Source organism: Nothobranchius furzeri, chromosome 6 (genome assembly GCF_043380555.1).
Source record: "Nothobranchius furzeri strain GRZ-AD chromosome 6, NfurGRZ-RIMD1, whole genome shotgun sequence".
NCBI lineage: Eukaryota > Metazoa > Chordata > Actinopteri > Cyprinodontiformes > Nothobranchiidae > Nothobranchius > Nothobranchius furzeri.
In genome coordinates, this window is record NC_091746.1 from 47,813,252 (window position 1) to 47,938,964 (window position 125,713).

The following is a 125,713-nucleotide window of genomic DNA, read 5'->3' on the forward strand; positions in this document are numbered from 1 at the left end:
GTACAAGCTCTAGGGATAACCGCACCCTGCAGAGAATTGTGACGACAAACCCATTCAAAAATGTGGGGGAGATCCACAAAGAGTGGACTGCAGCTGGAGTCAGCGCTTCAAGAACCACCACGAGGAGACTCATGAAAGACATGGGATTCAGGTGTCGCATTCCGTGTGTCAAGCCACTCTTGAACATGAAACAGCGCAAGAAGCGTCTCGCCTGGGCCAAGGACAAAAAGGACTGGACTGATGCTGAGTGGTCCAAAGTTATGTTTTCTGATGAAAGCAAGTTCTGCATTTCCTTTGGAAATCAAGGACCCAGAGTCTGGAGGAAGAGCGGAGAAGCACAGAATCCACGTTGCATGAGGTCCAGTGTAAAGTTTCCACCGTCAGTGATGGTGTGGGGTGCCATGTCATCTGCCGGTGTTGGCCCACTCTGTTTCCTGAGGTCCAGGGTCAATGCAGCCGTCTACCAGGAAGTTTTAGAGCACTTCATGCTTCCTGCTGCTGACCAACTTTATGGGGATGCAGACTTCACCTTTCAACAGGACTTGGCACCTGCACACAGTGCCAAAACCACCAGCACCTGGTTCAAGGACCATGGTATCCCTGTCCTTGATTGGCCAGCAAACTCGCCTGACCTTAACCCCATAGAAAATCTATGGGGTATTGTGAAGCGGAGGATGCAATACGCTAGACCCAACAATGCAGAGGAGCTGAAGACGACTATCAGAGCAACCTGGGCTCTCATAACACCTGAGCAGTGCCACAGACTGATCGAGTCCATGCCACGCCGCATTACTGCAGTTATTGAGGCAAAAGGAGCCCCGACTAAGTATTGAGTGCTATACATGCACATTCTTTTCATGTTCATTCTTTTCAGTTGGCCAACATTAGAGAAACAAACATTTTTTCATTGGCCTTTAGAATATTCTAATTTTCTGAGATACCAGATTTGATGTTTTCATTGGTTGTCACCTATAAATATCAAAATTAAACGTAATAAACATCGGAAATACATTGGTCTGTGTGCATTGCATGAATATAATGTACAAGTTTCACGTTTTGAATGGAATTACTGAAATATTTTCAACCTTTTGATGATATTCTAATTTACTGGCCAGCACCTGTAGGTGCAGAAAGTTCCAGCTTGATTCATTTCTAATGGAATTTCACAATAATTTAGTCAGATTAACTGTGAAATGTGAAGTGTAAGGTTCTGGAAAAACATTTTAATGTTTCAAAGCTGTAGTCACAAAAATTACAGATTATTTCCATTTGTTAGGAAAGTGCTCCTTCATGTTTCTGTCTCTGACATCCCTGCAGTTTAACAAGCAGTTTTGTAAATACTGGTGATATATATTCATGCATTTTATTTCCTCGCCACTGCATGTTTAGAAAGAAAACATGCAAAGTAGTGAAACAAAATAAATCTTTTAGCACTAGGTTTGTCCATACAAGTGTGATTACCATGCCTGTCACTGAAAACTCACGAGTCAACAATGTGTGACTCAGGGGGAGGCCAGTTGTATGTGTGAAACCAAATGAAAGCTACATGATGACTCACTCGTGCTGCCATAGGTTTGTGAATCAACCTTAGTCGCTGCTGTGAAGCCTCACAGAATTTCTCTGTTCCGTGCTCCTCATAGACACCTGTCCAGAATCAAAGGATGACTGAACTCATTTTTACAGTTTTCTTTTTTCCATCCAATTACTTCTCCTTCGCACCACAAGGAAGAGAAGGGCTAAGAGTCAGCCGCAATACCAGAATTCGTATTGCTGCCCAGCAAGTGAGAGGGAGAGGATGAAGGGGTGTGAAGGAATGCAGCTGTTCAAACAGCTCTTTGATTTAGTGGTCACGTTGCCCAGTGTGAGTCACTGTGGCTCAAACACCAACAAGATCACTTAGACGTTCATCCCTCTGCTCCAGCGGTTTCCAGCGGGTGGGTTTGAGGGGAAAGGGGGCAAACAGAGTGTTTTGCTGATGTGGATGGGACTTCTCTTTCGTTGGGGGAAAAAAATTTAGATCAAAATTTGGCAACAAAGACAAACTGGCAAGAAGAAAAAACTGCATGAGAAGAAATATATTTTGATTATGATTTACATTCATTTTCTGCTTGTTTAAACTGAAAGTGTCACATTTCTCAAGCGCATCTGCTCCTGATGGAAGAAGCCTAAATGCTGACACACGTGGTTGGATTAAAACAAAAAAATCTATAAAAATAGACAGCAGTTTCATATTTTCTCTGCTCTTGCACTGGCTTTCAGCTGTGGCGAAATTCCCCACAAACCAAGACAAAAACGGTTGGCGTGTGTTACTAAATATAAAAAGTAAATAGATGCCTCTTTGAGGTCAAAACCCATGCAGAAAAACTCAATGCTTATGTCGAAGTGTTGTTTAAACTTGCTGTGAAGGCAAGTCCTGTTATGATTGGCAAGAGTAAAGGACATAAGTGGGTTCAGAGAATATTTGTTTGTTTATTCATAAAGCAGAACGCTGTGGTCATGGCCTGGTGGATGCATCCAAATCAAACACCTGTCTCACTAAAACCAATAATAACATCATGAAGCTTAATGCAGCAGAACCGTTGACCATGGTGACACATACTCACACAATCACTACATGGATGGGTGGTGTTGGAGTGGTTGCAGACCCCTCATTGGTCTTTGTCAGACATGTGATCTGCATGTCAACCACACACCCCTAGCAACATTTTAGGTGTATAACTCGTGTTGCTAGGGAAGCCGCAGATGACGTTGAAGCAGAACACAAGTCGAAAGGATGGATAAACAGAACAAGGATGAACACATCACTTACAAGAATAAACTTGTGAAGGAGGCAAAAGATCGGCATTTTCAGAAATAAAATACAATGTCTATAGTCGACATTGTAGATCCTTACAACCTCAAATGAAACCAACGGAGCTCAGACGTTTCACTACTTCCAAAAATGTCACTTGAGTAAGTGAAGCACTACTTCAACATATTTATGATGAAGTAAAAATAAACAGTAGTTGTCCAAAACACTAACCCAGGCGATGCGCCAGGTTTTCCATTTTGTATGGGCCCTGATGATAACTTGCCTATAGTCATACAATTACTTAAAGAAGTTATTATCAATATAAGTTACAAGCAGATACAGAAACAATACCTACATGCAGAGGTCGCACTAGACATCCAGAGGTCGCACTAGACATGCAGAGGTCACACTAGACATGCAGAGGTCGCACTAGACATCCAGAGGTCGCACTAGACATCCAGAGGTCGCACTAGACATCCAGAGGTCGCACTAGACATGCAGAGGTCGCACTAGACATCCAGAGGTCGCACTAGGCATTTTTGTTGTCATTTTGACCGACAGACTTAAACTGGTCATGATTGTTTCCTCCCGTCATTTTTTCTCTCAAATAATAATAATAATAATAATAATAATAATAATAATGATGATGATGATGATGATGATGATGATAATAATAATAATAATAATAATAATAATAATAATAATAGTAATTTATTTTTTATTCATTTTTCATTAATATTTAGTCTAAAAAATGACCAGCATGTCCAGCAACATATTAATGTTACAATTAAACAATTTCACCTAAAGTAGGAACCTATTACCTGCTGCGTTCCAGTTCCAGTTCTGCTGGTGGGCTGTGACCCACAGACTCCGAGCTGCTCTCCACACCTCTTCAGCGCGCTGATAGCGAGCTGCACTGATCATGGTGTCTAAGTCTGAGATAATGCTCTGATCTTCTGATGGGAATCGTTTCTCTATTGTTTTTGTTACCGCTGCGATGTGCTCTGTGCTAACGTCTGCACACCTGCATGGATCAGGGTAATTCCAGCCTGGCAAAATGACCAACAGCCTTGAGATATTTTTTGTCAAAATAAACGGTCAAATACAGAGAATATACAGTTAACACGACCCCTGTCTACATTTATCTTTGTTGCCTTCTTGTGAAGATAGCATGGCAGCCCTTAACACAACACAAGTGTACCATTTTCTGAAAGTTTATAAGCTAACAACAACACAAAGCAACGAACGCTTTCTTGTCTATACACCTAACTATCCCATCATGCAACACGCTCCAACACTCGATACATCATCTGACAAGGACCGATTACTCCAGGGCCCTCATTTATCAACCGTACGCACGCACTGATTTGAGCGCATTTTGTGTGTAGGGAAAATTGTACGCATTGTGTGGTATTTAGCATTTTCTACTTGTCCGTAGAAATGTTTCTACATATAAGCACAGCTCTGACCATGTGTACAAACAGCATCTAGTGGTAGAACAGGGGAACCGCAAAAGGGAGAATCTCAGTCATCCGCATGCTCCTCGTCCACAAATGAGTTTTACCCAATAGGTAATTAAGGAGAAACAGCTTTAGCGCGTAACACGTGTTAGAACCTGTAAAAGTCACCTGTGACCGACAGGACAAGACATTGTATCATGGCTGATCTTGTGTTACTGGAGAGCATGTGGCAGAGGGTGCACTCTGGAGGTAACCAAGGTAACCAAACTGACTGACAGCTCTGCAGCTGACAGAGGTGGCTGCACTCAAACATTTTCAAACAAGAACAAAGTTCCAAACAGGAACATGCACCCAACTCCTGAAATGTAAAAACCGTAAATGACAACAGAATGGAACGTTCAGTCCGTTTCTCCACATTTCAAACACAATTAACAACTTACAAGAAAGAATGTGTTCCCCATTCTAAAGCGAGCCTTTGTTCATGCCTAATTATTAGTAGTTTGGTAATTATTGATTCACACAGCCATGACATGGTTGTCAGGAGACAGCTGAAGTCTTGGATTACACTTGGAACTAAGGTGTTCATTCAAAAACACAGATCTAATTCCTGTTTAGTCACAGATCATAAAGTCAAAGTGCACAATGCCTAGCCTAGAATCTAGACCGTCACTGCTGAAGCAAAATGATTTTGCTTTGCGTTCTCGTACGTAGGATGGATTGCCCGGATTACACAATGCCAACAAGATATTTTTTGTCTGATGTCATGCAACAGCATTCAATGTCACCCATCTGAAATACAAATTTTAAACAAACACACTTAAAGTTTGAATATGGAGCACTTAAAAAAACTGTATAGTTTTAAAATAATACCTCCACGGATGCTTAGATGTGTGCAGAACGAAGGTACAGTATTTTCTTTAAAAGCTATATTTCAATTAAAAAAACAATCAAGTGTTTATTTTGAAGGGCATGACACTGGGTTGATGTTTACATCTACCAACCAATAGAGGGCACTGTTGGAGGTTGCCAAAGTTCTGAGCCCAGAAGATGTCATAATTCTTTTCAGAAGAGGAGCGACCATAAAAGATCTAAAACCAGAGTGAGTTAGGTGAAGCCTACAACAGATGGACCCACATGAAAAATGTTGCTTATCAGCAGCGACCCTGGTATCCTGACGTCTGGAAACCTTGTTTGGGTGACGGTGGCACAGGAGTTGAGTGCTCACCCTGTAATCAGCTCTCTTCCTTTTGCTCGGGGATCTAAAGAGCCACTCAGCTCTGCTCTGATTGTGTCAACAGTCTGAGCAAAGAGGTGGTTGGCTCTCACACCGCACTTCTCACCACACTTCTCACCTGTTCTGCACTGAAGTCAAGCCAAAAATCACAATGTAAAATTAGAGAAGCTGCTTGCTGACTGACATTCAGAGTGCTCAGTGTGCTCGTGTGTCAGAATCTGAGATCAGGTGCTTCAACCCATAGGGCTCAAACAGCGGCTAATTTGTGTAGCATGAGCGTTGGAGTGTGTGAATCAATGAAAGCTTTGTGTTATCAGCTCTCAGACACCCGCGCACCCACCCCACCAGTGTAATTGAAGTGGAAACTGAACATGTCATAAAGCCCATTTTGTCAGCCAAACCTCAGGTTGTAACAGATATTAATGACAGGCTCTTTGATTGGGGAAATGACAACTCTGTTTGCTCCAGTTTTCATCTAAATAGACAGTTTAGAAACTTTATACGAAGAAAGATTAAGTGAAAACATGGACACACATCTGGAATCAATCGTGTATTTTGGGTTCTTTGCATTTTGAAGAAGATCATGTTCTAACAAAATTAAGAGCATCAGTAATGTGTGCAGACGTGTTTAGGGTTGGATATTTTATTCTTGATGACTGGGAGTGCACCAGAATATGGATTGGACACTCCTGCAACAGTTTTAATTATTATCAGTTTGCAAGTGTTCCTTTTAGTGTGGTTGACATCACAGAAGTCTCTTTTGGTCGACGGGACATCCACAGCTTTAAAATGATGTCTTTATGCCTGAGTGCAGGATTATTTATCATTTCTGCCCATCGTCTGCCTGAGTAAAACAATAAGTCCTGGCTTAACATCCTTTGCAGATAAAGTCAAACAGTAAATCATTTGAGGTAATTTGTTTTTAGATTTGAGGTGGATGGTGGAAGAATTGAGCACCCAGCTTAAAGATACAAGAGGTGTAAGGTCAGACTCAGGACTTATGACTGGTTCATAAGCTCATTTATGGGCCATTCCCATCTGTACCGGGTCGGCCCGGGTAGCGTAGGTTGTTTACATATCTGGGTGGCCTGGTATTTTTCCGGGCCAACCAAGGCTCATTCTCAGCCCTCTTCTCGAGGGGGTCTGCTTCAGGCCGACCAGGGCCAACACACCCACTGCTGACTGCAAATTCACACCTTCCATTAGAGCAAGCCTCTGATTGGTGGGTAGAATCAGCCCACATGGGCTTAAGACAAGGATGTGTGGAATCAACCGGGCCAGGCTGGGGCCGACTGGGGCTTCCTGGCCCGGGCCGACCCGGTACAGATGGGAATGGCCCATTAGAATAAGGCCTAGTCCACACGTAGCCGTTTTTTTTTTAAACGAATATCCGCCCCTCCAAAAACTTGCATCCACTCCACCTCGTTTAAAAAAAAAACTCTGTCCACACGTACCCGGATAAATACGTTGTTAAGGACATGCCAGACCTGTAGGCGGCAGTACTTCCCCCGTTCTTAACCTCGTCCTTCGTCTGTGGTCTTCCGCAAGGAGCAGTAATTCCGCTTGCAAAAACAAACAAGCAAGAAGCGCTTGGACAAATGATAAAGCGAGCGCAGCTCTGAGGGCATCCATGCTGTCGGCTAGTGTAAACACAGGTCGCACACGTGATGTCAGCATTTTTTGTTGCGAAAAGTGACGTTGCGGACCTTAAAACTCCGGTTTTGTCTGTCCACACGCAGACACCCAAACGGAGAAAACGCAGATCTTCACTTTGGCCGGAGTTCTTACGAACAGATCCCCGGCTACGTGTGGACAGGGCCTCAGTCAAACACAAATATGTGGAATTGAAGTAGAGGAGTTCCATAAATTAGATGATGATGACCTGAACTTGTATAGTGCTCTCTGTGTCAGAGGACTCCAAAGCGCTTTACACTAAGTCAGCCATTCACACACTGATGGTGATTAGCTACATAGCAGCCACAGCTGTCCTGGGGCACACTGACCAACTAAAACAGGAGGGAAGCCAAAGGGTGTCCCTCAAAATCAAGGTGCCTTGCTTAAGAGAACGCTGTCCTTCCTTGGTCATACAAAACGGTTAAATGGAACAGACTTAGATTGCGCGACCACGGCTCCTGCAGCGATCACATCACATAAGTTTCAATATGAATGCATAACGAGCCTTTTATAAATTGTGTATTTGTTATATTAAATATGGAAGCGAGTTACTACCTGCTAGCCACCAAAGCTGAAACTACTAAGCAACTAACCAACCATAGCTAACTGCTTTGGATCTAAAAACAACATCTCAGATATCAGCCCGATAGCTACAATAAGTTGACTTACATTTAAACAGGAAATTAACCAGGGATGGGAATTGTGGTATCAACAAGTCAGCTCCATGCTGTGCTGTTGTTCTGCTCAGCAACTGAACAAGGATCCTTCACTGTGCTGATTGAAATCATCTGGTTTATTTGCTGAACAGAAGAAAAACACAGCATGGAGATGACTTGTAGGAGGCCACAATTCTCCATCGCTGAAATTTGCTCCAGAAGCAGCTGTTGCTGGATCCTGATCCGGCATCCTTCTGAAATTGGTAGTGTCCGGTCCATCATTAGCTGCAGTCCGGGGCAGACCTTGGTTCTTTAACGTCATGGTGAAGGTTGTCCAGTTCACACTTTAACCATGCCGGTCTCTTTAAGGATACAATTTAAACCTTTTATTTGTTTTTAAATCTGTTAACTGCTTAGCCCCCTCTTACCAATCAGACTTCCGTCAGCCCTGTACTCTCATCCTGGTCGTCCCCAGACAATTGCTGCTGGTGCCAAAAGTGCGGTGTGTGATAGCAGAGAGAGGGCTTTTGCAGTCAAAGGCCCTTTTCTGTGGAATGTTCTGCATCTGCAGATCAGGCAGGCTCCCTCACTCAACCTTTCTGAAATCTTGCCTAAATTCTCAATTTTATTTCCAAACTTTTAATGTAAATCAATTTAGTCAGTATGAGACACTTCTATGGTTGATCTTGTTTTGATCTGTGGTTTACTTGTTCTGTGATGTAAATTTTGTGTCCTGCACTTTGTGTGGCCTTGTTGCGTTTTAAAGTGCGTTATAAATAAAGGTGGTATGATACAGGATGGTATGGGCAACCTTGGTACTGCTACTTGGCATTTATTACAGTTATACTCCGATAAAGTTTGGAGAATCAACATTTTATAGCAAAAAGGAAAAAGTTGAACAGAGAACACACACAGGTCTCGATCCTTTGATCTGTAAAAGTAACATGAGTATCCGCATACATTACCTTAGATGCCACGTGATAGGCCCCTCCCATTTAGTGAGATGATCTTGTCCTATTGGCTGTTCACATTGACATATAAAAAATAGGCTGTTCACCATGCCCACGCTATATGGAAATGTGTGAAAATCCTTAGGTGTTTGCGCCTCATCTGTTTGTGAGTAAACAAACAGTTCTGACCTCATTAAATGAGCAGATTGTCTAATAGAAAACTGACCAGACAGCAATCTGAGATTTCACTAATTACCCAACAGACCCCTGATGAAGTTCCTAGAAAAAGAAAATTGCCTGTTGGGCTAATGGCTGTGATTAACAGTTGGCTTATTCTATAATTTATCAGGTTGTCTACCAGTCGGAGGTATTTGGGACGTTACCCCCCGATGAAGTGACAAAAGTCACTTTAAAACTCAGAACTTGTAGTCCAAATGAAGGCAATTGGACTTGTTCGGTTTCTTGAAGACAATTTGCTTCTCATCCGAGAAGCTTTGTCAGTTCTGACTGGAATATGGACGGTTGAGGTATCGGTTTACGGAATCTAGGTCACACCGTCCTGCATCTAATCAAAACAACCATTTTAACACAATAGGACCCAACAACATCAACAACTCATCGAAGGTAGGAAGGAGGGGCACTCATTGAAAGTTTCAGCTTAAAGCAACAACAGACAGCTACTGTTTATAAGCTCGACTCTCCCATCTCTGAACACAAAGCTGACCAGTTTCCAGGTTCGAATGACGGGATCCAGATAGTGGAAGTGATATTATCACGGTCTGTGACAGAAGTGAGTGAGTAACCAGAGAAATGTGTTTATATTGACTCTGGACCTCTGCTGTGACTTGTGTCAGGAAGCAGCCAGAGGCTGAAGTTAGAGAGAGAAAAGGAGCTTTCAGGAATGAAGAATAGGACACCGATACAGGGAAGTTCCAGTGTCCGCAGCCTCGAGGGGCATACAGACTTCATTTTCCCAGGCTGGGCTGAGTTTGTCAGAACAGAAGACGAAGGAGATACTGAACGTCTGAACTCACAACTTTCCATTGGGTAAAATAAAACACTGGACGAAGGAATACTTGGAAGATTAGGAAAGGAATGCTGGAGTGGGCTGGAATAATTAGGGAAAACACATCTCACTGGCAAATGCAAATGACAGTTCAAATCTAATTCTGCTCCTGGAATCCATACAGGAATGACAGGATACATCCTGAAAAATAATCCCAAACACTCATTTGGCCTTTTCCTCCCTTGAAGGCTGGTCCATTTATGATGTGTAAGAAATATGGTCAAGTTTTTAAGTTTAAAGTGCAAAAAATATATAAAGAAACTTAAGGAACAACACAAGCAGCATGTTTGAAACTAGCTTTATTTACAATGTGGTTCCACGGTGTCTGAAGCACATTTCAATCCACAGCTCCTCAATCGCGTGAGATGAAAACCACCAACATGATTTAGAACTCTAGAATATCCGGACACTTCTATAACACAAAACCACACGTATGTACAAAGTGTTTGTTTTTTTTATACAGGGAATATAAAATGGCAAATGGGAGGTTATTTGCTACCTAAATAAGTATGGAAACATTTCAAAATTAGTAAATAAAACAATTCAGCTTGTTCCTTATTTGTTCATTTTATTACATCCTGCGCTGCCAAAATAAAGCAAGGAGCTTTATGTTGATTTATGCATGTACAAATATACATTATGACAAGGGTTTGAACGGACTGTGGTGGGTTTTATTCAGGTTTTTGTTTCAAGCATCGAGGATGTTTTAGTTACAGTTTAAACAGTACATCATGGTGTTGCTTGTTCTTCTTCATTGCCATTTCATTTCTATTTATGGGGTCTGAATAGTCCAGATAATGCTGACTTCAGAATAAAAGCAACAGAACACTGATGTGACCAGGATGAAAGGAAACAAGACAGAGTATTAAAAATAAAGGCTTCCCCACATTCCAACATGTTGGTCACAGTGTGGATAGGATCCATTATACACAGGTCTGATACCGAAGCAAGTTTGTTTTGACGGCTAAAATATTTAGTTGTGTGTGATGAAACAAGCAGCTGACTCATGGTTTACACACAAGCCATCAGACACCTGGAAGAGAAAATTGTGGAAACAGATTTATTTTAATGCCCCTCAGCCGTTTAGGAGCTTTCATTCCTGGTTTTACGTCGCAGTTTCTTTAAGAAAATACAATTATGAAATCACCAAAAGCTGTTGAGTAAATTAAAATGTGCTTTTATTCATTAAAGAGAAACAATTATGATCAAACTTTTAAACTTCTTTGCAGTTTTTCTCTTTGTGTAGAAAAATACTGTAACCTTGCACTAGTCCATTTTAAACCAACTTCAAATCCCCATCTCCTTTTGTTGCATAAGTTCTTTAACAGTATTTCGATCACCATCACAACCATTGTAACAGTATAAATGTTGGTGTAATAACACTGCTGTACAAGCGGTAAAATAATAAATAAGCCATTCAGAGAAAACACTTGGTATGGATTAGAGGTTACACAAAAGAACAAATGAGTAAGTGGGAACAAAAATGTAAAAAACCCTCACTGAGCCCACTTTAACGTCGGTTTACCGTGTAAAGTTAACTTATTCTTAAATTAAACAATAAACCTTCATTTATTCCTAAAATAAAATATTTTAAAAGCTCAAAAACAAAAGGCACTAAACTGGGGGATTTAATAATCTCCATTCAGACTAATTGTGTTTATGTATCCCCAGCTCATGGTTTAGCTTTCAGCCCTGGATCTTTCCATCTGCACATTAAACTAAATGAAAAATGTGTAAAATCAAAGCTGGGAACAAGAGCTTAAAGGTGTGGTTGACTGAATTTTTTTTTAAATTATTATTTCTGATTATAATCAGTCACTATGTTTTTCATGCAGGCAGAACATGAAAATAGTCTCCTACCCCATCTCCTGCATTAGCTTCTGATAGAAAATAGATGGTGAAATGCTAGGATTAGAATATCTTCACAGATCTATGTCACACTGTGCATTTGCACAGGAATTTTTTTGCAGCGAGGAGAGCCTTAATAACACTGCAACACACTTGCATGCACACACACACACGCACACACAATGTTTTGAGCTGAATGACAAAACAGGAACATTTGTGATGCTTTTCCCTTTCTGTGATTTGATTTTTACCTGAAAAGACTAAACATTCGCTTCTACGAGCAAACACCCCATTTCATCCTGACTTATGCATTAAATAAAGCCAAATTATCATTCAAATGACAAAAGAAAATTGTCTTTTATAACAGCTTTTTAAATGTAACAGACGTGGGAGATCATGTTAAACATAAGTGAGTATCAAACGTGCATTAGGAACCAATTAGAACCTGGGATTAAGAAAGGAAAAGTGGGCATAATGAGGGTTTTAATCTCATATAAAAGCACATCTGTAACAACGTAATTCATATAATACACTTATTTAGCCATCTCTTGCGCCACATGATGAAAACAATGAGGTTCGTCTTTAGTTGAAAACTTGCTGTAATACTTAGGTTTTTTATTTTTATTTTTTCAAAAAGCTATTTTAAGATGCAGCTGAGTAGCAAGTGAAAGAAGTTGGATACACAATTAATGCAGTGGTTTAAAAAAGAAAGAAAATACGTCTTTTTGCTTTACAAATTGATCTGGAGGCTCTTAAAAATTCCCTAAATCATGTAAACAAAGATGGACATGAGGCAATAAGTCATTGAAGTCTCTTGTAACAGATCCTCATAAATACTAACAAACAAACAAAAAATAGCTCCTCTGACAGGAAATACTGCTGTATCATACTCTTCTGCGATGTTTGTAACATGCTGAATCGTAACAGACGTGGAAGCACAAGCAGGCATGTCCACTGGGAGTGAGAGGAGGTAGGAGAATTTGGAGGTGAGATGGAGACAGCAACACGAGAACAGGACAGGTACCCAAACTGATGGAAAATAATTAGTTGGAAAAGGGGTTTGTTTTTGTGACCCCATCCCTGTGCACAGACACTGCAGAAGGGTTGTTAGTGCTCATGCTGCTGCTGCTGGTGGTTATCTGCAGACTGGAATCAATGCAAGAGTCATGCAAACAGTATGCAGGCAGGTTTCATGCATTGTGCCTCAGTTTAGCCCAGCCGGGAGGAAGGGGGGATCATTGCAGACCACACCAGCCAAGGTCACTGGTGCATCAGTCATGCAGTGATATCGCTGTTAAATGAGAAGAGAGAGAAGTCATGGTGAGATGCCGGGGCTAGTCGGCAACAAAGCACAGATCAAACAAACTCAAAGTGAATTGGATGATATGTCCTAAAATAACAAAAATTGAATAAATGTGTTAGAGAGAGGATGAGACAGAGGCAACAGACGGATGCAAATCCTATGAGGAGTTCACTCAAGCAGCTTAACAAAAACAAAGGGTTTTTAACTGATCTGTTTTAATCTCACGGTGATCAATTTTAGTTCATATTAGAGGGAAAGCCTGCAAACCTCAGCTAGAAGGTAAAAATAAAAATCAATCAGTATGGCACACAAGTTGCTGCCGGACTAACCGCTGGTGGAGATTAAACCATGAAGTGGTTTTGCTAGACGGGACCTCCTGACTAACAGCAGCATTTATAAATAAATCTACCTACAGAAACAAACCTCAAGACCTGTTGAAGCTTCTTCTCCCAAAGAAAACATAATAAATGACCATAAAAAATTATTGCTTCGACCAACAGTTGGCAGACATCTTCCAGGTCATGTAGTCAGACTACAACCCATCACCTCACTCAGACATTAAGAGAGAACCCGAACACGGGTGGGATAACATGTCCTCCTGTGTCCCCGCAGCTGTACGTATTTAAGACTGATTTAAGGTCAGATGAAACAAAGTTCACACATTTTGCTGTTTGCACTTTTTAAGAAAATTAAAGTTCAGACATCATGAAGGACAGTCAGTTTCCTGTCAAAAGGAAAAGTGAACATCAGACGGTGTCACAGGTAGAAAAGTGCATCAACACTGCATGAATTCCCTTCATCAAAAAAGACTAGAGGTTGTCCAAATGGCATGGTTCTTCTGAGCCTTAGGAGGGAACCATTTGTCTCACAGGACAAGTTGGACATGTGGTTGGGAGGGGTGGGGTGGTCTACCAAATAAAGTTGAAGTCCTGCATCACGGGAGTCAAGGTAAGATAAGTTTTGTCAGGAAAGAAGTGGTGCAAGAATGGTGCAGCCTTGCACCGCAATCTTTACCTCGTGGATCTGATTGAGAAGGAAAACAGAAAAAAATCAAAAGGCAGGAAGTCTGAAAATGTCATAAATGAATGGAAACAGAGTGCCTTGAAACAGGCACACTCGCTCAATGCTCAGGGGCTTTGAGTTTGGTGAGTCTGGTGTGATTGCTGTGATCTGGGACCATCTACCTTGCGGTAGCTGGCTGGACGTGGCCTGGGTAGGACCGGCGTGAGCTGGTGGCTTGTCTCTGTCGAGCCAGGAAGGACTGACCAGAGCCTGTGTTGGCGAGTCGTTCTTCAGCTGCTTTCCTCTGCATAGACATGCCCTGGAGAGGAGAACATTAGTGACCTCACAGCTGGTCTAAAGGTAGAAGCTGTAGCGGATTCTGGTATCGTAGTCTACTGAACTCAAACTTAAGAAACACGCAAACATTTCACCCAAAATAAACCCGCTTTTGATTAAATTGTTGTCAAGTTTCATCTAACAAATGAACAATGAAAAAGCCTCATAAGTCCAAGCAGATCATCCAGTCTGTTCTTTTACTTTGACACTTTAATGAGCCACAGCTTCTGTGGGTCAAAGCAGTTCCCCGAGAGGAAACCTATGAGTCTATGCTGCCCTCTAGTGGTTACAGAGGTTATGATCATCGTGTTTAATCAAGTCGAAACAAAACAAATATCATTTATACTCTAAATGAGGAACTCGATTTAAAAAGGACTGTCCTTCAGTCCCTAACATTTAAAGATTTTATACTTGAGAAATAGAATAAAAGGTATCATTTTGTGTCTTTTGATGTCACCGACTGTATTTCTCATTTAAATCTGTTCTCCTTTGATGTGAACCAAAGTTGTTCTCACCATGTTGTACCAGGCTGAGACAATTAGCTTCTCCTCGTGGTCTCTCTGGCTCTTCGTCTTGTCCATCTCTTTCTGGTGGAAGCAAACACAAACGGTAGAAATACAAAGCAAGAGTTTTTACTGACCGTTTTATGACACTCTTAAGAACAAAAATAAACTGAATTAACTTCTCTGATCCACAACTAAAGGACTCTTTACCTCCAACGAATGCAACATCCTTTCCTTCTCCTGCAGCTGGTTTTTCAGGGCCTGGACTTCTGGACCCGAGCCCTGGTTCTGTTTCGGGTCTAGAGTTCGGATAACCTGTCAAAATATATTTTACATCTTACTCATTTAGTTGTTTTTGTTTACACACAGTAAACATCAGTGGTTACAGTAGCTCTTCAGATATAACAAATCACTTACACTCTTTGCTTTCTCTAGATATTTCTTATATCGGTCTTCCATCTGCTTCATCTCTTCATCCTTCTTTTTCAAGGCCTCTTCCAGCTCGTCCACTAGTTGGGCTAATGGGGGAACAACATCCACGTTTAGCCGTTTCTACTTTCACCTTAAAGCAAGTTGTGTGTTTGTGCATTTGTTAAAAACATGTCCTCTGCTACAGCCGGTGCTGCATTTGGTCATTTAAATAAAAACAACCTCCAATTTGGATCTCAATGTTTTAGATTCTTCCTGAACATGTTCCAAGATTTATAAAATGTGTGTTTTCTGTGTGTGTCCTTGTTGATACACAGCAGATATCACATTCCTCCTCCCCAGATCCAGTCTAGAGGAGTATAGTGAGAACTCACAGCTGGCGTTGTACTTTGGCTCCATTTCATCTATAATGGCATTTTTCTTCAGTAACTCGTTGTTCACTTCTTTGAGTTTTTCCCTAAAGACAAAAAATAGCTAAAATAAAACAAATATGCCTGATATTTTAAGTTAAATATAGTTGAGAATAATTCACATCCATGATTTAATGGAACTAATTTAACTGGATCACTTACATGTGTTCATCATATTTCTTCTTCAGAACAACAGACGACTGAAAAAGTGCAAAGATAACAAATGTGACTGACAGAAAGAATAAATACCTGAAACAAAAAATAAATGATTCCACGCAGCCTTGTGCATTACGGTAGGCATCCAGCAGAGAGTGGTGTGGACGCTGAATGTTTAAACATTTGAATTTAGAGGAGATTTAGACAGTGTTGGCTTGCTTTTAGCACCCCCTAGTGTCCGTTGGTAGAACCAAAAGCAAAACTTTTCTCCTCGCTGTGCATTCGTCTTTTTAACACCTTACCCCCAAATTCCACTATCTCCGCTCTGCTCCGGCACGAACTCCGCAGCAAAAACGGTCCCGTTGTAGTCAATCAGAGCTGTTCCACTACTGCGGCCGTGCGGCGCACTGCGCCGCCCGCCGTTCCACCATCCGGCAAAAATAGGATCGATTCTATTTTTGCCGGACGCCGGAGCACCTCCGCAGTCAATGGACAGAAATCACAACCGCCCAACAGGAAAAGGAGCAAGCACAAGTTCCATTATTTCACAATAAATCGATAAACAAAAAGCATTTTTTGTTTCATATGCACAGGTTTAACAACTTTTAACAACCATCAATGGCGGCTGAACTTTAAATGCACAAAAATAAGCCATAAATACAGTTTCCACTATCAAAGTAGTCACACTTTGTTGATCCAAACACTGCTGATCTCTCAACACAAATGATGGGCAGATTAAACAGTTCATTTCGATGCTTCTCCCACACAACGGGTGTTTGGATCTAACTTCCGTGTTTATTGCTCGGACTGTATCGCAAGATCTCGAAAATCCCGCGCATGCCTGTTTGCGCACCTCAGGTCTCCGCACCGGAGCGGAGCCGTTGTAGAGTGGGTATAGTATAATTTGAGTTCGGAAGCGAGCGGCAGTGGAAAGCGGGGGCGGAGCGGAGATAGTGGAATTTTGGGGTTAATCTAACAGACAACATGTCTCCCCAGTTTTCATTAGTGTCTAGAGGAGTGATTAATCACTAAATTAAACAAATCAACTGTGTTCATAATCTAAAACATGCAGGAAGGTATGTCAGTCCCAACAGAGCGGCCCACCAGTCTGAAGTTGCAAGTGGAATATTCTGGATCATGGAGCAATAGGGGTTGGGTGGCATTTAATTAACCCTAAAGGGTCGTTTTAGCACATGCTGGCGCAAGGAAATGATATAAAAATATGAAAAAGTTGCAAAGTATCACTTTGAAATCACTGAATATTGAACATGTACTTCCACTTTTACACCTTGCAGTAAACATTTGGACAGTCAATAATTAAAACGTGTACACCTGAAGGAGGATGGGATTTATTTGTGTTTCTGATCAAATGCTTCAACTGTCACAAATATGACAAAAGATGATGATCAGCAACTTTGGCAGAAGAAAATTTAAATATTCTACTTTCTATTTTTCCATTAAGTCATTGTGCAAAAGAAATGGATGTTTTATCCAACTGAACAGGCTGCAGGATTGGCATCTGTCTTTATGATTATGACCGGCCTTATAGACGCACGCAAAAAAAGTTAAAAATGTAATAATTACTTACATCGTCTGCTCTGGAACCTTGCTCTTGGACAGTCTTTTGGAGCTCTTCTACCTGACTCTGTTCCTCCATCAAACGCTGATTTATTAACCTAAATAAAACAAGCAGAAAAGTTTGACAATACAGTTGTTAACGGTGCAATGATCAAAATAAAAGCTGTCGTAATATAAAACATTGGAGGCTTTTGGTTAATAGGTCGCTGACTGATATAAAAAAGCATAAAAAAATTATATTTCTGCACAAATGAATGGAAACTGATCTACATTCCAACAATAGAGAAGCTGTCCTCATCAGTCCAAAAAACAAACAAAAATTACTAAGCATTGATGCTCTCTATGCTCCTTTTTAGTTTCAAATTCCAGCAGGAATGTGAGTTTATACTAAAGTTGTGACCAACCTGTTCTCTGTCTCTAGCTCACTCTTTCTTCTGTTGGCATCTTCCAGTAGACTCTGTAGCAGAGCGATCTTCTCGTTGTCCGATCCTTCCTGAGCCAGCTTCAGCATCTTGTTCTCATGCTGAAGACGAATCAGATGTTCTCTACAGGCAAACAGAAAACCACCCATACTCAGATTCATCAGATCATGAGCAACCCAATCTAAAGCCAGACTCTCACTAGGCTGACTGCTGGTAACCTCTCATCAAAATTGCCAGAAAGTCTAAACGTTTTAAAGTGGCTCATGATGCAACAGCAGTCAAGCTTCAACAGTCGCGCCATTTTACTTCTCACAGTTTTATTAGTGTCCAAATATTTATTTGATTGTAGTATAGCCTCTATAAAAATAAAATACCTAGTCACCCTCTTTGAATCACAGTTTTCACACGTTGACTTCCCACAAGGGGTTCAGACAGCTGCAGCTCACACCAGGAAATCTAGAACCTTCCAAACATTCTGGAAACTCCCCAACAATCTCACCTCTACCTCAGTCTTCCGATCGTTCCAGGATGAAGCCTAATAACTCCGACCCTTTATTAAAAAGTATCTTTGTCAACAGTTTCTTCCTAATGGGAAACCAGTTCTCTGGACTTTGATCAATCACGCCCGTTCTTCCAAAGGCAGCTTTTCGCAGATTAGAAAAGGATTTCACTGCACAGCCCCTCACTCTGCAGATGGGGAACACGCTGCCAAAGACCCAACATTCTAATAGTCCAGCCATAACATTATGAACGCTAACAGGTAAATAATTAACCGTAACACTGAAAAGGCGTCTTGTTTAAATACCGCATCTCAGGGGTGGTGATCTCAGCAGCCAGCGAATCAGAGCCGTCGTTGCTGCCCAGTGGAAACAAACCTGCACCAACAGACATCAGCTTTTCAGAAATAAATAAAAAAAGCTTCTGATGCAAGAAAACACAAAGCTCAAGGCCTCATTTGGTGACAAGAACACTTCCTTACTGGACGTAAGCTGTCCTTGAGCCTGGACGCAATGCAGCTCGTCGATGGTCTCTTTCAGCGAGTCCCTCTCCGATCTCATACGCTATGAAAAAGACAAAACACAACAAATCTGAATAAAGATCACACGTCAGCGTTGTAATCTGTGTTATCATTTTCCAAGGATTTCAACTCAGTACACAGCCAGGTCCTTCAACGTTTTCAAAACATACGTTTCCATTTCTACAACATGGCGGAGGATAGCTGAGCCTCTTCTCTATTCCAACTAGGATCTTTATACAAAAACATGACATACATCTTTCTCTTTTTGTAGAGAGTCCACTTTCTCTTTGAGACGTTTATATTCAAATTCCATCTTGTCGGCCTTTTTGGACTCCTCTGACAGTCTGTTCTGAAGTTCAACGACCTGTGAAGAGAGGGGGCAGTTTGCAACAGATCACTGTAGCTACAAACCCAGGAGAGTTGGGTTACGTTGCAACATTTTACAAGCTAACATGACAGGTGCTGGTCAGATACCTGTCTCTTGTAAGTCTCCAGCTGGCCCTTGGTAGCATTAGCCTTTCGAAGCTCTTCCTCCAAGCCGACGTTGGTCTGCATTAAGACTGCGCTCTTCTCCTCCAAAAGCTTGATCTACAGCAGAGACTAAGATTTTAGCCTCATTTGAACTTTTCTTTGCAAAGGTGTGGTGACCATGTGACCATAGCTGCACCAACCCACGTGACTGTGTACCTGTCTCCTGAGGAGGCCCATGTCCTCCAGTTTTTTCTTGTAGTGCTCCACCGTGCCCTCTAGCTTTGATACTTTGTCAGACGAGTGTCTAGGAAGAAAAGAGCGTGTCAAGTTTGTTGAACTGAATAATTTCACATCCATTGAGTTGATTATAAATATTACTTAAGGTCCAGGATCACGTTTTAGCAAGTTGAACTAGTGATACTAACACCAAAGCATTATCAAGAATAGCGTTGCAACGATTAGAAACATTGGTGGTGTGAGAAATAATCACGTTTTCATGATTATCACGATTATTTTACATGAACTGATGTCACCGCTGTAACATATATAAGTATTATGTATAAGTCACACAAACACACTCTACAAAGGTTTTGAATAGGGCTGTCGCGGTTGAGGAATTCCTCCTGCGGTGATTCAGGGTGGCTTAATATTGCGGTGTGCGATATTATTGCAGCCCTTTTTTATTGCAGTACTATCTAAACATAATGTTTACACATTTAAAAAAGGTTAAAAATTGCCGTGCCTTCTTTAATAACACTTTACTGAATGCAGATCAAAGGGCAGTAACAACACAGATCGCAGTAACGTTTGTTTCTCCGACAGTCTGAGTCCGACTGAACTTAAAAACAACAAAATTCAGGAGAAGGTTAAACTTTTAAATGCAAATTTGGCTGCAGCATCTAATAAATAATAAACAAGTCCCCATTTTGTTTAGTTGTTTAAAATCAAGCATAAAAAATTACATGTACTGGGCGGGCGCACTATCATTTCACTTTCACACACACGAATGACGGTGATTTATAGCTCGGTCACGTCCTTGTTACCTACAAGGAAAACCAGCATGTTAACTACGGTTTGAGAGAGGATCTGAGAGGGGTGGCAACATTTGCAGCAACACTGAAAACCCTCTCGGATGGTGCGCTCGTTGCACTAACGCACGCGTACCTGCGTGCGACTCTGGCGAGCAAAGGGAATCTCTCCCGCTTGTTGCTCCACCATGTCACGGGGGTTTTCTTTAGGGTGGATGCATTCCTCCTGCAGGTAGCGAGTGAGCTCCAGCTCGGCTCAAACTCTCTTCAGGACGGCTGCAGAAGCAGTGCTTGTCCGGGACTTCAGCAGGTCTCCGAGCATTTATTTATTTATTTTTGCCGCTGGTGGCAGCTCTGTCTCGGCCAAGGACTCTGGCTGCGCAGCAGCTGACGTACTGAAAACCAAAGTGCTCCCAAAGGAGCGAAGTAACGTTTCGTTTTGATACCAGTGCAGCCATCCTTCTCAACATGCATCATTGAGTTGAACCAAGTTCAGTAATCGCGGTGGCGCATGATGCAGCGCGGTGGGCTTCTTCATATCGCGATATTTCATTTTTGCGGTTACCGCGACAGCCCTAGTTTTGAACTCCACAAGATAAAACGTAAAATATAAAAGCTGTGGGCATGATGTTTATTAAATCCACACTGAAGGATGGAGCCACCTGCTGAAATGAGGTGATTTTATAATAACTATTGCAGTTATCACAAATATCCTTAAATATAGTTTCTATTTGTAACAAAATCTGAAAAGTGGAGCTGCCATCCACTCAAAATAAAATTAGAGCGATATCACGTTTGTGAGTGGCGGCTCCGCATTGCCATTAGTGCTGCCACAATTACTCGGGGCGTCACGATGACGTCAACTAACAAAACAGTTGACATGAAGTTAATTGTCGACGCGTCGTTTATTCTATAAGCATTTTTTTTTTATCTCGCCTGTTGCGGCACCTTCTGCTGCTTTCTGCTCGAGGTTCACGCACAATAGTGTCATCAGAGAGTTACTTCATAGGTGTAGCAACAACAACAGTGATGGTGATTTTATTACCTTTAGAACACGTATGTATGTCACATATTTGCTCTAACGTTACAAATGCTAATGATTTATTTTATCCCGCTATGTTCGTGTTAAAGACAGTTCTCCTCTTCAATGGGCGAGTTTGTTACAAAGCCAAACACGTGCACACCGCAGCAAGCTAACGTCCTGACCGAGGCCTTTTTGAACATCTTAGACACGAAGACCCCTGTCGGATCAAGGTTTCAAAGAGATGATCAAGCAGTTCAACCCAGGTTACCACGACAACTGCCAACATGCAGATCCCATTCCACCACCATGACGGAAAAGAAATACGAAACAACCTTTGAGAAGGTGTGTGTGTGTGTGTGGACACAAATAAAATAAATAATTTTATAATTTAATGCATTTTATAATAAAATAAAGTTTGCTGACTGAGCAATCAAGAAACTAACATTGGTTAAAGCACAATATTTTTTCTCTGTGTTAAGTCTTCGCCTACTTTATTTGACACAACATAATTATTAATATATTAAATAAACTAACTTTTATATATTTTATCTTTAAGGTAGAGCAGAACCTCAGAGCTGTCTATGGCCCCCTGACCCTGATGGGAGGACCAGCCGTGCATCAGAGGCATACTTAGGTGTACCCTGCCATTTCCTGAGTGAAGACAGGAACATGGTGAGTGAAGATGAGGTTCATTTCCCCACATGCACAGAGAAGATTTAGCCACACTAAGCTGGCCAATTCCTTTCTGTGCATCCCTGCCACTTCCACCCTATCAGAGCAGATCTTCTCTGCAGCTGGAAACATCTGCTCCAAGAGAGCAAGCCTTTCTCCAGAGCATGTTGAAATGCTAACTTTCCTGACTGTGAACAAGAACCTTGTGTAGGAACAAAAAGACACTCTTAAATGGATACTTTAGTGAGCACAAGTCATGTTTGTGTACACTTCACTTTTAGTTTTAGGTGCCTACCTCCATTTGACTGTAGCATTTGTATTAACAGGTTACAAAGTTAATTAAAAGCAGTTTGATCAGCTATCATCTCGTCTTTATCATTAGATGGCACATAGCTGATCACACTTCAACCTTGAAGATAATGATGGGTATATTCGTAATAATAATAATAATAATAATAATAATAATAATAATAATAATAAATTTTATTTATAACCCAGAGGTTTCTGTCGCTGGTTTAGTTTCTGCTCTAATCCACGTGTATTCTTTCCAGTCGTGATTTTGTTTTTGTCCGTATAGGTAGAACTATTAAATGTTTTGGGTTCCTATGGACTTTTTTCCTGTAGTGTTGAAGAAGTCTTAACGGTGGACTGACAGTTTTGTGTTATATATCTAACCTGAGGACATCGATCTCATCCTTTAGGGATTGTGCTTCATCAGCCAGTGATGTCAGGTCTTCGTTCTGGGATTTCACATCCAGCAGTTCCTTTTCCAGCTCCTCACAACGGATCCTATAATCGTCTTTGGCTGCTTCCAACCTAAAGGGAATCAAACGATACGGACCTTTATATCTAAAGATTTAACAGTAAAATCTGTCACTTCACGAACAGCTTGTTGGGTGAATACATCTTCCTTTGATGCTGGTTCTCACCTGAAAGTTTCTTCCTGCAGCTGCTCCACCTGCGTCTGCAGCTGCAGGTGTCTGCGTCCAGCAGGACTGTTAATGTCCTCAATGGAATCAGACTGGTTAAGTCTCTCCAAAAGGACCTGGTTTTCTGCCAACAAGCTGCTCTTCTCATCTTGCAAAGCTGCCACCTAAGGAAGGAAAAGGTGTTCAAGAAGAACATGGAGAATAGACAAGTGGGAGCAGAAAAGGATGGTGAAGTAGTATCAGGGAGGGGGAAAGGAGAAAATGTGGCACACATGTTGTAGAGATGAAGAGAATGTTGGAAAGATGAGAAGATGCAGGGAATAAAGTTAGAAGGGATCAAGATGTGCATGTGTTTTATTTACAAACAGAAACCAACATATTGGGGTTGTAATCACTGCAGCACCAGGTTCTACGGAGGTAAAAATCACACAAAAACAAACAGCAATGAGGCAAATCAATCCCAAAATAACAGGAAGGAATAAGAACGGGTTTCTGTTTTCCTCTCAGCAATGAAGGATGAGGAATCAAACTCCACATGAAGCAAAGCAAAGCTGCTCTCCATCTTTATAAAAAATAATAGAAATGATCAGCTCTACAGCTCAAGAAATGCAAAACCTGATCATGACTGCTCTCTTAACAATGTTTAATGAACAAGACCTGGTCAAATTATTCATGTAAGACTCGTCACTTCTATTCGTCATGATTGAGTCAATAAATCCCAACCTCAGAGATGGATTAGAGCGCCAATCAAGGTTTTGTTTGGTGATCGATAACGGATTTGTATGGGAACACTCATTATCCAAGCTCCAGCCTTTGAGAGCTGCTTTCCAGCATGTTTTACAAGTCTCCCTGCTTCTGCACACCAGATTTTCATCAGCATGTGATTAACAGGCCTGATGAGCTGCTGAACAGGTGATACAACTGTGTTGAAGCAGGGAAAGAACTAAAACATTGATAGCGGCTCTCCAGGACCAGGGTTCCCTACCCCTGCACGGAGATTTAAAGCACAAATATGGCATTTTTATAAGAAGGGCACCATCTAAAGGTGGGAAAATGTGTTGCACCTGTAGCCATTCTCCCTAGTTTAGTGATTAGATCTGGAAGTAACACCTCTCATTGGTGAAAGCGCACCTCTAGCTGGCCAACAGAGCTAGACCACACTCATTATTCTCATGTTATGCTTGTCCATAGGAAAGGTCGCCAACTCTGCAACAGTCTAGGTCTGTCCTCAAATGCTCATGCTCGCTCTGTGATTGACATCTGTATACACGCAACTCTATTGGCTAATGTTGAATGGCGCTCAATTCAAATTGCAAGGGGCTCGATAGGATGGGGGCGGGCTTAACAAAAAACAATTCATGTATTTTCCTACATCACAATGCAGGGTAGGGCTGGACAATATAGAAAAAAAATCATATTGATCAATATGGATAATTATTGAAAAATATCTCAAAAATGATTAAAAAAAGGTATTTTCCTTCCTGTGCATGCGCAAAGCGAATGTTGGGCTCCCCAAAGACGCCTCAGTCACCGGTTTTCTGCTCGACAGGTAAGCTGAAGTTCAGCATGCTACCTGGAGAAACAAATTTCAGACTCCTGCTAGAAGTAGTGCTGCAAGGCCAGCAGCTACTTGTAAACAGAGCGTGCACGAGGATAACTGGGCATTCTCTCTAATGGGTATTTTTTTTCAAAACGTGGAGAGGGTAGTTCTTTCCAGAAATTCTGAAACATCCTACTACTTTTATCTAAAGGGGCATATGCATTCAGAGTATTACCTGATTAATTTCACTAAGATGGGATGTCTAGACATTTCTGGACCACCGCTCTGACATGTGCTTGTTTGAATTACCTTAACTCTGCAAAGGTTTGTACCATTACAATAATTCAACTGTTTTTATTAGAAGTTGCGCGTTCAAAATTCACTTATTACTGTAAACCCCATACAGCTGCCGGAGAGTGCCTCAGTCACCCACAGTGCTGAGTGAGAGACTGAAACTTAGCAGCACGAGTACTTTAGCGCCTCGTGATTTTTATCTTGAGGGGTGCTATATAAAAGATTATTTTCTTTCTCTCCCTCCCTTTCTTTCATTTTCAGCAGACAGACGGCCTCAGCCATTAATGTTGCTATAAAGCCTAGGGCACACCGGAGACAGATGCGTTGTGTCGCACCCGCGCCATCACTTTAAATAGTAGCCAGTATAGTTATTGAAAATGGCTACACGGGGAGTGATTAATCTTTAAGTATTTTAATAAATAGCGTGCTTACCAAGCCCCCACAATGCGGGACAGAAATTGAGTCCAATGCAGAACTGACATAAATTGCATTTCCACCCTCATCTGCTGGGGGCTGGTGTCAGAAGTGAGCAAATCCTCATTGACTCCCATGTTAAAAATACCAATTTCACAGCAGAAATAAACATGTTTACAGCCTGGTACCAAAACATGTTTTTTGTTTAAATGATCTAGTTTACACTCATGACAACTCTGAGGGGGTGAATTTTTTTCTCACTGTTCTGTTTAAGTGTATTAAAAGCCTAAAATTCTGTATAATTAATGAGCATCCGACCCACGTGACCACAGAGCTAGCTCCGGGGAAAGGCCTCAGCCTGAGCCTCGGCTGAAAACTGTTCGGTCATTTTCAGTCTCTCAACTTAGACCATTAGCTGTAGCGTTTGTGCGTTCTTTTTTGGATATTATTTGTGCAATTGTTGGACAAAATGACTTGCTGTGGCATTAATTGCACCAATAGAGCGTCCAAGGAGTCTCCACTTCATTTTTTTCAGTAAGTAAAATTATATTCGTGTATTTAGGTCACTGCCGAGCTGAGCTTAGATTTTAACATGTCCTGTTTAACCATGAAATTTAAATGTAATAGGGTAAAACCCAGTGCATTTAACATAATGCTGCACTTTAGAAAATGGGTTGAAATATAACATGTTGGTGGAGCTGGGTTCCGACTATCGTCTTGTGGAGCTCTCGGGAGACCGATGTTTTCCACCCGGTTCTCCCCTCCCCACAGTCCTGCGCATCTTTGTCTGATCGCGGCTTATGTCTGCTGCGCGGGCTGCCAGCTTGTGGAGCTCAGGGATGGAAACATTTCCACCCGGTTCTCCCCAGCGGCAGCTCTGCGCATCTCAGATCGCAGTGGCGCTTGTCTGCTGTGGGGCTGCCGGCTTGTGGAGGTCTCGGAGACCTCTGTTTTCCACCCGGTTTTACCCAGCGGTCAGCCCGGCGTATCTCTGACTCAGAAGCTCTGGTGTTGTGCACAGTTAACTCTGGTTGTAGCTAGGTTGCTACCTCCGTTAGCTTAGCTCCCACCTCCGTGTTAGCTTTGGGTTAGCTTCAGGTTAGCTTGTAGCTAGTTCGACCAGGTGTCGTCAGTTGATCCCAGCCTTACAGCCCCACCCTCAACTCCACCTCTCTTCCCTTTTATGGAATTGTCTGGGCTTGACGGAACCTGTGACACTGTCAAAATGGCGGTGGTGGCCACCTCCCATTTTAGTACTAAAACTTATTATTGGAGCCTATGGAAACCCATTGTCCATATATGTATATGTCAATGGTACTTAGCTGTTTTTTTATGAATTAAGAGTCTCACAAAACACGACAGCAAATTTGATCATGTATAAACAATAGTCACTTCCCACTTCCTGATCAAGTCCCGCTTGATGGTGCGACTAACGCTTGACTTTCCAAGAAGCGCTCAGCAGTGCTTCCTGTGTGACCACTTGACTTCTCAAAACTGCGGCATGACGTGGCGCATCTGCCTCCAGTGTGCCCCAGGCTTAACAGCACTATGAAAGGAAAATAGCCAAATGCGTCGCTCTGTTAGCTGGCTTTAATATGTCCTGCTGATTTATTCCTCTCGTTTTAATAAGAATAAATGTAAATTTATTCTTAAAAGCCTGTGAGAAAGATTATCATATCTCTATTTCCACCTAACATCCAGGGAGACTTTCACCAGATTCTCTCAAACAACAAGCCCCCACATCTGGACACAGATGGGCTCAAAAAGTAGGAAAGAAAACATGCATCAGCTGCTTAAAGCTGGTTAAATTAGTTTACTAAAAACACAATGAACCTCCTTACAGGTCAAAATACAGTAAGGCAACAGATCAGAGACAGAACGCTGAAAACATTTGGAAAAAAGCACCAAAAAATTATTTTTCTACCCAAAAGGGAAAGGTAAAAAGATTGGCACTATATAATAATATTCTGCAGTATGTATATATACATTTTTTTCCAAGAAGCAACACCTTTCTGGGTCTGAATGCCAACCTTTTTCCTTTGCTGTCCACTGTTGGTGTAGGAAACTGTGACACACCAAAACATGTAAAAACTGCTGTGGATGGTTAGTAGAGAAGCAACATCTGGCACACCCAGGCCTACAGGTGTGGCTGGTGTGCTCCAAGGGACAGAGTGTATATGTGTGCACAAGAGAACCCAGTTGTGCAGAGACATATACACACATGCACACACAGTGTTGAGGAAGACTCTGGTGCAAGCGGACTGAAACAGATCCAGGACTACTTGACACACCACACAGCATGAATGGAAGAAAGAGACGAGAGAAAATGAAGTTTGGATTTACCCTCTCTTCTAGCTCATTAAACTCTAACCTCAGTCTATCACGCTCCTCTTGGACACGAAGGGCCTTTAAAACAAGCCACACAGTATTTAAACAGTAAGGAAAGATTTGACCATTTCTCTGCAAAGTAATTTGCAGACAGCAAAGAGAAAATTATACTTTTTTTGCCATGACAAAAACACAATAGGTATGATCTCTGCATCTCACTTAAAATAAAATTAGCTCATATTTTAATAAGAATATCCAAGCATCTCTAGCAGAGGGCAAAACTAATCTGATAATAAAGAATTAAAGACAAATTATGCAGAAATGGGCTACTTTTCAGAGTAAACTATTATTTGTAAACGTATGAAGCAAGATTAAAGACCAAGTTCACTTTTTTCTAGAGGCTGACCAATATGGCTTTTTTTTAAGGCAGACGCCGATACAGATTTTTAAAGAATTTTGTTGCCGATGACTGATATCTAAAGCTGATTATTAAGGCGATATACGTTTAAGCAGCACAATGATTGTGAAAGACAACTGAACACTCACTGTGTACAATATAAGTTAAATAAGTCTATACATGTCTTAATATTTATCAAACTTCAAATATAAAATAAACTTAAAACATTAAAAACTAAACAGGTGTGTTGGGGTCCTTTGGGTCCTTTCTTCAGCCTAGTAGTGGCAGCAGTTGGTCACACAGGTGCCTGATTTTTCTATTTAATTAAAAAAAAATTTTTATCTGTTTTTAAAGATTATTTCGGCCAGTAGCCAATATTAAAAAAAATTGAACATATCGGCCGGCCTCTACTTGTTTGTTCAGCACATTGGCAGTGGTCGCTAGTTTACATGAATGTCTTGGGAGTCTATCTAAATGAGAAAAAAGCTCTGGCGCTCCTGTTTCAGGATCTAGAAGTGAGCCACAGCAGAAGTGAATAGAACACGGCAGGATTTGGAGTCTTATTTCCTGATATTTGGACATCTCACCTCTGATTGGCTAACAGCAACACGACTCTACCACTGACAGTTTGCTCTGCAACGCAGATGTTTTGTCTCCACAAATAACTGTATGGTGAAGTTGCTAATGCTAACAGTTAGCTTCTACTAGCAAAGACATTCTCTGCTGTTTCCTGAATGCTAAACCAACAACAGCCTTCCCTGTCGTGAGTCATGAATGATAATTTCCAGTGTCACGTACATCTATCAGGCTTTTTTAATCCAAGCGTGGCTATTGCAGGAGATGAATATAGAAGACAGTTTTCATGGTTAGCCTGCATATGAAACTCAAGACTGACCGATGAGATTTCAAAAACAACAAATAAAAAATGTTTCTCAGTGAACTTGGCCTTTAAAAAAATGACCACAAAACATATACAAATGTTTTTATCCAAAGTTATACATAACAAAGCTCTGTTTTACTGCTAATTTACTGTTTGATGATGATGATAATAATAATAATAATAATAATAATAATGATACATGTGTTTTGCCAACAACTATCTTCCTATTATTTTTTATCCTGAGAGATAGTGACTTTATGAAACTAACCTGCTGGTCAAGCTCACGACATCTCTGGGAGATCTCCTCCTTGGTTGCCAAAGCGTCATTCAGCTCCTCTGCAGTCTTTTTCAACTACGGCCAAACAAATAAAAACAAATTTGAACCCAGTAGACTTTGTTTGGTTACCTCAGGGTTTATTGTTGGTAAGAATAAAACCAGAAACACACCAAAACATTTTTTTAAGATATGAACTCTTTTCAACAATATAGTTAAAGTAAAAGCTGTTAGTGCCTCTGTGACAAGTATCCATTCTTTGTTCAGCATTTACACAACAACTGCTGTTGAACAAAGCTTTTTACATTAAAGCAGCAAAGAAAAACACTAAAGTACCAGAAAATTAAAAGAAAACATAAAAAATACTGTTTAATGTGTTAAAATAAAATAAGAACATTAACAAAACATCAATAAACTTAATAAAAATGATAAAAGCATATAGGAAGTTCTGTACCTGTCTGTCTAGATCCACATACGATTCATTTCCTCCAATGACTGGCGTCTCTTTACTCATCAGCTACAGAAGCACAAAAATGAGCGCGTTAGAAACAATTACCCAAAAGTTGAATTTGGGATCAAATTAAAAACTAATGGATTCGTGTAGGAACCATTTGTTCAACATTTAAACAAAACGGACAATCTACCTCTTGGATGGCCGTCATGACGACATGCTGCACAGATTCCTCCATCATCATTATCGTCTGGATGTATTCTATGATTTACAGAAAAACACAAGGAGACTTTAGGCTCTATAGCTTCATAACATGTAATAGGACAGAACCTTGTTTTTGGATACAGTTTAAATAAGCACCTTGCTTCTGTTCACAGTTCACAGCACAGCCCAGTATGAGTTGTAACATCCTCCCAAGTTCTGCTGCATCTGAGTGCTCTCCAATCAGGTTTACGTCCGGTAACGTGAAGTCGTTAATGTGCTGGCCTAAGATCTAAAAAAGCAGTAAAGGAAACATGAATGCAAAACGTTCCTAAAGTTTCATCATCTGAGTGATCAGAGACAACCACAGCTATCCAGCAACAGCACAGGAGGCTGACAGGTTATTTAAAAACGAATAAACCAACATTTTCTTACCTCCTGGTTATAATCCAGGATGCCTTTTAGGATTTTCTTTAGATTGCTGATCTGAAAAGAAACAGAACTTGGGTAAAGACCTGGGGCCTCATTTATCAAGCTTGCTTACGCACATAAATAATACAATAAAAACAATAAATATTACCTTATGGGGTATCATTTTTTTGAGGACAACCTGGACTATCTGAATTTATAATTATTCTCTTAATTTGGCAATAATGTACATGCATTTTGGAGTGGGGAGTGGCTCGGTCAGCTGCGCGGCGCCGCCCACTCCTCTAGTTGGATCTCCGAGGAGCTGGATCTCTGCCTTCATCCTCTACCTCATCATGACCCAACTCTTCTATGAGGAAGGATGGATGTGCCACATCGTCATCAACATCCTCGCTATTTGCCTCAGACTCTGGCTGCGAGTCTCCGTCCACTTCCTCTGCTTCCAGTTCAAAAAACAGCCGTTCTATCTGAACTGCCTGGTGGACATTTATCCTTCTCATCATCCTTTATATAAGCCTAATAAAAGCCTACTAAACTGCAGAGACAATATATCTGACCGGATCGCTCCAAAATATGAAGTTTACCGTCAATTTCTGTCTAACTGTTTGTTGTTACTCCGTTTGCGCCACTCCTTTCCCCACGAAGCGGCTCCTTTTGCGCAGATCTCGTTACTCATGCAGCCTTCCTCTCTCTCTCAGCTACATGATGATATTTTTTATCAATTGAATATGTGAGACTTCCACCAACAGCAAAAGGACCTCATGTTTTTGTGGGTTTTTTATGTTCACAAGCACATTCCCTCTCACTGATTACTAAACTGCTGTTTTGACAAGTTATCAGATTGTCTAAAAATAGGTTGTTTTTTAGTTTAGTATAACTCTGCTTTTACGTTGCCTATTAAAAAAAATTAAAAACTGGGGTGTAGTTTATATTTCCTTTTTAAAGCTGAATTGAAACCAAAACTCAGGGAGGCGGAGTCTTGCTGCTACAGCGTCCCAAATCAGACCTGTTCAAAAGACGCTGATACGCCTCCATGGACCCCAGAGGGTTAATTTGACATGAACACGACAAACACCATTTCTTGACAATCTTTGTGAGTAAAAAAACGTGTAGAAATAAAAACAAACAATGTGTGTTATTAGGGAAATAGCGGGCAAGCAGTGTTGATGCATGATTGCGCATGCGCTGTGAGCGGTTCTGATACTTTTTGGGTCGCAGCTGCTCGCAGCACCGCTTCAACAGTGCGATACCCTCACGAGGGACGAGCAAAATATCAAACACGCCAGAAGTCCGTGCGAGCTCACGATTGCTGATCGGTAGCTGGTCACGTGGTGTTAATCGCCTCTCGTAACCCCCTGTACACTACACGACGCTCAGCGCAAAACTCGCCCCGATCTTGTGGATTCTCGCAGGAGTGGAAAATCGGTTCAAAAAAGTGAAAAAGTCGCACAGTGTACACCCGGCTTTAGTCAAGGGACATCTCTATTTGGGTGACTGGCTAGGGTGTGTGACTTTCACCTGGGAGTCTGGGGAACGAATCCCAATTGGACCATTTCTTTTATATCCACCACAGATCTCTCTGAAGAATTCACAACATTGACGGCTTCAGCAGCGCTGTGCCACTCCGTAGATTTTCTCTATTTGTTTTGTAAAAGCACTTCCTTTCATTTCTCCACTTCACCCACAGGTACCTCAATTTCTGCTTCTGTGAAATTGCACTTCCTTGATCTGCCTTGATCTACGGTCGCCATGTCATTGGTGGAGCGCTGCAACAGCCGGCTAATCTATATGCAGGAGATCCACAAGGCACTTTGCATTGACAATTTATGGCAGTAAGTGGGCGTGGTGAGGGCAGGATGTGACTAAAATGCAGCTGAGAAACATTCTCGTTAAGTCTCCGATTTATGAAGCGGAGGTTGCGTGCAGCTGTGCGTACTCCATGTTTAATAGATCACAAACCTACTTGGCGTAAGTACATATTTTTGCTGAGCTTAAGTACGGTTTTAGTAAGGATTCTACGCAATGTTTGATAAATGAGACCCCTGCTTGTAAAATTGGAATGAGAATACATTATTGTGATGATTGTTTGGATGTCAAACTGCATCTAAAGAGTCATAAAAATTAAAGGCAGAAGTCATCATTATACAAAATTACATGTTTGTTAATGACAGTTAGCTAATCTTACCTTTAACCGCCAGTTGTCCCCAACCTCTGGTTTGATTCTGCTAATCCAAGCATCGCTGAAATACACTACATCTCTACAATCAGGAACAAAAAGAACAATTTAAGTATTTAAACTGTGTTTTGGTAACAAAGAAATAATCAAAATAAGTAATATAGAAAAGGCAAAAACACACGAGCAACATTAGCATAATGTTCCTTAGAGCTTACATTTTTTGCAGGACTTGTGCCATGACGACTCCGCTGGTCAAGTCTTCTACTGTCTTGCATGGCGCCTCCACTCCAAACGTTTGGATCTGAGCATGAACACAAAGACATGAAGGATTTAATATAAACTTGGCATTTGGATGACAAATTTAAACAATACTTTGATTATAATTACAACATTATAACTATCACACCTGAATGTTAAAATGTGCATTTGAGCAGCTGTTTACCATCTCCTATGAGAATACTCCCAACCCGAATCACCCAGGTCTCCTACAATGGTGATGGGTCCCCAAATCTCAGCTACAGGTCCTATTAGGCAAGGGTGGGATTTAATCTATTTATAAGATCTTAATGCATGCTTCAGCAATAACGGTCTCCAACAGTCGACTTCCAGCCAAACTTTGCCTGTCAACTCTCAGTTCCTATTACATAACCTCCATCAGTATTCAGATCTTTTCCTGTCCTCGGTCTTTCTGTTTGTTTCATTTTGCTTTCGTATGCACAGCCCAGACTTAAACCTGCTGCTCCAATGGAAATTATATTCTTCAGTTTAGACGTCAGCGGTCCATGTGCCAAAAGAGGAGGGAAAGTCGAAGCAGGAATGCTGGAGTTAGTTCACACAGGAAGATGATGCAAGCGGATCATTCCTAACACGTTTAAAAATCAAGACCGTTTCCAAGATAGTAAAGGGCAGAATGTCAGCTTTTAAAAAGTTACATCTCATAAGAATATTTGTTTAAAAGAGAACTGAAAGCAAACAAAAGAAAAGGTTACACGTATTATTTTGAATGTGGTAATAGATCCTAAAAACAACATTTCCTCTGTATTATTTACCCTTGCACGAAATAGAAGAGAAAGAAGATATGGGATGAGCTAGCGCTGCAGACGATGAAAGGCAGCAAAAGGTTATAAAACCACTGATTTAATAAGAGAATAATCAAGGCAATAAATATAATCATGAAACAACATAAGAACCAACATTTTCTCCATTTTTAAACACCTTGGGTTGTTGTTCCAACAAGTCCAAAACCTGGGTGTCACTGGATAACAAAAGGAATGTGTCACCATGTGATGTTTATTGTAGTAATTTAACAGAGAAGAGCTGCTTCTCACTGCAGGTTAAAGCAAATCTGTGAATGAAGCCTCTTTTTGTTCCTGAGACGCTAAACGTGGAATAAACCACCACGCAAAAGTACTGATGTACTAATGACCTAAAATGGTAATGAGACATAGTCCAAACCTGCTAACTGCTTTGAAAAATGATAATCCTCCTGATACCATAAACGTACAATGGACCCTTGAACAACAGAACACTTCACTAAAAGGTTAATCCTCTTAAGCATTTGCAAAAAAGAGGATTATAAAAAACTGAAACAAATAAAGACGTACCTGAAATGGATTGTTTACAGAAATAATCGTATTCCAAAAAATAAATCCTGTAGTGAAGCCAGAATCAAAATAACTAATGACTGAGGTCAAAGAGGAAATCCACACCTATTGGTTTATGGAAACAACTGGAAAAGGAGATGAACAAGCCTCACACAACTGGAACTTAAACAAGAACACAAATGAACTTGTGATGACTGTAATCAAACGTGTTGCTCCTCTAAATAATAACACAGCCGGTGCCAATTTGCCACCGTAAATAAGACTGTCACCAGTTTCAGCCTAGAATCAAAGGTTCTTGATCACAGTTACTTGGATTCCAGTTTCTGCATATTACTTAAATATTGGAGCCACCAAGCCAAATTACTGTGCGTTCAAAGACAATAATAGGATTGGCAGAATGACATAGAATTAGTTAAATGTCAGAAATGTGCTAAGCTCTAAGCAAAAAGATAGAAATCAAGTTTGTTAAGCTGCCAAACCATAGTTCAACCTTCTTTGATTTGTTAGTGGAGTTTTAGGTTTTCTAGGCGATCACACCATAAAGATGACAACATTTTAAATCATGTAAGGGCATATTAAATCATTGATCTACAGTAGTTTAATGTGCTATCAGTCTTTGATTATGCAACCTTTACATACACACTACTGCTGCTTAGGTACAAGAAAAATCAGAAAGTAAACTGTGCCATTTTCATTTACTTTAATTCCCAGATAACTTTACCTAGTTATAGATCAATTAAAATAGTCCCTACTGCACACATCCTATCCTACTGGAGCGATTTTATTTAAAACAAAACGGTTTGCTATTGCACTGATTCAAAACAATGACCAGCTTTACGATCGGTCTCCATGATGGGAGTTAACATTCAACAGGAATAGAAAAAAAACTATTTACCTCAGTAAAAATGCCTACAAGTCTGATTCACAACATATCAATAAGTTGATTTTAAAGGAACTTCCTGTGATTTTAATGTGGATAGCCAACTCCAGCTCACTCATCTGAAGCTCATCAAACTCCTGATATCAAGCCCTTTAATCAGTGCATGTTTTTGTTAAACACTGCTCCTGGTTTCTGCTGGTAGTTTGTGTGACATGTTCCCTACGTGGAGTTTTCATAACATGGCACAATCTCAGCTAATCTAAACCCAAAGCTTTAAAACCAACGATGTATCTAAGCTACTTAAGTTTCATCATCAACTTTCCTGTGTAAATTCTACAATAATTAACATTTTCAGCAGGTTTATTTGTTTCTCATTCGAGCATTTGGGACCGTTTGACAGTTCTAACTGATGGTTAAGGCTTTGGCACGGATGTCATGGGGGATAGGAGGAAAAGTAAATGCTCACTAAAAAGTTATCGCGTGTTTAACAGCTGGGAGGAACGAGGAAGGACATCGGGCGACACTGAACAACAATGACAGGAATCTTGCCCCAAAGCAGACTCGGAATCGGAAGGAGAAATACAACCTCTTCAGCAATAAAGTGTTTATTTGTGTCTTTGCTCTCCTACATACGGCAGAGATTCAGCATAAGAAAGTTGAGCTAACCTTAGATACTAAGACTTTTGTTCAAATTTTGAATGTAATTTTTCAGCCAGACGCTGGTAGCTAGCTAGGAGTGCATCCGAGGCTAAGCACAGCAAACAGCTGGCCTGCATACGTAACCAAAGTGAGCCTGTGTGTCATTTTCCTCCAACCAGCTAGCGTTGCCTCCGTTAGCCCCGTCAGTTAGCATTGAATGCTAACTAGCCGGCAACGGCTGTCACAGTGGAACAAACACTTTCATTTCATTACTCACCCACGTTAAAAGACTTTCACAGAGCTCCATTCTGTCCAACGTCTCTGATGTACTCATCTTTACCTCACGCACGCGGACTCGTCGAAGGGAGCTTGAACTTCACGGCAAGATTCATACACTCCTACTGCTGGCTCTCTGGGTGTCTCTCGATCCCGTCAGCCTATTAGTCAGTCGGGTGCGCTTCCTTCGGCAGGCCAGCAGAGGCCGGTGGGGTGGGCGGAGTCAGGACACGATAAAGGGACATTCCCACTGTTATTGTGGCATGTAAACATGAGGCCTGTGAAATACAAATTCATTGTTTGAGGGGAATATCTTAAGTAGGTGGAACTGGCATTACAATAAGACAAATCTATTCCTAGACTCACACTGAGTATTCCCAAGTCTTTCGCCACCTTTTTCGATTCTCTTGCCCAACCAGTTCTCTAGAGCAGATGGAGGAATTACCCCCAGAGAATAGATTCAGTCTTGGCTCGCAAAAAGATGTGAAACATCTTTCAGAGAAACACTCCTCCTCACTTACCAGTAAACATCCAGGGAGCAGACATCGAGGTGGTGGATTCCTGGGTGTTCACCTCAACAGTAAACTGAACCGCTCCAACAACACAGAAGGGCCAAAGCCACCTCCACCTCCTGAGGAGGCTGAGGTCCTTCAGAAGTAATTCCCATCTGCTAAAATCCTTTTATGACTGTTGTTGGCTCTGTTATTCACTCTGCTGTGGTCTGTTGGGGTGCACGCAGCTCTGACCGAGACAGGATGAGGCTGAACAAGGTAGTCAAAGAAGCTAGCTCGGTTCAGGGCTGCTAACTAGATTCAGTTGAGGAGACGAACGTGAAATGCTGTAGGAGATTACCTCCATCTTGGAAAACACTGCTTTCCACTGTGAAGACCATGGACAGCTCATTCAGAGGAAGACTGAGACATGTGCAATACCAGAAGTGCATTAGTATGTCTGTATCCCTTATGCTGCATAGTTTTGGAAATCCAAGTTTTCTTTTTATTTAGTGGTTGAAGATTACAGTAATAGCTTACTGCCTGTTTACTTGTAATTTTATCGTTTTCTTCCTTTTTCTCTAAATGTATATGCTGCTGTAACAAGTGAATTCCCCCACTGTGCGATTAATAAATTCCATTCAATTCTATTCGAATACCTAAGAGACATTCCGGACGTGTTAGTGTTTGCATTTTTTGAACAGATTATGAGCTAAATTGAGTTTAATCTACTCAGTAAAAATCAGAGATAAAACTTGTGGTTTGACTAAAGTAAATCATATTTTAAAGTTTTTAATATAAAGGATGTTTATATCCAACTCCAAATAGTGCTTTAGTCCAGAGTTCCTGTTTATGTTCAAGTCATGAATAATTGTTACATTTGCTGCTGCCACAGAAGTTTGGACCACTTCTTCCCATGGTTGCAAAGGTAAGTCACTTTTTGTCTTAACAACTTAAATAAATAACCAAAAACAAATCAAAACAAACAAACAAACAAAAAAAAAAAAACAGAGAAGGCTCTCTCTTAGCAAGACTAGTTATTACTAGTCATGCCTGCTATTCATGTATGAAGTCAACTTGGAAAGTTTTGCTTCACCGACCCCAAACAGAAACTCTTAACACCAGTTTGGGTACATAGTACCCTCCCAATTATTTACAAAAGTAGCACCACACTCGCTGCACGTTCACTTAAACAAATTAGATATTTTAAGTCAATTCTGAATACTAAGAGAACATTTTAAAGACTGTGATGCAGTTTTTCCCACACAAACATTTCTATAATTACTGTTCGAAAATAAAACAACTAAACTCACATTCATTGTTTGAAATGATTTACATAAAAAATGTCTGAAACTTCTCCCTCATTTTCAATGTGACTTTTAAAATGGTCACTTTTCTGTTTATTATTATAATCAAGAAATACATTTTGCATTTTTTACAACTGCCTTGCATAATCAGAATATCCGGATGCATGAATCTCAGGATTGCATCTAATCCAATTGTTTAACATGAAGATCGAACTGTTAGGGATTCACTCACACATCTAACAGGATGATTAGTTGTAAGTAAAAGAAATAACAGCATTCGTCAATTTAAATGGTCAGAAAAGCTGCAACAACCACAGTTAAATGTTAATTTGGCTCGTCAACTGTGGTTAAATCAACTTTATGTCAAGAAATCAAGAACTTTAAATCAATACTTTAAAGATGTTTTTGTTTTCACTTGGCTGAACTGAATATCTGTTTTCATAAATAAGGTCAAAAGCAGTCAGGATGATCACTTCCTTACGAGATGTTCAGCCTGGGTGAAGTACCATACACCGGTCTTCTTCAGCCTTCATTGTTACTAACCATGTTTCATTCAAGCTTTTAGAACTTTCATACATAAAAACAACCAGAACTCTTTAGGCGAACCTCTTCTAAAACAGCCCGTTTAATTAAAGCAAAGCCCTCGGAGGAAACTTCAGCATTTATTCAGTTTCTAGAAGTCCTCGCTCAAGTCTGATCAGTGATCGCCTAACCATTCAGTCTCTGCGTGACCACTTCTCTGTACATGATAGAAATGTAGACAAACAGAAGGAGAATCACAAAGAAATCATCCAGGAAACCCAGGAGGCCGAACAGTGCTTCGGGCAGAATGTCGAGCGGCGAGGCCAGGTAGGTGATGGCGCCGACCAGGCAGAGTAGGATTCTGATCCTGAACATCCAGAAGAGGCCACCCACAGAAAACATCTCCCTGAAGGCGTGACGGAGCAACGTGGGCACGTCCCGTAGTCTGTCCATAATCTGGGAAAAGAGCAGGGCAATATGTTCTAAATCACAAGGCTAATCTCATGATTGTGCCTTGGTAAACTGTAAAACTTTTAGACTTTAAAATAATTCTTTTCTAAACATGATGACAAAAATACTTCTCAAACCTATCTTTGTTTTTAGTTGAAAAGTAGTTGAAGTGACCCAAATAACGTAATGATAATCCGAATAAAGCAAACTTACAGATCTTGGCTGGCCGGAGAACCTACGGTTGTAATCGTTGACGTCTCTTAATATAAACTGAGGTTCTGCCTCTCCATCCTGCACCCGCGGAGGAGCAGCATCCTCATGAAATAATGGAAACAGTAGTGTCACCTGGGGAGAAAAGACCAACCATACAGAGGTGAGGGCTCCTGGGGCCTCATTCATCAAACGTTAGTAGAAATATTCCTAAATTCGTTCTTGTGAACAAAATTTACAATGGTCCTATGCACAGTCAAAATGCTGATTTATGAAACATGCGGTGGCCTCTCATACGCACGTTCTTCGGTAATCATCTGATGATAAATCCCACTTGTGCGTACCCAGGTGTTCGTGTCCGTTCTCAGTCATTTACATACAGAAACAGTTAACCATGTTTGGTCATGCTATGTCCTCAGCAGTGAGGGGATTCCCTGTCTTCTACCCAGAGAAAAAAAAAACTGTTGGGAGATCGAGCACTAGCTGACGAAGTGCAGAACAACCAAACCAGTTATAGAGGTTATAAACGCAGGCAGGACAGAGGAGAGGTATCTGCCAGAAATAAATAAAAACTTTAACATGATAAATCGTAGAGTAACGGGTTGTCATTTATATTTTACATTTAAGATGTCGTTCTGGATCGTTTGTTTTATTTGGAAATATCCGAGAGTGCAGTTTCTTCTGAGCTGTCATTCAGTCTGGTTACTTTGCAAACGCGGTGTGTATGATCAGGGAGCAGAGGAGGTTCTTGGGGGGGGGGGGGGGGTCTCGTAGTTGTAAATTAAAATAGAATATGGACTGGAATCGAATTTATGAGGTTTATATGTCGCTCCACAATTGGTCCCAAATCCCAACGTAGCTCCAGACAGATCTCCTGTCAGCGCGCTCACAGAAACGCTCCAGAGAGCATGCTCTGTCAAAAGAGCAAGTCACCCCCAAATCAACTTGTTTCTGCTGATAAACTATATAAATGAGTGTCTAATTGTGCTGTAAACACGTGTAGTCAATAATTTGGTACTTTAGTGCATCTTAGTTAAAATTTAAATATTCTGCTTAAAACGGTCAGTGTTGCAACATCGTCAGGTAAAAACTGCCACCGCTATTGGCTAAGAGGTACACAATGATGTTAGCTGGTACATTATGATGTCACAGTTCTGCTGTGAGCCTATTTGTGTGTATTTGTTAGCGGCTCCACCCTCTCGGTCTGCCTGGCAACAGCATTTGTGGCATTTTTCAAACATGAAGTGGGAGTGGAGTAAGTTTCTTGTAGAGGGTGACTCGCTCTAAATATTAAGAAACGTTCTTTTATCGAGTGCATCTCAAGCAAAATCATGAGGTGTCTCACATGGACAAAAATATAATTAAATTTAATGAAAAGTAATATTAATTAATAAAAAAATAGAAACATCATAAAAATGAAAAGAGTAAAAATTGTGATTACAAAAAACAAGAAATCCATTCTACAATGTCAGATTCCCATCAGGTGTTTCAGCACCAATTATGTGAATCAGCTGTTTTTCCACAAAAATATTTATTTAATGAGTAAAATTATTTGTGGATGAGGAACATGAGTGGACGACTGAGAACTTCAGTGTTGCGGTTCCCCCTTTCTACCACTAGATGCTGTTCTTACGCATGATGTGAAGTTTTCTTATATTTAGGAACATTTCCACGCATGGGTATAAAATGATGAATACCACACAATGCGTAAATTAGTTCCTACGCACGATATATGCACGGATCTGTGCGTAAGTACGGTTGATAAATGAGGCCCCTGGATTCAGCTTTACTTACAAAAGTCTCCATAAAGGGAGTACGATGCATTCCTACAGTTAGAAAGAGAAGAGCTGATAGTCTACCTCAGTTCTACGGTTAACTGCAGATAACTGAGAATAATCCATCTTCAATACATACTATGCCTATAGTGCCACAAGCTTTTAAAACAACTTATTTCCTAGCTGTTGTTCTCACATTGTCGGGGTGTTTCTGTAAAAAGTAAAGCTCTTCTCGATGTGCTAGTCATAAATTAGGCACACGAGCACCTGCTGCCTGCCCCATCTGACTTTGAAGGTGAGTTCAGAAAGCTGCAAACTAAATGTGACTGACATGAAAACTCAGAGACTTCAGAATTAAAATACATATTTTAAGTCTCACCATCTGTCTGCAGATTGGACAGTGGATGGCACCCAGCCAGGTGCCATACCTCCAGTAAGCTAGAATGCAGGAACCTATGAAGAAGTAATGAAAACACACATTAGAACAACTTCAAAGGTAACTTTTATGATAAAGGTTAGTCTGAGTCAGAGTCAACAGATGTACTCAAACACAGATGAAACTGAGCCTGACAGTGTGTCTATAACTATTCTTGTATTTTAAAAGCTTCAGTTGTTCACACAAAAGTCAACAAAAAAAAAACAAACATTAAAGACCAAGTTCACCCGTTTGCAGTGGTCCCTAGTGTAAATGTGAATTTGGCTTTTTTTCCCCCCCAGAGATCATCATAAAACTCTCATGCTCCTGTTTGAAGGAGTAGAAGTTAGCTAGAGAAGAGTGGAGCTGAAGATGACAGGATTTGGAGTCTTACTACCTGATATTTGGACCTCTCCTCAGATTGGCTAAGAGCAACAGGACTCTACCACTGACTCTGTTTGCTTTGCAACATTGATGGTTTATCTCAACAGGTAACACAAACCTGAAGGAGTTCTGCCTTGTTGCTAATGCTAACGATTAGCTTCTACTAGCCGAGACATTCTCTGCTGTTTCCTGGACGCTCAAACAACACCTGCCTCCCCGTCATGAGTCAAGATGGGCGAGTCCATGAATGTTAAGTGACAGTGTGACACAGATCTGTTGGGCTATTCAAATCCTAGATTAACACCGTCTATTTTCTTTCGGTGGCTAATGCAGGAGATCAGCCTGCATGAAAAACAAGTAACATATTTTTCATTGAACTTGGTCTTTAAAAGTTGTTTTGGTGAAACAAAGGTCAATTCTTAACTTTCTCCTGTTTTAATGACTTCTATTTAGCTCACTGCAGATGGTCAGAACCTGTCCAATATTCCCAAGTGGTGCTCGCTGCAGAACCAAAATGGCAGAGCTGCACCAGAAGGTGGGTCTGCACCAGAGTCAGCCCCGCCCATTCCATCAGAGTCAGTCCAATTCCTTCCAGTTGTCAGACTTGATAGCATTCTGGAACCAAAGAGGGTGTTATAGCTAAAAAATGCAAGATTGAGGACGGAGTTGAGAAGTTAATTGAACAGTTTTTGTAAAGGTTCTATATAATGAAAAATCTAACTTTTAGAACATTTTACCATGTTATATTGTCATTTCCTCATAAGAAACACGCCAAAGCCATTTTTAGCCTCATTCATGCATTTTCCTCCCATCTCAGCTTCAATTTAGTCCTCTCCTCCGAAGCGGGTCTGGTCTTGGTTCTCAAATCTGGAAATTCTGTGAATTTTCTGACAAATTATTTCTGAAATGACTTCAACTGAGACCCCGCCAATAAACCATTCATCCCATCTACAAAGACACACTGGATGGCACAATTACATGTAACGCCACTTATATTTTATCAGATGTGTTGGTGAAGTGGTTATGGAGTCAGGCTGACATGCAGTTTTGCGCAGGTTCGTCTCACAGTAGCGGAATTATTAAGTAGTTTAAAACCCCTTTTCTAGCCATACTTGCCAGTACTATGTTTACAACAATTTACTGGTATACCGTTTAACATATAATGACTAATGTGTTTATTTATTTATTTATTTAGCCAGTGTGAGTCCATTTGTGAGCAGAGTTTCAACTAAAATGCTGTTTAGGAATGACCAAATTCAAAGAAATTTTAGAGACATAAATATTTTGCTGAAAATAAACATTACAACTAAAATATAAACAAATTAAATGTTTCAGTTGGCTAAATAGATTGCTGACGACCCCACCGAGAGTCGAACCAGCATCAGCTGAGGGGAAAGCAAAACTTAAGTCAGACGGTCTTGCCACTGGACTACCAGAACCTATTCAATTGCATTAAATGCTGTTGTATGTGGGTTTTGTTAGAGCGGCTGTGGGCAGATATTTGTTATAAGAAACCTTTTCTTTTCGGGATATATTCAGGCTTTGTCATGTAGCAAGTTATATTTATCTTGTTTAATTGGAGCATAGAACATAGCATTAATGACTGTAAACTAGTAACAGCCGTAATTCATGTGGGTCAGGTCAGTTTGCGATAAAGTTGAAAAACAAAAACAGAAGAAGTCAGTGGGCTAGGCTGAGTTTGCGTGAATGGGCAGGGCTGACTCTGGTGCAGCTCCACCATTGTAGTTCTGCAGCGAGCACCCTCAATGTTCTTACCACAGAAAAGATGTCCACAGTTGGTTTCCACAGGCAGAACAGCTTGTTGTAAACACACAGGACAGGACATGTCTGTGTAATACTGCAGCCTGGCTTCTGTCTGAGGATTTTCATCCTACAGAGATCACATGTTGGCATTTGCTTTATAATAAAAGTGATTGTTTTAGTTCATCACCAGCATGCAAAATAAATTACAGTCATTAAAAATAAAATCTTTCTAAGAAAGACAATGCTTCTGCAAATTTTTTAACAAGTGAAATGTATTGATGTGTTTCTGTGGCTTTTAGGAGCTGTAGCTACTTTCTCCTGCCTTCTACAACCTTTTGAGCATTAATAATCAACTTGAAAGCCCCAAAATGTAGTTTTCCTTCAGATTCTACCTGATCAGTTTGGAGCTGTTGCCTGACGGCCCGGACATGCTCCTGATTCTCAGGGTGAATATTCTGCTGCTCCTGCCTATAAGGGACCAAAAGCAACATTATACAGACTTCCTCTATATGAATATAAGTCTAATATTAGCCCAAATACACGACTTGTAAAATTACTTCTTAATAAGTTGCAACAAATGTTTAAACAAATTTTAAAGGTTTTTTTCTTGATAACCATCTGATTCGGAGCTTACCTGAAGATCAAAGTCAGAAGGCCTGCAAGGAAGGTGAAACTGAGGACCACCACGAACAAAACCTGGTTGCTGACACCCTCAATGATGGTGTCCTCATCCTGGATTAGGTAGTCCAAGTCCCCACACTGACTATCCTCCATTGTCCAAACTCATAGCCTGGAATTTTAGAAAACAAGGAGAAAATACAGGTAACACTTTAATGTCAAATATTTTGTTTTGAACCAATTTCTTCAGATATATAACTCTTTGATATTAGTGTCAAACACAAAAATCACCGTTTTTGGCCTTATTTAGTGACAGTGTATTTTTTTATCACGTATGACACTGTGTGCTTAGTGCGCAGTTATCTCAAGCTGTAAAGAAAATTAATACTCATATGTCTCCTGTAGGCCAAAAACAAAACATTCTTATCAGATCACGAAGAGCTAGAGCACCTATCCCTATCATGACCAGCTGCACCACTGTGTGGTACGGCAGATGCACAGCATCCTGTCAGAAATCTCTGCTGTGAATAGTGAGAGCAGCAGAGAAGATCACAGTTGTCCCACTTCACCCACCTGACTCAAGTCTGAGTGAAGTCACCCCTACCAGAGTCACTCCACCCCCACTTCCTGTTTGAAAAATGCAACAAATCCTGTTCCCTAGCACACTGAGGGCGCAGCTGCTAACAAACACACACAGGCTGTTTCTCAATATGCATACTTGTGTGTACTCACATCCTTGTGAAACGTCATCAACGATGGCCCAAGGACTGTTCCAATCCTAAGTATGCAAGTTCGCTCAAAGTTCCCGGATGTGATCTTGCTCCGCCCATTGTATCGAGGATGCCTCAATGCATCATTCCGCGGACATAACGCATGGCGTCGCAACCGTTATACTCTGAACGTCAGAGGAGAAAGCTAATAACTGTAATGTTTTGTTTTAATGTTAAAGTGCAAAACTATTGACTACACGTGTCTGCAGCATGATTAGACACTCATTTATATAGTTTATCTGCAAGAAAAAGTTGATAAACTTATTTTGATAAACTACATAAATGCATGTCTAATCGTGCTGCAGACACGTGTAGTCAATAGTTTTGCACTTTAGTTAAAATTTAAAATTTCTGCCTAAAACTGTCAGTGTTCTGACGTTGTCGGGTAAAAACTGCACTGCATTTGAATTTAAATCTGCCATCGCTATTGGCTAATACGTACCCTAAAACATTAGCTGGTACCATATGATGACACAAACTTGTTGTGAGCCTGTGTGTGCATTTGTTAGTGGCTCCACCCTCTTGGTCTGCTAGGCAACAGCATTTGTTGCATTTTTTCAAACAGGATGTGGGAGTTGAGTAAGAATCTGGTAGGGAGTGACTTGCTCTTTAAAGCTAGATTTAAAACATAACTTGAATCAGCTGCTTTTAAAGTTGTGACCTTTTCCATTCATGTAAATAATTTATTAACTTTAAAAATTACATAACACATACTTACTTACGAAAGCTCCTTGGTCACGAAGATTAGCTAGACATTGCTGTTTAATTAAAAACGTCTAAGAAGAAAAATGATCAAATAACCCGTGATGCACTGCGGTGGGTTTGAAGCTAATAATGACTTGATCTAAGCTACTAAACACCTCTCGCTGTCTTCGACTTCCCTTTCTGCAATAAAACAAAGAGTGAACGCTGAAAAACGTAAAAATATGTTTCGTTTGATAGTGAAGGGCGGTGTTATCGTGAACACCGCTGCAGTAACAGCGAGTCTGTAAAGTTCACTTTCGAAAACTCCCAGATAGATAATGGCAAATGTTTGAATCATTAATCGAACTCTCGAAGCTAATATTTCTGACTAACTAACAAAATTGATTTAGCATGCGCAGCTACTTTAAAGCCAAACCATAACACACAAAGCAACCCAATAAAATAAACACTCGATGCTTTACTGTATACAAAACCATATTGGATACCTACCAACAAGATTTTCGCTTTCACGCGAAAGTTCTTCTACTAGCTTAACTTGTCAATCAACTCACTTTGTCTAAACATTTAGCCATTTTTATAATAAAGTTAAATGATGAAGACAAGTGACCAGGTCAAGTATTTCTGACTGTGTTGTTGCTGCAACACTTCATCGTGATGTAGTAGTTTGTGTCTTCCTCGTGTTCTCTAGCTACCTTCTACTTCCTTCTTTTTTCTGTCAATACCCTCTACCGCCATCTACTGTTAGCTAAAATGTATACAACAAAAATCTGCTGTTAAGGCTAATCAAATGAGCTAAATCATAATTATTCTTTACACATTGAAGAAATTGTTAGATGTTTAGGTCACGTTATAAGATAAATAAATACATTTGAATTTTTGTTCGCGGTTCAATGTGATAATTCACCAGCTAATCAAGAGGGGGCAGTAGTGAGGCAGGCAACCGGATGTTACGGAAAAGCAGAAGAAAAACTCTCAGGTCAACAGTTAGCTAACTGTGAGAAGCTACGTGAACTAAATTAACCAGGTCACAGGTGTGGTAAAGGTGGGATAAAATGCCTCGTTATGCCCAACTAGTGATGGGCCCGGCGGGCAGCGGTAAGGTAAGTCATCGCTGATCACGCTGGACGTCATAAATGCTTTCTTATGTTATAATGCGTTGCTAACATGTTGAGCTAAGGCAAGTGCTACACAAACTATAACTTCTGTCTTCGTTTTTTTGGTCTGATATTTCAGAGTACTTACTGCTCCACCTTGGTCCAGCATGCAGAGGCCTTAAACCGATCTGTTCAGGTGGTAAATCTGGATCCTGCTGCTGAGCATTTTGACTACCCTGTGATGGCAGGTAAAGACTTTTAAAGATCACATCAGAAAGGCTTAATAGGAAAACAGAAATTGTGTAAAATGAAGAAATTCAAATAGATTAGGTTAGGTTTCATTGTTACATGGTGATCACTTGTAGTTTCGGATAAAAAATATGGAAACACTTTGTGATTGTGATTTTGTGGATTGGTCTTTTTATTTAAATTCAGTTTAGTAAAACAATTACTTCTGATAGGATTACCGTAAATCCTCTAATACAGGCCGGTATTCAATTAAAGGCCGGGTCTCCAATTTTGGCCGGTGTCAGAGTCAGCGGAGGTAAATAATGGCCGGTCTCTTATTGTGGCCGGATGGCATGTGGTAACAAGCAAGTACGAGCGTCCCAGCGGCAGGGTTATAGTTCCCAAATCAACCAGCAGGAGGCAGTAGAGGTTCACGCAGACCTTTATTAGGCCTTTTCTTCAACGCTTTGTAACGCTACAGACACGATCCTCTATCACGCTCCTACCACACAGAGTCATGGTGTCAGTTAACCATGCTAATTCAACCCACTCCACAGAACACACATCACCTTCCCTGTGGCTTACATAACACTCACACAACACGCAAATCAGCACATAGGAACTAGCAGAACGATAGGAAACACATATAACACAATACCCAGAATGCACCTGGCTTACAACCCCAGCCAGGTCATTACACTATCAAGTTCAAAGAGAACGTGCTGATTATGCTGCAGAACACTCTGGAGAGCAGCAGTAGGGTGTGTATGAACTACAGTAATCCCTCGTTTATCGCGGTAGATGCGTTCCAGACCTGGCCGCGATAGGTGAAAATCCGCGAAGTAGGGACTCCCAGCATGCCCCTCGCGGGGATTCCCTTCACGTCGCACCTACGTCACAAACCGCGGCTATAAACGGAAGTTGCCTTTCCAGCTCACCACTCAGTCATCGTTTCTTCAGATTCACGATCAGAGTTTCCAACCTACCGATCAATCCAACGAACTATCAGCTCATAGTAAGTTATCTTACTTACTTCTGGAAAGCCCGGCATTTCCGTGTCACTTCGTTGACGCTCGAACGCTCGGGGGTTTCCTAGATCAGCCGGCGTTTCACCGACGCTCTCACTTCCGCGTCTGTGAAACCACGCTCCCTATTGAATTATCGTATGATCACATTCTCTTTTTGGGGGTAAAACTCAAGTGCCAGACCGTAGGTACTGACACGCGATCGTTCATGTCGGTTAATTTTTAATGTTTTCTGTCTTTTATTTGCGCCTGATGTGTATCGCTGCTGTGGAGCGGGGCGCATCAACTTGTCCTCCGACGCACAGATCACAGCAGGGAGCGCTCAGCTGTTTTCGCGGTCGGTAGATCTGCCTCCTGAGCACGGCCACAGTAACAATCAGGTGTCGCCACCTCAAAAACTAATTTAACACGCGATCGTTCATGTCAGTTCATTTCCTTTAATTTTTTCTGTCTTTTATTTGCGCCTGATGTGTTTCGCTGCACGCTGTGGAGCGGGACGCTGCGCGCATCACCTTGTCCTCCGACGCACTGATCACTGATACAGCCGCCAAACAGCAAGCGCTCCGCTGTTTTTGCGGTCGGTAGATCTTTTAGAACTGCAGTTCAAAGGTAACTCATGAGGTGAATATGAACCCAGGCAGCAGTTTTTCTTTAGGATTGAGAGGAGATGCAGGAAGATAATAAACAGACAGGACAGAAAAATAGTCAAATAAAAACAAGTTAGTTTTTGTACCTGCTGTTGCAACAAACAGACACCATTGAAGGTCATCAGAAGTGAGGAACAGAAAATGAAATAATTATTTTAATGTTTAGAGCAGCAGGAACTCCGAGAGGCTGCAGGCGCATCAGTGAGTTTGCGGCCGCTGCGCAGGGGGAGGGGGGAGAGGGCTGAAGCAGGGGGAGGGGGGAGAGGGCTGAAGCAGGAACTACCGTTGTTAAAAGAAATGTGTTTAACTTTGAAAATGTGGGCGCACTTTTAATTGTCAAAAACTCCAGCGAACCATAGTTCATTTTGCTCAAATAGAAATAGAGGCCTGCCTCTAATACTGGCCCTCCTTCCAATAAAGGCCTGGAGCTTGATGAGCTTGAGTCAAATACAGGCCCGGGCCTGTATTAGAGGATTTACGGTAACTCACAAGTACAAGTAACATCAGGAGGATTTTTTAAATTAATTACTTTCTCCGTGAAGCACACTATATTTGATTGCAGTCCTGCTTTGTCAGACATCCGTGAGCTCATCCAGGTCGATGATGTGATGGAGGATGACTCTCTGAAATTTGGCCCTAACGGAGGTCTGGTCTTCTGCATGGAGTACTTTGCCAACAACTTTGACTGGCTGGAGGAAAGTCTGGGCCATGTGGAAGATGACTATATTCTGTTTGACTGCCCAGGTGAGTAATCTGTTTAACAAACATAACTTTAGTATTGGCTGTTAAGTTTGGTCTAATTGATCTAAAGGTAAGTCCTTTTTAAATTACATAAGTTTGAAGCTTTGTGTTGTTTTTACTTTAAACAGGTCAGATTGAACTTTACACACACGTCCCTGTGATGAGACAACTGGTGGAGCAGCTCCAGCAGTGGGAGTTTCGGGTGTGTGGGGTGTTTTTAGTCGACTCACAGTTCATGGTGGAGTCATTTAAGGTAACCATATATCTGTTCTTTTATGTTTGTGTCATTTTCTTTAGCGCAAGTTGTTTTAAACTAAGGTGCGCTCATCTTTTACGTGTTTCAACTGTAGTTTATATCTGGGGTCATGGCTGCCCTGAGTGCCATGGTGTCATTAGAAATTCCTCAAGTAAACGTCATGACAAAGATGGATCTGCTCAGCCCCAAAGCAAAGAAAGAAATAGAAAAGTAAGTTTTGCATGGTTAAAGCAAAAAAAGTATGTAGTGCCAGAGAAGTTAACATGCAACATCAGTTTTGCTTTCCATAAACTGTTTATAATTGGTAAATCTTTAAGGCAGTTGTGTATTTTTACAAGGTACCTGGACCCCGACATGTACTCTATGATGGAGGATAATTCTGACACTTTCAGAAGCCAAAAGTTCAAGAAGCTTACCAAAGCTATTTGTGGTTTGGTATGATGTCATTTATTAGATTTAGAAACATTTTTTAATGGTAAACTGACATATTTTTTCTGTTTTTTATTTTATTTTTATATATAGATAGATGACTACAGTATGGTCAGATTCTTGCCTTTTGACCGCACAGATGAGGAAGGCATTAACATAGTCATGCAGCACATCGACTTTTCCATTCAGTATGGAGAGGACCTGGAATTCAAGGAGCCTAAGGTGAAGAAACAACCATATTAACACAAATCTAATTATAATGCAAATCTTTATTATTTATTAAAACTAAATAAAATATGGTTTTCTTCTCCATCAGGAAGTTGATGAAGAACCAGCAAATTTAAACTACGATGAGCTGTTTCAAAACAAAGTTGTCTGTTGAAGAGTATTGTGATCGTGTGTCAGCTGGGAAAACAGCATGTGCATGCAGGTTTTAGATGAAGTTCAGCTGGAGAGCTTCATATCAAAAGAGGAAATGGACAATAGCTAAATAAAACTGACTTTGGACTAGTCTTTTATGTTTAAAATATTATTTTCTGTTTTTATTATTTATACAACTCAAGATTTATTTTCATTTGACAAATTAAAAATAAAAACCTGAAGTGTTGTTAAATAGATGTACTAATGTTATATTTTTTAAATAAAACATTACACAATGTGCACTTTTCTGTGACGAGATTGTTTTCAGCACCCCCCAGTGGCCGCTATGTCACACGACACGTGTTCACTTCCGGTAAAGCTACAGGGTGGGAAAGGCGGAAGCAGCGTCTGGGGGTGCACGGATATTTGTCTTGCTGAGCAGTTGGATTGATATCTTTCATTCAACATGCCGGTGAGTATATACTTTGCGATAGCTGTTGACGACAGCTATTTGTTTTTATTGATTTATGAAGCCAGAATTGTGTCATGAAACTGTCTTTATTTTACGTTAGCTGTGAAGACGGACATCTGTGGCATAGTTAGCTAGGCTCGTTAGCATTCGGTAGAAACCTACTCGTAAAATTACTTAAAATTGTCAATATTCCACTAAATGTTCCTTTTGAGGATATTAAGTTTATCATGAAATTATCCCTAGCTTCTTGAATGTAAATGAGTGAAACGTACGGTCGTCGCTAGCGCTATCGCCGTATAGAATCTGAACAGATCTGACAGCTGCTTTTTTCTGGATTTTATTTAGGCGTATCATTCAAGCTTGATGATCCCCGATACAAGGCTAGTGGGGAACATGGCCTTGCTCCCCGTTAAAACTCAATTTAAAGGACCAGCCAGAGGAGACGGTAAGTAAGCATCATAATTCTGTAATTGTCTCCACTAACGCGTTCTGTTTCCGGGTAACAGATGCATGAAAATGTCAAGAACTTGACCAGTTCTGTGCAGAGTTTTGGCTGTCATTCAGTTCCTCAAACGAGTCAGCTTCACTTCCTTATATGGGCTGAAGAATGCATCATCAACCTATGTTGTTATTTCTGGAACCCATGCATGTATTATTTGCAACAAGATGTATGATTTGTTTCAACCAACCACCAAAATTCTTTTGTACAAACAATGAAGACACAAATGAACTAAACATGACATTTTACACTCAGGGCATTGGTCTGTATTGAAAATTTTCTTTTTTCTTTTTAAACTTGCAGGGCTAGATTCTGATATTATTGAAGAAGCGATCTACTACTTCAAAGCCAACGTCTTCTTTAAGAATTATGAAATCAAGGTAAGAATTAAAGGTCGGCCGGTGTGCGTTCTTACCGATGCTCATATGTAGGAGTCATGATCAGCCAGTTTTTCTGGCTGATATCTAGATATTTTTCACCTTATCAGCATGCTAAAATGTCACTAATAACAGTTACTGCAAATCTTTTCTGAACCTGAACCAGTTTTTGAACTCTGAATATACCCAACAGTTGAATATTAATTTTGTGCACTGGTTTTTGTTAAAACAATGATTTATTAAAAGTTAATCTAACAAACAAACCAATAATCTGATCGTTTAAAATGTAAAACTGGTGGAGTGACAGTAATGTTTTAGAGCAGGGGTGTTCAGTACATTTATTGCGGTCTACCAGTCGATCTTAAAGATGGTGTGGGTAGATAGCAAGACATTAACAAAAAAAATTATGTCAACCTAAAATTGAGAGCATTTTTTGAACAGGTGTCTTTTCAGAAACATAAATATAAATTTATATAAAATTTGGCAGCTGCACCAGGCTGCCCGTGGATGTGCCTGTTCTCAAATCAGTGCTACTAAAGAAGTATATTGGATTATAAAGATTTATGTATTAAAACATTGTAAATATGAGTTTACCCCTATTAAAAATCACAAACTTTTTATGCATGGTGTTTTTATCTAGAACATAAAATATTTACAAAGAGATTTCATAAGCTTGTTTTAAGATTTTTCAGATTATAATTGCTTGTAAAATTCACCTGGAGTTCATCAGATAAAAGATGTTTAAATAAAAACTTGCCTTTGTGCATGTTCTGTCTTTCCCACCTTCCGTCTCAGAGCAGCTATGCACTTCGTATTCCATCACATGTTGGGGCTCGCTTCTTCCACTCCACTCAACACGGTTTCTTCATCATAGCTGCCCTGGATTTAAGCCTTTTGTAACATTAGCATTAATGCTGTAGGGAAACATGACTGCTTTAAACTAAATCACTTAAAAGTGCGTTATATTTTTTTCAGAATGAGGCAGACAGGACCCTGATCTACATCACACTCTACATTTCTGAGTGTCTGAAGAAGCTACAGAAGGTGAGTTTATAACATCTGTATCATTAAAGTGTACAGTGTTAACAGCTGTTGTATTCGATGGGTGAAAATGTTTAGTGGTAGCATTTAAAATGCTTGTTTGAAAGTAGAAGCGTCTCAGTCGGGCCTGGAAACCAGAGAGCTCAATAGCTGGGTTTTGGTGCATAAAGTGTGCTTCTAGAAAGAAGCACATGTGTGATTTATTAATTTATAATCATTTCTAATCTAGGGCATGTAAAATGGGTTTCACTGAACATTTTTTGCTTTAATCCTTGCAGTGCAGCTCCAGGAATCAAGGAGAGAAGGAGATGTACACTCTAGGCATCACAAATTTCCCCATCCCTGGAGAGCCTGGCTTCCCTCTTAATGCCATGTATGTGAAGCCCTCAAACAAGCAGGAGGAAGGTGAGCGATGGCATTAAACGATCAACTAAACATAAAGCTGTACTTCTGTCTGTCTGAGCTTGTTTTAGAAGGAAGAAAAAAGCATAAAGGTTGGATTAGGGCTGCAGCTATCGAATATTTTTATAATTGAGTACTCTATCGAATCTTATCGATTGAGTACTCTAATAAATTACTCTTTTGTGTTTGTAAACCATTATATCAAATAGCCTGTTATAAAATATGAGCGGCCTCTTAAAATGAGCAAGCAATTACCAGTTATTCAAGTTTTATTCAAAATTAGTTTTCAGAACTTCAGCACTTCAACTTCACTTCACAGTAAACAAATGTGAGCGGCTGCGACCCAAACAGCACCAGAACCGCTCACGGCGCATGCGCAAACATGGCTCGCCAGCTGTTTCCCCATTAACACACGTCCGTTTTAATTTCTACACTTTTTTTCTCACACAATAAAAAGGATTGTCAAGAAAGCATGTTTGCCGTGATTATGTAAATTATACTGATCACAAAACATTTATTTACTTTATTTCGTTTGCCTCTCATAAATACCCGTGTCCTCCTGCAGCAATCCCGAGGGACAACAGACATCAATAACAACACAGTAAAAAGTCAGACGTGTTGTGTAAAAACTGCTATTTTTAGCACATTTTTTGGTCCAACGTGTTGCTAGCAGACGCACAGTGTGAGCTGAAACTGAGTGCTACAAACAAAAAAGTCGCACAGTGTCCACAGAATATATAGCGGACTTCCGAGTCCGCTTGCAGAAGTGACATTTACATGTGGATGGTTCCTGGTCAGGTGCTGCAGCATGGAGGATGTGGTGTTGTGGTAGGATAAATCCATTTTACAGTATTTATACTGGACTACGTTTTCCACCTTACCAAGTGAAAAATGGTCCCACGCCTTTGACATTTTCTGCCTTTTTCACACTCCACCGAGGTCCACGTTGTCCGCCATGGCTTAAGAGAAAGTTAAGTTACATTCACTACTCGTGTGTGCATTCAGTACAGTGTGCGTCACTTATTTCGGTCCGGGTGAAACATGACCCCAGGCGATTGCAAAACCATGAATTAATTAAACATGACTTAAACGAAGCTTCGAGGCAGAGAATTTGACTCGAGGCTTTTTTGTACTCGAATTATTTGAGGTACTCGAGGAATTGTTTCAGCCCCAGGTTGGATGATGTGTAACATTTTTTCCAACCGGTATTCTTTAGTCCAACAAATAACAATGGGTGATATATTCTTGTAGTTTAGATGTTTGTGGGCCTTACACCAATCACAATCATTTAGTTGGTGGGAGCGGCGCACAATGATTCCTCGTGTGTTGTTTTCAGGATTTCATTTGCCATATAATGCATCAGTCAACATTATACTGCACTGCAGTTTGTCCGAGCTGCACATTTGACAATAGGGGGTGGCACTTTTGATCCATCAGTGAATAGTTGAAAAGTTTGCCTCAGCAGAGGTTGTAACCCTTCACCTGCTGGGTCAGATACGATGGAGATTAAATGTTTCAGGCCATTCTGAAGATGCGATGCTTTGAGAAAGATGCACCTGAATTACAATTAGAATGATTTCAGCTCGATTATGTTGGATTGTCCTGTAAGACCTGATGACTCTTATTAGAGCACTTTTCTTGGGCCGTTGTGGATTTGAAGAGACTGTTTTAGTCCATGAAATGAGGCTTTTGGACTTTATTTTGAATTTCTGAGTGTTTACTGAGTCTACAGTTATGGTTGTATCCTCAACTGACATAGGTCATGTCTTTGAAAACACATGGATCCTAGCTTTTAATGAATTATAAGGTGTTTACATGGATCGTTTTGCCATAAAGACGCTGATTTGACCTGGAAGTAAGAAAAATCCCATCTGTGAGAGTGAGACTAATTCATAGGCATAAAAAATAGCCTGGGCTATCGTCCATGGTCGAAACATTCATTCAGTCGCCCAACCTCATCTCACCCCTCACCAAACAGATCCTGATTGCTAGCCATAAATCATGATCATCCATGCCACAGGCCTGTGCCAGGTGGTAAACAGAATCCAACACAGTGGTTCAAACGTGTGTGTGTGAAGGGTTGGTGTAGGAAAGGCTCCATGCATCTGCACAAGCATCAATTTAAGCTTCGGCACATCGATTACAGAATGTTCTGGTGTTGTCTGTTCTCATAAAAGTTGAGCAGGTTAAGCAGTAGTTTTTAAACTTGTGTGATATTTTTTCTAATCTTTCCTTTCTCCAGAGACCATGAGGGCGTATCTGCAGCAGCTCCGTCAGGAGACCGGCTTAAGGCTATGTGAGCGTGTGTTTGACCCCCAGACAGACAAACCCAGCAAGGTTAGTCTTCAAAATAAAAGTATCCTGAGCGAACATTATCTACGTAAATATTCACGTTTTCTCAAATCTACATGTTTTTGTGTTTGCTTGTATATTCTGACATTTTCCTGCAATGTCAGTGATGCTCTTAGATGTAATCACTGAATCAGCTTTATCTAGAAAACATGTTCCCAAGATCCTTTGTGTTGTGACTTGGCCTGAGTGCCACTCATAACGTGTTCTAACAACATTTTTATATTTTATTTTATTTTTCTTCCAGTGGTGGCTGTGCTTTGTCAAGAAGCAGTTCATGAACAAAAGCCTGTCTGCTCCTGGACAGTGAAGCTGGAGCAGCCCAGATTATTTTTGTTCTCCTGGTGGATGGATATAAGAGAGAGAAATAATCTGCTTTTCTCTCAAGATTTTATACTGTTTAAGTTCAAATATATGTCTTCACTTGTTTGGATTTCAGTTGTATTAAGCTGGTGCTTAGTTCAATAAAATATTACAAAGATCCCAAAAAATATTGTTTTTAGTTCCTCTGTACTTTGTGTGTATGCAACATGAATTATATTGAAGTTTTGATTAGCACGATAGTTGATAGTAGTTTAATAAGATGCTCTGTTCATGCCACCTAAACCATAGCATGTGCATCAGTCCATCTGCTGGTAGTCTAGGTGTACTACAGCAGTTTGCTCCCACACAAACGAAATACAGCAGCAAGAGCAGGAAGTTGATCATTATTTAGATGACACGTTGCATGTATAGACATTATTTTTTGGTGGCATTTCCTAAGTTTGTTAACAGCTTTAAAGAATAGCTTTTGAATTTAAACACCTAAACTTACTTCAAATTGAAGGAATGCTGAGTAAAGTGAACTATCTGCAGATACTCAAATGGCAAAATCCATCAAATGAGTGTCCTTGGCTCAGCATGGATGGCTAAAATGAAGTTAGGGATAAAAACATTGGTCTAAAACCAATTAACGTTAGAAAATTCAGTAGACTATCAAAACCAGAGTATGATGTGAATGCGTGTTAGACTACCCATTAGTCTGTAGAAATAGGGCACAAAACGGTAAGAAAATCTTACCTGTTAAATGTTTTCCAGCATTCCTAAGTGAAGCTCTGCAGACTGACTCGTGTCTGATCAATACTTGGGTCACTGGAGTCCAAATCCCACACTTGTATAGTGCCTTTCACAGTCGAAGCGCTATACACTACAGCAGGGGTGGGCAACTCCAGTCCTCGAGGGCCGGTATCCTACATCTTTTTATTTCCCAGTTTCAACACAGTTGATTCAGCAGCTCATCAAGCTGCAGAAGCCAGCTAATCTCCTGCTGATTTAAATCAGGTGTGTTGAAACAGGGAAAACAGTAAAACATGTGGGATAGTGGCCTTCGAGGACCAGGATTGCCCACCCCTGCACTGCAGCATATCATTCATCCATTCACACACATTCTCACACTGGTGGTGATGAGCTACATTGCAGCCACAGCTGCCCAGGGGCAAACTGACAGGTGAGGCTGCCGAGCACAGCTGTCGCCAGTCCCTCCGACCACCACCAGCAGTGTCTTGCCCAAGGACGCAAAAGCAGCATTCTCTGGCAGGAGCCGGGATTGAACCCACAACCTACCATTTACTGGACAACCCGCTGTACCTCCTGAGCTACTGCTGCCCCTAATTACTGGTTCCTGGTTTAAAAACAAGAAAAAAAAGCAACTCTCAGTCCTCGATATGTCCAGTGGGTGCAATTGCAACAACAGGCTGTCTGGGTTTCAGAGAACGACTGCCAGCCAGACCACTGATCAATCTCCTCCCAGAAGATATTAGTCCGTCACTGCTGCATCATCACTAACGAGTCAGACGTGTTTCAAGTAGGTGTTTGGTTTCATCAGGTTTAGTTGGAAACAGTGTTCAGAATCTAACCAGGGGATGAAAGCTCTGTAGTTTAAAGGACTTAAGGTTTTTAATCACTACTCATTGCAGATGATGTGGGCCTGCAGCAGCAGTGTTTTCCAGCTGAATGTGAAACTGCTGGGTTGAAGCTCAGCACCTCATAGCTGGAAGTATGGTCCTTAACTGGAAAATGAGAACACCCACTCCAAGGTGGGGAAGATCTACTGTTCCAGGAGAAGTTCAAATTTTTCCAGATCTTGTTCATCCGAACTCACTGGTGGCCCGGTGTGGCCCAAAGTCCCTCCAAAAAGCTGGGGAGGGAGGGCTGGGGACCTCCGGCATTTGCCCCTTAACCAGGGTGTGGAACAGTAGCAGACGACAAAAACATTTTAATTTAAATTAAACAGAATTATTTGAGCAAATTCTAGTTTAAAGCCTTTTTTTAATTTAATTTAAATTTTCCTTCTAGTTAAAGACAATGAGATATTGTTGCAGGTCATGTCTGCGCTGAAACGCTGAGTTTGGAAAGTTTGTGGTACTTTTTACAAGTCTGAGGATGTTTATTTAGACCATTTGAACTTCAGTTTTTGGTCATAAACTTTGTCTTTGGAGGCATTAAAACAAAGTCATGGGGGTGCTTTAGGATGGCTTTGAAGAAACCCAACAACAGAACAGTGAAACAAGCTTTGGTTCCAAGCACATTGGGGATTGGTGAATGCACAACACAACTAATGAATGTGAATTGATGGGCACAAAAAGAAATCTCATGATAATGTGTTCTGAGGTCCAATAATGACCACTTCTCACTGATGGATGCCATTTTTGTTTTAAGTCTCCCAGAAAAGTCTTCCTCTGGGTTCTTATTAAGCCTGGAAATAGAACAAGGAGCTGTTTACAGGAGTACACTGCTGGTTTCTGGAATTTCTGGGTGGAAATCCATAGAAATTGTAGCAAAATAAAACAGGGCCCATTTATTTTTAACTTCTTTTTTATCCAAAAATAAGCAAGTAGTTGACAACAGGCGCATGGTTCAAAAACCAAAAGCACTGGCTTATTCCCTAGACAAGCCTTGCCATTTTCATCAGACATGGGTTACCGTTGTTAACATAAACATTTTCTTGTCTCATTTTGTCTTCTACTTATCTGGGTCAGAGTCACAGATGCAGCCAGAGAAGAGAAGCCCAGACTGTCCTCTCATCATCAGGCAATGCCAGCTCTCCTGTGGGAACTCAAGGCTGGGATCCTGGAAATAAAATCCTTCCAGTGTGTCCTAGGTTGGTCCTGGGGTATCCTCTTGCCCAAAGCAACCCCCTGCAGAGATGTCCAGTGGACATCCTGACCAACATGTCTAGACTACATCAACTGGTTACTCAGAGGAGAAGTTTCTCTGCTCAGAGTTCCTCCCAAATATCTGAGCTCATCACCCAAGGGCTCCAGGACTGAACCCAGCCATACTGCTTTATGGATCAGAATCAGAATCAGAATAGGTTTATTGCCATTGTCAGTGAACAAACAATTCACAAACTAGGAACTTGCTTCGGTACTAATGTGCTACATATAACATGAATAATAAGATTAAAAATAGAATAAAACATAATAAAAAAACTAGAATAAAACTTTCAGCTATAAAAAATGGCAGGTAATGGTAACATGGCCGATAACGTGATGTTGTGTCGAGTACAGAAGACGAGTATGAATAGGTAGCAGACAGCATTTGAAGCCTTTTGTGCTGCAATAAATGGTCTGCAGAGCTAAAGACAAAGAGAAATGCTTACCAACAGGCTCCACAAGTGACTCTAGAGAGTGGTCGCTGAGTCCAGGCCTGCCTCATATTGCGGGTCTGTGGCTATAAATTGCATCCAGTAGGTCATACCACCTCTGTATTTCTCCCATTTCCACTCCAGCTGTTTCCTTCCTTAACTTTCTCTTATTGGGCTTTTATTTCTTCAGCTTATCCCAACACGTTCCGACGTCCTTTCAGATCCTTCAGGCCCTATCCGCTCAGAAACCTGTTTAATCTTCTTGCATTTCTTACCGATCTGCCTAGCTCCTGAGTGTGGACTGTCACAATGATGGTGAGGAATGGTTGGAGCTCTAAAGCTGACCAAAACTTGCTGCTACTTGCTGGCCTTTTCTCACATTCATGTACCACTGAAGAAAATACAAATAACGGTACCCCAAGGTTTGTTTTGCTCGTTGCAAGTAGTGACATTTTTAAATGTGGACTGTGCTGTCTCTCTGCCTTAACCATACCTCTCCACAACTTCTTGGACCTACAGCAGAAGGGGACCAAAAAAATCCTGTGACTGGTGCAGTCTGGGTCAGTTGTCTGAATTGGTTTTACAATCAGGAAAGGAAGATTACCGAGCCCACCCTTCCCGTTCCATGCCAGTTTGGGCAGCGGAACCAAACTTTTTATGGTCTGATAGCTGGTTGCACAATCTGGCATCCATCCTTCTGTTTTCTTCTGCTAATACCAGGCCAGGTCACAGGAGAAGCAGCAACCTCTGCCAGTGGGATACCAAGGAGTTCTTGGCCAACATGGAGATATAATCCCTCTGTCATGTCCTGACTCAACCTGGGGGCTTCTTAAAAATATTTTAAACAATGTAAATTTGCATTTTGCACATTTCAAACCCAGTCCTTTCACTGTCCTTACCATTTTATAGGGTATCTAGGATTGTGTCTGAGGTAAAAACAAAACTATATCATTCTTAATACTCCTGCCACCATATCCAGTTCACCTGAAAGCTCTGAAACGATTCTGAACTTGATGGGATATAATTTATTGTGAAGTGTTGTCAGGCCTAAGAATGCACAAGGTGTTTTCTAACTTATCTCATCCCAGTGAGGCCTGACAACCACTAGAGCAGTGCTCGTCTCCGATAATAAATGTAAGAAAAAAATTGTAATGTTCAGTTCTCTCACAGCCCTTTTATACGCTCCTCTTATCTCGGCTGTTCACAATAACAATCCTTATTTATCTTCTCTACTCAAGGATCTATGAAAGGCTTTTGTTACAGCAGCATTGGCATTCAGGGCCAGACACTTTTATCGCTCACGCTGCCTCTCTTGCATAAATGAGGACTACATTTTGATGCCCCACATGTGTCCTTGTATGGTTTAAGAAGATTTTCATTGTGTAATAATCCAGAATTCAAGCATTATTGTTTCATAGTCTCATTTGGGTGCTCTTATAGTTTCTATTGTTTTCTATATGTCCTAAACATGCATAAAGATCATTTAGACGAAGACTCTGTATTCTTCAGCTTGTAAACATTTAATATTCTAACAAACATAAAAAAGCAGCTAGGTCAGTTGGCTCACTATAAATGTGGATATGTGAACACTTTTTGGTTTTAAAATGGAAAATTCAATGTTTGCCCTTTGACATTTGGAGCTACTTTGCTAACTCTTCATTTAAAATAAAAAGCATATGTTTTATATATATTTTTAGAAATATTGTATTTATTGAACATGTAAATCAACAAACAAATTAAAGTATACCAAAAGAAACCCATACATATGTGTGTGTGTATATATATGTGTATATACATATACAATATGTATGTATGTATATATATATATATATATATATATAAGAGAGAGAGAGAGAGAGAGAGAGAGAGAGAGAGAGAGAGAGAGAGAGAGAGAGAGAGAGAGAGAGAGAGAGAGAGAGAGAGAGAGAGAGAGAGAGAGAGAGAGAGAGAGAGAGAGAGAGAGAGAGAGAGAGAGAGAGAGAGAGAGAGAGAGAGAGAGAGAGAGAGAGAGAGAGAGAGAGAGAGAGAGAGAGAGAGAGAGAGAGAGAGAGAGAGAGAGAGAGAGAGAGAGAGAGAGAGAGAGAGAGAGAGAGAGAGAGAAGCTCTGGAAGCTTATGTAATCCTCTCAAGTCAAATTTCAAAGGAAGACAAAAACAAAAAATTCCTTTCCTTGCACTGTGTTTCATAGCCAGTTTCTTATAACATTTTTTCATCCTCAGTCACACAAACATAATTTAAACTTTTTATACATCACCCCCCCCCCCCTTTTCCAATATTCACACCTCCCAGTACACCAATAATAGACTATTACAATCGACTGCACCACCCTTACAACTTTTCTTCCTCCTTCATATAATTCATTAGTATACTTTTTTATACTTATCAAAGAGGGACTTTGCTTTAGATTCCCACTTAGCTTGTTCCAAACTTTTACACCTGTAACAGAAATACAAAATGACTTTAATGTTGTTCTAAAATATGTATGCCTAAAGTTAAGTTTGTATCTGAAATTATATACGTTATCTGGTTTTATAAATAGCATTAATAATGTATTTGGTAATAATTTCCTATGCAATTTACACATAAACATCACTGTATATAGTTGAATTAAATCTTTAAATTTTTGTATTTTTGAATATATAAATAATGGATTAGTGTGTTCTCTGAATCTAATGTTGTGAATGACTCTCAAAGCTCTTATTTGTATGATAGACAAAGGTACAATTGATGTTTTATAAGTGTTACCCCATACCTCTACACAGTAAATAAGATAGGGATAAATCAATGAATAATAAAGGACATGTAGTGATTTATTATCCAAGTACTGTCAAGCTTTGTTCATGATGTAGATGCTTCTCGCAACCTTATTACAGTATATACATGTTGTGGTTTCCAACTTAATTTATTACCTATTCGTATTCCAAGGAACTTATGTTCTGTTACTTGCTCAATTTCACATCCATCTACATGCAGCTTAACCTCTGTTTTATTAGCCAAACCAAACAGCATACATTTTGTTTTTGCTATATTTAATGTAAGCTTATTTTCAATAAATCACTCAATAATAGCACACATTTCAATTTGAACAATCCTTTCTAAGTCGCTAATATTATCTCCTGCACAGAAAATAGTGGTATCATCGGCAAACCAAACAAATGTCAGTGTTTTTTTTTTACATTACTCAAATCATCAATATATAACAAAAATAATTTTGGACCCAACACAGACCCCTGTGGTACTCCACAAACATTGTCCAACCATGAAGATGAACATTGATCTTCAAACTTCACAAACTATCTCCTCTGCTTTAGATAGCTTGCCAGCCAGCTCATCACTACACCCCTAATCCCATACCTCTTTACCTTTCCAAGTAACATTTTGTGATTAACCGTATCAAAAGCCTTTTATTAAATCAATAAATATTCCTAGAACATGTTTTATCTGATCAATTAACATTGTAATTTCTTCCACAGAATGCACCAAAACTAGTGCTGTTGAGCTATTCAATCTAAATCCATACTGACAGTCTGATATTATATTATATTTATTCAAAAATATTTTGAGTCAGTTATTGAGCAATTTTTCACAAATCTTTGAAAATTGTGGAAGCAATGAAATTGGCTTATAGTTCATAAATTGATGCTTATCCCCAGTTTTATATATTGGTATAACTTTTGCAACTTTCATTAATTTTGCGAATATACCTGATTGAAAAGACAAATTGCAAATATATGCAAGTGGTTTTGAAATTCCTTCGATCGCCTTTTTTTACCATCATCATGTCAATGCCATGATTGTCAGATGATGTTTTACCTTTACATGTTTTTACTATTTGTATTATTTCTTTTTCCTCTACAGCTGAAAGAAACAGAGTGAGAATTGGGTTTGATTTTTTTTAAAGAATGGTGTAAGTGATGCTGAAGAGCTAGATGTGTTTTCTGCCAATGCCAGCCCTATGTTCACAAATAATTTATTAAAGCTATTAGCCACATCACCATAAGCATTTTTTACAATACTGTTTACAACAAAATATTTTGGAAATTTATCATGACCTAAATTTGGTCGAACTACATTATTTAATATTTTCCACACTTCTCTGATATTATGTCCATCCATCCATCCATCCATCCATCCATCCATCCATCCATCCATCCATCCATCCCTCCATCCATCCATTTTCATCCGCTTATCCGGAGTCGGGTCACGGGGGCAGTAGCCTAAGGTGAGAATCCCAGACTTTCCTCTCCCCAGCCACTTGGGTCAGCTCCTCCAGGGGAATCCCAAGGCATTCCCTGGCCAGGTGAGAGACATGGTCCCTCCACCGTGTCCTGGGTCTACCTTTAGGTCTCCTCCCGGTTGGGCGTGCCCAGAAAACCTCACCAGGGAGGTGTCCAGGAAGCATCCTGACCAGATGCCTGAGCCACCTCAACTGGCTCCTCTCGATGTGGAGGAGCAGCGGGTCTACTTTGAACCCCTCCTGAATGACAGAGCTTCTCACCCTATCTCTAAGGGAGAGCCCAGCCGCTCTTCGGAGAAAACTCATTTCGAACGCTTGGATCCGCAATCTCGTTCTTTCGGTCACTACCCAAAGCTCATGACCATAGGTGAGGGTAGGAACGTAGATCGACCGGTAAATCGAGAGCTTCACCTTCTGACTCAGCTCTCTCTTCACCACGACAGACCGGTACAACGCCCGCATCACTGCAGATGCAGCACCAATCCGCCTATCGATCTCACGCTCCAGTTTTCCCTCACTCGTGAACAAGACCTCGAGATACTTAAACTCCTCCACTTGGGACAGGACCTCATCTCTGACACGGAGAAGGCATTCTACCCTTTTCCGAATCAAGACCATGGTCTCAGATTTAGAGGAGCTGATTCTCATCCCACCTGCTTCACACTCGGCTGCGAAATGCTCCAGCGAAAGCTGAAGATCATGTTCTAATGAAGCCAACAGGACCATATCATCTACAAAAAGCAGAGACCTAATCCTTAGGCCACCAAAACGGATGCCCTCCACACCTTGGCTGTGCCTAGAAATCCTGTCCATAAAGGTTATGAATAGAATCGGTGACAAAGGGCAGCCTTGGCGGAGTCCAACTCTCACTGGGAACGAGCCAGACTTGCTGCCGGCAATGAGGACCAAGCTCTGACACCGGTCATAGAGGGACCTAACAGCCCGTATCAGAGGGCATGGAACCCCATACTCCCGGAGTACCCCCACAGGCTCCCCCAAGGGACACGGTCAAACACCTTCTCCAAATCCACAAAACACATGTGTACTGGTTGGGAAAATTCCCACGCACCCTCCAGGATCCATAGAGCTGGTCCGTTGTTCCATGGCCAGGACAAAAACCACATTGCTCCTCCTGAATCTGAGGTTCAACAATCCGATGGACCCTCCTCTCCAGAACCCCTGAATAGACCTTCCCAGGAAGGCTCAGTAGTGTGATCCCCCTGTAGTTGGAACACACCCTGCGGTCCCCCTTTTAAATAAGGGGACCGCCACCCCGGTCTGCCAGTCCAGTGGGACTGCCCCCAATGTCCACGCAATATCTCAGAGCTGCATCAGCCAACACAGCCCCACAAAATTCAGAGCCTTAAGGAACTCCGGGCGGGTCTCATCCACCCCTGGAGCCTTGCCACAGTGGAGCTTTTTAACCACCTCAGTGACCTCAGCACCAGAGATTTGAGAGGCCAACCCAAAGTCCCCAGACTCTGTTTCCTCACTGGAAGACGTGTCGGTGGGATTGAGGAGGTCTTCGAAGTATTCTGCCCACCGATCCACAACGTCCTGAGTAGAGGTCAGCAGCACACTGTCCCCACTATAGATAGTGTTGGTAGCATACTGCTTTCCCCCCCGAGGTGCCGGGTGGTGGACCAGAATCTCATCGAAGCCGTACGGAAGTCTTGCTCTATGGTCTCACTGAACTCCTCCCATGCCCAGGTTTTTGCCTTGGCGACCACCCAAGCCACGTTCCGCTTGGACTGCCGGTACCCGTCAGCTGCCTCTGGAGTCCCACAGGCCAAAAAGACCTGATAGGACTCTTTCTTCAGCTTGACAGCATCCTTAACTGCTGGTGTCCACCAGCGGGTTCAGGGGTTGCCACCACGACAGGCACCAACGATCCTGCAACCACAGCTCTGGTAGGCCGCCTCAACAATGGAGGCACGGAACAGGGTCTATTCAGACTCAATGTCCCCCGCCTCCCTCTGAACATTTTGGAAGTTCTGTCGGAAGTGGCAATTGAAGCTCCTTCTGACAGGAGACTCTGCCAGATGTTCCCACCAGACCCTCGTGATACGTTTGGGCCTGCCTGGTCCAACTGGCATCCTCCCCCACCATCTGAGCTAATTCACCACCAGGTAGTGGTCAGTTGACAGCTCCGCCCCTCTCTTCACCCGAGTGTCCAAGACACGCGGCCGCAGGTCAGATGAAACAACAACAAAGTCGATCATCGAGCTGCGGCCTAAGGTATCCTGGAGCCAAGAGCACATATGGGCACCTTTATGTCTGAACATGGTGTTCATTATGGACAATCCATGACTGGCACAGACGTCCAATAACAAAACACCACTCGAATTCAGATCAGGAGGGCCATTCCTCCCAACCACACCTCTCCAGATCTCACTGTCGTTGCCCACATGAGCGTTAAAGTCCCCCAGCAGAACGAGGAAGTCACCTGAAGGAGCGCATTCCAGCACCCCCTCCAAGGTCTCCAAAAAGGGTGGGTAGTCTGAACTGTAGTTTGGTGCATAAGCACAGACCACAGTCAGAACCCGTCCCCCCACACGTAGGCGGAGGGAGGTTACCCTCTCATTCACTGGGGTAAACCCCAACGTACAGGCACCAAGATGGGGGTCAACTAGTATGCCCAACCCTGCTAGGCGCCTCTCAGTGGGAGCAACTCCAGAGTGGTAGAAAGTCCAACCCCTCTCAAGGAAACTGGTTCCAGAGCCAGAGCCATGCATTGAGGTGAGTCCAACTATATCTAGTCGGAACCTCTCAACCTCACACACTAACTCAGGCTTCTTCCCCACCAGAGAGGTGACATTCCATGTGCCAAGAGCCAGCTTCTGTAGTCGAGGATCAGACCGCCAAGGGCCCCGCCCTCGACTACCACCCGTCACACACTGCACCTGACCCCTTTGGTCCCTCCCACGAGTGGTGAGCCTATGGGAAGGGGGACCCATGTTTCCTCTTCGGGCTGTGCCCGGCCGGGCTCCATGGGTGAAATTCCAGCCACCAGGCGCTCGCCAGCATGCCCCACCTCCAGTCCTGGCTCCAGAGGGGGGCCCCGGTGACCCACATCCGGGCGAGCGAACACGGTTTCCATTTATATAATTCATCATAAGAGGTCTTCAGGCTGCTCTTTGTCTGATCCCTCACCTAGGACCTGTTTGCCATGGGTGACCCTACCAGAGGAATAAAGCCTCAGACAACTTAGCTCCTCGGATCATTGAGACACTCAAACCCCTCCACCACGGTAAGGTGAGGGAGAGGTTTGTTTGAGGTAATTTTTACCATTATTCAAAATTTTATAATAATACTCCACATATTCTTATTATATTGGTAAGCTTATTCTTATATATTTTATATTTATTTTCAGCTTCTGGAGTTTTTTTATTCATAAAAAACCGGTCCAAATTCTTTTTCTTTTTGCAGGCACACTTTATCCCCTTCGTCATCCATGGCTGATTAATCTTTTTTATTGAGCTACTAAATTTTGTAGATTAATTTAGCATATTTTCAATGACTAATGCAGCTAAATGTGGCCAGATTCCCTGCAACATGATCCTGCTGTAATTCACACTTGTGTTGAGCTTCAGATGTTGCTGGTGTGTCAGTCACAGGTATGACCCCTGATTTAATGGCTGAAGTTCAGCGGCTCATCAAGCCCTACAGAGGCCTATTTATCAGTTATTGATTAAAATCAGGTGTGTTGGAGCAGGTAAGTAATTAGAACATGCTGGATTACCTAACCCTGTGCTAGAGTGACTAACACCTCCACAATATGAGGAGGAGAAACCAAGCTGTTGTGGTCTTGTGAGCATCTTCCACATGCTTCTGAGATCCCTTCTTAGGACAGTCGAGCATTATGGTTAGCCGGTTTTAAATTTCTTTGTTTTACAGGGTGTCGTTCTGCTGTTCATTCAAACAGGTCACTGTAATCAATATATTTCAATGTCTTGGCGCTTGATGGGTGCTTGCAGTTCCCCTAGTGGAGATAAATGGTTATGGCATCTGTAAGCAGATGACAGAAATGCGTGCCACTAAAAAATAAAACCACCAGCCACTGAGTAGGTGACATCCCTCCACAGATCAGTGGGAACACCTCAAATATTCCAGTGAAAACAGCTTCCAGAGGCTAAAGTGGTTCGTTCAGGGGCTCAGATCCTGATTGAGTAGGAAGACCATGGAGGAAAGTGGCTCAGAAAATGAATCTGAACTGCAAAATGTGCACAACTTAACATGTTCACAGTACTTGAAGTGATTTTCAGCATGTTTTACTACCACTCATTTAAATTTTATCGAGCACAGCGCTGGACTGAAATGCACTCATAATCTGAATCCAAAAGTGATGTAATTAAAAATGCAACCAGTCAGCTAAATTTGACCAACCACATATTTAAGAATTTGTCAGTTTTATTACAACATTTAGGTGTTGCACATAATTGTTTTAATGATGCAAAACAAACAAACAAAAAAAGGAAAAAGCAAACAGCTAAACACAAATGCATCATTAATAATGTACAGTTCATCCATCCATCCATCCATCCATCCATCCATCCATCCATCCATCCATCCATCCATCCATCCATCCATCCATCCATCCATCCATCCATCCATCCATTTTCCGAACCCGCTTTGTCCACGTAAGGTCGCGGGGGGTCTGGTGCCTATCTCCAGCGGTCAATGGGCAATCAGGCGGGGTGCACCCTGGACAGAAAACCAGTCCATCGCAGGGCAACACAGAAACACACAGGACAAACAATCATGCACACACACTCACACCCAAGGACAATTTAGACAGGCCAATTAACCTGGACTGTGGGAGGAAGCCGCGGTACATGTACAGTTCACATGGAGATTATTTTTTAAAGAACAGAATGACTAATTTTGATATTGAGAAAAAATTATTTCCATAAATATTTCTAATCTAGACAGAAATGCACCATGTAAGTACTGGATTGGCCAAATGGGAGTAGGATTGAGTATTCACTGGCTTCTTCCTACTTCTTTGTGAAACTGAATATGAAAAATGTATTTTCATATTTGACTAATATTCCTGTTTTTAGTTTCTTTTTATTTTTTCCATAGTTTTTCTAATTTGATGTTTGTTTTTTTACATTTGAAGTAAAGATTTCAATATCATCATCATTTTAAATTTCATAAAATCTTTTGTAAATTTGTGACAAAACTCACTTTAAAGCTCATTACTTAGGACTCTTTCCTTGGATTTAGAAAACCGTGTTATTTAAATAAGCATCAGGAGTATTTTCTGCTTGGTTTTAAAGGATGTGTCACCTGGCAGCTGTCATCCGTTTTAATCTGACATCCCTGTAGACTACAGGAGTTTGGCTAAGATGAAGAGAAATTGTGTGCTTGTGTAATTCCCTCCACTTGATCTTGACATACAATGGTTGTTCAGGTGAAACAGGAAGTCAAGCTTTTACCTGGTGATCGACTGCTTTGTCCAAGCTTCACATGCCGGAGCGTATTCTGCAGCGTGTTCCACCTCGTGAGCTGCATGCAGTCATCTTCATGGCAGTTTACAATTTAGCCATTATAATCAGACTCTCAGTGTGACATCTCCTCAGACAACATTTCCTTGGATTCAGCTTTCTTTTAATTCAGTCCCTTGTTTTTCCCTAGATTATGTTGGATTTAAAAGTGTCGTAGTTTTTAAAACCACATTTAGCTGGAGTTTCAAAGTTACCATTCCAAAATGCCTATGCCATATCTGACCTGCTTTCCTATGTAAACGTGTAATGTCGTAATGGCCACGCAGACACAGTTTGTTCTGAGAAAAGATCATCATAAATGTGACCCACACCCTTACTTCTGTAGGTCGGGTCCTAACCTACTTCAACAACGGTAAATGTTTCACGGTAATGCTAACTGCAGAACAACACTTGCCTGATCTATGCTTAAGGCTAGACAGAGCTACTTATAACAATATTCTGAGGTAACCCTAAAACTAGCCAAGCTACTGCTAACTCAAGCTACTGCTGACGCTAGCCCGAGCTACTGCTATTTTGGGGTACTACTAACATTAGCCCGATGTAACGTGATGTAAGTACTTTTAATAAATGATCAATAAGATGTGATATTCCATATGAATACGAATTATCAATATTATTGTTCCGTTGAAATTTCATCTAAAATTAAACCAGGTCTTTTTGGAAGTTCAGGGAAATTACACCTTCATAAAAATTTGAGACAGAGGCAAATATATAGTTTATAAAATCTATTTACTACTATATTTCTACTACTAATGATGACAGAACAAATTATGATGAATGATAGTTGAAAAAGATAATTGAGACAGTGAATGAAATGATGGAATGTAAGTTTAGATGTTATGTTTCAGAACCTAATTAAGTGTCTTATAAACTTGTGATGTCTTGGTTATAAAATCCGTCTGACTGTACGGTTTAACAAACAAAAAAAACCAACCAAACAAAAAAAAAACATCCCACTCCAGTGTGAGGAGTCTATGAACCCTTGTGGTGAAGGTCCATGTGCGACCCAGGGGTAAATGTACTGTAAATGATGTAAATCCACTTTCAGCCATTAGGGCAGAGAAGCAGGAAACAGCTGGGGTTGTGTTTGGCCATTTATCAGGGTTCCTGGATCATTGTGAGCTCCCAAAAAATCGAATATGCTATATAAAGGCTCAAAGAACAGAGATAATCCTCTTCTAGGATTTTAGAAAGAAAGAACAGAACAAAATACCTCAACCAGAGCTAAGTATTTACAGCATAAACTGATCATGTAATGCAGCTTTATTGATGTTTAAACACGTCAGTAAAGTTTTTAAATGCCTGATGTGGGTGCTTTGTCAGTTTTACCAAAGATTTATACTACTTTTTGGTAACTGGGTTAGGGTTAGGGTCAGATTACTTTAAAGTTGGTAACTTTAAAGCTTAACTCTCTTATAATCTTCTATAATATCTAAATTACTTCAGGATGTTTCAAATGCTAAAGTGACATTACTAAAATCGAACCTAGTTGTGTTAAATTTTAGGGTCTTCAACCTTTATAAAGAAAATACAAATGGTGCTAAATACATTTGTACACAAAATCAACTCAGGATAAAACGTAATAGAACGCTTCATTTATCTCTTTGAACCTAGAACAAAATTAGGGACATAGGCACAATGAGCTCAACACTGACACAATTGCTGCATCTTAATCAACTGGGGGGGGGGGGGGGGGGGGGGGGGATCAAACTAATGTTTTCATTCTGGTGCTGAAATGATGACTGTGCTTAAACCATTCTCCCTTAATAACGGATCACATGCAGTCCAGCCTTCTGCTATCAGAAATGTCATTTTGCTGCAGAAGCCTATCTTGGGCAGGTTTCTCTTGGAATATATATGTTTTTGGTTACCTGGCTAATGGTGTGGTTCACTCTTATAATCAATCTATTTGCAGTGGTCTCTAGTAGGAATAAATGCCTTGTAAGTTGTACTCTGGGTACAAAAGCCCTGGTGCGCCTGTTTCAGGATCTAGAAGACTGCTAGATCAGAGGAGAGTTTCAGAGGGCAGGATTTGGAGTCTTACTTCCTGATATTTGGACATCTCACCTCTGACTGGCTAACAGCAAAACAGCCACTGACTCTGTTTTGCAGCATTGATGTTTCATATCCACAAATAACACAAGCCTGAATGAAATGGTAAAATGGTAAATGGCCTGGATTTTATATAGCGCCTTCTAGAGTCCTGGAACCCCCCAAAGCGCTTTACAACACAATCAGTCCTTCCGCTTCTGGTCGGTAACAAGATGGCACCTGTGCTTGACTTAGATGCAGTCACTGGACACTTTTTCAAACTTTTCTCCACTAACCTCCTCTTTTCCACCTTGATCCTGTCTGCGATCCTCTTCTATAATGTCCCTGCCACCATCTCCTATGATCGCCAGACTCTTTTGTCCTTCCGTTCGTTCACGATCGCCCAAGATGTAATGAGGACATACCTCCCTGTTTGTTTATCTGAGTGGCGCACTGGCCCGGAGCCAAACGACGATTCCAACCAGGACGCCTCCAGCGATGTTTATCCAGTCCAGGAAAAACGTCGGAGGAAAAGAGGTAAACGAGCAGGAATCCAGGTGAGAATAAGACTTCTCTTAAAGCGTGGTTTATCTAGTAAACATCGGTGTGATCTTCTAGCTTCTTGTCCTTTGTTTGGCAACTTGAGTGCCAAGCCCCAGGGTTCTGGTCGTGGTGGAGGCCTAGCTGTTGTTTTCAGAGACCATCTTCCATGTAGCTCTACAACCTCTGGTCACTTTGCTTCTTTTGAACTGCAGCTGATTAAAGTCGGGCATAAGGGCCCGTTCTACTGTGCTGTGGTCTATCGTCCGCCTGGTCCAAACAGTTCTTTCCTTCAGGAGTTTAATGACTTTCTATCCTCCACTGTGAAGCTGTCCAGACTGGTGATTGTGGGTGACTTTAACATCCACGTTGATGATCCCCCTGATCACTTTGCCATGAATTTCTCCAGCCTTATGGACTCCTTCAGCTTTACCCAGCATGTTTCTGGCCCCACACACACCAGGGGGCACACTCTAGACCTTGTTTTTACCCTGAGTCTAAATGCTGACAGTGTTTGTCCTGAGGACCTTTACATTTCAGACCACCATTGCATTTTCTTTAACTTGTCAGTTTCTGCATCCCCACCTCCTGCTCGCCATATGATTAGTTCTCGTTTTCTTAATGAGAGCACAGCTAGCAATTTTTCTGCTGCTTTTGATCCACCCTGTTCTTCTGATAACGACCCAGATTCCTTAACTTCTCAGTTTAATGAGCACTACCTCTCCATTCTGGACAACATCTGTCCTGTCAGAACCAGATCAGTTCCTGCAGTGAACCCTACTCCCAGGTTTAATGACAGCCTTTGCAACCTAAAGTGCCAATGCAGAAAAATTGAGCGCTTGTGGAAGAAAACCCATCTCCATGTCCATCTGCTGCACCTAAAGGATCTTCTGACATCCTTTAACTCTGCAGTCAGAAATGCTAGGGTTTCCTATTTCTCCAACCTGGTGTCCCAGAGCAAAGGGAACCCCAAGGTGCTGTTTAACACCATCAGCAGCATCGTCTCTCCTGCCTCTCCTACAGCCTCCATCCACTCTGTTGCAGACTGTGAGGACTTTCTGTCTTTCTTTGTGGACAAAGTCATTAAGGTTAGATCTAGCATATCTCCTTCAGCCTTATCGCTGCCTCTCCCGACTCCAACCAGGCCCATTATCCTAGATAGCTTTGCTCCTGTTTCTTTTCCTGCGTTAACCAAACTAGTTAACTATGAAGACCTCTGCATGCCCCCTCGACATCTTACTCTCATCTTTGTTTGAAAGTGCTTTTCAGTCCATCAGTCCTCGAGTGCTCGCTATAATTAATGCTTCTCTGGTTTCTGGTCAGGTCAGGTTCTGTGCTGGCGTCCCTGCTCTTCCTCCTCTTCCTGCTTCCTCCAGCACATCCTGAGCTCCTTCAAAGGAATCTCCTACCATTTTTACGCAGATGACATCCAACTGTACATCTCCTTTAAGCCCCATGAGATGTCTAAGCTGCAGCTGTTACAGACCTGCTTAGACTCTATCAAAACCTGGATGGCTGGGAGCTTTCTGCAGCTGAATGAAGTTAAGACTGAGATCATCATCTGTGCCCCAGACAAGCTGGTTCCCAAAGTCAGAGACTCTCTTGGTCAGCTTGCTTCTCACACCAAACCTTCCGTCAGGAACCTTGGTGTGACCTTAGCTCTCACCCTGGATTCTCATGTCAGTTCTCTTGTTCGTTCTTCCTTCTTCCATCTCAGGAACATTGCTAAGCTGAGTCCCATTCTGTCCCACTCTGAACTTGAGACAGTTATCCACACCTTCATCTCCTCACGCTTAGACTACTGTAACTCTCTTTTCACGTGTCTGAGCAGAACCTCCCTGAACCGTCTACAGGTGGTTCAGAATGCCTGTGCTCGTCTTCTGACCAAGTCCTCCAAACACACCCACATCACCCCGCTTCTCCTCCAGCTTCATCGGCTGCCAGTCAACTTCAGGGTTCATTTCAAGATCCTGGTTCTGGTCTGTAGGGCTTTACATGGACAAGCACCATCTTACATTGGTGATCTTCTTAGTCTCTACACCCCCACCAGGTCCCTGAGGTCCAGTGATCAAAGCCTACTGCTTGAGCAGCGCACCAGGCTAAAGACCAAAGGTGACAGATCATTTGCTGCTGTGGCCCCCAGACTCTGGAACTCTCTCCCCCTGAGCCTGAGATCAGTGGTCTCCTTTAAAAAGCAGCTGAAAACTCACTTGTTTAAGCAGGCTTTTGTATGACCTTCACCACTCTCTCTTTATTCTGCTCTCCCCACCTATTCCACCTTCCTCAGGATCCACTGATTTCCCTCTTTCCTATTCACTCTCTCTCTTTCTTAACATTTTTTATCAGATTTTAATGTCTATTTTTTGCTCATTTTAAATATATTTTTAATAATTTTCTAAATTCTTTTTTATATTTTTACATTTTTTGTTTTTGTGAAGCGCCTCGTGATTTTTATCTTGAGAGGCGCTATAGAAAGGATATTTTCTTCTTCTTTTCTTCTTCTTCATTCACCCATTCACACACACACATTCACACACTGGTGGGGGTGAGCCACGATGCAGCCACAGCTGCCCTGGGACGCACTGACAGAGGCAAGGCTGCCAAGCACTGGCAATGTTTGGAAGTCTGGCAATGAATTCTGCTGTGTGGTAGAGTTGCTATTGCTAACAGTTAGCTTCTACTAGTTCAAGACATTCCCTGCTGTTTCCTGGATACTAAAACAACAGTCTTCCCCATCGTGAGTCAGGATGCCCCCGCCCCCCCCATAGTGGAGGTGAAAAATTTAGATTTTGAAATATTTTACTTGCCAGCTTTTATTTTGAAACTTTTTACAGATTATTTATATAACATTTTTTTATTCTTTTCTGTTTTCAAAGTAATTCTTTAACTTATAAAATGAAAATAAAAGCAAATCATTCCTTCACACTCATTTGCAGCATGGTGTGATCACATTCTAAACTTGCTGACACAAGAACAAATATTGGCACTATTATTTAACACATTTTATTGCTTTGAATTTAACTTGTCAGTGATCCTTTTATAAAAAATAATTGCACAGTTCTTTGGCTTGTTTGGCTCTCAACTGCTGATTTGTCTTGAGCCCTGAGATGTGCATAGAACAAAACTTTTACAAATTGTCACAGTTGATGCGCTGTAAGCAAAATGCAGATTAAGAAGCTCTTGTGTGCACATTTATCTTTAACCACAAAACAGTAAAGAAAGACAAACACACAAGCCCTGGCTCCGGGGAAGGGAAATGTTGCACCATCTAATTTATAACAGAATTTAATGGGTCTTATGGGAACTGTGGCCTTAACTTTGAGCAATAGCAGAACCTCTTACATTAGACAGGAGCTATACTTTCCATCTATGCATGCTGCTTTCATTTATGTGAAGTGATGATGCTGTTTAATGCTGTATCATTAGCCAGTGATGTAGGATATTTTTATTATAAAAAAATGCATGCAATTTTTTTGATAGTGCAAGTGATAAAGTGTTGCAGCAAAGCCAGCAGGAGAGAGATGCAGAGCTGTGGCCGGTGGCTAATCGAGGGTAATGTGTACCATTGATTAGAGATGTCTGAGGGAAAAAGTACAATGAAGAATGTTATTGATATACTTGAAATTGACTAAGTGAATTAACAGTTTGACCATTACAATTTAGATTTACCTTAAAACTTCAGATGACATCTCTGTGAAAGTTGTTGTGATTGTGGGAAAACTCCTCTAGAAAACACACACCAACAGATTGTCAGTGAAGTAAGAAAATTACACATTAAAAACTACAAAATATAACAATTTAATGAGTGGATTGAAAAACTTACACCAGCTGTTCTTTGATAAAATAAATAAATACAGAAACTTGAGCAATAGTTTATTTGGAATTCTGCATTTTGGTCAGGCATTTTGATGTTAAACATCTAACATAAACAGCTTTATGTGGCTTTTGGTCTCAGAAGCTTTACGTCTGTGCACTCGCTTCACTTTGGTGGTTCAAAACATCTGAAAAATTTTTCTGACAGTCACAGGATGTCTGGCTCTCTGAGCTCTGCAGGTAGCCCTGCTTCTTTGAATGTTGAAAGGGATTTGAGTCCAGCTACAAGTTGAGCCTTTGGGCATATCTGCATATAAAAATATCCAGGTGGACCAACTCATGCTGTTTCTAGTCACTTCCCAAGACAGATGATGGTGTAATTCCTGAAAAGTCTCAGAGCCAGAGTCCACACTGTCCTCACAGCAATGTGACGTCTCTCAGCCTTTTCAGCAAAGTAACAAAACCTCTGAAGGATGCAGCTCATGATTCCTAAAATTGCCCTAATTTCTTTTTTTTTAACCTGTCCTGTCCTGGCAGTTGAAGCAGATATAACGGTTGATCTGGGTGCCATAACATGCCAGAAAAGTTTTTTTCTACAAAAAGAGAGATTTGGGATATTCCTCTTGTTGCACCATAGCCTTTATTATGTTTGTGGCATGTTAGACTGTATTCACTTTCATACCAGAGTGGACAGGCAGGGAGAATAGAGACGTATAACACAAACAGGAAAAGGGAGGGAGAGAATAGAAGGACAACAGTACACAACAAATAGACAACAAACACACAGGCAGGCCAAATCAGTCTTCATTATAAAAAAGAAAGAAATCTACAAGAATAAATGGAATAGGAACTGTTAAAGGTTATTGTCCATATTTGTAGTAGCGCGTACTTGTGTGTGTGTTCAATTCTAAGCTGTGTTTGTGTGAATCGCTGCGGGTTTGTGGGTGTTTCAAAGTGAATTTGTTTTGTTTTTAAATGTTGTATATGTGATTAGGAAGGGGCTGATGAGCGAGGGGCTGCCCACCAACGCGAGCCCAGGGCCATGCACGCCCCAGCAGCCGATTGCTACCAGCAGATGGAAAACAACAGTAGAGTGAGAGGGAGACTGGGATGGTACAGTCCAGGCATTTTGATAGGTCCTCAAATATTCCCTTCCTAAATGTAGTAATGGGTATGCAGTCCCAAACCGAATGAAGAGAGGTATCAGATGGATCCTCTGTTCAGTCTCTACATGTGCCAGTTGGTCTCAAACCCATCCGGAACAATCTTTGCCCTGTGTGGAGTTTTCTGTGCAGGACTTTAGCTGTAAACTTTGGTCTTGGGTCATTTTAACTGTGTTTTAACAAATATCCTTGCACCAGTTTAGGGTGAAAATCATAAATAAATCTCTCGCCCATTTGGAAACAGAGAGAGAGAATGAGAGAGGCACAAATGTACCTAATAAAAAATAAATAAATTCCCAACTGTTTGCTGGCTACTGTGTGTGCAGTGTCTGATCACACACTGATCACCGATCTGCAGGCTGCAAAGCGTTATATTTACAATTTTCTGGTTTCTCATCCAAAACATCTATTCCTTGTTGAGCTTGTCACAACATCTTTTAAATCCATCTTTTTTCAGCAATATTGTTTTGTTTGGTAAGCCTGGATTGGATTTATGCAGTGAGGGGAAGCCAAAAAAAAAAAGTAAAATATGTTTAATGCTTTCTGGTTGGAGATTTTGGTGAAATATTTTCTCAGCCTTATCATAAAGTCTCAGTCCTGATTCAAAAATCCACTTATCCTGTGTTTTCTAAAACCAATTAATGACAATGACCTTCTACTTCAGTCACTCTCACGCACGCACGCACACACGCACACACGTGTGCGCGCACACACACACGTGTGCGCGCACACACACACACACACACACACACACACACACACACACACACACACACACACACACACACACACACACACACACACACACACACATACACACACACACACACACACACACACACACACACACACACACACACACACACACACACACACACACACACACAATGATCAGCTAACAAAATGTTCATGATTTTGAGGTAAAACACGAAGAAAACAGGAAAACTCCATGTGAAAAGTTACCACCTAAGATTTAAACAAGCAATCTCCAAACATCTTGTGTAAAAGGAAAAGAAAGATGTCATGCTATCTCTAAAATATTCATGGAGTATTTTAGTCAGGATCCAATATGATAAAAGAAACATTACAATAATACCACGGTTCGCTGCTGCAATCCTGTAGCTCCAGTGAAACTACTTGTTGCCACTTATTACTACTACCATGAAAGTGACATTTCCCTAGAGAGCAGTGTTTAAAGGCTACAGTATAGTGATCTAGAATTGAGTATTCACCCATACTGAGAAATGAGATAAAAACTACAGAAAAAGCTGAACAAAGAAAAAAGACAATTACTGATCCTTGTGCAGCTTCAGCACCATGGACAGCTCTATGGATTTGTCAATATGCAGCAGAGTCAGAGGACTGTAAGAAAGATGCATGTTGGACATTTTTCTTGCTAAGAAAAACAAATCTCCTGTTCCCATCTTAAACAAGGAACTCTAAGGATCTTTTGTTAAATGTATCGGTCACATCTGCAAAGCGAGACGAAACGTACCCCCCCCCCCCCCCCCCCAAAAAAAAAAGTCACCACCTTGATTTAACTTAGCAAATAGGTTTGAGCCTCCTATTGGATAATTAGTGTATGGGTAATTATCTTTCAGCTGGCAACAAGTTATTTAACCCCAACTGGTGCAATGTGGAAAGACACATCTGGTGGTCATGGAAAAGATGTTAGTCTGTGTGAGAAGGATCAGATAGTTGGCATGCAGCAAGCTGAGAAGATATTTAAGGATATTGCAGAAAGGACTAAAATTGGGTTGAGACCTGTCCAACACATTATTAAAAACTGGTCTGATGAGTCCAGAATGACTCTGTTCCAGAAAATAATCACATCAGTGTTCAGTCTTATTCTCCGGTGAGCTGTAGTTCAGTGGCGACGAGAGCCCAGTAACTTGCCACTTCCAAAAAAAAAAAAATTAGTGTTTTGTGTTTTTCACCAAAGTATCCACCTTGTTATCCCTCGTGAGCTTCTGTGTGATAAATACAACCAACTTCCGGTCTGCATCCGCTTACACTGAGACAATGCAATCCCTTCAAGCTAATCCCCATTTATGGCCTTTTAGAGAAAGAAAGCCTGTGTGAGCACCAGCTGTCACAGGTCAAACAGGACATAGCTACACTCCTTCTGCCTACTGTGCTGGAGGGGTGGGAGGATGACCTTGAAATCCAGCCAAAGCTAACACACAGTAGCATTTTAGCTACATTCTGAACTCAGTTGCGTCCAATGGCAAGACAATAAACAATCTTCAAAGCTTTAAGGCTGATTTACATAATAACAAGGTTGGTCATGTTTGGTTGAAAGAGGTGGGACACAATCTTATTTACTTAAAAGCAGACAGAGACGAGTCAGAGCCTAAAATCTCTCATCACATAGCCTGGGTTTTAGCTTCTACATCAAGTGAAACACAAGCTGCAGGATGGCACTTAGGTTTGTAACACAGTCTAAATGCACGCTACATTATGATTATTCAGAAAGTTTTACCAACCATACCAATTTTATTTATAAAGCACTTTTAAAAATGGCATGGCAGCCGATCAAAGTGCTGTACAGATAAAAAGTAAAACACAACATAAAAACAAAAATACAATCAATAATAAAAGTACACAACAAAGCAGTAAAATCACAGTCAATAAAAAGAATACCCAATAAAAACAATTAATAAAAGTCAAGGGTTTAAAAATGCCTGGTCGTAAAAGTGGGCCTTAAGCAGTGACTTGAAATGGGGGAGGGATGGTGCCAGCCTCACTGAGAGAGGAAGTGCTTTCCAGAGGGATGGAGCGGCATAGACAAATGCACGCTGCCCACGTGCTTTGAATTTCATTGTGGGAACATGAAGCAGCAAGCAATTGACAGATCTCAATGCCCGGTTTGGCACATAGAGAGTCACAATGTCAGACAGGTAATCCGGTGCCAGAATATTCATGGCCTTAAAATCAAAGATCAGAATTTTAAACTTCACTTCACAATGGAGGCGTGCCAGTACAGGTGTGATATGGTCATGTCTAGGGGTGTTCATCAGAAACCTGGCTGCGGCATCCTGTATGACCTGAAGCCTGTTAATAGCGGAGGCTGGTACACCAAATAAAATGGAATTTGCGTAATCCAGTAGAGAGATGATAAAAGCTTGAATTACAGATTCCAGTTGAGCTCATTTCAGAATTGGTTTCAAGTGAATCAGTCAGCGCAGCTGGAAGAAACAAGATCTGACCACTGCATTAATCTGAGGGCCCATGGAAAAGTGGGTATCCAGTTTCACCCCCAGGCTGGTAACACACTGCTTGAGGTTATATGGGAGAGTGTCCAAATCAGAAAGTGAGTGTGTGATTTTGTTAGAAGCCACGAGGAGTGCCTCAGACTTGGAGTCATTCAGCTTGAGAAAATTGTCAGCAGTCCAGTCCCTCACTTCAGCCAAACATTGGTCCAGAACAAATATCAGCTAGCTTGTCTTAAGAGGGGGACCAGGCAGGGATGCCCACTCTCTCCCTCACTGTTTGCTATTTTTATCGAACCACTAGCGGCAGCAATTAGGCAAACAACAGATATTAAAGAGATAGAGTGTAAGAAAATAGAACATAAGATCAGTCTTTATGCAGATGATGTTTTAATCTTTCTCCAGAATTCTCAAACCTCTCTCTCCCATTCAATAGAACTGATAAACTCTTTTTCAAGAGTTTCAGATTACTCTATAAACTGGTTAAAATCCACAGTTCTTCCAATTAATTTCTCTTTTGTCAGTTTGCTTAATACACAATTGGAGTCAGGGAATATCACATACCTGGGAATTAATGTCTCTCCCAAGTTAGCAGATCTAACCAAACTAAACTGCATCCCACTTTTAAAGAAAGTGGAAGATGATCTTGCAAGATGGAAATCCTTACCGATATCACGCATGGGGAGAGTTGCTACAATTAAAATGATGGTCTTACCCAGAATAAATTACTTATTTTCAATGATCCCAAACAAACCACCAGCTGACTGGTTTAAATCTCTGGACTCCTCAATTACTAAATTCCTTTGGCAGGATAAACCTCCACGAATTAGCTTAAAAACGCTTCAGAAGACCAAAGACAGAGGAGGACTGGATCTGCCCAACTTTTATTATCATTTCTTAGCCAACAGGCTGCAATATATACCAAGATGGTTGCAAGATAACCCACTAGATGAGTCCTGGTTAGATGTAGAACAGACACTTTGCAATACGATAGAGCTTTCAGACATACCATTTATTAGCTCAAGCATAAGAAAACATGAACGCTTCAAAAGTATTAGTATCAGCACCTCTCTGATAGCATGGTGGGAGTATCTAAAAATTACAGAGTCTTCACTAGTACCATGCAGTACGCTATCTGGAATAATCCTGACATTTTGCAAAATAACCAAATGATTAACCTTCCAGACTGGAAAAATAAAGGAATCCTATACCTGGAACACATATATGAAGGATTGGACTTCATCCCATTTAACTGAATAGTCTCCCAATTTCGAATAGATGAGAATAGCTTTTCAGAATATCACCAAACTAAGTCTGTAGTAAAACAAAAATTTAAGCTTAATAAAATAGAATTACAAACACCACCAATGGTACTTGGGTCTCAAACCCCCCAAAATATTGTCTAAAGTATATAAGACACTGTCCAAAATAGACAATAAAATTGCAATCCCTATTGAAAAATGGGAGGAGGATCTATCATTCAGCATTGACCAGAACTTCTGGTCCCAAACTTGTTTAAAAACTTTTAAAATGATCAGACACCCCACTTTACAATTAATTCAGTACAAAATTCTACACAGAATACACTATACAGGCCATCAAATGTTCAAGATAGGGGTTGTGTCGTCTGACACCTGTACACACTGCACAAACAACATTCCTGACAATTACATTCACGCACTGTGGTCCTGTCCACCTGTCCAGGAATTTTGGGGTAGAGTATGTGAAGATCTGTCAAAATGTCTGAAATGTCATATCCCAACTTCCACCTCTCTTTGTTTACTGGGACAGCTGCACGATGTCCCGATTGAAACATCTTTGGTTCACGTGGTTCTGACTGCCATATGCATTGCTAAGAAAACTATCCTCTTGAATTGGAAAAATAGAGAAACTCTCTGCATTAACCAGTATAGAAATCTTTTGTTAGATCATATTACACTTGATTTAGCCTCTGCTTCCACTTCAAATCAATCTCTCTGGGCTCCTCTGATCGGTTCCATCACATAGCGATGATGGGGGACCATTGATATTGTCCTGCGGGATGATGTGGGTGGGGGGGTGGAGGGTCTGAGTTTGGAGTATCCGGATGTTCCCTGGAGGTGGGTTCACTGGGGGTGTCTGGGACTGGGGGGGCGTTGCCCCCCTCTGGAGGTGCTTGGGTTGCCTCGGGGGGTGGACTACTGGCGGTTGTGAGTGGGGCCCCTTGAAGGTCTTGGCGGTGGCCATGGGTCACTGCCTGGCAGCTGCATTGCCCCTGGGCAGGTCTGGGCGGGGCCTTGGGGATTGGGTCCTGACATATATGCTGCCGGGAAGAAGGCAGGAACATGCAGCAGTGCCTGGCCCGGGTTCAGGGGCCTCGGGTAGACCTTGGCTCCTCTGCTGTTCCATCACAGGGGAGGGGGAGGACCCAACCTTACCTGGATGTCCTATGTCTTAAATATTCTGGAAGTTGTGCAAATGCAGGGATGGGCATAGATATTCTGCTGGGGTGGGGCTGGGTTGGTGCCCTCGGACTCCGCGAGGCTCTGCAATGCTGCTGCTTTGTGCCCTGGCAGGATGGGCTGGAGTCTCCATGCCCTGGGTGGCATTTTGACAACAGAGGTACCTATTGGGGCCAGTGGGGGAGCTGGCTCCCTGGAGGACTAAGCCCAACAAGCCATTCCTCCCCATCCCTGCATATTTTTCTCCTCCTGCTCCCTCACATCATCACACAAACATGCACATAGGACCTTGGGGGGTGGACAAGTCAGGGAGTGCGGGTATGGACCCCATTTCCGCATTCCTGTGGCAACCTGCCCCCCAATTTTATTTGCACCTTATACACTTCCACCGACAACATTCCACGTAAGCACACACTTTGGAGTGAGCACATTCAACGGCACTTGGCAGGGGGATTTCTCAGCCTCCTCCTGAGTGCCGGTGCCCACTTCCAATTTTAAACTGCACTTAGACACTGAGGGCTGTGGGTGCAAGTGGGGTGGTGCGGTGGCATCAGCTGGCATAGGCCAGACAATGCCTGCACTGGCCACAAACCACAGCCATGGAATACACCTCATCAACACACAACACTATATTGGAGTAGGCGGAGGGAGACTAGGGGTCTTAGTACACCTCTGTTGTTGCTTGGCTTCCTGGGGCTGGAGGCTAGGAGGGAGATCTGGCCGTCTGGTTGGGGTCTGGGGTGGTGGGTTGCTGTGCTCAGCATTGGGCGGGGGAGCCTGCTCATCAGCACCCCAGCAGAAAGGGTCAAACTCTGGTAACCGGTGATGGTTGTACCTAATGTGCAGCAGTACCGGGACCAGAGTGAATAGGGTGTGTATGGGGAGCATGAGTGGGTGTCCGGCATGCATTTTTGTAAGTCTTTGGTTGTATGTGCATGTGTGAGCACGAGGGAGGGAATGTGTGACTGTGTTTGTGTATGACTGTAAATGTCAGGTGGGGCCTTTGACTCCTCTCTTCTCCTGGGACTTCTTTTGATGATATAGATCTTCATCTCCCCTCCCCCTGCCACACCTGGTGTGGGGTGTGGTGCCTTGGTCTGCCTGAGTGTTCGTGGCTCCTGGGTCAGGGGGTTTAAGATTTTTGGCGTCTGCCTGATCAATCCCGGTGGCTGCCTGGTGGGGTCCTGGTCCCTGGGCTCTGCTGGGTCCCCGGCGGGGGTGGTTGCCCCAGGGTCCCGGGTAGCTGGGTCCCGGGCTCGGCCGGCTAGGGGGTGGGAGGCTGCGAGTGGGCCTGTGGGCTTGCTGCTGATATCTCCTGGGACTCTGCCGGCTGCTGGTTGTGGCCCCCCGGGGCGATCCTCTGTGCCTCTCAAGGGGGGCGGGGGCCTTTCTGGGTGCAGTCTCCTTGGGGTTCCTGTGTTCTGGGGCAGCGCCTGAATCTCTGGGACTTTGAGCTCCCCCCGTCTCCTACACTTGTTTGGGGGGCAGATCTGTGGTCCCTCACACTCTCTATTGGACGCTTTTATAGAGAAACCTTACATAATCAAGCGCATGTACACACACAGGTGCTCACATGGTGCTCTCAAAAGTATGGGCTTGGGCACGTTCAACACATGTCTTAAGGCTGTCGTTGCCACTAAATGCACTATGATTTATTATCGTGTGATTGTTCAGTTAAACAATGTTGATTTTATATTTCATCATCAGGTTGACACAGTGACAGCTTGCTCCTGATGTATTGTTGTGTGTCCCATATTTTTCTATTCTTTCTCTTTCTGCAGGTCTAGAAGCAGACTCTTGTTCATTGTTGTTTATTTTTGTGGTTTGTTCAAAGCCAGGTATAGCTGACAATCATCTGCATAGAGATGGTAGCTTAGGCCATATTTCCCCAGGATACAACCCAGAGGGAGGATGTAAATTGAAATCAGGAGAGGTCCGAGCACAGATCCCTGCGGCACTCCCCAGGGGAGTGGGAGGCATGGAGAAGAACAGTTACAAAACTGAATCTTGAACTCAGTTTGAAAGATATGAGCGAAACCACTGAAGTGGGGTACCCCTAAGCCCCACCAAGTCTCAAGTCTATCCAGCAGAATGTCATTGTCAACTGTATCAAATGCTGCAGAAAGAGTGTGTGAAGAATGCTGTTTTGAATGCGTATGAACTCGTTCCTGAAGCATACCATCAGCGTTTCCGGTTAGAAAAACCTAGGCTTCACCAGAGCTATGTGGAGTATGCTCACTCCAAGACTGTGCTTTTCGATGAATGGTGTTCAGTTTCTGGAGTTTGCTCCTTGGATGATTTGAAAGAGCTTATTTTAATCGAAGGATTATTTAAATGAAAGAGAAAATCAGAACGTGTTTATTCTGCGTGACAAGTGAGCTTCTCAGACTCTTATTAAACGAAGTGTGTTACCCTTTTCGGCTACCATCCGCGCTGGTTATTCAGTGTTGCTACAAGGAATAGAAATGGGGTCTGTATCAGCTGAGATGCATGTTATTCACCTCACTAGTCCTCTGGTTACCGGTGAGATAAAAGTAGCCATCTTGGATAAATTACCTACTGCTGGGGTAGATATCATTCTGGGAAATTATGCTGCGGGTGGATTCGTTTTACCTCCTCCTGAGCTAATTTTGCCTCCTAAAATCTGTGAAAGTCTGGATAAGCTACCTGCTTGTGTGCTGACTCACGCTTAGCTTAAGAAAGACCCGGAAGTCTCGCTTAACGACTCGGTGTTGTTTAAAATCTTGTCCGATGTTACCAAGACAGATCCGGCTGTAAAAACGCCTGATCTGGCCTCTGGAGGTCCTCAAATGGATCTACCTATTTCTTGTGAGTCGTTAGCGAATGCTCAGAAAACAGACCAAAGTCTAGCATCCAGTTTTGTTCTGGGTGACGTTGCTCCTACGTCCAATAAAATCCAGGCCATGGTGTCCTTTCCGCTTCCCGCGACTCGTCGTGAGCTCCGGCGGTTTCTAGGGATGGCTGAGTTTTATAGGTGTTTTTGTCGGAACTTCTCTGTTGTGGCTCAACCTCTGACCAACATGTTGATTCCTCGCATTCCCTTTTCATGGACGCCTGAATGTCAAAATGCTTTTGTTTCTTTGAAAAACCTGTTGTGCTGTGCTCCTGTTTTAGCAGCTCCAGACCTCACTCGGCCATTTAAGCTGGAAGTCGACGCCAGCCAAATCGGTGCGGGAGCTGTACTCATCCAGGAGGATACAGATGGGCTTGATCAACCTGTCTGCAATTTCTCGTGGAAGTTCAACCAGGCACAATTAAACTATTCGACCATCGAAAAAGAAACCTTAGCCCTCATCTGGGCTTTGCAGCATTTTCATGTTTATGTAGGAAACAGTAAATTTACAACTCTCGTCTTTTCAGATCACAACTCTCTCATTTTCCTGTCTTGCATGTACAACCACAACCAACGGCTAATGCAGTGGGCTTTGGTGCTGCAGGAGTTCACCATGGAGATACGCCATAAGAAGGGCTCCGACAACGTTTTCGCCGACGCTTAGTCCCGTGTTTTAACTCCAGAGGCTCCCTTGTAGGCTAACGATCCACACCCCTTTGGGTGTGGACCTTTTGTTTTGTAGTGTTGGACACAAAGAAGGGTAGTGTTGTCTGCTTCGGCGGGCATCTTGGGAACACTCAGCGGGGCCGGGGATCGGCCCCTGCTGATAATTTGTGTTTAATCAGCCCCCCTTCACGGTCCATGAAGTCTAGGGTGAGCTAGTTAGTTTTTTGTGTGTGTTAGATAGCAGGAGACCTCGATTTTAATAAATGTCGGCCTTTTTGAGTCCCCCATTTATTTACTTAAGTGGGGGTGGGGGTGGGGGGTGGTGGGGGAGTGGGGGTGGGGGGTGGGGACGGTGGGGACGGTGGCTTTTTTCCCCCTGGTTGTCCCCACTTCTCCGTTGTGTTTTTTTCATCTAGATTGTGATCATTCCAGCCCACACCGATGCATCGAGCAAAATGGAGTATCATCCCCGTGGAGGTAGACTGGCAATCTGAGCGCTGGAGAATCCCAGAACGGTCAGAGTGCTCTAGGACCGGTGGGTCTGCTTGGGGTGGTGACCATGGCTGAACTGGTAGAGCGGTTGTCCCATGATCTGCAGGTCATGGGTTTGATCCCATGTCCCAGCACATGCATCTTTGGGCAAGATGCTGAACCCCAATTTGCACCTCAGGCATGATACAAACTGCATCCCACTGCTCCTTACCAATTGTAAGGATGGGTGAAATGTTTATGTTTATGTTTATGTATTTAGCAGACGCTTTTATCCAAAGCGACTTACAATTTATAACCTATAGGGCATGTTTTGAAATGGGCACCACAAAGGGAAAAAAGGAGAAATAGTATAACCAAAAGCACATTGAAATTATTGGCAATTATTCATGATTTGTGATTGACAGATTTGTGATAACTGACTTTGTTTGCTGCATTATTGTGTATGGTTGGATGATTTCCTACCACGTTATAAAACAATATTTGCAACATTTATATTTGCATCTGGACTAGTAAAACAGTTTTCCTCAGTGATTTAAAAACTGAAACAGATTCATTGCACACTGTGATATTTTCAAGTGTTTTAATTATTTTAGTGATTTTTTTGTTAAATTCCTAATCCAGCTGCACCTGTTTTCAATAAGTTTTATTCTGTTTGTTTACTTCTTTTTTAGTCCTTTTGAAATGTCAACCTACTGAAAACTGTTTAGATTCATGGGTCAAGAATTCTGCAAATTTTGTAAATTCTTTTACTAGGTAACTCAAAACACCAAAAATAAACTTGCTGCAGGTGAAAGAAGGTTATCTTCATAGTAATTATGCTGAAAGAATCTATTTTTACACATTTTGTTATCTACAGTGTTGTTTGTGATTTTATCTGAATACTGACCATTAGATCATAAATAAAGTCTGAGCATCAAAATGAAGCTGTTTCCTGTTGGTGGCATTGCAATACTGGTAACAAAAACCCCTGGGGTCAGTAAACTAGATCCTTCAAAAGAAAACAACTCTTTTTTTATCCAGAGATGAATGTACAGATTGGATTGGAAATTTAAACCAAGCTATGGGCATCTGCGGCATTGCGGTTGTGTCAGAAAGTCACTGTCATGGGAAATGAAGCAATTATCAAAAAGGTTATTACTACCACTGCAGTGAGAGTGCGCTGCGCTGGTATTTTCTCTCTCTTAAAAAAAACAAAACAAAAAAAACATAATCATAACTTTATTTTTTTTCTTGTCTACAAGTTCCACATAATTAAATTGCATCAGTTAAAAAGGGAAGAAAATCATCTAACTTTATGAGCTCATGCTAGTAAAACTAATCTTGACTTATGACATCAGGTATGCTTGTCTGACGTAAGTCATGTTCTTTGGTCTTGTAAACTTTTAGATCAGTTAGCTTTTATTTTCTTATAAAACAATGTGCAACAGCAACATATAAAATCCAATCTGTCTGATTTTAACTTATACCCAGTTGGGAAAAGGACTGAGACACCCTGAGGTCAGCAGTCCATCAAAGGGAAACATAAGGTCAGTCATTCACACACACACACACACACACACACACACACACACACACACACACACACACACACACACACACACACACACACACACACACACACACACACACACACACACACACACACACACACACACACACACACACACACACACACACACACACACACACACACACTTACACTCAGGGGCTATTTAGATTCTCCAGCTAAAATAATATGCATGTATTTAGTCTCTGGGAGGAAAATGGACCACCCAGAGAAAGCCCCCACATGCATGCGGAGTATGCTAACTCCACGGCCCAATCGGAATGGAGTTCCACCCCGATTGAGAGGGATGGTTTTGTCCGATCATCATTCCAATTGATGTCCATGTACAGATTCATTCGGACTGTTGGAGTAAAATATCCTCTTTTGACTTTTGATATAGTATTTTGACTCAAACTAAGACTCTCTGCAATGCTTGCAAGTGTATCAGATGCAAAATAGATATGCCAGCTTCCTGCCGTCACCTGGAGGGTATCTCAGACTAGACGGGTCATGCTCTGAGTTGAGCTACGGGTTCCGTGCCCAGAGGTCCCGCCACCGGCAGTTTGTCCATACTCTTGACCCCCTGGATGACACGGGGACCTTCAACACAAAGGGTTCCTAGATTGGCACAAATGGTATTGGAATGGATGGTTTAAAGTACTTCATTTTCTTCACTGAAACCCTCTCACATTAATAATAAATTGATGAACAGACACTAGATCAGCTACTTTTACTGACAGGATTCCATCCATCCACTGTCTGAACCTGCTTTGTCCACGTAGGGTCGCGAGGGGGCTGGTGCCTATCTCCAGCGGTCAATGGGCAATCAGGCAGGGTACACCCTGGACAGAGAGCCAGTCCATCGCAGGGCAAATTGATGAACAGACACTATATCAGCTACTTTTACTGACAGGATTCATGCTTTCATATCATTTATTCAGCTGCTGCTCTGCTGAGTTCAATCAGAATTCTCAACAACATTATTATTACTTTTCATTCTAATCAGATGCGACAGTCCGAATATTTATAATATAGAAACAGAGACCATAAAGGCATTGACGATTATAAAAGCTCATCTGTGTTTTTATTTTGATAAACTGCAGCACAAGGGGACATATTTCAATAGGTGGCACTGTTACCCACATTTTAAACATTACCTGTTTTCTCGTGTTTTGAGATGACATTACTCCCTGAAACTTAGGTTATTTCAATGCTACGACAGTTTTCTCATTTATCTATTTTTTTCTTTTTGGATCCACAGGAGGCTGCTGAGCTGGCAACTTTCAGAACAATCTTGCTAGACAAACACACCAGAGAGCAGCAGGTTGCAACCACTAGTGACGCCTGGAAAGTAAATGTGTGAGATAAGAACATCACTTTCTCTTTCCAGCATCTTTCTCCTCTCACCCGGGAGCTTCCACACCGGTAATCTCACAAACACAGAGAGGCTTTCTGGAGGCCCATACTCGCCTGTGATTATGATAAAATATGACAACACAAATGGATTAGGCTTAAATGTTCAATAAATTGTGAAAAGCCAAAAATGAGTTTATCTAATCTTTAATTTATAGATTTAATCTGCAGATAAAACATATATAAAACAATAAATTATATTTTAAATAGCTAATAACACACACACACACACACACACACACACACACACACACACACACACACACACACACACACACACACACACACACACACACACACACACACACACACACAGAATTTCCCAAGAAACCAAATGTGAGAATATTTTCAAAACAAGCTGATTTTTTTATTTATTTACTTCAACTGTTTTAGGTTAACTATTACCAGATTTATTTTGTTTTTCTGTAATAGAGAATTAACCCTTTAAGTTTCACACCAGTGGCCCAATGGTATGAAGTCCTCCCTGGTTCAAATCCACGGTCGGGTCATACAAAAGACCTTAAAAATGGGACCCAATGCCTCCCTGCTTGACACTCAGCATTAAGGGTTTGGATTGGGAGGTTAAACCACCAAATTATTCCCGAGTGCAATTCACCACTGCAGCTCAGCGCTCCCCATGGGGATGGGTCAAATGTAGAAATGTGATTTCACGAGGGTGGAATGATGACTTGTTGAGATTTTAACTTTATTTTTTGCATTTTTAAAGTTGATCTGGGCAAGAAGGGCTTTAAAATTGTGTAAGTCAATAATATTAAATGGTACATTGTGCTGCCATGTGGGTCTCTACTGCCTTTATAAATATTCCAAACATGAAAAAAAAAAAACATTTAGCTGTTTTCTGTCAGTGTTTGGTGTGGGGATTGTATATCTACAATGAGCTGCTTAAAAAAAAGTCAAATTACAAATGGGGAAATTAGAATATAACCTTCTCTCACCTGGAGAAGTGCTGCTGCTGGAGGAACTGTAGCTCTGCTCCAAGCAGATAGAAGATCTTCTTAAGGTTGGTTTATGCTTGATGCGTCCGCGAGGTCCGCACGGCTCCGCGCGGAAAAGTTGCATCATTTTGCGTCATTTTAACAACCACACCCCTCCACCGTGCCTCCACACAGCCCAGAATTACCGCAACGCGCACCTCGGAAAATTTCTAACCACGCGGACGGACGGACGCGGAAAAACTTGCGGACCGGCAAGAACTAGTATGGCAGAGGTTCATAAATACAGACATTTGTATGATTCAGCTGTCAGAGATCACCGTGATCAACATGTTGTTAATAATTCTTGGAGAGAAATAGGTCGCACTGTCGGAAAAGACGAGGACGCTGTTAAAAAATGCTGGAATGCCATGTTGTAAACAGTAATTTCTACTTCTACTATGGTGTAGTGTTGGATGCATGACGTAGAGCTCCATGCTGCCCCCTACAGTTTGGGAGAATATTGTCTCACCGTAGAGACGAGCCGCATGAACCATAAACACTGCGAGTTGTGAAGCGCGTTCCATCCGCGAACCGCATCACCGCGCGGAAAGTGAATGCGTCAAGCATAAACCAAGCTTCAGCCTAAGGCGGCCTGAGCGGGGAGGGGTGTGGGCTGCCAGCTCCAGTTTGTTTGCTTAATGTGACAAAGCCTGGAATTGGCTCATTCTGGAAGGCACTGAAAATGTCAAGAATAAAACAGCTGAAACTGGTTTATGTGAAAGGAATTTTATGCAAAAACTTCATGAACTTTTTAAAATCATGCATAGGATTATTATAAATTAAGAAAAAAGTAATAATATTTCCCCTTTAATAATACATTAAAATTTAAAAATTTCAGTTTTTCAGATTAGTAGTTTTCTCTTCCAGTTATGATTAATGCACATTTCATCACAATATGGACCAAAATGCCCTCTACTAAGCGACTGACCTACCAGTTAAATATTAAATTACCTAGAGACAGCTCTGACTCCATCTTTCACTAACACCTTTGGAGGCCAACTGTTTAGTCCAGAAATGAATCACAATAATTGAATGGTTGCCAATAAAACTAAATTAACCTCTGAGCATTAATTTCCCAGCAATAAAATCCACAAGTCAGCCTAAAAGTAATAATCCATACTTGTTCTGTAACAACATTTATAAATGTGCTTCTTCAATGCTTTTTTTCCTTAAGAGCTTGACCTTTCTATCCAAAATGAATTACAGACAAAACAACGCACAGCACGCCTGGAAAACAGATGACTTTACTTTTATGCAAAATAGACCTGTGATGGGTTTTTTCATTGCCTGTTGACCTTTAAAACTGGTTTTGTAAATACATTTGAAACCAGTGCAATGCTCACCACGTTGCTTATAGGATGTATTGCTCCATCATTGAACAGTTTCCTGGAGAAGTAATAGGAAGAGGATTCCCTCAGGGTTATGGCCGCTGTCCTGATTGTCCTCTCTGCTGTTCTTAGTGATCTTCGGTGCTCCTGTGTTATCCACTTACATGGACGCCCAGCCTGTTAAGACTCAGAGGGAAACAAAACTGATTAATATGATTAAAGGATTGAATGAAACAGAAGAAGACTGAGCAGCAGAATTCATTTATGCATGCAAATGTGTTGCTAGAGATGCTTGGTTTCAAATAGTTTAACGTCCTCCTGAAGAGGAAGTTTAAATGCAAAATATGAATCCACTTCGAGGAGAGGTATCATTATGTGACATCACGTCTAGTTTTATTTTCAGAAGACATTTCCTTGTCTCCTTTCTCATGCATCAGTTAGTAAAGGAGATGCTTGATCAACCTTTTTTATCAGTGTGTCTCTTCTGAGTGATTTTAATATGTTGTTTGGTTGCATTGTCTTTAAGCTTTTAAAGTAACATTTAGCTCCAGATTTCTTCCTGTTAAAAGGGAGTTTTCCTCTCCACTGTCGCTGCATGCTTGCTTAGTATGAGGATTGCTGTATAGTCACTGACACTAGTCAGTGACTTGATGCAATTTGCTGGGTTTCTTATATAGGAAACATTATTTCTGATTGGCTTAATGAACTGTGAATTGGAATGTTGGCTTAATGAACTGTGAATTGGAATGTTTATTATGTGAAGTGCCTTGAGACGACTCTTGTCGTGATTTGGCGCTATATAAATAAACTTGAATTGAATTGAAATAAAATAAAGTTTTGGTAATTTTAACAGTTAGGTGAGACTCAAGAGGAAAAAGTCCAATACTTCTTCATGATCTGTCCAAGATGCTGAGTTCACTCCATAACATGACTGTGATGAACACGAGTGATTTAGCCACACCTGTGAGATGCATCATTGAATTTTGCATTTTGTACCAGTATGTCTGTATTCTAAGTGTTCTCAAGCTGTACAACCTCACAAAAGTACAGAAAATATCAGTGAGTGATGATGTTTTTCGTGTTGTTCATCTGGAACTGGCATGAACTTTTGGACTCAAACCAATTCAAGAGACACATTAGACCTAAAAAAATTGTGTTTTTTCCCAACTGTGCCTGCTGGGTTGTTGTTTTCCTTTTTGTAATTTTTGCATTTTTTTTTGGGTTTGGCTTGATTTTATTAACAGATTACAACTGTAGCACAATCAGAAAAGGAAAAAAAAAGAAGAAATTTAGCATTTTTTCAGCGGGCACCTTTTTCATGATAACATTTTGATAAGTATGCATTTTGTGTTAATTTATGTTGATTTAGCGATTAGAAAAACGATCCCATGAAAACAAAGCTGACATTGCAGTAAATCAGTAATAATTGACCACTCAGTCAACTTTAAGCAATAGCTAAGAGTCATTTATAACACACGCGCCAAGCATTAAATGGTTTTCCCCATATCTTACCATGTTGGATGTAAAAAAGACATCAGAAAATGCTGCATTTAATAATTAGAAATCACATAATATGGAGTTCTTATGGAAACATAAACTGGTAAAATCAGGTAACAAAAATTCACATATTACCACAGAAAGAGTAAAACATAAAAATTATATTACAGTTATGGTTGAACTTCAGCTGGTGCATCTAAATAAGGACCAAAACTTTAAAAACAGAGTAAAACTTCTTTGGAAAATTGTGACTTTACCTAAAAACAGTTAGCTGTGTGTAGCAATGTTTGTTTGTTCCCGTCTCACTACCATGGGGAGCAGAGCTTTCAGCCGCTTTGCTCCTCGTCTCTGGAACTCTCTCCCCCCAGACATCAGAAATATTGACAGTTTCACCCTCTTCAAATCCAGACTCAAGACACACTTGTTCAAATCTGCCTATGACCATGGATTTTATTTGAATTGTTTTGTTTTTCTATGTTCTTTTCTTCAATGTGTTTTATTGTTGTTTTAATGTATTTTACTGAAGCATTTTTCCTGTCAAGTGACCTTGGGTGTCCTGAAAGGCACTTTTAAATAAAATGTATTATTATTATTATTATTATTATTATTATTATTATTATTATTATTATTAATTCTAAGAACTGGATCTCTCTCCATACTCATCTGTTTACCTGCAAAATCCAAAGATTTTACAGTATATTTGGTGTACCTCATCAACCTCTAGTTTCAGCCAGTTGTTTCTTTGATGATGTTTATCTAGTTCAGTCCACATCACAGTTTCTTCCTCCAGTTTTCCTGCAGCCATTAACGATGACTGACCTTTTTTTTATTCCTGAACCACATGCCCCGTTATTGATCCATCTTGCCGCGGTGTAATCTCTCACTGGATTTCTACCAAGCTGTCAGCGTGGGGTAATATGAAATAACAGTAATAAGGACGCTTATTTAAACTAATTCATAATACTGAAGGATCACTGAATTCGAAACACCAGGAACTGAGCTTTGCTCAGCAGGGTGCGTGTTGCAAATAAGGACTTGAAAACAGGTAACATGAATAACAGTGATTATGAGTAATACAAATAACCTCTGCTGTCTCTGACTCACTCAAAAACACACTTTCTGTAGATGTTTTGTCCTGTTAGGAACACACTTATAACTAATGTCAGTGTAGGATCTTTCCTAAAGTTTTCTCTTTTGTACATCATGTAGATCCTGTGAATCTGTTAAGTGTAGTCTTTAGTGGATTATTCACAGAAAATTACAAAAGTTTCTGTTGTGTTGTTTGTTTTCTGCATTTACTGAGCTCCTCTTGTGTGGCTGCTTCATGTTGGGGTTGGAAGGACATTATGTGGCATTAAATGGGCCAGAGTGAATCTATGAATGGCCAAGTTGTAGGTTGTAGAATCAAGCTGTGTCCACAATAGTTAATCGAGTGTGTTTTTATCATTTGTACATTTGTAAATACTGGATTAACAGGATGGTGTGATGATCTGTTCATTTCACACAGGATCACTAAACGGGACCATAAAAGATGTCGCCTTGTCTGATGAATCTCAATTTCAGCTACAACATCAAAATGTTCCGGTCAGACTTTGGTGTCTACATAAAAGCATGGATCCATCCTGCCTTGCATCAGTGGTTCAGGCCGCTGCTGCAATTGTATGGGGGAGACGTTCTTGTCCCACTCTGGACCTTTTGGTCCCACCTGAGCCTGGTTTAAACTCCACAGCTTTCATGAGTATTGTTGTTGACCATGTCTATCCCTTTATGACCACATGAACCCATCTTCTGATGGCTACTTCCAGCAGGATGATGCTACATGTCACAAAGATCAGATAATCTCCAACTGGTTTCTTTTAACAGCCTCTAACAACATCTAGTCACCAGATCTCAATCCAGTTAAGAACCTTTAGTTGAAAAACCTGCAGGAACCGGTTGATCTTGTAGTGTCAGCATAGACCAACATCCCTGAGGAAAGTTTCACCTTCTGTGACATGAAGAATTAAAGAGAGACTAGGCAGTTTTGGCTTGCTTTTAGCACCCCGTAGTGTCCGTCTAGTGAAAGCAATAGTGAAACTTGACAGTAGTGCTGTACCTTACTGCAAAGTTTGGTATCGATCCGATACCAAGTAAATACAGGGGCTAGTATTGCCGATACCGATACCAATACCGATACTTTTTACTAGTCTAGTACCATCTAGTTTTGTGGGATTTATTAAGATAAATAGGATCAATAAAACTTGAGTTTTCAGACAAGACTCTCATAATGATGTATTCATCAACAATATGAGAATCTTGTCTGAAAACTCAAGTTTTATTGATTACTTAATTATTTTGTAATTTTTCCTTTAATAAATCATGTGTACGATGATAGTAAAACACAGGGAACATTTTCAGGCAAATAAAGTTTTCATTAGGAAACTCAAAATGGTTTAAAAATGGTTAACAAACTCAAGATTTTTTCTATTTGAAATCTATAAAGCTGTGTAAAAAAATTCCAAATGGCGCTCCTTTTTCGGTCTGCCATCACACAGCCACAACAGTGCTCTCTGCTGTTCTGTGCTTATCTTGTGCTGGCGCGCTGTTTTACTTTTTTTATGTAATGGCGGACTACCCCATTGACTGACATCCGTGGTGTTCCAAACACAGTGTTTTAATGTTTTTTTTGCGCCAATCACAGCGCTCTTTTAGCAAGGTAGGTTGGATGTCCCTGCAAACAAACAAGGCTACCACTCGAAATGGTCCGATCACAGGTATCAGCTAGGTAAACTACAAATCAAGATGGCTGTCGTTCTGTAGTGGTCCAATCATGGCGCTATATAGATTTCATGGGCCAATCGCAACACTTAGTAGGCGGGATGTTATTGGAAAAAAAACCAAACGTGACTAGTCGGCGGTCAGCCGCTCGTTTGAAACGGCTTTGGGATCAAGTTTGGACTATTATGACTTTGGCTTTTGCTTGAGTCAAGATCAGACAGAAGTATTAAAGTTTATTTAGGAAAAGGATGTGTTTTGCATCTTCTTTGATGGAGTTTGGTGGACTGCCTCGTTGACCGACATCTGTAGCGGTGAATACATCATGGCTTGCCAAGCTAGAAGAAACGGAATCAATACCATCATGCAGGTATCTAGTAAATACTCAGTACCAACGTTAGATCGATACTATCGATATTTTAGATCGATCCACCCAGCCCTACTTGCCAGACTTCCGGGCAGGGTAGCCATGTGATCGGAGCGTGATCTCTGTCTCCCGCAACGATTACTGATAAAACTCTTAATACTCGCTAAAAGATACACCCAACAGATTTACAATCAAGCTACGAACAATTATAACGGATGCCAAAAAAGAAGAAAATGCCAACAACGACAGGAACGGAGCCGGGCGAGTCCTCGAAGCTGGATTGCAGGGAGCTAACTAGCTTAGCCGGCTTGCTGGAAACCCACAGAGCTAGCATAGCGGCTGCCTTTTAGACATCACTCACCTCCTTGGAGGCTAAACTCGAAGATATGCGGAGAACGATCATGGAGCACAGTCAGAGTCAACTCTTTAGAGACACACGTAGAGACTCAGGACCAGAGGCTGCAGACATTGGAGGAGCAATGCCAGACATTAGCAGCTAGCAACACCAAGCTAGTGGCTAGGCTGGCTGAGCTTGAGGGATGTAACCGAAGAAATAATATTAGAATAACTGGTCTCCCAGAGTCGATTGAAGGACCCAGGCCCACGACATTCTTTGCAGAATTACTGGCTGAAGTCCTTGGCAACAAGACGCTTCTGTCCCCACCAGAGCTGGATTGAACCCACAGATTACCCACTGCCAAACCGCAACCAGGCACCCGACCAATACCGGTGATTGCCTGCGTCCACCGCTACCAAACTAATGTGCTGATTATTCGTGAAGCCCACAAGCGGAGAGGTGAACTTCAATACCGGGGGTCGTCGATTCAGGTTTTCGAAGACTACACACCCGAGGTGGTGGCGAAGCGGGCCAGATACCAGACCGTGATGGCCGACCTCTATAGACTCGGACTGAAGCCAGCGTTGCTGTACCTGGCGCGCCTTCAGATCACGGTGGATAACGGTGTAAGGAAGAGGTTTGCATCCCCCGAAGAAGCCAACACTTTCGTGGTGAGGTGTTGACCGGCCCTTGCATCGCACTAACTGAGTCTGAGCGCTAATCCTTGGTGATTAGCGTGGCTAAGCTAACTTAGCCACACCATGGAGACTGGCTTCGGTTGATCGCCCATTTCACATGAGGATAATAACCTGGAAAATTTAATAACCTGTTTGAGAGAAGTTAAGATATGTTGGCTGTATTCTTGAGCCTGAAAGACTGAAGAAAAGGAAGCAGAAACAGGTCAAAAAGCCCAATGACTGTCTGATAGAACAATGCTACTAAAGTAGTTTGGATGCTATTTCAGCTGACCCAGAAATTACTTTCATCTAGGACAATGCTGATTAATATGCTCTATGGTTTTGTATTCTAATTTGTTATACAGTGCAATAGAACGGGAGTTTATCATTTTATAATCAAAATAGAACATCAGTGCCTAATGACTACAGAATAGGCATCAAGATAATGGGTTTGGAAGTTACTAAAACTACCCAAGGGTGTTAAACACGGTTTGAAAGTTGCAAGACAGAGTCGAGTAAAAAAGAAGGAATGAAATTAAGAGCGGGAAGATGGTTCATTGGGGTTCAAGTTGGATATGGGGGGGGTGGGGGTGTATGTATTCCACAGGGGGTGCCTCGGGTCCGGGCCGGTGGGATCACTGTTGGACAGAGGCACATGGCTAGCTTGAACACAGGAGGAGCAGCTGACGGGCAGCCGGTTAGGATAATCTCACTGAATACTGGAGGATTAAACGCGGCAGTTAAGCGTACAAAAATTATGATGCACATTAAAAATGTAAATGCAGATGTAATGTTTGTGCAAGAAACTCATTTGATCAACTCAGACCATAAGAAACTAAAAAGACCTTGGATAGACCAAATTTATCATTCTAATTTTGGCATAAAGACAAGGGGCACAGCCATTTTAATCAGGAAAAACATTCACTTTGCTGCAGATAAAATAATCGCGGATCAGAACGGTCGTTATGTCATTGTCTCAGGGACGCTGTTTGGGAAACAGGTACAGGTTAGTTTCAGTTAACGCCCCCAACTGGGATGATCCTAAATTTGTGGGTTCATTTTTACTAACATCCCAAATTTAGACTCTTATCTCAATGATGGGAGGGGACATGAACTGTGTTATTGATCCATCATTGGATAAATCTGGTGCACGATCTTCAACACCAATGAAGATGTCCCAAGCCTTTTCAGTGTGCATGAATCAATACGGCTTTGTTGATCCTTGGCGTCTCTTGCATCCCTCTGCGAAACAATACTCGTTTTATTCACACCCACACCGTTCATTCTCACGGATAGATTATGTTTTGATAGATAAAAGCTTAGTTCCAGAAAGAAGCTCCACTCAATATTTACCCATAACTGTATCAGATTATGCTACAGTTCTGTTAAATCTCCTTTTCAAAATGAAGCCAAAGGGATTTAGATTCTGGAGGCTAAACCCTCTCCTATTGGCGGAAGCTGATTTTTGTAAGCAAGTTTCCGAGTTGATAGACTTTTTCTGTGAAACTAATAAAAGTGAAGAAACACCATCATCCATTTTATGGGACACCTTAAAGGCCTATATAAGGGGGAACATTATCTCATAATAATGAACTAATAAACTGCGTAGATCCCGACGGGAGGAGCTGGAAAAGGCTATAGCAAATATAGATAATCTTCTCTCTTCCACAAAAACACCCAATTTACATAAAGAAAGGACAAAACTTCAAACAGAACTGGATCTCCTTACTTCCGAGGCGGAACAACTGCTCCTGTGCTCCAGAGGACTAGTTTATGAGCATGGAGATAAGCCAGGCCGCCTTCTGGCACAACAATTAAAAGCAAGAAGAGCATCAAATCAAATCACACGAATAACCAATCAGCCAAAATTAATGACACATTCAAAAATTTCTTTGCACAGCTCTACACTTCAGAAGCCTGTACAGACAACTAATTTAAACAACTTCTTCGAAAAAAATTTATTTACCAAAAATTTCCCATGAAAATGGCATAAAGTTGGATGAGGATATTACACTCTTAGATATCAAAGACGCAATCAAATCAATGAATAGTGGTAAATCCCCAGGCCCAGGTGGCTATCCAGTAGAATTTTATTAAAAAATTTCGGACCAACTGGCACCACTATTACTGGAAATGTATAATCACGCACTAGAACAGGGTAATTTACCACCTATGCTCATGCAGGCTTCTATTTCCTTAATTTTTAAAAAAGGTAAAGACCCACTAGACCCACTATTGGTCTTACAGGCCAATTTCGCTCCTCCCGGTGGATGTAAAAATCCTTGAAAAAATACTAGCTAGGAGATTGGAGTATATCATGCCTACTATCATCTCAGAAGATCAGACGGGGTTCATAAAGGGAAGGCATTCATACTCTAATATTAGAAGGTTTTAGGTGTCATAGTCTCTCCATCGTCTTCCAAAGTACCAGAAGCTGTAATATCTTTAGATGCAGAGAAGGCATTTCATGGGGCGGAATGGACTTACTTATTCTATTCTCTGAAAATATTTGGCTTTGGAGACACATTCATTGCATGGGTCAAACTGCTCTATTCCTCCCCTAAGGCATCAGTCTGCACTAACAACCAACACTCCTCCCCTTTCCCACTTCATCGAGGTATTAGACAGGGATGTCCACTATCCCCATTATTATTTGCCCTAGCAATTTAATCACTCTCAGCAGCATAAAAAATTGGAAGGATTTGAGGGGATTGACAGATGGGGCATTAAACACAGTGTATCTTTATACGCAGATGATTTGCTCCTCTTTTTCGAAGACCCAATGTCAAATATTACACACATCATAACAGTGTTGAGCTCTTTTGATAGTCTGTCAGGATACAGGCTCAACATCTCAAAGAGTGAATATTTCCTAATTAATCAATTGGCCATTGACACATCCCTACTGTCGGAGCCCTTCAAAATAGCTAATATAAGATTCAAATATCTAGGTATGACGATCACACGGTCCTTGTGAACAATGACAGATCAAAATTTCACTTTATTAACAACAACTATTAAATCTGATTTCTTTAGCCGGTAGGATTCAGATCATAAAAATGAATGTATTGCCAAGATACCTTTATGTCTTTCAGTGTTTACCTATATTTCTCCCAAAGACATTTTTTTATAAACATTAATGGAATTATTTCAACTTTTATTTGGGCAGGAAAGAGACCAAGAGCAAACTGCCTGTTCCTCTGTAGAGATAGATCAGAGGGGGGATTAGGTCTGCCCAACCTAATAGGGTACTGTTGGGCATCCAATATGCACAAAATACTGTCCTGGTACACCTCTCCCCAAGCAGGCTGGTGCAGGAGTGAGGCAGCGTCGTGTTCATCGTCACTACGTGCTCTAGCATGCGGAGCCCTACAGTCGATCCCGGTGGACATCTCTTCTAATCCAGTAGTTGTGACAACATTAAAAATATGGACACAAATCAGGCGCAATTTCGGATGGCTCACCCTCCCACTAGCAACCCCAATCTGTAATAATTACTTGTTTGCCCCAGCAAACAGATTTTCTGCCTTAGAAAATAAAGGGCTTCACTGCTTGGGAGACTTATACATTAATGGCATCTTTGCAAGTTTCAATGAATTAATCTCCCGTTTCAACCTCAATAAATCAGATTTTCGTACTTCCAATTAAGACACTTTGCTCAGAAACACTCGACCGTGTTCCCACAGATCCCAGCTCCGAAGGGGATGGATGTTGTCCTCAAAGCCAAGTCATTAGTAAAGGGTCATATCTCCTATTTTTATAACTTACTGCCTACATCAAGTGAATCCCTTTTACAGAAGATTAAAAGGAGTTGGGAGACAGAACTCCAATTGAAATTTTCTGAGATCTTTTGGGAAAGAGTGGTCAGAGCCATTAACTCATCTACTGGTTGAGCCAGACTTTCTCTAATACAGTTTAAGATCTTCCATAGACTACATTACAGCAAGGAAAAATTATCCAAAATCTACCCAGACAAATTTGATAATGAATGCAATAGATGCTCACAAACATCATGTAATCTCACACATATGCTGTGGACATGACCCAGTCTGATAGAATATTGGCAACACCTTTTTTAAAATAATCTTGAACATACTATGTATTAACATAGCTCCGACCCCACATCGCTATCTTTGGCTTACCCCCAAATACATCATATACCACAAGTACCCAGAACAAGGTCAATGCATTTGCCTCCCTCATTGCGCGCAAAAGAAAAGAATCCTGTTATTATGGAAACAGCCTCAACCGCAAGTTTGGATGTATGACATTCTGGGACTTCTCAAGCTGGAAAAGATTAAGGGGATCTTCGGATAAAATGTTAACTCATTGGAAACCACTAATAAATTACATGAATAAATTGCCTGCAGCTCTAATGGCTGGACCTGGTTGCCTGGTTGTCGTCCACCCCCCCCCACCCCCCCACCCCCCCCCCCCCCCACTGAGTGGGTGGGCACACTTAGAAGTTATTATTTTGGGGCGCTGAGTCGGACGGCCGGGGAGCGGGCGGGTGGGAGGGAAGTGGGGTGGATCAGTTGTGTTCCTAAAGGGAAAGAAAAAAGAAAAAAGAAAAAAGAAAGTGATTCTGTATGTGTGAGAACTGTTTAATGTTGATGTTCAATAAACAGAGTTTACAAAAAAAAATTGTGAAACTTGACAAGGCAAGGCAGCTTTATTTATATAGCACATTGCATATACAGAGGCAATTCCACATGCTTTCCATTAGCAAGAACATTAAAATCAACATGACAGAAAATACAATTTAAAAATAAAAAATAAACAAGGTTAAAGGGTGAGCAAATACAGTGCAGAAGGTGCAGCATAAGAACATTTATTCAAAGGCTGATGAAAACATGAAGGTTTTCAATTTTGATTTAAAAGTTTCTAGAGTTGGGGCACATGAGGTCATAAGGAAGCTGATTCCATCTGTGTGCAGCATAGTATCTAAAACGTATCTCCTTGCTGTGTGTTTCTTTTTAATACCTTAATCTAACAGCTAAAATATCTCCTGAGACTTCATTAGTCTCTACAGGAGCGGTTCATCACTAAATGCAACAAATGAGCAGTTTTTTATGATCTAAAACATGCAGGAAATATGCTGGAACCAACCTGTGGCACCAGGTATGTTAGCTCCACTTTACTAAAACAAAGTGAAAAGTCAAGAAAATTATTAGTGAAATATGAAAAAGTTGCATAGCATGTCTTTAAGGACATTCTGAAGGCAAACAATGTTTAAACCTGCTCCTGGAAAGGTGCTTCAAATACAATCACAAGTTATGTGAAACTGATCTATTTCAGAGTGTTTTATGGCTTTAACGAGGAACTTAATTTAAAACGGAATTGTATAATCAGAATCTCCCCTGACACATGTCATCTAACAAGACTGTGCAAGATTGGGAAAAACATAAAAATGATGTACTAATTACTACAGATATGTTAGGGGACCTGAACAGAGAAAATAGGTGTCCCAGTGGGTTTTTGTCCACTTTGGGTGCATGACTCCATGAAATTGAAAATATACATCTGCTGGACTGCACCTTTCTCCAGAGATTTCAATCTTTGCACAGGTGACAGAGTAAAACATGAAATCAAGTGACTTGATACATTTGGTTGAGAAGGGATGGTGAATTTGCTCAATCGCCCAGCTGACAGAAATGCCACAAATTTCTCAATTAATAAGATTGGAATAGTTAAAGTTTCAGCAGTTTTTTTATGTTAATATTTCACTTCATGAATTATTCATTTTCAATCAGAAAACTCTGAAGAAAAATAAGATGCACTGAGGATGAAAGGCAAATTTGTTTTTAATGCTTCTGCTAGTCTTTTGGTGGTTCTGCCTAACCAACCTTGTTTAACAGAATATTGAGGAGAGGACAAAATAAAGGCAACTGCTGCAATTTCATCCCCATTGGCCCTTTGGCAAATTGGCCCTTTATCAAACAGGGGTCTCGTCTATCAATCTGAAGACAGGTATTGAAATTGCTCCATTTGCTACAAATCAGACCGATGGATTAGCCTTTCTCTCCGACAAGGCCGTCATCACTCTGTAGTGGCTGCGAGGAGGAGGAACGAGGCCATTTAAGAGACCATCCTGTGTTTTTGCTAATAGATATGGCCTACTTGAACTCTCAGTGACCAGGAGCAGCTGGATCGGGGCCAAGCATTTTACCTGCACCGCTATCAGGCTCCTTGTTACACGGTAACTTTTACCTGATGAGTTACATCTGCTTTTGTAGCTTTCTGTTCTTTTTGATGTAGCACTTCAGATCTCTCTCTGTATTTTTTTTCTGAGTCTCTTTTTAGCACACATACTCACACAGTCTTGATCTCTTTTCTCGCTCACTCCCCACATTCATTTTTTGTTGCCAAGAAATGCAAAGGGACCTTAATGAAGGACAAGAAAAATGGATGTGTTGCAAGAGGTGCCTGCCTCATTTTAAATATTATTTCTTTAGCCGTGATTGATAGAAGCGATATTCAGATAATAGTTAATTCCTTTCAGATTCCATATGAGCATCTGTGACACAAGGTAACATTTTCTTTCCCACAATCATTGTTTCCTTGATGGCACAACTGAATAAAGCATTTCTCTTTGTTTCCTGACTGATGTTGGCACCAGAATCAATCCACAAATCGGTGAGAAAAGATTTTACAAAGTTTCAAGCCACCTATGTCTGGGAACAGTTATGAGTCAGACTTGTGATCTCTCGTTTGTCAGCGTGGATCCTTGGCAGCTGTGTTTTTGTGTATCTTCGCGGATCAATTTTGTGGCTTTTGGGTTTAACTAAATGCCCCTCCACTGTCTAATCCCCTTCTTAATTATGTTTTAAGTGCCCAGCTTTCATTTGATTAGATTCAATCATGGTGCAATTAACTCACTCTGATTTTATTTATAGTCAATCAGAGATGAGAATAATAGTTTTAAATGTAGTTTCTTTAAGGAAAATGTGATTGCTACTTTTATTTTTTTTAAGTTGATACTGTCGGTTGAGTTCATAGTGAGATTTCTGTGAAATGCATTTGGCAAAATATTCTTTTGGGGGTGCACAGAAAGAAGATTATGTTGAAAAGACTTCTGCAGATCAATCTGTTTTGAAGAGTTGAGGAGTGGTATCTGCTCAAGGTAACCCGGTTTAATTCAGAACAGCACCAAAAAGTTTCACTATTGAAGTTTTACCTGAGAGGGCTGCACAGTGGTTAGAGCTGCTGCCTTGTACCAAGGAGGACCTGGGTTCGCTTCCCGGCCTGGGATCTTTCTGCATGGAGTTTGCATGTTCTTCCTGTGCATGCGTGGGCTCTCTCCGGGTCCTCCGGCTTCCTCCTACAGTCCAAAAACATGACTGTTAGGTTGATTGGTCAGTCCAAATTGTCCTTAGGTGTGAGTGTGTGTGCATGATTATTTGTCCTGTGTGTCTCTGTGTTGCCCTGCGATGGACTGGCTCCCTGTCCAGGGTGTACCCCGCCTGATTGCCCGTTGACCGCCTGGAGATAGGCACCAGCCGCCCCCCCCCACCCCCCCCCACCACCCAACCACCACCACCACCACGCGCGACCCTGCATGGACAAAGCGGGTTCAGAAAATGGATGGATGGAAGTTTTACCTGACGATTGCTATGTGGATTGCTTCTTTTTTAACAAAGAGCCAGCTCTATTCATAGTGGCACACGTTTCTCTGCGGTAGAGCCTGCTTTTGAAGCTCAAAAATAAGATTCAACACCCATATCATAGGCTACGTAATGAGTTAGGCCCGGTACACATGGCAAGATAATTATGCAGATTTTTGACCCAATTTTCCACTTTTTCAACAATCTTACGGACAGGCTTGTGCAGGCTTGGTGCATTTAACAGGTAATTTTGAGGTGATTCTCCACTTGTATGACAATCTTTGAGGTCAAAACAAGTATTGTGTTGTGCGTTGTGAAGTATACAAGGGGCAATGAGAAGTGATTGACACATCACAACTAGCTCACGATTGGCAGTTAGAGCAGCAGGAGGTAGAGCAGGTTGTTGGAGGGTTGTAGGTTCAATCATGGCTCCTGGCACAGAATGCAGCTGTTGTGTCTTTGGGCAAGACAATTACCCTCCTTGTCTGCTGGTGGTGTCAGAGGGACTGGTGATGCCAATGTTCTTCAGCCTTGCCTCTGTCAGTGTGCCCCAGGGCAGCTGTGGCTACACTGTCTATAGCTCATCACCAGTGTGTGAATGGGTGAGTGACTGATATACAAATACAGGCTATTAATATATTATGAACTCACGCGAAAATCAAACATGTTTGAAATTCTGATCTTCCCTTGTAAGCATATTCTGTTGAAACAGCGCCACGAGTCAAATCGACCTGAAGCTTTCACACAGCATATGTGCCAACACCTCTTCACGGCCATTCCCAAATCCATGTACAATGTCTTTTTGTCTTTTTACACTTTCCTCTGAACAGAATGGAATGGATTGCCAAGGAAGCTCTTATTCTCAGGCAAGTGTCTCTGTAATGTTTTCCATGTTTCCGTCAAATAAAAAGAATCCCCAAACATCTTTCTGACACTCGGTTTACCTCCTACACGACGTTCATTCTTCTGCCTCCAATCCCAATAAATCCCTGCATGTACTCTTACAACTATAGACCAATAACAGTACAACGGTCTCAGGTTTTCCTTCTTTTTATTCTTTGCAGTGTAATATAGAAAGTCTGATAAGTTGCGTAAACAATATTTTTTTGCACATTTTTAGGTCCAATGTGTAACTTACCAGATATTCCAGCCATTTGTGGTGGGTTGAGTGTACACCACTAAGGCCAACGACCATGCTGCCTATTAAATGTAGAGTGTATTCAATCTCAAAGCGGAGTGATGGAAGCACACTGGACAGAGCAAGGGGCATCCCCAATTATACACATGATCTCATCACCCCCTTAGTGTCTTTATAATCACTAAGCAAGAAACACTATGAATATCTGAAATCTTTCCAAATGGTTTAGGGGCAAACCTCATGTGAAGTCTAAATTCTAAAAGGATATAAATTCCTAAAAGCAACACTATGTTCAACTTTAGGAAAAAACAAAGTGACACCAAAGCCAAGAAATGACAAATCACCAAAAGCCCAAGTGAGCAGGGTAATAACCTCAAGTGATAAACCAAACCTATCCATCACTGAAGAAACACGTATCACCCACCACCTCGTGTGTGAGTTTCGAGCTGCCTCTACTTTCACACTGCAGGTCTTAACATCAACTCAGATTCTAATTCAAATTTGAGAACCAACATACTCTGGTCATATGGTGATAAAGTGCATGCACAGAAGAATGTGACATGCTATGCTTAGGCAAATCCACAAGGAAGCTACACATGTCAGCATGTGGGTGTATCAGATCTGAAGAATTGGTGCAATCAGAGCTGACAAAATAATGACCTATTGACCAAGGGAAGCTTGTTTCAGTCATTGTTTACATATGATCTTGCTGCTTCCCTCCTTCAGTCTGTCCTACTATACTGACATAAAGGTTCGATGAAAACCATGATTCTTTAGATTGAGGTGGATTAATAAAAAATCTGATATTTATTAATTTAGAAACACATGTCAGAAAAAAGTCAGATTTTTGCTGTTCAGATTGTTATTTATATTTAGAAATCATGTCTGGCCTCACACACTGCAAGATCTTATGTGTCGTGACTGCCTCTCAGTCTTTACCACATCAAAGTTTGGCTCCATAGTGATAAAACTGATTGTGCTATGATGCTAAAATAAAGACATTTGTTTTGATAAAACCTTACTTCCAAAAGGATGGAGCCATTAGAATGTTTTGTGATTATTTACCAAAAAAATGCTTACATGTTGTACCGTAAAATTTTCATTTGGTGTTTCAAACAAATTAGCAGCTTGAAAATCGGTTGCATCAAGCCGCCTCACACTTGCTCTGTTGTAGTTAGCGCACCTCGCGGTCTGTAGCAGGTTGAAGGAAACATTAAATATATTTACCAGCTCTGTTTTAACACGTGTCTCACATGCATGAACAGGATGACATAACTAGACTATCACTGCTTGTCCTTGGTGCCAGGTAAGAAAATTAAGTACCATAAAATGTAATCGAATTTGGGGAAAAAACCATTCTGAATTTCATGGGCCTTATCTCACCCCGTCCCTTTGACTCACTATATGTGAGGAGTTATCAGTCCCTTGGGGGAAGAAGGGGGGTAGTCTAGGTCTATAGTATTTGGAAAGGTAAGAGACTAAAGTCTTATGAAAGAACCCCCCCCCCCCCCCACCACCACCACCACCACCACCACACACACACACACACAAAATGGACACCTGCAGAAAGTAAAACAGGTCAGGACTCCGGTGGTTTGATAATGCAGAGGACTCATGAATTAAAGAGCGCTGGTGGGAATATGACATTCTTTCTCTTCCATTCTGTCTATCAGGACTGTACTTGCTTGCCAGTGAAATTACGTGGAGAGAAGCTGGTCCGATAAAGGACTGCCAGAGACAAGATTCACTCTGGTAATTTTGCTCTCCCTGTAAGGGCGCAGGGCATTGAAAATTCAAAACACTTTTTCACTGCCGTTTGGGAAATCCAAGAGACAGGGGAGTTATATTATCGTAATGGATCATTTGTATCTGCTTAAATACCTATTTTTCTATTGTGTTACGGCAGCCATTCTTCTGCAAATCACTCCACATTGGATGAGTATTGGATTTACAAGGCTCATTGCGCTTAATTAAAGGAGCCAGTGGGAGGCTGTGTTCATCATTCCCAAAAGTTATATGTGCTCACTTAAATTAAGTTTTTGGATATTACATCATTTTATATTCCGAGGCTTTCTGAATCCACAGAGGCTCAAAGCAACTTACTCATGCAGATAAAAGGACAGGAGATTCCCGCACTGTTGTTTGGGGGTAAATGAGAACCTTATTCCTCTGACTCCTGCTGCAAAGAAGCAAATGATTAATATAGAAGCGGTAATGGCAGAGCGGGGCAGAGATGCAATGGGTCTTCTTTCACTAATGATTGGTTTAAGTGACTGTTTTAATGGGCTGGGGTGCCTGGGCCAGTGATTTAAATGACTTCTTGCTGTTGTCAGGCCATTGAGGCAGCCTAAAGGGGCAAACCAGAAATGCCCATTTCTTCTTTGCCAAGCCATTTGAAATATTTACTGAAATGATTAATATGTCGACACACTGCTCCCTCGTTCATGCAATGTGTAGTTCAGTATTCCTAATGTGGTGCAAAGGAGGGAGGAGTGGCGAGCTCTAGCTAACCTTTAACTGAGAGTGTGGGAGATGCCACGGAGGTGTGTACTTGCAAAATGATGTATGGCACTCGCAGGAGGAGAAGGTGGATGCAATTTCTTACCGTAAGCCCCCTGAGTTAAAACTTCACATTGATTCTCGCAAGTGGCGCTTTGAAACAGAAAATTCCAGAGTACGGTTCCATCCAATGCCTCTGGAGCTTTATACATGAAGCAGTTATTTTTTTCACTTTGAGAAGGGTTATTCTCTCCTTCGTGGGGTCTTTTGGTGGGCAAACAAAGTGAAGGAGAGCCTGAGGGGAGGAAAAGGTGGGCAAATAGCTTTTCTAATGGAGTCCTAATCTGTGGAGGCAATCTGCAGAGAGCTGCCCCCCCCCCCCCCCCCCCCCCCCCCTCATTCCACACACCCTTCAGGCTGTGAGAGTTGAGATGATGAGAGGTGAGGTGACAGCGTTGCAGTTATTATTAGTGGTATCATTGATCAGACAGCCGCACCATCAGAGCTGGAGGAGGATGATTGATTTGGCGGCTACAGCCCAGCAGAGACAGGAAGACCGTCCCGTGGCCTGGCCGGGGTGGAGCTCAACGTGTCCACGTGTGTGTGGTGGGTGGAAATGGAGAACGAGTGAGGAATGTGTGGTTTAGCGTTGCACATTTATGCAAATGTTGTAAGGTCTTGGCCATAGTTCAGATGGAGGATGGCTCTTTTGACAAGTCATCCATCTCCCAGGTAACTCCAGATGAAAGGGTTTGAGTTAGAAAGTTGGAGCAGAAAACTTTTCATAAAAACGTAAGAAATAAATTGATTGTTATTTTTCTGTTGACCTACTATTGTCATACTGACATCACATAGGTCAATGATTAGTTAGAGACATAAAACCCGCAAAAAATGTAAGTTCTCAGTTGGAACTGCACTGAAATGCAATCCTGATCGAGGAGATAAATAATACAAAAATAACTCTAGACAGAGTCTGAGAAGGCAGGTTGACAATTGAACGCTGCAGAGACTCAAGGTGGGCAGCACAGTAGAGCGCTGGTTAGTGTGGTTGCCTTGCAGCAAGAAGGTCTTGGGTTCAAATCGCAGACTGGGGTCTTTCTGCATGGGATTTGCATGTTCTCCCATGTTCATGCATGGGTTGTCTTTGGGCTTTCTCCCACAGTCCAAAACTATGACTGCCAGGTTGATTGGTTTCTCTAACTTGTCTTTAGGTGTGAGTGTGTGCATGCATTGTTGTTTAGCCTGTGTGTCTCTGTGTTACCCTGTGATGGGCTGACAACCTGTTCAGTGTGCACTCCACCTGTTCACTTTAAGTCTACCAGAGACTGGCACCAGCCCCCTGCAAGCCTGCATAGACAAGCAGGTATAGAAAATGGATGGATGGATAGAGATCCAAGGAACAAAATATTAACAAACACTGGATACCATTTTTAATTAACTAACCTAATGATCAATAACAAATACCCCCCAGTTCCACAAGCCCGTGTGTGAATGGGTGCGAGTTGTAAAGCGTCTTCGGGAGTTGTAGGACTCTAAGAAGGTGCTATATTTACAATTTTACCGAATTGTCGTCACCTTTTGCACATGTGATGTCAGAGCATTTTATGGTGATGTTGCAAAACCTAAAACACTGGTTATTTACCTCCACAAGCAGATGCTGACAATGGACAATTAGCAAATCTCCAATTTGGTTGGAGGATTTCGAAAAAAAAAAAACAGTTTTTGGTGTGTATATCTTCAATTTTATGTAGGGATGCACCAATATTACTTTTTGGACTAATACCATTAATACTATCTCTGTTATGCCCCATAACTGATATTTGCCAAAACACACACACACACACACACACACACACACACACACACACACACACACACACACACACACACACACACACACACACACACACACACACACACACACACACATACTCTGACATTTACGTTTCTGAAATAAGTAAATTTTGCATAAACAGAAAATTATGCAAGCAAAATTTTTGAAAGTTTTGCTTTACTTAAAGTGCAATTTACAATATGTTATTATGTACACACCACACACATTTATGCTTCTGAGATGATTACCATCACTGTTGCATGACCAAACAATTACACATTATCGCCCCTTCACCTTCTGAAACAGATACACAAACAGAAATAAGATTGTAAAAATATCGGTTGTTAATACCGACCTGGTTTTACTTATTGGCCCGATACCTATATGTTAAAAAATGACCAAAACGATAACATTAATGCAGATAACTCGTGCATCCCTAATTTTATGTGGAAGACATGCCAGACCGCAAAAAACATCTATTTTGTGGATTACCCTTCCATGTGATTCTCAGTGCACAGTCACACATTTCTGAGAGGAGTGTGAGATTCACAGGAAAATAAGAGTAAAAAACTGAGCTTTAAATTGGAATGATGTTTGTAATTAGGAGTCTTCAGCTTCACTAATCATCAGCCATTCATTACTGAGGACTCGTTAAGTAGAATGAAAGAGAATATATGAATGTAAGTGGATGTGTGAGGTTGCAAAGGCTTGCTTATGTAACATAGGCTGAAACTAATCAGTACAAAAAGTTATCAAAGCACAAACACTGAACCTACATTCAAACCAAAAAATGGATCAATATATCTTATTTAAGGTGTGATGATGGCTAAAAACAAAATAAGTAAATCTGTCATAAAACCAGTAAAGATTATTCAAACAGGGAATCAGGAACTCCAGAATTGTCAGCTGTTTCAAAACAAAGCCAACAGAGAAAACTCGTTCCTGCAAGGCACCAATTAGTCATGAAGGCATCCACTCTTCCTCAGATATTATCTTTTATATCTCAGAGCATAATTCATGATGTCTTGTTGGTGTTTTATTTAAATGTGTTAAAGCCCTCAGGTATGACAGTAGGTGTCTTTCTGTTAGAAGTTTCAAACACAAACTCCCCTCTAAAGAGGGTGGAAGTGAAACTCAGAATGACTAAATGTAAAATTGATGACTGCTTGTTTTGAAATGCCAGCATTGCCCAGCGGTGAAGAGTTCATTGTTTGACTTGATGAGTGGTGGTAAAACAAAGAGAGATGTTAGGGTTGATGTGAAAGGACTGTGATTTTTGATTCACAAAGTCATTTTCTTTTAATTTTCCTTCATATCTGATCTATTATGAAGAACTTTGTCTGATATTATTACATTTCTCTGTTAGAAAAGTTTTCTACTGGCACTTTTGCCACAATCAAATTATATCTTACATCTTTTTAGGTCAATTAAGTTTTATTTTGTCAATATTTATGAAATAGTCATATTAGTTTCAGAAGCTGCAAAAATCCAAATCCAAATCTTTAATGAATAAAGTAAACCTGATCCAGAAACACTTGATTTGATGACTGCAAACAAACTGAAAATTACACATTTTTCTTGGATATTTGACCAAATGTAAAGTGATTTCAAGTTTGTATCCCCTTACAAATTGAAATTGAATGATGCCTTTGATCTCTTCAGATAAAAATTGGTTTGAAGAAAGTCTAAATGTTAAAGATCTTGTTCTCTGAGAAACCGTAGAAAAAGGAATTATTTAATTAATTTATTTATTTATTGGCTTATGTTTTAGGAGGATAAAACTACTTGAGATGAACCATCTCATTTTGATGGGTCCTCTTATATTACAAGAAATAAAGAACAAGATAGCATCAGATAGCATCAAAAGACAAAAAAACTAAAAAAAATCCTGCTGTGGCACACAAAAAAAAATCAGTCATTATTATCAATCATTTTGACCATGTCACAGGTTCCATCAAGCCCAGACAATACCACAAAAGAGAGGTGGGGCTGTAAAGCTGGGATCAACTGACGACACCCTGTCAAACTAGCTACAAGCTAACCTGAAGCTAACACGGAGGTGGGAGCTAAGCTAACGAAGGTAGCAATCTAGCAACAACCGGCGTTAACTGTGCACAACACCAGAGCTTCTGAGTCAGAGATACGCCGGGCTGACCGCTGGGTAAAACCGGGTGGAACACAGAGGTCTCCGAGACCTCCACAAGCCGGCAGCCGCACAGCAGACAAGCCCCGCAGCGATCCGAGATGTGCAGAGCTGCTGCTGGGGAGAACCGGATGGAAAGGTTTCCATCCCAGAGCTCCACAAGCTGGCAGCCCGCGCAGCAAACAGGAGCCGCGATCAGATAAAGATGCGCCGGGCTGTGGGGAGGGGAGAACCGGGTGGAAAACATCGGTCTCCCGAGAGCTCCACAAGACGATAGTCGGAACCCAACTCCACCAACATGTTATATTTCAACCCATTTTCTAAAGTGCAACATTATGTTAAATGCACTGGGTTTTACCCTATTACATTTAAATTTCGTGGTTAAACAGTACATGTTACAATCTAAGCTCAGCTCGGCAGTGACCTAAAATACATAAATATAATTTTACTTACTGAAAAAAATGAAGTGGAGACTCCTTGGACGCTCTATTAGTGCAATTCATACCACAGCAAGTCATTTTGTCCAACAATTGCACAAAAAATATCCAAAAAAAAAAAAACGCACAAACGCTACAACTAATGGTCTAATTGAGAGACTGAAACTGACGGAACAGTTTTCAGGCTGAGGCCTTTCCCAGGAGCTAGCTCTGTGGTCATGTGGGTCTGATGCTCATCAATTATACAGAATTTTAGGCTTTTATTACACTTAAACAGAAGAGTGAGATAAAAATCCGCCCCCCTCAGAGTTGTCACGAGTGTAAACTAGATCATTTAAACCAATAACATGTTTTGGTACCAGGCTGTAAACATGTTTATTTCTGCTGTGAAATTGGTATTTTTAACATGGGAGTCAATGAGGATTTGCTCGCTTCTGACACCAGCCCCCAGCGGATGAGGGTGGAACTGCAATTTATTTCACTTCCGCGTTTTCCTCAATTTTTGACACGCATTGTGGGGGCTTGTTCACAACACAATCAGTCATCCACCTATTCACACACTGTTTGGGATGAGCTATGAGGTAGCCTCAGCTGCCCTGGGGTGCACCAGTGCACGAGTCCCTCTGACCACCATCAGCAGGCAAAGTGGGTCCAAAGCTATGGTCCAAAGACACAACAGCAGCATTGTCTAGTGGGAGCTGGGACTGAACCTGCAACCTTCTGATTACTGGACAACCCGCTCTACCTCCTGAGCTACTGCTGTAGCTTTGTACTGAGTAGCTTTAAAGCTTTACAGAACAAGCTAGGTTTGGAACCTAAACACATTCACAGAGCATTCACATCTCCTCTCAAGTATCTTCCCCGAGAAGCTTCTGCCAGAACCGCAAACCTGCATTTCATGAGGAAACGAGATAGTGCTTAACACCAGTCATTGTTTTTTTAGGTCCTAATGCCTTTTGATGTCCGTGACTTCAAATGGTGTTTTTCTTTATGGGACTCTGGTAGTTTGTCCTATAGTTGACGTGGTAGCAGCTGGGTGGTTCTCCTCATCTGATATTATTTAGCGGAGATCTTCTCACTTGTAATGTATGTAATGAATGGAGGACCCAGGGAAGTGAGGAAGTGCGGCGGATCAGAAAAAAACTGGCTGTTTCTCAATGTCAAGGTGCCTGACCTCGCAAGACATCGCCTTGTGTGTATTCTTGCTCAGCTAGCTAAAAGGCTAACAAACAGAGAACAGACACCTCGGCAGAATATGAACATTGGAACACACCTCAGTGGTTCCTGATGACATATCTCCTAGGCAACCGGAGTGGGACCAAGACATCAAGGCAAGGTTCCTTGGCATTGAGAAACACCCACAGTCTTCTCTATGTCAAAGGGAACCTTAGCATTCATGGACTCACCCACCTTGGCTTCAGATTGCTGATGACTGTGTTGAGAGACGAGCTTGTCTCTGCTAGCAGAAGCTAACCATTAGTATTAGCAACTCCAAAACACAACAGAACTCTGCCAGGTTTGTGTTATTTGTGGAGATAAAACATCAGTGGTGCATCTTTTTATCCAAGAAGGAAGAGCGAACAAAGGCAGCAGAAGAGTCAGCCAATCAGAGGTGAGATGTTTTCGTATCATGAATCTTATCAATTGTAAATACAAAAAATTACAAAATGCAGTTTGATGATACCTTGAAGACAGTTTTCAGGGTGATAAAAGCCTCAGATAGAGGGTAGACTTGCCTCTGGGTTTTTTCTAACTCAATGAAACTCACAACTGAGTTGTTGCCCATCTGAATCTGTCCTGTTCATCCTGCTGGCTCAGGACCAAACACTTCTGGGTTATTTTGAGGCGATCACACTGAAATACAATCCGTTGCTGTGTGGCGCAGGAGTGAAGAGAAATCATCACCAATTAATGTGGTTTTCTGTTTCTCTGCTGACCCAACCAATAGTTCTAACTGCAGTAATCAATAAAAGCAGCGCGGATCCAGCCATGTTTACACACTGGACAACATTCATAAATGTTTGGTCTCTAAATTATCTCAGCTTTCTCTCTGGTCTGGTTGTTTCTTTTAGCAGGCTACATTTGCCACTTGGGTGGAGCTCAGGGAGCACGAGCTGCAGCTAAATCTGTATTAAAGGACTAGTTCTTTTGTTTATATGTTTGTGTGGAAAAGCAAAATGAAAAATAAAAATCTATGACTTCACTTTGGAAAACAAATTAGTTCTGACCAGATTGATGAGCTGAAGGCTAATCACAGTGGGGGCAGCAACAAAGTGGATTACTACTGTGTTAAAACTACTCTAATCTTCAAAATGTCAGTGATAAATGTGGTTATGACCTGGCACAAGTGGTCATCGTAATGAAAGGAAAGCCTGTCAAAAACCTGTGTGTGTGTGTGTGTGTGTGTGTGTGTGTGTGTGTGTGTGTGTGTGCGTGCGCGCGCGCGCGCGTGTGTGTGTGTGTGTGTACAACCAAACAAAAGCAAAAGCAGCTACCATCTTACCACTTATGCGGAGGTATACCTGTGGGAGGAGCAGGGAGAACAGTAAGGCTGAAGTCATAATTTAAATAAACAGAGACCACTTATATCCACAGGTGTTTCTTATTGCTGTAATCAACCAGCTGTGGAAGGTAAAATGTTCAGATCAGCCACAAAGAAACCCACAGGGTTGGAACATGTGACAGCGACACCAACAGACTCAACGCCATCATTAGGACTGGATCTGTTACTGGCTGCACAGTGGAAATGCTTATATAGGATTAGGAGAAAAAGGAAAATATTGTTGTCCCTCAGGGTCAATCTAGAACACCCTAGATAGACAGTGTAGAACCTTTTCTAGAAGCCTGCAGCTCTGGGTTACAAGATGTAAAAATCTTGTTTTACATAATTTGTATCAAACAGTTTGACTGATGTTTGCAGTTTCACATAGTCTGCACGTATTTTAAATGATTTTGTCAGGTTTCTTGTTTTTAGCCCTTCAAATCCTTGAGCCTCCAATGCTTTCTCCTTATTGGTGCAAATAGAAGAATGTTTTTCCAGCATCAGTATTCAATCATTCTTTAATTACTAGTTTTAAATAGTTTGTTTCAATATTTCATCATTCAGCCAGATTTTATTTGTGACTTGAACTCAAGTGCCTTAGATCAGTGGCTCCTAAAGTTGGGTCGAGGCTCCATTGTGGGTCACATGAAACAAAAGAAAGTTGAGTGTTTGGGATCATCTACAGCAATAAAATATTATCAAAAACAAATGTAAATTAGCATATTTTTGACCCAATTCTTAGAAAACACAAAAATACCCAAATATGAATCCCACTGGCTCTGGAGTGGTGGTTGGCTGTGGCTGCCTGGGTGCTTTCTAGGTAGCGCTCGGTTGAAGGGGTGTCTGCCTTGCCTCCTCTGGGTGTCCTGTGGTGGCGCCCGGGCTGCTGCTGCTGCTGATGTGCTGCCCCAGTGCAATTGGCTCTTTTGATGGCTCTGTTGTACCCCGCCAAGTGCCCTTTTATGTTTTGCTATTGAGTGTGTGTGTGCATGGGGTTGAACTGAGGATAAAGGGAAGGGGTGTAAAGCCTAGTTTATGCACAGGCATTGACAGAGACGTTTTGCTCTCGAACTTCTCCATTTTCTGGGGAGCATGGCAAATCAATTCCCAGGACAACAGAGGGAGTAGCGCTGTTCTGGGGTATTCTGTCAGGTATCCGTTCCAAGATAATACAAATAGTTGTGTTTATATAGTGTTTTTTACTTTTCAGATACTTTTTAACATGGGCAAATTTGTCCCTCATTCTCCTTCACCTCATCATGCCCTCACCACTTCTGAACCCATGTTTCCCATCATTTCCATCCACAAATAAAACACTTGCTGCACATCTCTACACTCCTCCAGTCACAGACGAATAAAACATTCATATTTTTAGAGTTTTTCCGTGAGGTATTCTTCAAGCTGCTCCATGTCTGCCGCTAGATATCTTCGGCATTCTTTATGTTTAGGGCGCGATGGCGGTGCTGTTGACGAAAGCAGCATCCTGACCAATCACAAGCTTGCGTTCTCCTTCTTGTTTGACGCAAGGCTGAATAATGGTGTTGTGTGTCTCCGTACCGACGCATAAACTAGGCTTAAAAGTCATCATGCTTTTAAACCTGTGAAGGACGGGTGGGAAGTTGACTCATGGGTTATTTTTCAATCTGTAAAAGCACTTTGAGCTGCACATTTGTATGAAAAACGCCTTATAAATAAAGATTGATTGATTGAATAGCACAATTTGAGTTGAAGCTTTTGTTTTTTCATTACACTGTTCCATATCTGGGTTTAATCCATGGCTGTAAAGTTCAAGCAGCCATATCTGCTGTTGTTATATTTCAGGTCAGAAGCTGAAAGCTCTGTAAGCCACTGCCTTGGATCCCTGGCAAAATGTCAGATAACTACACCTGAACATGTGTATGACCTCTGAGAATATCGAAAAACTATATTTGGCAAGAAATGTTTTTGACACTATCATTTTGTTCCCCCCCCCCCCCCCCCCATCTGATGAAACTGCTTCTTTTCATTTAAACTTTTTATTCTAAGGCACTCCATCACTTCCTGTTAACAAGAGCTTGTAAGAAATAAAATGTTTATCATGCAAATTTGCTTAAAGCATAGTTCATCCTCTTGTTCCAGTTTCCACTAAATGGTCATCAAGTTTGTTCAGAAACAGTTTTTCTTGTGATATAACTGAATCATATATGCCCTGCTGGTCCATCTCCGTAGCCTCCTCTCCTCCTTAAACCCATTTTGATGCCGCGATAATTGCCTGAGGGAAATTGTTCACTCTGTCTTGGTGCCTTTCTGTAGATGCTGCCCTTATGTACTGAACTTTGCTATTATGATTTAAATGTTTTCAAAATAGATGTTGCCTTAGTCGTTTGCTGGCAAGTCCAAAGCTCCAAACAGAAGATGTGTAATATTGAGCTGAAGGCATTGACAAGTGGAATAGATTTTTTATTTCCCTCTCTTTTATTTTAATGTCTGATGGGATTTGATACCAAACAACACAAAAAACACATTTTCTGGTCTCCATGTTTCAATATGAAGCTCTTGAAAACCTTTATTCCTATATCACTCATTTATGTATTTATCCATACTGCAGAGGCTTTTTAACATTACACATCACTTCCTATTATTGTCAAAAAGAGGAAATGTATTTTGCTCCTCACTTTCAGCTAAGCTAAAATGAAAAAGCTGCTTTTTCCATTTCATCTTTTCAGGCTTCTGTCAGATCTGTCTATATTAATGTGGCTCATGTAGACAAGCAGGATCACACTTTGATTTTAATTTGTTTTCATTCTTGTTTTCTTGTGCAACTTTAATCATAAAAAGCAGAGTTTGATTTCCATCAACATGTGTTTGCCATCAATGCCATGTGCTGATCATGTCTGGCTAAAATCCTGAGCAAGGATTTAAAGTCTGGTGTCAGAAAGTGGGGCATGAAAAGTTTTACTAGTAGGAAAGGTAACACTTCACAATAAGGGTCCCTTTACTAATTTTAGTGTTCATTAAGGATTAATAACAAAAGAGTCACTTTATTAATGTTATTGTTAACTATTAATGGTCCTTAAGGTTAAGGTTAAACACTAGGGGGTGTCTGCTTTACATCATATGATGCATTACATCATATGGTTAAGCAGTTGTTAATACTTTATTTAATAGTTAATTAATCATTAAGTAATGTTAATAAAGGGACCCTTGTTGTAAACATGCTGCTTTGAGAAAAAACACAAAATGTCAAATTGTGTTGCACATCATCTTTTTTTTTACAAGAGCAAAACAAAACTGTAAATAATATTAATAACAAAAAATCTAGATAAAAAAAGTCCAGATAATTATTGAAAAATATATATGATGACGATGATGATGATGATGATGATTATTGTTATTATTATTATTATTATTATTATTATTACAGGGGAAATGATTTCTGAAAATAGGTTTTATACAATTTTTTCTTAAAACTGTAAAAAAAATATGTATGGATATGTATCTTTTGTTTTTAAATGTGCTACGCAGTTGTGTCCTCATTTTCAGATGTAAGGTAACAATATGAAGCTGAATAAATAATAATGGACCTCAAATATTATATTCTTGTATTTAAAGAAATGCAAATGTTTACATTTTATGATGATTTGTTGTTCTTGATTTCCTGCTCAGAAATCAGTTAAAGGGATACTTTGCAACTTTTTCACATTTTAAATCATGTTCTTGAGCCAGTATGTGCTAACACAACATTTACACAGTTAATGACAGGCCACCCAGCCCCATATCGCCCCCCTGTGGCAAAAATATTCCACTTGCGACTTCAGATTGGCAGGTCACTCTGCTGGACTTGGATAAAATTGAGTTGACATACCTGGCGCTGCAGTCTGGTTCCAGCATGTTTCCTGCATGTTTTAGATCATAAACACACCTGATTTGTTTAATTTAGTGACTAATCTCTCCTGTAGACATGAATGAAGGCTGGGAGGCATTCCAGCTGTTCAATTAAGGTGGTAAAAAGACGAATGCACAACGAGGAGACTGCCTAGTTTCCCTTTAAACCCCAGATTTAATGAAAATCTTTGTACATTTGAGATACAAAACATGGCTCGTATCTAATAAAATAAAGCATCAAATTCCCTGAGTTTGATTTCTAGATTGTTTTGGTCTTGAAAATAAATTTGAATCCATAATCAGCCACATCTATCTACAGTAACTACATAATTAAATGTAATGTGTACTTGTTTAGTTAACATCAAATAAATGAACACGTCAGTTTTCAGGACAAACAAAAAAGTCCCCATAAAGTCTAATTTCGTGATCCAGGCTTTCAGAGAAAATTTGATGCTCACTTTAAATATAAAGATTCACTGAGCTACTGAGACTGCTGAGATGGAGAAAGCTGATAAGAAAGAATGAGATTTGAAACTTAAATACTGGAAACCCCATGCATGACACAGACAGAGCAATAAAGCTATCAATGCTAAGACACACACACACACACACACACACACACACACACACACACACACACACACACACACACACACATATATATATATATATATATATATATATATATATATATATATATATATATATATATATATACATACATATATATATATATATGTATATATATATATATATATATGTATATAGATATATATATAACTCATATGGTAATTTTACTCAGATTCCATTCTTTTAAAGTCCTGCTAAAACATACATGTGCAGTAAAAAAAAAAATACAGTTCCTTTTGAGGATATTACATCTCTCATGCAGGTAGATGAGCCCACATTAGCACACATGTACACAACTGCTGCGACAGGTAAGGTATTAGCTGTGAAGATAACAGTGTGCTGAATAAACTGATTAAATCTCACTCCTTTGTGTGAGTCGGACACATACAGGAAACCTGTTTCATCTTCTTCCTCCTAGAGCTTCTGTTTACCATTCAGCAGGATGCTCCCTGTAATGAATGAGACTCTTAATTGCCCCGAGCCCTTCAGAGCCCTTCAGAGCCAAATGAATCATAAAATGCTCCCTTATGGGAATTTGTCTCGACAGTGCTGACTAAACAATAGACTCGGTTTGGCTTACGTTTCTAGAGGGTGACGTGGTGAGTGGCTGCAGGGTAACTTGTTAGCTAATGAGCCAGCATCTTACACTGTGCATGTTTCTACCTACTGTATCTGTGTTCAGCTTTTGGTGGTACAACTGGAATTTCCCATCGAAATACGTTGAATGTACAATTCCTGCATTTTCAAATCTGTGCTTTCCTTTTTCTTTGCAACCCAGAGAAAGCAGAAAGACACATAATGATGTTTTGAAGGTAAACCTCAATGATTGTACATGGTCATTGGCTGGCAGATAGTGCACTCCTGGTGCCTGTGATTAGCAAGAGGCTTTATTACCTCCAGTAAAACATTCCAGACTTTAATGTGAAATGGAGCTCCTCTTTTCTTGATGCCACTGCACCCTTCTACTCTCATTACAAATGTGCTGGTCCTGCATTTGCACACCCTTTGCAACCCTCTGTCGAGTAGCCACTGCTGCCTCTGTGGGTTTAACAGGGTTTGAAGCACTTTCATATGTCACTCTGACACTTGGGACAGACTGGAGGGTAAACACTCCAGCGAGCTGCTGCTTTTGCGGTTGGACATTTCATCTGATATGCTTTGATGTCATGATTAGTGTGGACAGGCGGCATTGTATCAGCCTGTCTAGACATCCTGACACAAGCATGGCAACAGTATTAAAAAAATGTCTTAGGAGAAAATAGCTCATAACACGTCAAGTCAATGCTGCTTTATTGTTGCTGCACCTGCACAGCAGAACTGCATACATAGGTTCTTCTAATGCTCCCAAGCATCTGTTAGTAGACTAAAACGGATTTCAGAAAGCATTAACATGCATCAAACGTGACAACATAGCAATCAACGTATGACTACCTAGTTTTTTAAAAACACAGTAAGGGCCCCAGGATGCAGACTGCAATTTGGCTGCAACAACCAGCAGGCGGTCAAGGACTCTCTCATGCAACATTTGAAGTAAATGTCTTGACAAATGTGCAGTCACGCCACATTCAGCAGCAACGTACTGTAAACAATTAACTCACCTGAACTGTTGTTGGCAAAGACGGCCTCCCGCTGTGCCCCAGTGAGTAAGACGAAGTGGAGTGCCCTCTAAAGGACGTGTCCTGCAGGGAGGGAGTTTTTTATGCACAGAGGAGTCTTTGAGTTTTCTTTAGTAAATATTTTAGAAAAGACATTTATTACCTCCTATGGATTGGATTGTTACCATTTGGTTTCACAGATCTTGCACAGGCATTAAGATGCGAAGACACCGTTGTAATAGAGGGCTTTTGTTTGTGGTTTAATTACATCACAGTGTTTATCCTGTGCAGTTAATAAAAATGTATTTTGATGTTTACTTCATGAGGCAGCTGGATCGTGAGCTCAATCAATGATCTGCTTTTCCAGGCTTTAGGCTACATTACTGAGGCCAAACCGTTTAAACTTTTTAGTGTTCAGGCAAGACCGCTTACAAATATAACCCTTTTCAAAGGTCATCTTCTACATCGCCATCATCCAGTCTGTCCTGTCTACATCCATCACTGTGTGGTTTGGCTCAGCCAGTAAAGAGGACCCATCCAGACTGCAAAGAAGTCCGGTCTGCAGAGAAGATCATCGGGGATGACCTTCCCTCCATCCAAGAGGTCTGAAGGTCCAAAGTTCGACAAAGGGCTGCTAACATCTCTGGAAATTCCACACATCATGCAAAACAACCAATTGAAACTTTTACTATCAGGTTGGTGCTAAGGGACACTTCTGTCCCGTAGGCTGTTTCTCTAACAGCCATTACTATAGGGTGGGTAACACGCACACTGCACTTCCTCAGTCTGCCTTTCTTGGCTTTTGCTGCTATATAAATGCAATTATATAAACACATCTAGCATTGCCTTGCATTAGGAGGAATCCAGGGGTGTTGCCCTCCTACGATCTCCTCCACATCTCCTGATGTACTAGCCTGTCTCCTGGTACCACCTCCATGCTCTGGACTCTACGCTGACAGACACAGCAAGCCTTCTTGCCACATCTTGTATTGATGTGCCATCCTGGATGTGCTGCATTACCTGAGCCACTTGTGTGGGTTGTAGACTCTGTCTCATGCTACCACTAGAGTGAAAGCACCGCCAGCATTCAGAAGTGACCAAAACATCAGCCAGAAAGCATCAGAACTGAGAAGTGGTCTGTGGCCACCACCTGCAGAGCCATTCCTTTAGTGAGGATCTCTTGCTAATTGCCTATAATTTCCATCAGTTTTCTATTCCATTTGCACAACAGTGTGAGAAACTGATTGTCAATCAGTGTTGCTTCTTAAGTGGACCTTTTGTTCCTTTTATTTTTTGGCGGGCAGCATACATAACCTGTATCACAATAAGACAGATCCTAAAAGATGCAATATTACCATGCATCCATATCATTTCAGAATGTGCAAGTCTGAGCTCATTGGCTGTCTTGTGCCATTGTTAGATGTCAAGTTCGATACCAAAGACTCTCTCTAGGAAATGTATGTGAACAAGAATCTCCAAATCAAACCCCATGTGGAAGTGGAGGAGTCAAGCTTCTCAATACATCTCCCAAAATCAGCTTTAATTCACATGAGAAGTAATTCACACATTTCTATTAAATACTGAATATTAAAAGCAAAGTGTTACAGTTAACCTTCTAAAGGAGTCTGATTCATCCATTTTGGCCTTTATTACTGGAGGTGAAGAGGCTGCAGGGCAATCTGATGCTGTCTGTCCCACTTAACAAGAACGGCAGTAGGGAGCTTCTGGTCGGCAGGACTGGAATTACAGAGAAACGGGAGGACAAACACAATGCCATTCACTGTGACACAAAACAGAAAGATGGAAACCTCCTGTCTCACAGCAAAGTCTGTCTGTCTCAGATTTTTATAGAAACAAGTGGCACTCCTTGCTGTTCAAAGCCAGACTTTAGTTAAAGAGTTTGCTTGAGTGAGCATCCTTCAAACAGTTGTTCAGTCCTGGTGGTGTGAAAATATCCTGCATGTAAATACACTTAATCTCCGTGAGCCTGTCGGAGAGCCTTGCGCCGACGCATAATGGTGTTGCACGTGTCAGCACCCAAGCAGATGGAGAATCAGGCATCTCATAGAGCTGATAACAATTTCAAAAGTTAAGAGTTTGCTCATTTTGAAGGTTAAAATCATTCTGAAGACATTTATGAGTTGGAGAATTAAGGAAAATGTATTTTCTCGCATGTCAATGAAGCTTTTTTATTTAGAAATAATAATTTTCAGGCTTGATATGTTCTTTGTTATTTAATTGGAAACAGACCACATGTTCTGGATCATGTTAGAGAATCAGTGCCAGCAATCATCACATTTCAATCCTGGATTGTTTTTAAAGCTACAGTATTAAATACATTATTTTTCTTTAGTTCTTTTAATATTTTTCTCGTTACAACAAAAGTTTCTGGTTCAGACTCCAAATCAAAAAGTTTCTGGTTCATACTCCAAATCAAGACTTAAAGGATGCAGGAGTGATCAGATGGCCCCCTCCCTGCAGGCTTGAAGAGCTTTGGTTCATATATTAAAAGTTTAGTGAGAGAAGCTTCAGGACATTACGTTTAATAATCTCTTATCTTCCACCTGTAGTTCATCCACTTTCTTTTCCGTCTTGTGCAGATCAGTGTGACAAAGAGAGTGACCTTTTGATGCTCATTTACCAGCATCAGAAATCTACACTTTATCGACAATTTAACAAAGACAGATGGTGTTATCTGCTGCAGTGGTTTCAACGTCTTCCTCTCAGGTCTTTGGTTTCCTCCTACAGTGGTGTCCATATTGGATTCACTGGTGTTTCTACGTTAGGCTAAGAGGTGGATTTAGCCTCTGCTTCTGTGTCTGTTACAATGCTAAAATGTAGGCTCTTTCTTCACTAAAGTAAAAATTAAAAAGTATAAAATGGTGTATGCTCATCCAAAGTGGTTACTGACACGAGTCTCATGGCATTGTGTGAGTAATCTAAAAATATTTTATATAAAGACAAATAAATGAAATCGTTTAAAGGTTCTTCTTTTGTTGCCCACCCACACATTCATCCTGCTGTTCATTACGCATTTATGAACTGACATCAGTTTATTATATGAAAACTGAACTGATTTGAATTTGATTTGAATAAAACTGAATAGTGCCATGTTTAAGTGGACAGAAATTAATTGGAAGGAATCATTGGTGGGGCTGAATGGTGATGCACTTAATTGGAATTTAATTAACTTACTTTTCCTATTAAAGAGATGCGGTGTGACTTTTTGTTGCCAGTTACCAATTACATTCAGGCAGAGGTGTCTGATGCAATCTTCAGTTCAAATGACCCTGTGGTAAATAGAATACGTGACTTTATCGCTATTGAAGATCAAGACGACAAAAAAACTGAATGTAAAATGTAAAAAAAAAAAAAAAAATTTGTTTTATAGTTTTCAATGGGAAGTTTGGACAAATAGCTCCTAGGATCATTAGGGCACTCAAACTCCTCCACCACGATAAGGTGACGGTTCAAGGAGGACCAATCTGAGACCATGGTTCTCGACCGGAAAAGGGTGGCTTGCCACCTCCGGGTCGGGGGAGAGGTCCTACCTCAAGTGGAGGAGTTTAAGTATCTCGGGGTCTTGTTCACGAGTGAGGGTAGGAGGGATCGGGAGATCGACAGGCGGATTGGTTCGGCGTCTGCAGTGATGCGGACGCTGAGCCGATCTGTCGTGGGGAAGAGGGAGCTGAGCCAGAAAGCCAGGCTCTCGATTTACCGGTCGATCTACGTCCCAATCCTCACCTATGGTCATGAGCTTTGGGTAATGACCGAAAGAACGAGATTGCGGATACAAGCGGCCGAAATGAGTTTCCTCCGTAGGGTGGCCGGGCTCAGCCTTAGAGATAGGGTGAGGAGCTCGGACATTCGGGAGGGACTCGGAGTAGAACCGCTGCTCCTCCGGATCGAAAGGAGCCAGTTGAGGTGGTTTGGGCATCTGGTCAGGATGCCTCCTGGACGCCTCCCCGGGGAGGTGTTACGGGCATGTCCTGCCGGCAGAAGGCCCCCGGGTCGACCCAGGACACGTTGGAGAGGTTACATCTCCAATCTGGTCCGGGAACGCCTTGGGGTCCTGCCGGAGGAGCTGGTGGACAAGGCCGGGGAGAGGACGGCCTGGAGCTCCCTAATTGGGATGCTGCCCCCGCGACCCGGACCCGGATAAGCGGAGGAAGACGAAGACGAAGACGAAGACGAAGTTTGGACAAATTTAAAGTGAAAGAACAACAACTCGTACTTTGAAAGCTGCTATAGCCAATCTGCAAACAAGCTAGATTTTAAATGCAAACACAGTCACAGAACACTCACCCCTTCCCTGAGATGCTTCTGCTGGAACCAAAATCCCACAAAGCTGGACAAAACGAAATAGCCTTAAACACCAGTCACCATTTTCTAAGTCCAAACATCTTTTGTTGCCTTCAAATGGTGTTTTTCTCTTTGGGGTTTGGGTAGTTTATCCTAAAGTTGAAGCAGTAGCAACCGGCTGTTTCTCCTCTGATATTATGGAGTCACGAACCTCTCACACCAGTGGTGTTCTGATGCTAAATATGTGAGTGTGTAATGAGTGGAGGGCCCAGGGAAGTGTGGCGGTTCGGTGAGACCAAAAACTAGATGGTGCAATAGTTGCTTTTGACCTGAAATGTGTTATAGGTGGATGTTTTTAGACAAATGTGAGAGAACCACTCAATTTTTTATTTCCACAATATATTTATAGCTATAATATGTTAGAATTTGAAGCATGAAACAAAAACAGTTTTAAGCTAACTTGTTTTACACAATTGCCATTGCAGCTGGAAACTAGCAGACCTTCATTACGTATTTATTTTCTTGCTTACATGAAAACATGCAACAAAGGCAT

The 125,713-nt window shown here is 41.3% G+C and overlaps 4 protein-coding genes across 7 annotated transcripts; 2 read left to right on the forward strand and 2 right to left on the reverse strand.

Annotated features, from left to right (window-relative positions):
- Window positions 1–12,819: 12,819 nt before the first annotated feature.
- Window positions 12,820–35,915, reverse strand: hook3 (hook microtubule-tethering protein 3). Of its 4 annotated transcripts, none has more exons than XM_015977019.3 (25): window positions 35,745–35,915; window positions 32,560–32,645; window positions 32,354–32,426; window positions 30,175–30,225; window positions 29,899–30,031; window positions 29,732–29,799; window positions 29,542–29,604; window positions 29,082–29,165; window positions 27,552–27,614; window positions 22,961–23,124; window positions 22,707–22,847; window positions 19,524–19,611; window positions 19,311–19,424; window positions 19,090–19,200; window positions 18,798–18,879; window positions 18,624–18,693; window positions 17,801–17,941; window positions 17,407–17,494; window positions 15,825–15,862; window positions 15,627–15,709; window positions 15,241–15,341; window positions 15,034–15,138; window positions 14,836–14,907; window positions 14,167–14,303; window positions 12,820–12,970 (listed from the first exon to the last, which is right to left on the reverse strand). In XM_015977019.3, exons 1-25 carry the CDS (start codon window positions 35,799–35,801, stop codon window positions 12,955–12,957), a joined length of 2,229 nt encoding a protein of 742 aa, XP_015832505.3. In that variant the 5' UTR covers window positions 35,802–35,915; the 3' UTR covers window positions 12,820–12,954. The 4 variants fall into 4 exon arrangements, with proteins under 4 accessions (XP_015832505.3, XP_015832519.3, XP_015832512.3 ...); XM_015977026.3 differs by lacking the exon at window positions 12,820–12,970 and adding an exon at window positions 13,780–14,005; XM_015977033.3 differs by lacking the exon at window positions 27,552–27,614 and having other exon boundaries at window positions 35,745–35,914.
- Window positions 35,916–37,595: 1,680 nt separating this feature from the next.
- On the reverse strand, window positions 37,596–45,840 carry rnf170 (ring finger protein 170). The gene is made up of 7 exons (XM_015977060.3): window positions 45,644–45,840; window positions 43,696–43,851; window positions 43,454–43,529; window positions 43,074–43,188; window positions 40,878–40,951; window positions 38,727–38,858; window positions 37,596–38,519 (listed from the first exon to the last, which is right to left on the reverse strand). The coding sequence occupies exons 2-7, from the start codon at window positions 43,833–43,835 to the stop codon at window positions 38,250–38,252; spliced, it is 807 nt and encodes a 268-aa protein (XP_015832546.1). The 5' UTR covers window positions 43,836–43,851; window positions 45,644–45,840; the 3' UTR covers window positions 37,596–38,249.
- A 146-nt stretch (window positions 45,841–45,986) lies between these two features.
- Window positions 45,987–50,234, forward strand: gpn3 (GPN-loop GTPase 3). Its single transcript, XM_015977052.3, has 8 exons — window positions 45,987–46,254; window positions 46,388–46,496; window positions 48,725–48,892; window positions 49,018–49,142; window positions 49,240–49,355; window positions 49,484–49,580; window positions 49,668–49,796; window positions 49,891–50,234. The coding sequence occupies exons 1-8, from the start codon at window positions 46,207–46,209 to the stop codon at window positions 49,954–49,956; spliced, it is 858 nt and encodes a 285-aa protein (XP_015832538.3). The 5' UTR covers window positions 45,987–46,206; the 3' UTR covers window positions 49,957–50,234.
- A 51-nt stretch (window positions 50,235–50,285) lies between these two features.
- On the forward strand, window positions 50,286–55,565 carry arpc3 (actin related protein 2/3 complex, subunit 3). Its single transcript, XM_015977070.3, has 7 exons — window positions 50,286–50,406; window positions 50,752–50,851; window positions 51,209–51,285; window positions 52,258–52,326; window positions 52,602–52,728; window positions 54,968–55,062; window positions 55,322–55,565. The coding sequence occupies exons 1-7, from the start codon at window positions 50,401–50,403 to the stop codon at window positions 55,382–55,384; spliced, it is 537 nt and encodes a 178-aa protein (XP_015832556.1). The 5' UTR covers window positions 50,286–50,400; the 3' UTR covers window positions 55,385–55,565.
- Window positions 55,566–125,713: the final 70,148 nt, after the last annotated feature.

What these genes read in the sequence shown, in the direction of transcription:
- hook3 (XM_015977019.3), bottom strand. Translation starts at nt 35,801, where the DNA reads ATGAGTACATCAGAGACGTTGGACAGAATGGAGCTCTGTGAAAGTCTT. An exon ending in ATCACCACCCCTGAGATGCG is followed by an intron (nt 17,942 to 18,623) that starts GTATTTAAACAA and finishes GTTTGCCTGTAG; the next exon opens with AGAACATCTGATTCGTCTTC. An exon ending in GAGCTAGAGACAGAGAACAG is followed by an intron (nt 17,495 to 17,800) that starts GTTGGTCACAAC and finishes TGTTTTATTTAG; the next exon opens with GTTAATAAATCAGCGTTTGA.
- rnf170 (XM_015977060.3), bottom strand. Translation starts at nt 43,835, where the DNA reads ATGGAGGATAGTCAGTGTGGGGACTTGGACTACCTAATCCAGGATGAG. An exon ending in CTTCTGACTTTGATCTTCAG is followed by an intron (nt 43,530 to 43,695) that starts GTAAGCTCCGAA and finishes GGTCCCTTATAG; the next exon opens with GCAGGAGCAGCAGAATATTC. An exon ending in GTCCAATCTGCAGACAGATG is followed by an intron (nt 38,859 to 40,877) that starts GTGAGACTTAAA and finishes TTTTCTCCCCAG; the next exon opens with GTGACACTACTGTTTCCATT.
- gpn3 (XM_015977052.3), top strand. Translation starts at nt 46,207, where the DNA reads ATGCCTCGTTATGCCCAACTAGTGATGGGCCCGGCGGGCAGCGGTAAG. An exon ending in TATTCTGTTTGACTGCCCAG is followed by an intron (nt 48,893 to 49,017) that starts GTGAGTAATCTG and finishes TACTTTAAACAG; the next exon opens with GTCAGATTGAACTTTACACA. An exon ending in TGGAATTCAAGGAGCCTAAG is followed by an intron (nt 49,797 to 49,890) that starts GTGAAGAAACAA and finishes CTTCTCCATCAG; the next exon opens with GAAGTTGATGAAGAACCAGC.
- arpc3 (XM_015977070.3), top strand. An exon ending in GTCTGAAGAAGCTACAGAAG is followed by an intron (nt 52,327 to 52,601) that starts GTGAGTTTATAA and finishes TAATCCTTGCAG; the next exon opens with TGCAGCTCCAGGAATCAAGG. An exon ending in AGACAGACAAACCCAGCAAG is followed by an intron (nt 55,063 to 55,321) that starts GTTAGTCTTCAA and finishes TTTTTCTTCCAG; the next exon opens with TGGTGGCTGTGCTTTGTCAA.